This window comes from Clarias gariepinus, chromosome 12, assembly GCF_024256425.1.
Source record: "Clarias gariepinus isolate MV-2021 ecotype Netherlands chromosome 12, CGAR_prim_01v2, whole genome shotgun sequence".
NCBI lineage: Eukaryota > Metazoa > Chordata > Actinopteri > Siluriformes > Clariidae > Clarias > Clarias gariepinus.
Window position 1 is genome coordinate 2270554 of NC_071111.1, and position 144179 is coordinate 2414732.

A 144179-nucleotide genomic window follows, 5' to 3' on the forward strand; every position below is an offset into this window, starting at 1 on the left:
TATATAATAAATATAGTAACCGGCTGCTTGGACACTGCAGTTAACTGAAGCAGTCAATGCTCCATCTGGCGGAATTATACAGCATTGCAACCATCTTTTTAGAAAGCGCATGGGGGCGTTTATGGGGCGGGGCATCGTTAACTACGTTATTGCGGGGGATCACATTCCGTGCACGGATCGATCATGGTCCTGTCACGGTCCTGTCACGGACCTATCATGCTCCAAGCAGCTGTTTGACGTGGCTCCCACTGTAAAGCAAACAATCACCTCACCGTCAGCAAACCTGAGTGATCAATGAGAGTGAGGAAGACAGCATCCAAACATACCAGTTCACCATAATACTCTACGTCCATGAGTCCCCCAGATCTGCTCCTTTACCTATGGCAAATCTATTTATAAAAATGCTTGGCTAAATAAATAGGTTTTTAGCCTGGACTTAAACACTGAGACTGTGTCTGAGTCCCGAACACTATTTGGAAGACTATTCCATAACTTTGGGGCTTTGTAAGAAAAAGCTCTGCCCCCAGCTGTATTTTTCATAATACGCGGTACTGACAAGCAGCCTGCATCCTTTGATCGAAGTGGGCGTGGCGGATCGTAAGACACTAGCAGTTCGCTCAGGTACTGCGGCGCGAGACCATATAATGCTTTATATGTCAAGAGTAGTATTTTAAAATCAATGCGAAATTTCACAGGGAGCCAATGGAGTGAAGATAAGATAGGGGTGATGTGCTCATATCTTCTGGTTCTGGTGAGGACTCTCGCTGCTGCATTCTGGACTAGCTGAAGCTTATTTATGCATCTAGCTGAACAACCAGACAGTAAGGCATTACAATAGTCCAACCTAGAGGTGATAAAAGCATAAACTAGTTTTTCTGCGTCGTTTAGCGACAATAAATTTCTTATTCTGGCAATATTTCTGAGGTGAAAGAATGCTATCCTGGTAATATTATCTACATGTGCTTCAAATGAAAGGCTGGAATCAATAATCACACCAAGGTCTTTCACTGTTGCATTTGATGGAACAGAAAGGCCATCTAAAGTTACGGTGTGATCTAAAATTTTACTTCTAGCTGTATGCGGTCCTATGACTAGAACATCTGTCTTATCCGGATTTAGCAGAAGGAAGTTAATTAGCATCCAATTTCTTATGTCCTGCACACATTGCTCAATTTTAGTAAGCTGTTTTTTCTCATCAGGTTTTGCTGAGACATATAACTGTGTATCGTCAGCATAACAATGAAAACTAATACCATGCTTACGGATTATGTTGCCCAGAGGAAGCATGTAAAGGAAAAAAAGCAGTGGACCTAAAACTGAACCCTGCGGAACGCCAAACTCCACTAGAGAACATGCAGAATAATCACCATTTAAGTCTACATACTGATAATGATGGGTCAGATAGGATCTGAGCCAGGAGAGGGCTGTACCCTTAATTCCCACTACATTTTCTAATCTGTGAAGAAGAATAGCGTGATCAACGGTGTCAAAAGCTGCACTGAGGTCAAGTAGTACAAGCATAGTTACACAACCCTGATCAGAGGCCAATAGAATGTCATTTACTACTTTAACGAGCGCTGTCTCTGTACTGTGATGAGGCCTAAATCCTGACTGATACAGTTCATGTATGCCATTTCTATGTATATATGAGCATAGCTGCTCCGCTACTATCTTTTCCAGAATCTTAGAGATAAAGGGGAGGTTTGATATTGGTCTGTAACTGGACAGCTGACAGGGGTCGAGGTCAGGTTTCTTAATTATTGGTTTGATAACTGCTAATTTAAAAGATTTTGGAACATATCCAATGCTGAGTGAAGAAATAATTATTCTCAACAGGGGTTCTACTATTGCTGGTACTATCTGTTTAAGAAAATGTGTCGGTACAGGATCTAATATACAGGTTGATGAATTTGAAGAAGAGATGAGTGAAATTAGTTCATTCTCTTCAAGGGGAGTAAAGTATTCTAGGTTCAAATTCAAATTCAAATTCAAATTTTATTTGTCACATACACAAACATACACAGTACGAAATGTAGTGAAATGCATTTTACGGCTGCCATTGACCCTAGAAGAGAATTAAAGTTTACAAATAAGAAATACATATGAATAAAAGAAATACGATAGAAATTAAATAAAAATTAAATTAAACTAGGAAAAATAGAACTAAAAATAAAAATAGAAATAGAAATATGATGTGCAAAAATAGAAATCTACTGTACAAATTGAAATATACTGTGCTGTGTGTGCAAATATGCATGGAATAAAGTGACTTTGTGCAGAGGTTATTAAAGTGTCTTTGTGCACTGGTCCAGGATGTAAACGTAAAACTGTAAAATGTAGTGTAGTTGTGAAGGTAGGTGTGCAAAGTTATTAAAGTGACTTTGTGCAATGGTCCAGGATGTAAGCAAACGACATGTAGTGTATATATGAAGGAAGGTGAGCATGTAATTGTCCATAGTGTTCATGGATGTAAGAAGATTGATGGATTTGATCAATTATGAAAAAGATGAAAAGTTTGTTAGTTCTGCATAGTGGTGTGGTTGTGGTTGAGAGACCTTATCGCCTGCGGGAAGAAGCTCCTCCTCAGTCTCTCTGTGTTGGCCTTCAAGGAGCGGAATCGCTTCCCAGACCGCAACAGAGTAAACAGTCCGTTATTGGGGTGACTGAGGTCCTTCACGATCTTCCTGGCCTTGGTCAAGCACCGCTTGCTGTAGATTGAGTGCAGGTCAGGGAGCTCGATGCGGATGATGCGCTCAGCTGATCGCACCACCCTCTGTAGAGCTCGTCTGTCCTGCATGGTGCTGTTCCCGAACCAGGTCGTGATATTTCCCGTCAGGATGCTCTCTATGGTGCAGGAGTAGAAATTCCTGAGCACCTTGGAGGGCAGTCTAAAGTCTCTCAAGCGTCTGAGGTGGTAGAGACGCTGCCGGGCCTTTTTTACCACGGTGTTGATGTGACAGGACCATGCCAGGTCCTGCGTGATGTGAACACCGAGGTATCTGAAGCTGTCCACTCTCTCCACTGGGCTCCTGTTGATGACGGGGGTCTGGTAGTTCCTCACCTGCTTTGTACTAAAGTCCACTATCAGCTCCTTTGTCTTGCTGACGTTCAGGAGGAGATTGTTTCTCTGGCACCAGTTCTCCAGATTTCCAACCTCCTCCAGGTAGGCCGTCTCATCGTTGTTTGTGATCAGGCCCACCACAACAGTGTCGTCAGTGAACTTGATGATGGTGGTGGAGCTGGTAGTGGCCACGCAGTCGTGGGTGTACAGAGAGTACAGCAGGGGGCTCAGAACACAACCCTGGGGGGCTCCAGTGCTGAGAGTGAGGGAGGCTGAGACATGTCCGCCCATCCTTACTGCCTGTGGTCTGCCAGTCAGAAAATTGGAGATCCACTGACACATTGATGAGCTGAGTCCCAGGTGCTCCAGCTTGGTGGTAAATGTGGAGGGAATTATGGTATTAAATGCAGAACTGTAGTCGATGAAGAGCATTTTCACATAATTCCCCCTCCGAGTGTCCAGGTGAGTGAGAGATGTATGGAGGAGATGAGAGATTGCATCGTCCGTGGAACGGTTTGTACGATAAGCGAACTGTAGTGGGTCTAGTGTGTCTGGTAGTGAAGAGATGATGATGTCTCTGACCAGGCGTTCAAAGCACTTCATCACTACTGAAGTGAGGGCTACAGGGCGATAATCATTGAGGGAAGCAGAATGAGGTTTCTTTGGGACAGGAACAATGATGGACTCTTTAAAGCATGTGGGGATCACCGACTGAGATAAAGAGATGTTGAATATCTCAGTGAACACAGGTGCTAGCTGGTCTGCGCAGGCTCTGAGAATACGGCCTGAGATGCCGTCTGGTCCTGCTGCTTTCCTGGTGTTCACTCTCTTGAAGGCTCTCCTCACGTCATGCTCGGTGATGATGAACGCGCTTCCGGTGCTGGCAGTGACTTCCTGTCTGCAGCCGTTAGCGCCGCTAGCATTAGCATCGCTAGCGTCCTTAGCTGCAGCCTCGAAGCGAGCATAGAAAGTGTTGAGCTCATCTGCCAGAGACACGTCTGCGTTTATCATACCGGATGTTGGTGCTTTATAATCCGTTATTGTTCTTAATCCCTGCCACAGGCTCCTAGAGTCACTCTGTTGGAGTTGTGACTCTAGTTTCCTCCCGTAGCGCTGCTTCGCCTCTTTCACCGCCTTCCGGACGCTGTATGACGCAGCCTTGTACGGTTCCATGTCCCCCGACGCGAGTCCCGTGTTGTAGGCAGCGGTGCGAGATCTCAGACCGTCGCGGATGGTTTTATCCACCCACGGCTTCTGGTTGGGAAACGTTTTAATAGTCTTTTTTTCTACGGTATCGTCCGCTAGTTTCCCGATGAATCCCACAACCGCTTCCGTAAACACGCTGACATCACCATCGGAGCTGTTTCTGAACATGTCCCAGTCTGCGTCCTCGAGTGCGTCCTGTAACGCGGCCACCGATTGGTCCGTCCAGCACGCGACCTCCCTCTGAACCGGAACTTCCTGTTTCAGCCTTTGTTTGTATTTTGGCATGAGGAAGATGGCGGCGTGGTCGGATTTACCAAACGGTGGACAAGATTGTGCCTTGTAGCCATCCTTGACAGTTGTATAGCAGTGATCCAGTGTCCTTTCGCCCCTGGTGGGGCAGGTGATGTGCTGATAAAAGTTCGGCGCTGCGCGTTTGAGGTTGGCACTGTTAAAGTCCCCCGCCACAATAAGCGCAGCGTCCCGGTGTTGTGTTTGTTGCTGTGTGAGTGCCTCATGCAGCTCGCATAAGGCAGTGCCGTGTCCGCTTGTGGTGGAATATAAACGGCGCTGATTATGACCGATGTGAACTCCCGAGGAAGGTAAAAAGGACGACACATGATGGACAGTAGTTCCAGGTTGGGTGTGCAGGAGCGTGTGAGAGGAACAACGCTCGCGCTGTTGCACCAGCTGCTGTTCACCATTAAACACACGCCGCCTCCCCTTGACTTCCCCGAGTCCCGCGTCCTGTCCATGCGGTGAACCGAGAAGAACTCGGCCGGCTGAATGGCGTGGTCCGGCACCGCTGGGTTCAGCCATGTCTCGGTGAAGCAGAGGAGATTGCAGTCCCGAATGTCTCTCTGGAACTTTATCCTGGCCCTGAGGTCATCGAGCTTGTTTTCCAGTGACTGGACGTTGGCGAGCAGGATGCTAGGCAGAGGTGTGCGGTGTGCACGGGCTCTCAGCCTGTTCCTGACGCCGGCTCGTTTCCCTCGAGGCCGCCGCTTCGCGTCGCGTCCTTTGTTGTCCCTCAGGATCTCACTCGGCCAGCTCGGATCCGGAGTTAAAAACGTCGAATTGTGAGTACATTGTATACCAATAGAAACAAGAGTGTCTCTATCATAACTAATGTACCCCATGGTGGTAATTTTGCCGGTTTTAAAACGCTGTAAACTAACTTAAAGAACAAAAACAAAGAAAAGGTGGTCGGAGCAGTCGTGACGGCAGCCGACCTCACCGGCGCCATCTTGGTTCTGATCTGACATGGCTAGATTAACATCTGCATCAATTACATTGTTCGGTTTCAAAACCTCAATTTTATGCCTAATATTTACAATTTTATTATTAAAAAAGTTCATGAAGTCCTCACTATTGCATGATGTTGTTGTGGAGATTTCGGCAGTGGTCTTATTTCTGGTTAATTTGGCTACAGCATTAAATAAGAATCTAGGATTATTTTTGTTATTTTCTATAAGAGTGGAGAGATATGTTGATCTAGCTACACTAAGAGCTTTTCTATAGTTCAGGATGCTCTCCTTCCATGCTATTTGAAATACTAGTAATTTGATTTGACGCCATTTACGTTCTAATTTCCGAGCGGTCTGTTTTAAAGTGCGCGTGTGATCGTTATACCAGGGAGCAAGTTTCTTATCTCTAATAATTTTTCTTTTGACTGGAGCTACATTATCTAAGGTATAGCGAAATGTCGACTCTAAATATTCAGTCGCCTGATCGAGTTCTGTGGGGTCAGACGGTGATCTAATCGAAGTTGGGAACTCTGGGAGATTACTGATAAAACTCTGTTTGGTAGTTGATGTGAATGTACGTTTCATACGGTAGCGCTGCGCTGTGCGTACATTATTATTGTGACACACTTGAATTGAGACAAGATAGTGATCTGAGATAACTTCAGATAGTGGTATTGTGAATAAATTTCTTATACTTAATCCAAATAATATTATTAAATCTAAAGTGTGACCTGCTTTATAAGTGGGTCCTACTACACACTGATTTACTCCTACCGAGTCCAGTATAGACATAAATGCAGTTCTCAGAGGGTCTTCTGGGTTTTCAAAATGAATATTAAAATCTCCAGCAATTAACACTTTGTCTACAGAAACGACTAGATTTGAAAGGAAATCTGCAAATTCACTAAGAAATTCCGAGTACGGCCCTGGAGGTCTGTAAATGACAATTAGCGGGATCGACTGAGCTGACTTAATATAGTTAAATACACTTATGTTACTATAAAGAATTTCAAATGAATTAAATTTGTGTCCGTGTTTTTGTACAATAGTCAAATTATCATTGTGAATAACTGCGACGCCTCCTCCTCTACCAGTTAACTGAGGCTGGTGTATGTAGCTGTATCCAGGAGGACTAGCTTCATTTAGAGCTACATACTCGCCCTGTTTAATCCAGGTTTCTGTACTACTTCCAGCAGGTTCCCTACTGCTTCCATAAACGAAAATGTATATACTAACAAAAATAACTATTTACAATATTTACAAACAATTAACATAAACACAAAGAGACCAAAACACACACCACACAAGCTCACAAACACAGGCGCGACCCAACAGTTCTATTTCGTAACACACAAACAAGCACAAGCAACATCTCCAAGATAACATCACACAGCGCGCGCTTCCGGCTCTCGTCGATGATCTGAAAAAGACGCGCAGGTCCAAAGACGGCCAATCCTGGCGCACGTCACGCACGTCCAATCGGGGCGGGGCCACCTGCAGGAAAGGGAGAGCAAGAGAGAGAGAGAGAGAAAAAGAGCGCGCGTGCACGCCGCCACCAGCATCCGCGCCTCTACACCTACATGCCACACACACGGGCATGTAACACCCCCACCCATAAAAGTCAAAATTCCATTTTGACTAACATTGAAATACAGCTAAGGATACCCAACAACATAATAAAGATATGCTTCACAATTTTTCACACCAGATAACACCTTTTGTATTAACCTTTGAAAGGTAGCTAGAGCGTTTCGCATACCAAAGGCCATAACGGTATACCGCAAGAAGTTATCTGGCGTTACGAACGCGGAGATATCCAAAGCACGCTGTGTAAGTGGCACCTGCCAATAACCTTTTAACAAATCCAATTTTGTTACGAAGAATGAGGGACCAACAAAGATCAGCACAGTTGCACAGATTAAAATAGTCGCAAAACATGTAGCCAATAATGGACCAGCTTTCTGCGCCGCCGCTAATTGCGAGCGTCCCATCTGTAATGGTAAAACGTCATGGTTAGGTCAAATTGGTTCAACACACAGTTCTCCGGTCATAGCTGCAGACTGCAGAAAAGAGTTAGACACCTCACCCACGTCAAATTCCCGCGCTTGTGCTCGTGTAACCTCACATGATGAAAACACTGCTGGAAATTGAGAAGAGAGGTCACTTTTCACATCTGTTATGGGGGTATCTACAACAATTGGTTGTGGAAAAACAACACCATCAGCTGGGTCATTTCCTAAAATAATCTCTACTCCGTCAACAGGGAGTTCAGCACAAATTCCAACACACACTTCACCCTTTACGATGTCAGTTTGAAGGTAGACAGTATGGAGCGGAACTTTAACACAGCCTGCTCCTATGCCCCGCAAAATTACATCAGCCCCTGTATAGGTTTTCTGTGACAAAGGGAGTGTACCAGCTAACATCAGGCTTTGGGCTGCACCTGTATCTCGCAGAACAGACACTGACCTGGGAATGCCTTCCGCGCTGTCTGCCACCCATCCCTGCAACATGAAGGGTTTATATGCTGCTATTGTTGGATCAGGTAAAACATGTTCTCTTTGTCTTTTAATAAAACCTACACTCTTAGATTTCGCTGATGCATTTTTTTTCTTTTTCCAGGCCTCGCAGTCTGAAATAAGATGATCTTCACTGAGGCAATAAAAACAGACTCTACCTCCCCCCGTGCGATACTGAGAACGTCTAAAAACTCCTCCCCCTGCCGGTCTCACACCACCAGACGAAGGATTCACCTGCCCTTCAACCCCACGGACAGCAAATTTATCAGTTCTCAACGTAGGAGTAAAAACTGTTCGGTGTGTTAAAACGAACTCGTCAGCCAGCACAGCGGCTGCTGACAGAGACGTGACTTTCTGTTCGTTTAAGTGAATGACTATATTTTCAAATATACAGTTCTTAAAGTCTTCTAGTAAGATTAACTCTTTTAAGGCTTCAAAGGTAGTAGTTTTAGTTGCCGCACACCACTTTTCAAAAAGAGCTTGCTTTTCTCTGGCAAATTCAACAAAAGTTTGTTTGTCTGTCTTCTTATGGGCTCTAAATTTTTGTCTATATGCCTCCGGTACTAATTCATAAGCACGAAGAACAGTTTGTTTAACCACGTCGTAATCTAGACTTTGTTCTATTGGCAACGCTGAACAAACGTCTTGCGCTTTGCCGGTTAGCTTACACTGCAAAAGTAGAGCCCACATCGCTCTTGGCCACTGCAGAGTAGCTGCCACACGTTCAAAGGCTATAAAATAGCTATCCACTTCGGTTTCTCTAAACGGAGGGACTAAATTAATATGTTTGCTCACGTCAAAATCCGGCAAAGAAATAGTTACTGGGGCAGAAACGACACTAGAAGAGACTGGCGCAGGCCCCGTAGGTAACTGAGCAAACGATGGAGAAGCAGGGGAACTCTCCAACGCGCTCTCAGACCGGTGAAGCTGGCTGTGATCCCGCTGAAAACGCTCCCTCTCCATCTCAAGCTCTAGCTCCCTTAAACAAAGCCTTTTTGCCTCAGTTTCTTCTCGTTTAATCTCCAATTCTATTTCTTTTAATTTTAAATTTAATATCCGAATTTGTTAATAATGACGTGGGAGGTGGTGCAGTTAATTGGTACCTGGAAGTTGTGGGTGAGTGTGGCGTAGATGGTGGCTTCACGTCGACTTCCGTCGGCGTTGAAGAGCTTCTATCATCAGCATCCCTTCCAGACTCCTCAGGCAGAATCTGCTGTTTAACCAATTGTTTATATAATATTTTTTTCACCTCCGTTTTTGACACATTACGTGGCACGTCCACACCAAAAAATTCTGCTATTTTAAACAAATCGTCTTTACGACAGCGATTAAACTGTTCCGTGCTAGGAGATAGCGTAAAGGCAATTAGATCAAAATCCATTTTAATGTACCAACTGTACAAGTAAGCTAAAGAAGGCAGGCAAACAAACTATTGTATTATCCGCAATCGCCGAGCCCTCACTTTGTTAATGAGCCACCCACTTTGTTAAGCTAAGGACGAGCCCCCACTTTGTTACGTTCCCAGGTCTAGGGTCCCAGGGCGTAACAAATAATAAAATCTTAAACAACCAACTTGGTCTTTTTCTCTTTTATTTTTACACACACACACACACACCGGAAGCTTTTGGCTTGGGCCTAGGCCAAAACAATAAACAAAAACCCTGCCCTATCTCCTCCCAAAAACTAACTACACTACAAAGAAAACTAAACCAAAAACACAGGGCTAAAATGACTCCCTAACTAAACATTCAAAACAGGAGAAAACGGGTCTAACTAAAATGGCACCCAACCCCTACTGCTTCCATCAACGAAAATGTATATACTAACAAAAATAACGATTTACAATATTTACAAACAATTAACATAAACACAAAGAGACCAAAACACACACCACACAAGCTCACAAACACAGGCGCGACCCAACAGTTCTATTTCGTAACACACAAACAAGCACAAGCAACATCTCCAAGACAACATCACACAGCGCGCGCTTCCGGCTCTCGTCGATGATCTGAAAAAGACGCGCAGGTCCAAAGACGGCCAATCCTGGCGCACGTCACGCACGTCCAATCAGGGCGGGGCCACCTGCAGGAAAGGGAGAGCAAGAGAGAGAGAGAGAGAGAGAGAGAAAAAGAGCACGCGTGCACACCGCCACCAGCATCCGCGCCTCTACACCTACATGCCACACACACGGGCATGTAACACAGTGGCGTAAAAATTGTTTATGATTTATTGAGCACCAGGGATCAAATATTATCTTACGATGATTTTATCAGAGAATATGGGGTTAGTACATCAAGAAAGGGATATGAAAAAGTTTGTAACGCAGTCCCTATACCTCTTCTTCAAATGTTAGAAGGTTGTATGCAGTTTCCTTGGTGAAAACCTTCTTTGTATTCTCTAAAAATCTGTGATGTTAATTTATTGGACAAAAACTGCAATAACAGATTAATCAGTCTGGTCTTTACACAAAAACATTTTGAAAACTTTAAATCTTGCATTGTAAGAAAAAAATCTCTTAAAAAGTCTCTTTAAGGGAAAAATACTTTTCTTTTTATTTATCAAGTCCCATTGACCCAAAAATAAAAGAAACCCATTTAAAAATAGTATTGCCTATACTATACTATTGCCTATATTTTTTTATTACCTTTTGTTAAGTCTTTTTTGTCAGATGTACACAGCTGGTTGTCATTAAATTAAGGTATAATATACCTTCTTTTAGTTATATAGATATTGTATATTTAATGGATAATCTTGGCTCTAGTATGTCAGACACTGTTTATCTTGTATTAGTTTGGGGTAAATACCACATTCATAGCTGTAAGTGGTAAAACTCCCTCCTTTATCTTGCTTATGTGTAATTTTGTTAAATACATCCAATCTTTGGAATATATTAATAAGATGAGGCTAGAAGTGTATATACTCACATTCCTGAATCACTGCTTTTTTAATGTCCGTTTTTCTAAGATGCTCTGAATGTTATTTCTGATGTGTATTTCTTTAGTATTATAGGTATTTTGCTGTGTTTTTTGTGTGTCCCCTGTCTTGTGTAAATATCTGTTAAAAAAATAAAACATAAAAAATAAAAAAATAAAAAACCCTCCCCTTCCCGGTAAAGGATCAAGTTTGGCACTACAGCCACCTGCTGGACCAGTTTTTTTTTCCTTAAGTTTTTTTTTTCTTCCTCAGATTTTTTTTCCAACACGTCCCATGTGCCCTCAGTGGGTCAGTATTAATTTGATTTGATTTTGTACCCCTGCTGAAAATCCAGCATGATTTAGATGCTGGTCTGTGCTGGTTAATACTGGGTAGTGACGGTCTGCTTTAGCTGGTGAACCAGCATAACTGTGCTGATAAGTTCACCAACGAGGTATAGCTACTGTTTCGGGGCCACCATCAATGTTTCGCTGGGTAAAACTGGTTACCATTTATTATCTCGTATTTTTCTAAATAATTAGTACTGAAAATAAAGTGTGTTGTAAATACATGGACTGTGTAGTGTTATCTTTAAATGTTTATATTTACATACAAGAGATAGAAATAATCAAATTTTTAAAAACATGTAAATGCATTATTTTAAAATTATTAAATATCTGCTAGGTTGTCACAAAACACAGCACAAACCTTTTATATAAATAAACTGGCAATAAGTGCAAATTTTTAAAAAGTAATCAATTAAAATCCCTTCACACATAAACACTGTCCCCAGACAAATAGTTACAACCAAACTGCAGGGCAGGGGTCCGTTCTTCGTACGTCGCTAACCCAGTAAGCTGGATTTGATTGTTGTGGATTTGTCCTGATCTTGGATTGTTTCGTTCTTCTATGCGCTTCTCGCATTTGCTGTCATAGCAACATATCCGTAAGCTTAAACCTGCTCAGTAGCAGCTTTATTTCATGTAAACAGGATATAGGCTGCGCTCCTGGCGGGTTATGATTGGTTGAAATGGCGAGGTCACATCTGATTGGTTAAAAAGCACGACTGACGCGGACTGACTCATGTGGGAAAAGAGAAGTATCTTGCATATATTTATATATATATATATATATTAATATATATATTAATATATATATATTAATATATATATATATTAATATATATATATATTATGCATATATATATATATATATATATATATATATATATATATATTATGCATATATATATATATATATATATATACATATATGCATAACACGTGTTACAAAAAGATGCATAGTGCATAACACGTGTTACAAAAAAAAAGAGCCGCTCTTTTGCCATTTCCTCAACCAATCGAAGGGCTTGTGATCAGTGTTTCTACTGTCGATGCATATCGCCTTTTAAACCAACGCACAAACGCGCAATAATCCTAGACAACTAAATCCATCTATACTAATCTTCAAAAACAGGTGTGCTTGAAGAACTAACTTAGCCAGAACGTAATTAGCACGATGATCTCATCTTAGATGTGTCAATTCATCTCGGATGGGTCAAGCGACGTACAAAGAACGGACCCCAGGTGTCATTTGATTGCAGTTCAGATAATCTGAGTCAGATAAAGGCATATAAAGGCAATAAAATGACATTTAAAACAGAATAAGTAACGCGATTGCCGACAAGTGAAAACAATCGAAATACTTTAAAAACACATACTGTACAACTTAACTCAACGTTCCAATGAGTGAGACAGACAAACCTTATTCGGGAAAGCTGAGGCTCATTCAGTCTATCTGGGAGGCAGTTTTACCGGAGGGACAAAACGCGTCCGTAACGCCGAGTAAACACCCGTATCCGTCGTACTGAACCAGTCTTGTCTGATGCTTAGACTGTCGCGGCGGTAATGGACATTCTCATTGACTCCCTACTGTAACATTACTGTCCGAGCGCTTTTAAATCACATCTACAACTCGGTCAGCTGAGAGATAAAGACACAGGACATTTATTCTAATCACTGGAACATGTCTAGTCATGACACAACGTGATCACTGTGTGACACAATGCTAAGAAATGCTAACTGAAACGAGTTATAACTTCAGCTTGAACAAAAGATGTGTAACTAACTCCACAAAACCACTCAGATGATGAAACATATTGACCTTAAGCAGCTTTTAAAGACTTTCAGTGGTAAAGCGGCTGCGTTACTCAACAATGAACCTCAGCTTGTGCTTCGTTAAGACTCCAACAGCGTCTGTCTCTCCGTGACGGACTTCACTGTCAACACATATTAGGGTCCCGCCCCCTTTTACACCATTAGATGGATTGATGTCACTCATCTTCATTTCATCCAATCGGAGCGTTTAAGAAACAAAACAAAGCGTCTACAAGAGATGTGAGTTAGGTTGCATCGAGCACATGTTAACTCTGTACATCTCAAACTAACTCTGTGTCCAAACAGTCTGGGTCATCTACATACAAGGCCACGCCCCCTACACACACACACACACACACACACACACTAGTGAAGGGAAGTATGAATCATCTTAGTGACTCGGTTCTTTGAATCCTGTTGATTAAAATGAACAAATCTTTTTTTGAGTCATTTAGTTCATTTCGTTCTTTTGATCAGAAATAAACTAAAATGTTGCATTTTTAATAAACAGACTCCCAATACGTCTACATTTAATTATAATATAATTAATTAATTTGCTCATGCGCGCCCAGTAGAAAGTGAACGAATCACTCTCCGAGTCTATTCATTCATCTGAGTCACGTTAAAGATTCATTGAAAAAAAAACGAATCGTTCATGAACGACCATCACACACACACACACACACACACAGATTCAGTAAGTGTCCTGCGCGTGTGTAAGATGTCACGTGCTGTACGGGGTTCTGGAGCTCTACAGAATGTTCTAGACAGTGGGAGGTACGACGGAGTGTTAGAGCCAAGATGGGATAAAAATAATAGTAATAATAATAATAATAATAATAATAATAAGAGACTTGGAAGGGGAGGAGCAGGGAATGTCCGAGTTTAAAACTTTGAAAGTTTTAAGAAAAATAACAAAAGAATTTTGTGAGAAAAAACAAACAAACACTAAACTGAAGCCTTTTCTATCTGAAGGATACCCCTCACACACACACACACACACACACCAGAGTGCAGGGGAACCATGGCTGCATCAGGTAAGTTTACACAGTAAAATAAATGAAATTGGTAGGTAACCTCGGAAGTGCAGCACTAGTTAGATATATAACCTCATGGTAAAGTATATTGATCACCTGCAAGGTAAAGTTAGTGAAACGCCTGAATGTTAACAACCCTGTAAACTTGTTCGGTTGTCAGTAGCTTTCAGTCTCAGTCAGTATGACTGATACAGTGGTATATTGGTTCTGTAACCCAGGCTAAAGAACAGGTGACTTTTGGGTTCACTTCTTTCATAGCTAAAGTGTGTATTTGTGCATGTGTTGTGCATGTATTCTGCCTGGTAGTGGCCATGCTTGTGTGTTTGTAACCCTTGTTTAAGTTTTATGTGGCCTGTTTGTGTTCTCTATTGATTTGGAGTGATGAATCGATTATTTTGATTGGTCTGATTATCTTTGTTTCTTACATTGTTTAAACATTGTCCATCGTGCTGCAGGTACTGTTTGATCCCTAATTTTTTCCTCTCAGGCTGACCCACTTGATCAGCACCCATTCTGTGCTCTGGGATCTTCTTCCTTGGACTTAATGTGACATGCCAAAAGTGCACCTCAAGTTATTTTCCAAATCAGGAATCTCACTGTATAATCATGTATATTCATATGTACTAGTGAGGATGTCGTTGCAAACTGTACATGGTATTAAATATCAAGGAGATTTATAGATTTGTGTTATTTTAATGCAAGCAGAACTGGTTTATCAAACTAATTTAAACCTATGATATGATGAAGGCTTTGTAAAGATTTTTTCATAGGAGAGGATGAAAGCAGATCTGTTTTATACAATTTACTCCAAGCTTTTTGTTTTTTTTTAAAGGACATTCATCATCACTGTAACGCAGTGCAAAGCTTCTCAATAATAAAAGCCATGGCCTCTAGTAGCTCTCCATATCCTGCCAGATAATGTTTACATAGGACCGGTAATAGTGAATGATTTTATAAGAACAAACCAAGCCATATTTAATCATTAGCATATATTATATTGTGCTTACTTTACAAGCAACTCTTTCAGATGTTGTATATTGATTACTCTATTTGTTCTTCACAGCACTGCCAATGTATTTTTTTGTATTTGATTTTTTACGTCAACACAATGTCACTGAAGATGTAATCAGCTGTCTGGAGGAGGAAAAGGTACTAATATGTGAAATAAATGTTTGGTTAATCAGGATGGACTCATCATATAGCACTTTGCAGTACAAATAACATTACAAAGATTAACTCTGAGCTTAGTGTAGCTCAAAGACGTTAGTGCATGTCAGGAATGTACTGTCAGTTTTAAGACTCTATGACTTGATTAAAAGAAAAATCACATTGCAATTATTTGACACACATTAAAATTGCAATTTAAACTGCAATATATAACTATTAAATTTTATAATCAAATGTATTTATCTAGGCTAACAGAAAATCATTTGACAAACTATCTCATTAAGAGGATGTTTGCTAATATTTATTTATCACCTCAAATGTATAAAAAAATGAAACAAAAGTTATTGACAAACTCAACTAGGGCTGCAACTAACGATTATTTAGATAATCGGTTAGTTGGGCGATTATGTTTCCGATTAATCGATTAATCGGATAAAACCTAACAGCTTCTTTAATTTGATATTTCGCTTATAACTATAAAAAAAAAATCAGGGTATTATTTATGTATAAAAATAAACTTTTTAAAAAAAGTCAGTCTAAATGTGTGATAGTAAGCACTTCTGCTTTGCTGAGATAATCCATCCCACCTCACAGGTGTGCCACATCAAGATGCTGATCTGACATCATGAGTAGTGCACAGGTGTACCTTATACTGCCCACAATAAAAGGCCACTCTGGAATGTTTGAGAGAAATGGTAATATTGTGTAACTGGAATGAATTTTAGATCTTTAAGTCCATCTCATGAAAAATTGGAGCAGAAACAAAGGTGTTGCGTTTATATTTTTGTTGAGTGTATATAGTTTAAAAAATACACTGATATATTCATTTGATAAGATATAAACAGCTAAAATAATGTAATTTTGTATAATAAAATGATGTATGCATAAGTAAAACCACAGTAAATTACAAGTTAACTTTGTAGTGGACTATAAAAAAACTGTAGAAATGCAAAAATCTAATAGTCATAAATATACTGTTATTTGCATTCGCTAAAAACCACAACAATCACTAAATGTAATATTCTACTGTTATTCGCACCGTTTAAATTAAGCTAATCTAAAGTAGAGCCATTTAACTAATCACTATTGCTCATGAGGTGATTGCGCAATGTGATGCTAGCGAGTAGCACGTGAACAGATCTAGCGCGACTGTCCCGAAGTTAGCAAACAGTTTAAACAAAAGCACTTCAACTTTTACACGATAAAGAGATACAGTTTTTACCGACCCTGCTGACGTTTCGCCATCCGTAACAACAACATGTTTTCTTTTTAAGTGTTCGTGCATGACATGCCATGAAAGCTCGGTCTTGCATAGCGTGCAGGTTACTGTCTTCTTAGAGGCGTTTAATGTAAATCAGTCCCAAACCTTGGAGGACTCGGGGCGCGCGCTTTTTCCTGCAGACGCTTCTGTAACCTCCATTGCGCGAGCGGCTGTGTATCTGTGTGTATTCGTGCATCTTGTGGTCGCACGCCTCAGTGACGTGAGCAGCCCAACTAATCGATAACGGCATTCGTTGACAACGAATTTCATTATCGATAATTATCAATTTTATCGATTAGTTGTTGCAGCCCTAAACTCAACATAAATTCCTGACCATGTGGATGTAACCTGTAATGAATTGCAGTTGTTTGCAATTACATAATTACGCAGGTCCATATTTTAATTTAATTCAATTAATTAATTAATTATTTTTTGTGATTAATTGTGCAGCACTAGTTATTCAATTCAATTCAATTTTATTTGTATAGCGCTTTTAGCAATTTTCATTGCCGCAAAGCAGCTTTACACAATTTAAATAATTATTTAATTTAATTAATATGAAATGTGAATTTGTATAAATCAAAATGGTCAGTTTGTCCCTGGTGAGCAAGCCGAGGGCGACAGTGGCAAGGAAAAACTCCCTGAGATGGTAATAGGAAGAAACCTTGAGAGGAACCAGACTCAACAGGGAACCCATCCTCATTTGGGTGAAACAGAAAGCAGTAAATTATTTGCATTTATACAGTGTGTTAGGTGGCAGGCAGTTTAGCTATAATAGCTGATGTTCCATTTCTTTCTTCACAGGCTACTCAGGTGCTTGTTCAGTCCCTTTTTATTTCAAGACTGGACTACTGCAACTCACTCCTGGCAGGCCTGCCTCTGTCCACGATTCGTCCTCTGCTACTGATCCAGAATGCAGCAGCACGTCTCGTTTTTAACCTCCCCAAGTTCTCCCACACCACCCCACTCCTCCGCTCCCTGCACTGGCTTCCTGTAGCTGCCCGCATCAAATTCAAAACACTGATGCTTGCCTACAAAGCTAAAAATGGCCCAGCACCCACTTACCTCTCTGCTCGCCTCATCCCACCATCTCTCAGGGATCGAGGGCGGCATTCATCCAGGCTTTTTTCTGTTCTGGCACCTAGGTGGTGGAATGAACTTCCTCTAGATGTCTGTACATCAGAGACCCCCCCCACCCCCCCCCCCGGAAAAAAAAATTATTTAAAAAAACCCTCTTCTTAGTTGTGTTGGACTAATGGCACTAAAATATTAACCTAGTTAACCCAGTGTAAGTATGTATCCAATTATGTGAACATTAAAGCACTTTTTGTAAGTCGCTCTGGATAATGCATAAATGTAATTGATGTTAATATGGAGTCCAGGTAGTTATTGAAGACCCAGGTAGACTTGTAGGAAGTTCTAGTCCTGAACTATCGAACTGTCAAGTCCCCAGAGAAACAGTTGCCAACACCAGTCAAGGCCAGAACCAGTCAAGTAGGGAGAATCATCCCCAGACACCAGACGCATCCCAGAGAGACACACGGGGCATCCATGTGACGAGATCTTCAGCCTGAGGCGGGGCACCAGGATGGGTCAGACAGGTTTGGAGGCCAGAGGGAGTCTGGATCACTGGCAGCTCAGGAACGACATGTGTAGCTCGACAGAGAGAGAGAAAGAGTGAAAGGGGGAGACAGGAGGAGAGAGGAAAGAGAAAAAGGGGGAAAAAGAAGAAGAGGAGAGATGGCAGTTAGGTATGGTCATAGTCACACAATGTATAATGTGAATGTATATTAACTGTAGAGTGCAAGCAGAGACTCCGGCAGGACTAACTATAACATCATAACTAAAAGGGAGAGCCAGAAGGAAACACAAACATGAGGGCTTCCTGAGATGTAAAGCAAACAATCACCTCACCGTCAGCAAACCTGAGTGATCAATGAGAGTGAGGAAGACAGCATCCAAAAATACCAGTTCACCATAATATTTTACGTCCATGAGTCCCCCAGATCTGCTCCTTTACCTATGGCAAATCTATTTATAAAAGTAGCTTTATTTATTTATAATAGCTTAATTATTTATAATAAATAATATTTTAGCCTGGACTTAAACACTGAGACTGTGTTTGAGTCCCGAACACTATTTGGAAGACTATTCCATAATTTTGGGGCTTTGTGAGAAAAAGCTCTGCCCCCAGTTGTATTTTTCATAATACGTGGTACTGACAAGCAGCTTGCATCCTTTGATCGAAGTAGGCGTAGCGGTTCGTAAGACATTAGCAGTTCGCTCAGGTATGCTTTAATGCTTTATATGTCAAGAGTAGTATTTTAAAATCGATGCGAAATTTCACAGGGAGCCAATGCAGTGAAGATAAGATAGGGATGATGTGCTCATATCTTCTGGTTCTAGTGGGGACTCTTGCTGCTGCATTCTGGACTAGCTGAAGCTTATTTATGCATCTAGCTAAACAACCAGACAGTAAGGCATTACAATAGTCCAACCTAGAGGTGATAAAAGCATGAACTAGTTTTTCTGCATTGTGTAGCGACAATAAATTTCTTATCCTGGCAATATTTCTGAGGTGAAAGAATGCTATCCTGGTAATATTATCTACATGAGCTTTAAATGAAAGGCTGGAATCAATAATCACACCAAGGTCTTTCACTGTTGCATTTGATGGAACAGAAAGGCCATCTAAAGTTACGGTGTGATCTAAAATTTTACTCCTAGCTGTATGCGGTCCTATGACTAGAACTTCTGTCTTATCCGGATTAAGCAGAAGGAAGTTAATTAGCATCCAATTTCTTATGTCCTGCACACATTGCTCAATTTTAGTAAGCTGTTTTTCCTCATCAGGTTTTGCTGAGACATATAACTGTGTATTGTCAGCATAACAATGAAAACTAATACCATGCTTACGGATTTCGTTGCCCAGAGGAAGCATGTAAAGGGAAAAAAGCAGTGGACCTAAAACTGAACCCTGCGGAACGCCAAACTCCACTAGAAAACATGCAAAATAATCACCATTTAAGTCTACATACAGTACTGATAACGATGGGACAGATAGGATCTGAGCCAGGAGAGGGCTGTACCCTTAATTCCTACTACATTTTCTAATCTGTAAAGAAGAATAGCCTGATCAATGGTGTCAAAAGCTGCACTGAGGTCGAGTAATACAAGCATGGTTACACAACCCTGATCAGAGGCCAATAGGATGTCATTTACTACTTTAACGAGTGCTATCTCTGTACTGTGATAAGGCCTAAATCCTGACTGATACAGTTCATGTAAGCCATTTCTATGTAGATATGAGTTCTTTTTCTGAATCTTAGAGATAAAGGGGAGGTTTGATATTGGCCTGTAACTGGACAGCTGACAGGGGTCGAGGTCAGGTTTCTTAATTATTGGTTTGATAACCGCTAATTTAAAAGATTTTGAAACATAACCAATGCTGAGTGAAGAATTAATTATTCTCAACTGAGGTTCTGTTATTGCTGGTACAATCTGTTTAAGAAAATGTGTCGTTACAGGATCTAATATACAGGTTGATGAATTTGCAGAAGAGATGAGTGAAATTAGTTCATTCTCTTCAAGGGGAGTAAAGTATTCTAGGTTCTGATCTGACATGGCTAGATTAACATCTGCATTAATTACATTGTTTGGTTTCAAAACCTCAATTTTATGCCTAATATTTACAATTTTCTTATTAAAAAAGTTCATGAAGTCCTCACTATTGCATGATGATGTTGTGGAGAATTCTGCAGTGGTCTTATTTCTGGTTAATTTGGCTACAGCATTAAATAAAAATCTAGGATTATATTTGTTATTATCTATAAGAGTGGAGAGATATGTTGATCTAGCTACACTAAGAGCTTTTCTTTTTTTAGTTATTCTGAGTATATCGTGCATATGTTAATCATACACAAGGTAAAATATCAACACCAAATTTTTCTCTTTACTTCAACACACAAAAACTAAACTAGTAAGATAAGAGATAAGATATCCCTGTGTTCGTCTCACAGCGGGGACATTTCTTACAGGTAAAGGAAATTGAGGGTTTAGATAAAGTATTGATCTATGCCACACACAATGTTTTTACCCCTTAATTTAGTGAGTTATTCTCTTTGGGAAGAATCTCTTCTTCCCAAATGGAATGTCAACCAAAGGGCATGAAACAGATTTCAACTTTGAAGTGTGGGATTATAAACAAAATCGAGTCACTTAGGATGTAACCATTGGATTAATTTATGATACTCTCTGCATGGCCAGGCTACGTTTCTATATTGCTACTTTTCCCAAGGAGCAGTTACAAAGTGATAGTGACACAGATGAAACAGAAGACAATGATGAGGTAGAAAAGTTAAACGATGATGACGATCAAGATAATCTGCAGCTGGATGCTGATGATATGGAGAAAGAGGATGATGTTGGTCAACAGAGTGGTGATGATTTTCAGGAACAGCATAACCTCCTGCTATATGAGCAGAATGATGAATCCTCAAATATTGTCATGGAAGGTGGGAAACTGGACAGCCCCTTATTATTAGTCACTGACTCTCATGGTATCACAGGTCCTCAATACATCACTGATCACTTCTACAGTGTAACAGATAAAATGCAGCTCATTATTCCAAACATTGACCTCACATCTGATCTGTCTGACCAGGAAGTTACATTCGGTCCAGGTGATACTGGAAATACAAGTGACAACAATGACACAGAGCCATATGATTTTGATCATATGATGCTGCGACAACAGCCACCCTCTATGTCACATGTTTCCAGTGAAGCACTTCCACAACAGCTACTCTCCACATCTAGACTGCTGAAGATAGTAACCATACTGTACATCATGGCAACTGCCTAAATGAAATGATAAAGGAATTATTTGATCCAGCAGTGCTTAAACAACCCTTGATTATAAAAAGATTACTTTGTCATAATACAGAGGAAAATGGTGTTGGTTCAGATGCTGTTAGAGATGTGTATTGTTTTTTTTGGCAGGAATTTTATGATCGCTGTACAGTAGGAACAACAGTGAAAGTCTCTTTCATTAGGCATGACTTCAGTTATGAAACCTGGAAGGCCATTGGCAGAATTCTGGTGAAAGGTTACCAAACATGTCAATACTTACCAATCAAGCTAGCTCTCCCCCTTATGGAAGCAATCTTGTATGGATCAGTGTGCAGTAACTTACTTAAAACCTTCATGCATTTTGTAAGTTGTCAAGATCATGACATCCTTCAGAGGGCTCTCAAAGATTTTTCACTGTTGATACTGATGAGATACTAGAGGTCTTGGACAACTATGAATGCCGAAAAAGAGTTGCAGCTGAGACGCTCAAAGACATCCTGATGGCACAAAGAGCTTGTGCAAAAGCCAGTGTATGTAATAAACTGCTGGAAGGAGGTGATGCAGCCAAATATCACCTTTAACCACAATGAGCTTTTGAAGATGTACGACAACCTTAAACCATCTCCTAAGAAAGTACTGGGACTCCTTCAGTTCCCTGTGATGGCGCCAAAGCAAAGAGAGGTTCAGAACCACCTTAAAAGGTACATCAGGGAGTTAGATGAGGAGAAACTTGGCAAGTTTCTAAGGTTCACCACAGGAAGTGATGAGGTCACTTCTGACAGAATTGAGCTCATGTTTACAAACATGTCCGAATTCACAAGAAGGCCTGTTGGACACACATGTGGAAGGGTTCTAGAGATGGCTGACTGCTATGACAGCTTCCCAGCCTTCCGGTCTGAATTCAATTCAGTGTTGGAAAGCAACATATGGATTATGGACATTGTGTAGCTCATGTTCAGCTCTTGTGCGCTCTCATTTGCCCTTGTTTGTTTTAGAGATAATTTTACAGGCAATTACATTTAGTTTGACCTTTTTATCTGTGTTATTATTTCGGTGGTGTTTATATACAGCACATATTTTTCTTTTAAACAAACTAAAAGTTGAAACTGACACAAAAAAGTTTTGTTATACTGTGGAAATAATTGACCGACTTATTTCTAAGTTTTACTTCTTGAAATATTTAGTTTTTGTAGTTTCTTAATGTACTTATGTACTGCACTGTTTTCTCTTGCAAAACTGTTAGGTATTCATGTAAATAGGTTTATGTATTGTTTACAGTACATGTGCAATTCAGCCTGAACAATTCTCACTTACCCAGACTGCTGTATAGATGCTTTTATTAGCATAAAAAAGGCACAATTACAATCAATAAATGTTTATTGGAAAGAAGCTGCAGTAAAATATTGTAGCGTTTTTCACCGCCACGCAGGAACTTGGAGAGACGAGTGAGCTCCTTTACTGCCCAATGCAAATGGCTGGGAGTAATTTATTTCTCTGTACTGCAGAATGTAAACACCAAAACAATCATGTTCAACCTCCATAAAACACACCTCAACCACACACACACCTATGGCCGAAGCCACTAACTTAAACACCTTTTCCCAACAGGGTGAACACAAAACAATCCCTCCCGCAAAGCATGATGGTAGCCCATCAAAACCCCGCCCACGCCACACTGCCCCCACCCGAGCTGTGACCGTCCCCGGTCATCATGGCGAACTCAGTCTAGGAGGCGTGCCGGTGGTCGGCGCTGGCGTTGTGAACGCCAGAGTCTCTTTGCAGAGGAAGGAGGGTTGCAACCGTCCTCCTGAGGCGGCCCGGCCTCCACAGAGTTCGATATCTCGCTGGCGTTGGGCTGATAAGGAGCGAGACGGTCCCGGTGGAGCACGACCACTCGCGACCGCCCCGTCAACCGCACCCGGTAGACTACGTCAGAGAGCTGGGCCAGTACCGTGCAGGGCCCCACCCAGTGAGACATAAGCTTAGGGGAAAGCCCCCTTTTCCTTCCAGGGGAATACACCCAAACCTGCTCCCCAATAGCCCATAACCCCAAGTCTCGTCCCCGGCTGTGGGTGTCATACACGCGGCGCTGTTTAACACCAGCGTCCGCCAAGTGTCTACGCGCTAACTCGTGGACACGGAACAGTTTGTCTCTTAGCGAACAAAAATAATCCAACCCCGGCTTCGTAGGTAAATCCACTTGTGGGGGGGGCCGAACACCAGGTCCACGGGCGTGCGCAATTCGCGACCGAACATTAACGCCGCTGGCGTCAGCTGTGAAGACTCCTGCACTGCGGTGCGATAGGCCCACAGCACGAGGGGCAGATGTTCGTCCCAATCCTTCTGCCGGGCGCTGGTAAGCACGGCGAGCTGGGTAGTGAGTGTCCGGTTGAAACGCTCCACGAGGCCGTCACTCTGCGGATGAAGGGGTGTGGTGCGCGTCTTTTTCACCCCGAGGCGCTCACACACCGCCGCAAACACCTCCGCCTCGAAGTTACGCCCCTGATCGCTGTGCAACTGCTCCGGGGCGCCGAACCGGCTGAACACCTCATCCACCAGCACTCGAGCCGTGGTGGAAGCGCTCTGGTCAGGAACGGCAAACGCCTCCGGCCACTTGGTGAAGTAGTCCATGGCCACCAGCACATACCGGTTCCCGCGATCGGAAATGGGAAACGGCCCGAGAATGTCCACGCCCATACGCTCCATAGGTGCCCCCACCCGAAAGTCTTGCAGGGGTGCTCGCGAACGCTGGGTAGGGCCCTTCTTTGCCGTGCAGACGTCGCATCTGTGCACAAAGAGTTCGTTATCAGTGTGGCAGCCCGGCCAATAGAAACGAGCGCGCAGCCGCCGCAAAGTTTTTGTTACGCCGAAGTGTCCCGCGCCCGCGTGCCCATGAACCATCCCTAACACCCGTGTCCGCAAAGTCCGCGGCACCAGCAGCTGAAAATACTCGCCAGCGCCGCACGGCCGCTCCCAGTGGCGATAGAGTAGGCCCCCCCGCAACGATAGTCTGTCGAACTGCGAATGGAGCACTTTTACCTCTAGGCCCAGGTGGGCGACCGCGTTATACTCCGGTCTCCGGCCCGCTTTAACCCAACCTAATACCTGCTGCAGCGCCGTGTCCTTCTCCTGCTCGGCGATTAACTGTTCACAGTCCAGCTGCGGCACCGGCGCAACGGCTATAGGCGATGGTTTAGGCACCGCAGTAACTCGGCTGCACGCCGGCTCGGACGGCTGGTTACCGACGGGGGCTCCGGAGGACTGTGCAGGAAGACTGTTCTGACTCACGAGGTTCGAAAAGTGCTCGACGTCGCAATCACCCGCGCGCGCTTCTAACCTCTCGCAGTGCCGACAGCGCTCGTTGCTACACGGCCGGCGGGACAAAGCATCGGCGTTAGCATGCAGTTTCCCCGCTCGGTGCTGAACGATAAAATCGTAATCTTGCAACCGCTCAAGCCAGCGCGCTAACTGTCCTTCAGGCTCTTTGAAGCTAAGCAGCCACACTAACGAAGCGTGATCGGTCCGCAGCAAGAAAGACTGCCCATATAAATACGGCCTAAAATGCTTAAGAGCCGCGACGACCGCTAACAGCTCGCGCCGCGTGACGCAGTAGTTCCTCTCCGGTCCAGACAACGCGCGGCTGAAGTAGGCGATAGCACGCTCTTGGCCCTCGGACACCTGAGACAGGACGGCCCCCAGGCCTACATCGCTTGCGTCCGTGTCGAGGATAAACATACGGGACGCGTCCGGATATTCTAGAACAGGCGACGTAACCAGAGCTTCCCGTAACTGAGTGAACGCTCGCGCGTGCACCCAGTCCCAGCGAAACGGCTGGTTCTTTCTCGTGAGCTCGTGTAGCGGGCTGGCGATCGTGGCAAAATTCTTTACGAACCGGCGATAGTACGAGGCTAACCCGAGAAAGGTGCGTAGCTGCGACACATTTACCGGTTCAGGCCAATTCTGTACCGCAGCAATTTTGGCCGGATCCGTGGCAATCCCCTGGGCGCTAATCACGTGTCCCAAAAATACGGTCTCTCGCCGCAACAGCTGACACTTTTTGGGATTAAGCCGCAAGTTCGCCCGCCGGATGGCTAAAAATACCTCCCGTAGGTTAGCTAACGCGACCCCAAATTCCTTGCCGTGCACCAGTAAGTCGTCTAAATACACGACACACCGGTTGCGAGTAATATCTGCCAATACTTTCTCCATCAAGCGTTCGAACGTAGCTGGAGCGTTACATAGGCCAAATGGCATGCGTCGAAATTGCCACAGCCCCTGTCCGATCGAGAACGCCGTTTTAGGACGTGCTTCCGGGGCGAGTTCTACCTGCCAATACCCGCTACGCAAATCCAGCGAGCTAAACCACGCCGAGCCCGCAACGTGTTCAAGCGCATCATCTATTCGCGGTAACGGATGAGAATCTTTGCGCGTTACCTCGTTTAACCGCCGGTAATCCACACAAAACCGCCACGAGTCGTCTTTCTTCCGCACAAGCACAACCGGCGAAGACCACGGCCCGGACGCTGGCTCTATGACGCCCGAGTCGGCCATCTCCCGCAGCGTCTGCTCGGTGATAGCCCGTTTAGCTAATGGGAGCCGTCTCGGATGTAGCCGCACAGGAGCTGCGTTACCCGTATCTATGGTGTGCTGCACTAAGTTGGTATGAGTGCACTCGCGCTCGTCTACCGCGAAAATGTCCGCGAACTCGTGCAAAAGAGACTTCACGGTGTCGGTCTGTGTCGGACTTAGCCCCACACTGCTACGCTCTATCAGCTCGGCCATTATCCTCACTCGGTCGGCTACCGGATGTTTACCTGGCGCGTCCACCGGAAGTTCCGCCCCCCTGGTTCGTGCTACTAACACGTCCGGCTGCGCTTTGGGCACCAGCAGCCTAGCTAACCCGAAGTTACCGCACAGAGTGCCGTCCGCGAGATTCAGTACCGCGCCCCACCTTTGCAAAATGTCTAACCCCAAAATACAATCATCCTCTATGTCTGCCTCAAAGAATGGATGAGAAAGAATGACTGCACCTACTTGTATTCGCACTGTGCGACAGGCCCGTATCTTCAGGTAACTCCCCGACACAGTGCGAATGTTCAACGCTGGTTCCGGCAGCATACCACCGCGCTCGCCGCGCCCCAATAGGCCCCAGCGCAGCAGCGAAACTGTAGAGCCGGTGTCCACGAGCGCCCGAGGACAGCGTACCCCAGCAGCCGTTAAACTAGCTCCGGGGGGCGCTGAGGGGAAGCCGCCTCCCACAGCCGTTTTTGTTTCCCCAACTGCTGGATGTAACTTCCGGTCGGGACGTTTAGGGAATCGCGCGGGTGTGTACGTGGACTGTGGCCTGTACGACGTTTCGACATCCGGAAGTTACATCCAGCAGTTGGGGAAACAAAAACGGCTGTGGGAGGCGGCTTCCCCTCCGCGCCCCCCGGAGCTAGTTTAACGGCTGCTGGGGTACGCTGTCCTCGGGCCGAAGAACGTTGCAGCTGTAGTCCGACGGTCCCTGGCCTCTGCGTCGTCACGGAAACTCGGAGGCTGAGTCGAGGCCTAGCCGCGACGGGTAGCCCTGTCCCCGGCTAGGATCACCTACCGCGCGGCCCCGAGCCACGGGAGATCGCTCCGCTCTTCCGCCGCGGTGTTCAGCCATGATGGGCTCGGCCTCGCACAGCACCTCAGAGAGGGAAGCCGGTGCCGCTAACCGGATGTGCTCGCGCAGCCGTAACGGCCGGATTCCCCGAAGGAACGCGCGACAAGCTAGCTCCTCCTGCTGGGCGTGCTCAAATTCTGGGTAGCCCTGGCGCGCGAGAGATCTTATGTCCATAGCAAACGCCCCCAGTTGCTCGGAGGCGCGCCGCTCGCGAGTCGCTAGCTCTTCGCACGCAGCCTCCTCACGGTGACTTGTGCCGAACCGGAAGTGGAGCGACTCCCGCAGCTTCGCCCAGTCCTTCCGCTTATCAGCCCGGAGGTCCTCCAACGCCCGGAGCGCGTCGCCTTCCAGCGAGAGGGCCACCCGGACGGCGGTTTCCGCCGGGGACCAACCCGCGTAGTCGGCGGCTAGCTCCACTTGGGCGAGGAACGCGTGCGGCTCGACGGCGCCGTTGTAGGCAGGCAGGCGCAGCTGCATGTCGCCTCGCCGGCTGGCGGCGCTCGAAGCTGTAGCTCGCTCCTGCGCTGCGTCGCTGGAGGAATCCCCTCCGAAATTCAGCGCCGGAACCCGAAGCGCGCTGGTCCGCTCCGGTCGCCGCTCCTTGCTCGCGCTGGCCCCGTCAGGGAGAGTTTTCTTCCTTCTCAGCCGCTCTGCTACTCGGCGACCCTCCTGAATTCTCCGGATTTCCTCCGGGGTGCGCTTCAACCCGCTTCTCTCCATCCCACTTCTGACACCAATGTAGCGTTTTTCACCGCCACGCAGGAACTTGGAGAGACGAGTGAGCTCCTTTGCTGCCCAATGCAAATGGCTGGGAGTAATTTATTTCTCTGTACTGCAGAATGTAAACACCAAAACAATCACGTTCAACCTCCATAAAACACACCTCAACCACACACACACCTATGGCCGAAGCCACTAACTTAAACACCTTTTCCCAACAGGGTGAACACAAAACAATCCCTCCCGCAAAGCATGATGGTAGCCCATCAAAACCCCGCCCACGCCACAATATGTTTTGTTAAATGAAAACTATTTTGTATAATGCAGGTCACTTAAAACAACAATATACATAAACTCATAGTTATACCTGATCTGACGAAGAGTGAAGGGTAGGTGTGTTAAATTTTGTGACAAGGCTGGGCAATACCTCACTAATACATAAGGACATGTTTTAATAACAGTTTTTAAGGTGGAATTAGACTACACTACATGAGATTTGAATAATGTCTCTGCTATATAATCAGAATTTTGCAATAATTTTATAACCATTGTTAGGTCTACTTTATTATTTATAAATGTATCAGGAGAAAGAAAACTGATATTCCAGTTTGAATTATTATTATACATTAAGACACCAGTAACACCATGTAATAATGAGTACACAGCAGAGCAACTGATAAATGGGGACAACTACAGCCTATCTTTAGATATTTTCAAGTATCAGTGTTCTTAGTGAGGTGTATAGCTCTGCAGCTTCAAAAGCATCTGTCGGATCATCGCATCCATTCTCCTGCATTAGTAAGACACAGACATCGAAAACTGTCTCATCACAAGGGAGCTGACTCTTGGGTGTGCACTCTCCCTTACACACATCCACCTCCTCAAGGTCCACTGTTCTGACACACGATAAGTCTCTGTCTGCACCTGTGACTGGGGACAACCAGCACATGGACTGACCTCGGGGGACAGGAATGTAGTCACTGCTGGTCACAGGGTGTGTGTGTGTGTGTGTGTGTATGTGTGTGTTGTAAATCAGTGTATGGTAAGCAGCAAAACCCCCCTGGAAATGTCAGGTATGTGATGTTCACTTCATATTTATTCCTCAAATGTACATTCTGTGTATAAGATCATCTGTGTCTCTCTCCACTCAGTCCTGGATGTATTCTCTGCACTATGTGAGTGAGTAGGTTATGTAACACACACACACACACACACACCTACTGATGTTTTTATTTTTACTTTGCAAATACATTTAGTCTGGATTTTATCATAATAATCATCAATATTTAGTTTACAAATTAATAATCATTTCTTAAAATAATGATGTGGATTTTAATAGCATATTTCATCCACTAGATGGCAGTAAAGTATTTCAGTTTAGGGAAACTTTTTGTTGCAGTTGACCTGCTGAGGGCGCTGTAATTAGGCAGCTGATTAATAATAAGAAGCAGAATTATTATTATTGTTGTTATTATTATTATTATTATTATTATTATTATTATTAATAATAATAATAATAAAATAGCAAATACTATAATGTTAGAGTTATCACTAATTATAAAAGAAAAAATGCCATGATATATGAACCCATGAATAATAGTGTTTATATCTGGAGTTATGATGTGTGTAATGTTGGTGTTAATGTAAGTCCTCATCATTTGTTTAATTCTGATTTATTTTAAAATAATGTAAATGTTTTGATTATATGAGTTTGTGTATTTATCTGTGTGTTTCTGAGAATAGAATAGAATCTTTATTGGTATTGTACAAGAACAGTGACATTTGATTTGTAATTCAAAAAAAGTCCTAAAATAAACACAATAAAACATAAACATGGTGCAGTAGAGCAGTATACACTTGTGTGATATTAATTTTTCCCTGCATGTGATTTACTCAACTCAAACACAGATCATCACAATATACAAAAATAATAAACATTAAAACACTTTCATTTCATTAATTGTATAAAAATAGATGATTGTTACACAATAGAAAAAAAAGCTAATAAAACTCTGCATAATGCAGAATATTAAATTGTTCTCATTCTGCGAGGCTAAAAAGTCACCTTTACTTGTATATTGTTTATTAAGATTGCCATTAAAATTAACGAGCCGTCACTCATTAAAAAGTGAGAATATTGAATAAAACCTGAGACCACAAAAAAAAACATCTGAGAATATTAAAGAAATATTAGATTATTAAACAAAATCCTGAGAATAAAGAAAGAAATTGGAGAGTTTGAAGGAAACCTGAGAATTTCACATGAAAATCTGAGAATCCGTAATGAAACTTCCAACATACACAGCTCCCTAATAGAGACTGCAACAAAACATTCATTTCAATGATATGTTTTATAGTTAAACACACAGCATGAAACCTAGACGTATATATTGCTTGCATATTGTTTACAAAGACAAGATATTCAGATGAATTGTCAGAAATGTGTTGTAAAAGGAAAGCTGGAAACATTTGGTTCAGTAATAATGGAGCTGATTTAACTCTCCCTAATCTATTTGCTAATAACAAGGTGAGAAAATGAACATGGTTCAGAATGCATGAAATTATTGGAAGTAGAATCAAATCATTGTTTGTGTTTATAAAAGTTGAAATGTAATTTCCTGAGAAAAGGCCTTTGGGGGCGTGTCTCAGTCACATGGTCCCTGTCTTTCTGAGATTTCTCCTCCACCTCATCATATTCTGTAAAATAAACACATTTACCTCTTTAATATCTCCTTTGTATTGGATTAATAGTCATTGTTTTGTAAAACCTTCAAATACAGTAAATGATGCACTATGTAGGATTTCTTTGATCTTTAAACAATAAATAAAGAGAATAGAGGACATTTATCAGATGAGTTTTCTTAATATTAACACAGGCCATGTGTATAAGATGTGATAGAGATTTTCACATCATTTTACAAACTGATTCAACTGTAGAAATGCTACAAAACAATAATACATTTTATATAGTATTACATTTCTATTTTCCTGGTAAATGTTTGGAATAAATAGATTCCAGTCCTTACAAGATTGTGTTTATAAAAATGTGGAAGTAAAAGAGCCATAAATATACAGGTCTTATCTAAAGTGTGTAATAAATCTGGCTGCACTTGTTAAATGACAGAACAGAGATTTGTTCTAAAAACAGTCAGCTGATGTTTATATTATATATCACAGGTAATATTTACAGTAGGTCTTATCTAAACTCTTTAATAAATGCACTTGTTAAATGACAGAACAGAGAGAACATTTGTTCTAAAAACTCTTCTGAAAGTTGATATTTATTATATACCATATATAATCTAATCATATATAATCTAATCTTTGACTTTGCTGCCTGTGCACTTATGTACATTACAGAATAAACAAGAAGTCACTCACCTTCTGTCTCTCCTCCATCCTGTTCCTCAGTAATGACATCATCATAATCTTCTGGATTGTCTAATCAACAAATAAATGAAGAAGTAATAAACCACTGTACTGAGTTACTGAATAGAACACGACGTTTATATGAAAAATAAAGATAACAGAAATAATTTAAATATATTAACTATTACATATTAACTTGATTATACTGATTTTATATTAACACTAAATTATTATAGGATTCTATGCAAGTGAGGAGCGAAAAGTAACTATTTAAATATATACACTATTAAATTATAAGAGTTTAATGATGTTTTATTGTCTACCAGCTGCTGTAGTGAGAAAAAGGATTAACCAATAGGAACGGTGCATTTTCCCATTAGTGTGTGAAAGCTACTAGCCAGAGACTCCACTATAACCACTGAGATATGGAGGTGAGAGCTGATGAAGTCGCCTGCTGAAGCTTTACTGCAGTAAGAGGAGAAGAAATTATATCACTCTTTATAAGATGAAATTTTAGCCCTTATCTACATGCTTATTTATTAATTGATTAATTCATGTATGTATTTTTTTAATAAAAATATTATAAATATTATGAATGTATTTTAAGGCAACATTCTTAATTTGTTTAGAAAAACAAATTAAAAACAGCCGAGATAAATGTTTTAATTATTTAATAAAGTACATTTTACATAAAATTGTTTTATTATATTTCACATTTTTAAATAACATTGAATATTTTTTTTCATATTTAAATACTTTTCACTTAATTATGAAAATATTTACTATTAATATTTTTATTACTATTAATACTTAATATTACATCAGTGTAAGTGCTATATGTACATATATGGAGCTTATGTGTATTTCCCTTCCTCTGGTGCAGTACCACTCTGGGCCAGTAGGTGGTACTGCCAGGCTTTTCATGTCAATCTCATTTAAGGGCTTAAAATTATAACTTGTTGCTTCTTTTCATCGGCATTTTTAAATTTAGTTTGGATTTGCTCAAGTGATACTTTTGTAGAAATTAATAATTATATGTTACAGAGAATAGATTAAATAAAAAAGCCATTAAATATTATTTAATTAATTATTGTTCAGTGATATTAATGTAGATTTTTAAGTTTAAAATATTGTTAAATTGCTTAATTCATTATGTAAAATACATTTTGCTGAATTGTTTTAGATGTGGGTGTGGCTTATATTAAATGCAGCTGTAACCCAGTGTTCATAATTAGCCATAAGAAAATTATAGACTGGTTACTAAAATGATGGAAAATAATAATTATATTAAAGTAATATCAAAGAATCCAAACTAATAAAGGTTTTGATTATGACAGTGAAAGATGGAAGTAGACAAATAGACAGACTCTGAAATCCCCCCGTGCAAGCATGTGGTTTGTCCTGAAATCAGTTGTTTCTAAAGATCCCCCCTGTGGTTATTTACTAAATGGTTTGTCCCAGCTGGTTGTCTGTCCCTATTGGGTGAAAGGTCAAAAGAACGCGCGCGCAGCGCTGGAACTTTCTAGACTTGAAGAAGCGAATGGATTTGTGTTTTTTCCCTCACGATTAGGAGCAAATCATAGCAAATTGTTCCTGGAGTTAAATGTGATGACATTTATCTGATGAGTGCAACAGTGAGGGTCTAACATGTTAACAGTCTACTGGTTTGTATTGCTCTAGCGTGGACAGCAGCCTGGAGACTTGCTAGTTGCTAAGCTAATTGTCCGATGCTAAGCCACGTGTTTAATGTCACCGGTGTTAATGATAACATGTGGCATCTATTTTTCTGAGTGATGTACATCTACGTCACATTGTATTACTGTTGTGAATGATTTATATTATTATTATTTAACCTAAGCTTTATGATATTTTATGTTTTTTATTGCATTTTACTTTGTTGTCAGTAGTTCAACCAGTGCCATAAGCCATTGTAATATTTAATTGGTGAATTGATTTTGGGGATTCTGACCATATCTATAGGTCAGGTTTTTAGTCAAGACTGGACCCAGAACCTTTTCGAATTGATTCCTTGGATTACTTTTCCCTGTCATGGATGACGAGCCCATAAGATACTATCAAGTTGATTGATCTTCAAGTGCGGTAGGAAGGATTGTGTCCACACACAATAACGAACCGAATGGAAATTCGTGTGATGATCCAAAGTGGAGCACTAAGACTGTAGTTGACCCGGGCCGGTTTTATTTTCTTTATGTGTGCACTCTTTTATTTATTTATTTATTTATTTATTTATTTAATTAATTTAGTTACATATTGAATGCATCACTAGAGTTCTCTTTAAAAACATTGTGGTGTAAATTGCGTTCCCTTTGTGATGTTTGTTAACCATACACACCCTTAATTAGTAAATATAAATAGTTAAATTTTACTACTGTGTCCTGGGTTTCTGACTCAGTGCATCACTTAACTCTTGGCTCTTGTCAAATCTAGAACCTTCTGAAGCTGGTCTACTCTATAGAACGTGATGGTGCCACTTGTGGGCCACACAGCGGATGGGGCACTAATTCTAATAATTAATTAATGGAAAATGGTATTAAACTATTGGTATTTCAACAAATAAATTTAAGGACTGTAACATAAAATTACAGACGTAATTTTATTAATGACAATTACATTATTTACTTCTGATTGTTTTAGATGTGGGTGTGACTTGTATTGCAGCAGCATTATAAAAATAAATAAATATATATCATAAGAAGGTAAAAAAATAAAACTTAATTAAACTTTACGTTAAAAAGTATGTGTGATTATTTAAAATGAAATGCATGAATTAATTCCCCACATTCAGAATTGTTGAGTTCTTTTAGATGTGAGTGTGACTTCTGTCAAATGCAGCAGACGAGATGTTGATGTTAATCAGCATTTAGCGTCTCAGCACTGTGAGCTCTTGGAGCTACACTTTACTACACTTATAGCAAGACTTTTTTGTTGTGTGTTTGTTTTTCATCAGTTAATGTGGAGCGTCTGCTGTACACGTCCCTGTGGATGAGCTGTTACTATAGAAACCATAATGTAGTGGAACGAGTGCATTAATATAAACCTGTGATTTACAGCTGCAGTATGTCAGAGCTGCTGTTATAGAAAATTAATCAACATCAATCAGAATGCAGAATTCAGCAGCACATTGTTTAAAGTTTATTATAGAAATGTTTAAGGGGATTTTTTTAATAACAGAGAAACTCCCTGACCTGTGGTGATGTTTGTGTTTGTTTCAGCCGTAACTGCATCATCATAGTTCTCGGACACGTCCTCTGTCAGAATGTAGAGATAAAAGCTATTAAATCCAGATGAATGTCATTAATGATCATTTGGATGCTTGTGGATGCAACACTGTCACATTATTATCATACCTGTCAGTATAACTGACTTCTGATCAGCTGTAATGGCCTCATCATAATTCTCAGCTTCATCCTCTACACCAAAACACAGAGATTTAAAGAGATTTAAAGTTTACTGAAGGGGCAGTTTGTACACTGTGTCAAAAATGTCACTACACACAAACCAATAAACACACTGTTCCCTTTCAAATGCTATACTTGATGCTGCGTGAAAAAACTCTATGGGGAACATCTTTTCGTGTTGCCGGTTGTGAAGCATGTGTGTATCAAACACGCCAAATTTTGGCTTATATAATCTCGGTCAGGTGCCGTCATCTGATGAGCCGAACCTGCAGGTTATAAATAGTAAACCGGAACATTCCTCAGATCTTTGGTCTTCATGACAGCCTAGTTGTGTATTGTGTGTCTGTGTGTAAACCAGCAAGATAAGAAAGTGCTTAACTCACCGATATGGCAGTTTTAAACGAGATGTCCCTCCATGTGTGATAAATCCATATCGGAGCGCGATCTCTGCACTTTCTGTTTCGATTAAAGTGCTTTGCGCGGCTCGCATTTCTTAAGAGAAGCTTCGAGCTGCAGCGCATTCCTGGGGCTTATGCGTGAATCTGGAATCGTGAAATTCCTTCGTCCACTCTCAAGCGCGCCCTGACGCTTCTTGTAAATGGGCAGGTATAGACATTGTAATGGAAAAGTCACATTTTAATTATGTATTAATGATTGTGCCACGTACACTATAGAAGTTTTAAACTTGTTTGTCGAAGTCTAGAAACACAAGGCAGAGGACAGAACAAAAACAACCTGATTGTAGTTCTTCCTGAATAAATGATAAGGTATGGACATCTGGTCTGGATCATGAGTTTGAAGGTAGGAACTTCATGTACGGGCGTTGATTATGTTAACAGAGATGTTTGTGTATAAATAGGTCAGCTGGTAGAAAGAGATCACCTTTCTCCATGCTGCAACTGTTTGCTGTATGAGACTGGTCCTTCTGCAGAAGTTTAAAAGCGCGCTGCTTTTTTGAGAGAGCGTTTGTTGGATGGTTCAAAAGGAGTATTTATCCCTGGTTGGATTATTCCTCGTAGACACTAACAATTCACCTCTCGTTTCGTTACTCGAGCTCCCGGATTTGTCATCTATACCGGTGAGGCCGAGCCAATCTCTCCCGTGCATCATTTCACACACTGCAATAACATTGACTCTGGACAATCATACACGCACTCACACACCTGCATACATCACACACATTGTTTATATTTGTATATATTTTGTATATATTGGTTTTGGTGCACCTTGTTTGTTTGTTGGTTGGTTTGTTTTGTTTAATACACTTTGGTTTGGTTTATACCTAGTTATTGTGTCGTGTCTTTACTTGTCCTGCCTCGATTGCGCAATACTGGAAGTGTTGTTTAAAAACCCGTATTTTGATTCTCGACCCCGTAGCAAAGTAACTAGTGGTTTAATTAAACCCAAGCGTTACATAGTGGTGGCCCGTACTAACGGGGAATCTATATTTTCGGGTATTTTCCGGTTTTGTGTGTCTTGGCAGAACAAAATGGACGCTAACATTGCTAATGCTAGTGGTGCCGTGAAGGCCGACCTTGCTGTAGCTAATAATGTGCTGGGGGATGTAGATGATGCATTTGTTACACGCCTTAACCCTACAGCTAAAACAACATCATTGATTAGTTTACTATTTAGTACTATTTACTGACAGACATGAGGATGATAATGATGATGATGATGTGTCTGATATTAATGTTATGCATGCAATGCAAACTGAACTAAATCAATGCAAGGAGGATATGGTGGCGCTTACAAACAAAGTAAACACATTGGAGCAGGATTTTAGACAATCCATAAACAGCAGTCTGAACAGAGAAACCAGTTTTTGGGACGCAGTGGACGCTAGCTTAGAAGGGCTTGAGTGCTACTGCCAAGAGGCCCTAGAGAAACTGGAAAGAGCTGTCACTGACTGTTTTCTGCGACGTGACGTAATCTGGGAAAACCAGATGAAAAAACTGCGGCTCACGAGTACGCCCACCATCCAAAGGTTACAGGCCTACACCCCTGCATCTCCCCAATCTCCTGTTCTACATTCTCCCAGCACGGCGATCACAGCATCTACGGCAAAGGTAAAGCACATAAGCAGTCATGAAACATACGACATTCCTCCTTGTGTTCAACCACACTCTTCTGCTCATCTTACCTCCTCAGTTTCACCCTCTTCTTTTTCCTTTTATGGTCAACCACCCATCCGCCTGGAGTTTCCAGCCTTTGGCGACGCTTCAGAGACGGCGGATGTACTTAACTTCATCGAACAGTGTGAAAACTATCTGGAGATCAGACCACTGCCCAGCCCAGAACTGCTAGTAACCCTAAGCACGATGCTACGAGGACCTGCTCGGAGCTGGTGGAAGGCAGAGAAAGGCAAGGTGAAGGACTGGAAGTCTTTTAAACAGGCATTTATGGCTGCTTTCTTACCTGATGACTACCTCACGGAAGTTGAAGAAAACTTAAGGTCTCTGGTACAGCAGCCTAGTCAACGCCTTAGAGACTTCGCCTTTGACTACCGTGCCCTCTGTATGAAGTGGAAGCCTGATATCTCCAAGGAAGAACTAGTGGGCCGAATCCTGAATAACATCAACCCAAGAGTGGCAGGATGTCGGTGAGGAACAGTGAACACCGTGGAACAGCTTGTGAAGATAGGTTCTAGGGTGGAAAAAGACTGCAAGAGCTCCAAAGACTACTGGCAGAAGGTGGACTCTCAGCACAACAAGGAAAAGAGTCATAAGAAGGCAGGTGAGCGAGTTCCTTTAAAGCACGCAGCGGGACTCTCCATTGCTCAACCTCTGGCAACTCCTTCACTTCTCCTGGTTCCCGTAACAGTGCAAGGAAGGAAGGTGAATGCTGTGGTCGATACAAAAAGCTCCTACACGCTGATGAGGGAACATCTATGGAGGCAGCTCTGCGAACAGGAGGTCAGGTGTGATGTTCCTTCTCCTCAGAAGTTTGTTATGGCTGATGGAAAAACACACCAGGCGCAAACCCAGAGAAGGCTCCATTACATCTGGCACTCTATTGAATGTGGGCTGGACACTTACATCATGAGCAACTCTCACCTGGCCTTCCCTTTGATCGTGGGGCTGGACTTCTTAAAAGCCACGAGAGAGCCACCTTGGACGTCGCACGTGGGGAGTACGGGCTGAAAACAGAGGAGGGAGTCTCTTATTATCCCTTTATAACGTCCCAACCCCACTCTGCGCCATCTACGTCCGCTCAAAGAAGACACACTCATCTCCTGGCGACGGCCAATCTGTATCTCGCCTTACCTGTGACTCCTGATGATCTACTATGCGCGGGGGAAAACACAGAAAGTGTGACATTCTGGGACACCGACAATGAAGAGGAGCTGCTGAAACTAATGGCCGCTTGGCCCCGCACCACCTCCAACATCTTAGGAAAAACAGCATTAGAGAAACACAAAATCACTTTATCTGACGACACCCCATTTAGATCCAGAGCATACAGAGTATCACCCTTAAAGAAGAAAATAATAGAAGATCATATCGACCAGATGCTAAAGGACAACATCATCGAACCTTCATGTTCGTCATGGTCATCACCTGTTGTGTTAGTACCTAAACCCGATGGGACTTACCGTTTCTGTGTAGATTTCAGAAAGTTGAACAGCAAGACCAAACCTGATGCATATCTGATGCCATTAAAAAACGCCATCATTGAATCACTGGATGGCGCCTCCTGGTTCTCAACATTGGATCTGCAATCGGGTTACTGGCAGGTGGAGATGGAGCGAAACAGCTGTGAGTAGACCGCCTTCATCACTACGAAAGGTCTGTTTCAATTCCGGTCCATGCCCCACAGACTCAGAAATGCAGCTGCAATGTTCCAACGCCTGATGGAGAAAGTCTTGGCGGATCTAAGGGGGAAATATTGCTTTGTCTATATAGATGACATCATTATTTATTCACAATCACTAAAACAACATAGGATGCATCTCAACGCAGTATTTTCCAGACTAACCCAAGCCAATCTATCCCTCAACATGAAGAAGTATCATTTCTTCAAAAGGCGGCTAAAGTTCCTTGGTCATGTCATCTCTGAAGAAGGTGTGCAGTTAGACCCCGAGAATACAAAGACGGTGGCAGAATATCCTCCTCCTCAAGACTTAAAATCTCTTCAACGTTTTCAGGGTCTCACAAGTTCATTCCCTACTTTGCAAACATAACAGCTCCATTAAATAATTTAAAAAGGAAGGGAGTAAAATGGGAGTGGACCGAAGAATGCCAGAACAGCATGGATGTCATTAAACACGTACTTCAAAACCCACCAGTACTATTACAACCAAACCTAAATCTGCCGTTCCAATTACACACGGACACCAGCGAAGTGGGCCTGGAAGCCATCCTCACCCAAACTTCAGCAGAAGGAGAATAAGCAGTAGCTTACGCCTCACGAATATTGAGAGGAGCTGAGCAGAATTACTCCACATCAGAAAAGGAGTGTTTGGCCGTGGTCTGGGCTGTAGAAAAATGGAGGCACTATCGCGCTTTCGAGGTCTTTACCGACCATGCCGCACTGTCATGGGCCTTCAACTGCCTGAAAACCAGCTCTCGTCTATCCCGATGGACGTTACGCCTACAACAGTTCGTTTTTACAGTGCATCATAGAAAAGGCTGCTTAAATCTGGAACCGGATGCGTTATCCCAGGCGCCCCTGCCGTTAAAAGTGGGCACCCCTCCATGTCTTGCCATCACGACCACTTAATGTTCATCCGACTTACCAAACGACCTGTGAGAGATAACTCAAGCCCAGCATAAGGACCCTACCATCACGAAACTGCTCTCGAAAGACCAGCCACAAAGCACACGAGAGCAGAGGGTCTCTTTCGAACGTCACCAAGGGGCGTTATGTCGCCGGGTACCAGTGAGACACGGAGAGAAATTTCAGCTAGTTGTCCCCCAGTCATTAATAAAAAACTTTTTTACACTACTATCATGACAATCCCTTTGGGAGGACACCTGGGGCAACTAAAAACCCTGCTGAGGTTACTAGATGTGGCATGGTGTCCCACGGTGCGGAAAGACGTCTGGCACTATGTGAGAACATGCAGCGTATGTCAACAATATAAAACGGAAAACACTAGACCCAGTGGGCTACTACAGAGCACGGAGGTTCCAGAGCCAGGACACGCCGTGGGATTGGACATCATGGGTCCTTTTCCCCGAAGTAAAAGGCAAAATGAATATCTTCTGGTGGTGGTAGATTATTTCACCAAATGGGTGGAAATGTTTCCCCTCAGGGATGTAAAGACGCCAAAACTGGTGAAAGTGCTAAAAGAGGAAATCTTTAAGAGGAAAGAGTAAACAGAACTTTAAAAATGATGATAGCTTCATACGTCGGGGACCATCACTGGGACCAATGGTTACCAGAACTAAGATTCGCTATCAATACAGCCCAACAGGAAACTACTGGAAAGACGCCTGCAGAGCTCACAATGGGTCAGCAACTAAAAGGGCCACCCGAAGGGCTCATTAATCATCCTCCAACACCCAACCACACAGCCTATTCACTACTGGAAAGACAACAACGTATCACGGAGGAAGTGAAATGCAGAGTAAAACAATAACAATCCAAACAAGCTACAGTAGTTGATCAATTGGAATGGTTATTACCGTCGCGCTCACCGCCGTGTAAAAACGTCAGCGGCCAAAATAAATCAGTTGCATTTTAAAGTATTCCTAAAATGGCCGCCAGGTGGCGCAAAGTGACATTTTCGCTCGTTGCAGTAAATACAATTGTGACTGTTATACAGCGTATCTCTGTATCTGTTTATTGTTATTTAAGTTCTGGATTATTTTAGGTACTTTAAACACATTGTTGGGTTGCTCATGTTGGCTCATATGAGATGTAGTTTCAAATGAACACCTGGTTGGGTTATTTTGACCCAACAACTGGTTTATTCATTATTCTTTCGTTTCTCCAAATATCAGCCTGCAGACTGTTCGAAATATTACTGTTATTGTGTCACAGGTGTAGTTTTAAGAGTTGTTTAGGCAGGAATGCGTGTGTATACAGCTCAAAACCTCCATCAGTTATTAAAGATAGCATCTATTTAGAAAAAAATGCCCCGCGATTTCGAAACTTCAGGAAATCTCCCGGCGCTCTGCGCATAACACCGGGCCAACTCATGTCGGAAAGAATTTATAAACGGTTTCTAAACATGGGCTGTTGTTTTTTTACTTATAATATTTGTTAATTTAATTTAATTTAAATGAGGTTTGGGCTCAGGACTTCGATTCGGCATCGTGATTCTCCTCTTTAATTTACTCCATAGTCTAAATCAGCACTCATGAAGTTTTCCATGAAGTTTGATTATGGATGCGTCGGAAAAACAGCAAGCAGACTGACTTTGACCATTTAAAAAAACGTTTGCGTTTATTTTCTGACGCGCTTAAGTTCACCAAAAACAATACACAACAGCGCACCTTATTTGCTTTCAAACATTTACAAAATCATTAAGTTTTAAAATCACAACCGGTCATCCGCGGAGAGCAGAGTCAGCGTGAGCAGACGAATGGCCATTGCACTTACACCGCGTAGTAAAATCCACTGTAACCCAACAAACCCTAAGTATTTTATAGCGCGGGGTGCAAGCCCAGGATCATAATAAGCCGTGCCTTTATTCCGTCATGTCATGTGGGCATTATTAGATTTGTATTAAAAACTTCTAACTAAAAAGTGGCAGCTGGCACGCCTAAAAAAAGACGCAGGTTATTTTTTTTATAGTCTAAATAAAAACCCTCCGCTTTAATTTCCTAAAGTCTAATTGGCTCATCCGCACGCATAGTTTTCCCGAGCGCGAGGAATTTTTTTGTGCTAAATTATAATTATGCAGTATAATAATTCCTATTAATCCTGGGTTGTTCTTTTAGTGTCACTATAGTGCTTTACAATGCCAGACAACATTTCAAATACAAATTATTCACCCTCCCCAGGTGTGAATCGGCTGTTCTCACCTATACATTCAGAGGAACTGAAATGCACTTCTCCCCACTATAAAAAACCTCTTGAATCTGAGGCTGACTTTCAGTGATTTAAATTTGTGTAATTTTAATCTTCTGGATTCTAGATTCTAAAGTTAACATTGTTGCCTTTTTAATTCTTGGAATGGAAGAATTTGAGATTTTCCTTATAATAGCGTAAATTGCATTGTTTTTAATCATTCTATACACAATAATCTTCTTTGGTATTTTTATATAAAAAAAACGGGTATGGGGGCTATCTTGTTTTATTAATCCTTGTGCCTGGTTTAGGTTTGGTATTTAGTGCGCATCTGTTATATTACAACTAAATACCTTTTATTGGGGGTTAAGTGACTGATGTGCCTAACATTTTTCAGCTGAGCCTTTGTTTCACTGAATAATCAACCACCGCGACACCCCTCTCTCTCTCTCTCTCACACACACACACACACACACACAGAGCTGACCAAATCATTAGCACCTCCCTCCCCCAAACAGCACAGCCATTTACTTTCTATCCATTTACTTACATCTGAACTGAGTCGTTTGGGTAACATGGGTCGAACCCCTTACAAATCATTACAGTCTACTGCATTTCATTCTTATAATAACGCAAAAACACAAGCGGGGCTGAAAGACCGACATCTAATTTTATGGTCATTTATTTCAGTTAATAAATCTACTATAAATATAAAGAACACAAAAAATAAGATGACACAAAACCCTACACGCTTCTTTTCTAATTACGAGTGATAAAATCTAAAGGCTCACTGTGTTAACATTTATTGTGCTAGAATTTGATCCTAATAAGATTTGATTTAATTTGAATTCTAGAACAGTGGCAGCTGGAACACCTAAAATAGATGCAGGATTATTTTTTATAATCTAAATAAAAATGCTTTTTTAAACGTGGGCAATTTTTATTGCAATATTTGTTAATTTAATTTAAATGGGGTTTGGTCTCCGGAATGTTGAGCATCATGATCCTCTTCTTTACTTTCCTACGTAGAATCAGCGCTTAATCGCACGCATAAAGTTTTGCATAAAGGTTAGGTTTTAAGATGGCGCCGGTGAGGTCGGCTGCAGTCACGACTGCTCCGACCAGATTTTCTTTGTTTTCGTTCTTTAAGTTAGTTTTTACCGTTTTAAAACCAGTCAAATTACCACCATGGGGTACATTAGTTATGATAGAGACACTCTTGTTTCTATTGGTATACAATGTACTCACAATTCGACGTTTTTAACTCCGGATCCGAGCTGGCCGAGTGAGATCCTGAGGGAAAACAAAGGACGCGATGCGAAGCGGCGGCCCCGAGGGAAACGAGCCGGCGTCAGGAACAGGCTGAGAGCCCGTGCACACCGCACACCTCTGCCTAGCATCCTGCTCGCCAACGTCCAGTCACTGGAAAACAAGCTTGATGACCTCAGGGCCAGGATAAAGTTCCAGAGAGACATTCGGGACTGCAATCTCCTCTGCTTCACCGAGACATGGCTGAACCCAGCGGTGCCGGACCACGCCATCCAGCCAGCCGAGTTCTTCTCGGTTCACCGCATGGACAGGACGCGGGACTCGGGGAAGTCAAGGGGAGGCGGCGTGTGTTTAATGGTGAACAGCAGCTGGTGCAACAGCGCGAGCGTTGTTCCTCTCACACGCTCCTGCTCACCCAACCTGGAACTACTGTCCATCATGTGTCGTCCTTTTTACCTTCCTCGGGGGTTTACATCGGTCATAATCAGCGCCGTTTATATTCCACCACAAGCGGACACGGACACTGCCTTATGCGAGCTGCATGAGGCACTCACACAGCAACAAACACAACACCGGGACGCTGCGCTTATTGTGGCGGGGGACTTTAATAGTGCCAACCTCAAACGCGCAGCGCCGAACTTTTATCAGCATATCACCTGCCCCACCAGGGGCGAAAGGACACTGGATCATTGCTACACCACAGTCAAGGACGGTTACAAGGCACAATCTCGCCCTCCGTTTGGTAAATCCGACCACGCCGCCATCTTCCTCATGCCAAAATACAAACAAAGGCTGAAACAGGAAGTTCCGGTTCAGAGGGAGGTCGCGCGCTGGACGGACCAATCGGTGGCCGCGTTACAGGACGCACTCGATGACGCAGACTGGGACATGTTCAGAAACAGCTCCGATGGTGACGTCAGCGTGTTTACGGAAGCGGTTGTGGGATTCATCGGGAAACTAGCGGATGATACCGTAGAGAAAAAGACTATTAAAACGTTTCCCAACCAGAAGCCGTGGGTGGATAAAACCATCCGCGACGCTCTGAAATCTCGCACCGCTGCCTACAACACGGGACTTGCGTCGGGGGACATGGAACCATACAAGGCTGCGTCATACAGCGTCCGGAAGGCGGTGAAAGAGGCGAAGCAGCGCTACGGGAGGAAACTAGAGTCACAACTCCAACAGAGTGACTCTAGGAGCCTGTGGCAGGGATTAAGGACAATAACGGATTATAAAGCACCAACATCCGGTATGATAAACGCAGACGTGACTCTGGCAGACGAGCTGAACACTTTCTATGCTTGCTTCGAGGCTGCAGCTAAAGACGCTAGCGATGCTAATGCTAGCGGCGCTAATGGCTGCAGACAGGAAGTCACTGCCAGCACCGGAAGCGCTTTCATCATCACCGAGCACGACGTGAGGAGAGCCTTCAAGAGACTGAACACCAGGAAAGCAGCAGGACCAGACGGCATCTCAGGCCATATTCTCAAAGCCTGCGCAGACCAGCTAGCACCTGTGTTCACTGAGATATTCAACATCTCTTTATCTCAGTCGGTGATCCCCACATGCTTTAAAGAGTCCATTATTGTTCCTGTCCCAAAGAAACCTCATCCTGCTTCCCTCAATGATTATCGCCCTGTAGCCCTCACTTCAGTAGTGATGAAGTGCTTTGAACGCCTGGTCAGAGACTTCATCATTTCTTCGCTACCAGACACACTGGACCCACTACAGATTGCATACCGTCCAAACCGTTCCACGGACGATGCAATCTCACATCTCCTCCATACATCTCTCACTCACCTGGACACTCGGAGGGGGAATTATGTGAAAATGCTCTTCATCGACTACAGCTCTGCATTTAATACCATAATTCCTTCCACACTTACCACCAAGCTGGAGCACCTGGGACTCAGCTCATCCATGTGTCAGTGGATCTCCAATTTTCTGACTGGCAGACCACAGGCAGTAAGGATGGGCGGCCATGTCTCAGCCTCCATCACTCTCAGTACTGGAGCCCCCCAGGGTTGTGTTCTGAGCCCCCTGCTGTACTCTCTGTACACCTCTGACTGCGTGGCCACTACCAACTCCACCACCGTCAAGTTTGCTGACGACACTGTCGTGGTGGGCCTGATCACCAACAACGATGAGACGGCCTACCTGGAGGAGGTTGGAAATCTGGAGAACTGGTGCCAGAAAAATAATCTCCTCCTGAACGTCAGCAAGACAAAGGAGCTGATAGTGGACTTCAGTACAAAGCAGGAGAGGAACTACCAGACCCCCATCATTAACAGGAGCCCAGTGGAGAGAGTGGACAGCTTCAGATACCTCGGTGTTCACATCACGCAGGACCTGACATGGTCCTGTCACATCAACACCGTGGTAAAAAAGGCCCGGCAGCGTCTGTACCAACTCAGACGCTTGAGAGACTTTAGACTGCCCTCCAAGGTGCTCAGGAATTTCTACTCCTGCACCATAGAGAGCATCCTGATGGGAAACATCACGACCTGGTTTGGGAACAGCACCATGCAGGACAGACGAGCTCTACAGAGGGTGGTGCGATCAGCTGAGCGCATCATCCGCATCGAGCTCCCTGACCTGCACTCAATCTACACCAAGCGGTGCTGGACCAAGGCCAGGAAGGTCGTGAAGGACCTCAGCCATCCCAACAATGGACTGTTTACTCTGTTGCGGTCTGGGAAGCGATTCCGCTCCCTGAGGGCCAACACAGAGAGACTGAGGAGGAGCTTCTTCCCGCAGGCGATAAGGTCTCTCAACCACACCACTAGGCAAAACTAACACAATATTTTCACAATTCTCACAATCAATCAATCAATCTTTATACATCAATGGACACTATGGACAACTCCATGCACATCACATCTACACTACATGTTCACATTTACATTCTGGACCATTACACAAAGTCACTTTCAGAACCTGCACAAAGTCACTTTTCTATGCATATTTGCACACCATTATAGTTCTATGTGTACAATATATTTCTATTTTCAGGTTCTATTTTTTCTAGTTAAATTTTTATTTAAATTTTCTATCATATTTCTTCTATTGATATTTATTACTTATAAGTTTTAATTCTCTTTTTAAGGTCACTGCGGTCGTGTAAGCATTTCACTACATTTCGTACTGTGTATGACTGTGTGTGACAAATAAAATTTGAATTTGAATTTGTTTATAATAATGTTTAATAGTAAATGATGACTCCCGTTGCGCTGTACCACCGCTTGGAAAACCTTATGAAATACAAGTTAAAGACAATTATGAGCCCTATTCGTGCCGGCTGGCGATAATTAACGATAATATGATCTCGGGCTTGCTCCGCATTATAAAAGCAAGGTGCGGAGTTTTGTCCGAGGTCTGGGAAGTACGTGATGTGATGGAGAATATGAAAGAAGCATGTCAGTGGGGCGATGTGACGCGCCCCAGGGACTTTAAACAAGGACACTAGAATTTTCCCTTTGATCTCCTCGCTGAGGACAGCGCGAGAAAGAGCTGCACGAGCTCCCGCGGCATCTTCACTCCCGCACCGTGCCCGCCTTCGCAGCCCCGCTGCTGAAGAGGAAAAGGCTGCGAGGACATTTGTGTTAGGTTTTTGCGTCAGCGAGGACTCGCGCCGTCCATCGACAGCGGGAGAAGCGCGGCCGCTCAGTTCTGCCACTCCGCGCACCAACACTTAGCGCCAGCTGTGTGCCCGCATGCCAGTGTGGCACAGCCCCCGGAACTGCACATGCACAACCTTATCCCATTCTTTCCATTCTTCCTCCAACACTTTCCTTCCCCATTTTACCTAAATAAATTAACCTTTTCCCGTAAGACCTCGCCTCGTGTTCGTGCTTTATGGTGCCGCTTGTGCAACATGGGTCGAATCCGTTACAGATCATAACAGCCTACTGCATTTCATTCTTATAATAACGCAAAAACACAAGCGGGGCTAAATGACCAACATCAGCTGACGCAGTAGAACGTTCTGACAATGTTATAATTTTATGATCATTTATTTCAGTTAATAAATCTACTACAAATTTAAAGAACACAAGATATAAGACGACACAAAACCCTACACACGTCTTTTCTAATTACACGTGATAAAATCCAAAGGCTCACTGTATTAACATTTATTTTGTTTAAATTTGATCCTAATAAGATTGAATTTAATTTGAATTTTACATTTGTACTGTCATTTTAGTTCTGTGATTATAAATTTGTTTAACTACAATGTTTTACTTGATTTTATCCGCTACTACGTGCAGTTCTAAAACTCCGTGTCTAATTAATCCAGCAGAGAATAAACTAAGGCATGAGGCGTCAGTCTGTAGTTATATAGCGCCACTCAGCGGTAAAAGCCAGCAAACGCACAAAGCCAAACGGTACCGCCGAGCGCCGCGTCGGTAGAACCTACATTCCGATTGAGTAACCACTGTAGATACTACAATGCCCGGTGAAAAGATGCGCACTTTCAACCGGGAGATCTAGTTTTGATAAAAACTCACCCACTGGGACCAACAGTGGGAGGGACCAGCAGAAATAAAAAACAAAAAAGGACCAATTAACTACACAGTGTCTTGGAGCAATTCACAAAAAACTGATACAGTGAACGTGGTTAATCTGAAGCACTTTTATGGACGTTCTCCCCAGACGCCGGAGGCTTGGGGGGGGGGGGGGGGTCTATGTAGCGCGGCCACATAAAGGGGCATTTTAAACAACAGGGAAATGATTAATGAGCTAATGCCGCTCACCTGTGCACAGAAATATGCCCTATCTGGTTTTACTTGTCCCCATAGACAGTGTTGGTCACAGGGTTAAGCTCTCGCGGGCATGCGCGATCGCAGCACGAGAGAACCCGGAATCGGCATCGGGTCACGTGTGCCGGTATAAAGCCGGGACCGGCAAGCGGAGGGATTTATCACATCACTTTTATTACTTGTCCTGCCTCGACTGCACAATGTGTTCTTATTAAAAAGTGTTCTTTAAAAACCCGTATTTTGATTCTCGACTCCGTAGCAAAGTAACTAGTGGTTTAATTAAACCCAAGCGTTACACACTGTATGAATTACTTGTCTTTATAATATTTTTAGAATTTCAACCACAACTTGGCGCCCAACGTGGGGCTCCGTGTTTGGGGAAGGCATTGCTTTTTTCCCTTTACATGCTTCCTCTGGGCAACATAATCCGTAAGCATGGTATTAGTTTTCATTGTTATGCTGACGATACACAGTTATATGTCTCAGCAAAACCTGATGAGAAAAAACAGCTTACTAAAGTTGAGCAATGTGTGCAGGACATAAGAAATTGGATGCTAATTAACTTCCTTTTACTAAATCCGGATAAGACAGAAGTTCTAGTCATAGGACCGCATACAGCTAGGAGTAAAATTTTAGATCACACCGTAACTTTAGATGGCCTTTCTGTTCCATCAAATGCAACAGTAAAAGACCTTGGTGTGATCATTGATTCCAGCCTTTCATTTGAAGCACATGTAGATAATATTACCAGGATAGCATTCTTTCTATTGCCAGGAATTTATTGTCGCTAAACGATGCAGAAAAACTAGTTCATGCTTTTATCACCTCTAGGTTGGACTATTGTAATGCCTTACTGTCTGGTTGTTCAGCTAGATGCATAAATAAGCTTCAGCTAGTCCAGAATGCAACAGCGAGAGTCCTCACTAGAACCAGAAGATATGAGCACATCACCCCTATCTTATCTTCACTCCATTGGCTCCCTGTGAAATTTCGCATTGATTTTAAAATACTACTCTTGACATATAAAGCATTAAATGGTCTCGCGCCGCAGTACCTGAGCGAACTGCTAGTGTCTTACGATCCGCCACGCCTACTTCGATCAAAGGATGCAGGCTGCTTGTCAGTACCGCGTATTATGAAAAATACAGCTGGAGGCAGAGCTTTTTCTTACAAAGCCCCAAAATTATGGAATAGTCTTCCAAATAGTGTTCGGGACTCAGACACAGTCTCAGTGTTTAAGTCCAGGCTAAAAACCTATTTATTTAGCCAAGCATTTTTATAAATAGATTTGCCATAGGTAAAGGAGCAGATCTGGGGGACTCATGGACGTAGAGTATTATGGTGAACTGGTATGTTTGGATGCTGTCTTCCTCACTCTCATTGATCACTCAGGTTTGCTGACGGTGAGGTGATTGTTTGCTTTACATGTCAGGAAGCCCTCATGTTTGTGTTTCCTTCTGGCTCTCCCTTTTAGTTATGCTGTCATAGTTAGTCCTGCCGGAGTCTCTGCTTGCACTGTACAGTTAATATACATTCACATTATACATTGTGTGACTGTAACCATACCTAACTGCCATCTCTCCTCTTCTTCTCTTTCTTCCCCTCTTTCTCTTTCCTCTCTCCTCCTGTCCCCCCCTCTCTCTCTCTGTCGAGCTACACATGTCGTTCCTGAGCTGCCAGTGATCCAGACTTCCTCTGCCCTCCGGACCTGTCTGACCCATCCTGGTGCCCCGCTTCTTGCTGAAGATCTCGTCACATGGATGCCCCATGTGTCTCTCTGGGATGCGTCTGGTGTCTGGGAATGATTCTCTCTACCTAGAAAATGGTTCTGGCCTTGACTGGTGTTGGCAACTGTTTCTCTGGGGACTTGACAGTTCGATAGTTCATGACTGGAACTTCTTACAAGTCTACCTGGGTCTTCAATAACTACCTGGACTCCATATTAACATCAATTAACATCAGCTATTATAGCTGAACTGCCTCCCACCCTACACACTGTATAAATGCAGATCATTTACTGCTTTCTGTTTCACCCAAATGAGGATGGGTTCCCTGTTGAGTCTGGTTCCTCTTAAGGTTTCCTCCTATTACCATCTCAGGGAGTTTTTCCTTGCCACTGTCGCCCTCGGCTTGCTCACCAGGGACAAACTGACCATTTTGATTCATACAAATTCACATTTCATACTAACTTAATCCTTTTGACTGTGTAAAGCTGCTTTGCGGCAATGAAAATTGCTAAAAGCGCTATACAAATAAAATTGAATTGAATTGAATTGGAGAATCCCGGAGAGGCGCACGCGCGCTGGAGCCTTGGGGGCCTTTCACTTCATCTCGAATGCCTAATTGACATCCTAGCATGAGAGGACCGGGGATTCACCTTGCCGCCTTAACACCGGAGATAAAAGAAGTGTGCTTTCTCACAGTGACTGGGATAGATTTAGACTTGGATCTATCACACAAGTCAGGGACTCGTAAAGTACCCAAAAGTGCAAGGTGTAGAAAAGAGAGAGTAAGTACTGGTTTCGCCTTGTTTACAAAAACCTGGCCCCGCAGCGGACGCGCTTGGTGTAAGGACCTCCGGAGGTATCAATCAAGTCAGAGTGCAAGGTGCACCGGTAGCAGTCAAGGGGACTGTGAGAGTTCACTGTGAGTTAGTGGCATGGATAAATTGACATTAAAAATCATGGGTAACAGTAAAACTAAAGAAAAGATTACATGGATCTTTTGTGATAAACCCAACATTCAATTTATGTTTAGAAATTGTGGCCCTGAGGCTGTGGCCCAAGTGGAAATGTGGATTAAGGAGTGTGGCTTTCCTGAAGCAGGGAGTTTTAGCCGTCGCCAGATAGAATTATTGAAGGCAAGATTGCAACAAAAAGAGAGAGAGAATCGTGATAAAAAGAAAAACAAAGTAAACATTAATTGGGTAGGATTTAATATGTGGAAAACAGAAGCAGAACTTAGAGAAAAACGCACACTACCTAAAATCCAAGCACAAGACATTGATTTCTTTCAGTATGTTAAGTCTGTTTTAGATCCCGACCTGGAAGGCTGCCCCCCGCGACCCCCAGCTCTTAGACAGATAGCCCTTTTGGCAGATCCAGTAAGACAGGATGGACGAGAGAAAAGGGAAAAGGCTGATCGACCACCACTGCCTGATGACAGCGAGGACGAGAGAGAGGAACACTTAGGAGCTATGGAAGGTATTCATCAAGTGATCACTGCTCCAATGGTGGAAGTAGCAGGGGCGGATGGCACAGCAATGCTCGTTCACCAACCATGGACAATAAAGGATATCGAAAGTGCACAAGGACAGTTCCTAGACCCGATAGAAGTGGGAGGACAGAAATTCGGTGATGAAATGAGCAGATTTTGTTTCGCCTGTTATCTCATGAAATGCGACGACTTTTGGGGAGAAAACTGGGTGCGGACTTTGCGAAGATTAAGTATTCCTGGCCAACGGACAATGTTTTCGCACGGCGAGCTCAGGCTGATCACGAAGTAACCAAGCATTTAATGGTTGTGGTGTGCCTTACAGAGGCGTGCAAAGAAGCATTTCCAGTAAAAATGGATATGACTCAAATATCAATGTGCAAACAACAACCAGAAGAGAGTGTGTCACAATATCTCACCCGCCTCACTAAAGTACATGATGCAAACAGCGGGTTGGAGAGGCCTGCAAACAGGTCTGTGGCAGCAATTTCTCCATACGAAGCACATTTGAGGAAGAGTTTTATGAATGGATTACAGGAGGACATCGTTTAGAAGGTGAAAAACACATGCATTGGCTGGGACACTGGAAAACTTAGTCTCATTGAACAACATGCATTACACGCGGAAAAGCTGGTATCACAAGAAAAAGATAAGCGCAAAAAGATAAGCGCTGGCCGTGTTGCAGATGGTAAAACAAACTGCGGGAATACAGTACAGGAGATGCGGAAGAGGACGTGGTAGCCGTGGACGCGGGCGTGGGAGAACCAATGGCTGTTATGCATGCGGAAGTGAAGACCATTGGACTATAGACTGTACGAGAAGGAGCAGAGAAGAGGAATTAGGTAGGGAGGATTAGAGTGGAAATTGACAGAAAAAGGTGGGGGGCGCGGTGAGCAGACCCGAAGGAGAGGGTGAGTCAAAATCCTTAATGCTTTGCAATGAAGATTCGATAGAGCTAACCTCTTCAACTAACCTTTCTGAACTTATTTCACAAACTATATTAAGATTAGAAAATGTGCAAGAACCTCCTTGTACTTATGCAAAGTATGGTAAAGAGTCATATAAGCAAATGCCTGTGTACATGCTAAATGTTGAAAGAGAAAAGCTTATGTTTCTGGTAGACTCTGGAGCAGGAAACTCTGTGTTAAGATCCAGTCAGTTAAGTAAAAATTAGTGGACGGTACCTGAATTCTTTAGGGGCAACTGGTGTCACCGTAAAAGAAAAAAATTCTACACCCCTCAAGTGTAAAACTAATCAAGGAGAAAAATTCAGATTTGCATTTTTGCTTTCTAGTTGTTGTCCTATTAATTTCCTGGGGCATGATTTAATAAACAAATTGGGATTGAGATAAATTATCACCCCAGGAGGGCTAAAGGTAGTGGAGAAAGATGAAGTAGAAATTCAGGGGGTGAAATATGACACCAGCCCATTGATGTACGTGTATGAGTGGACATGGGCTCAATCTATTGCATGTTCAGTGAATCTTACGCTCATGAAAGCAACACATGACCGCATTAACACTACTAACACAAGCTTCATTTCTGAACATGATTTGCATTGCACTGCACACATTCATTTTGAAGGGCCTGATAATGAGTATGAGAGTGAATGGTTTAGAGAACTGCAAAACCCAGACACGCTGTTGTTCCAAGATCTATATTGGGACCAATAAAGATGCGCTGTATCTATAGACCTCTCTAGAGTAAGTGTAAGAACTGGCATGCCACACCCATTTACCATAGAAGGGTCACAGCCTCATGTGTCATTATCCAAAAATAGTACAGACGAATGGCAAGAATTGGGATTGTGGGTGTTAAATAACCTCAGAGTTAATGATTGTGTGTGTGTGTAGGAGACACAGAAACTTGGTATAGCAAAACAATAAACACATACAAGGTCTGTCTGAACTGCTTGGTAAAAGCCAAGAGAGCTGTAGAGATAATTCCGGTGTCAACATTGAATCACAAGAGAGTAAATTGGAGCTTCCCACAGATAGAGATAAGTGACCCAAGGCTAAAAACAGTGCCAAAGAGCCTTTGGGCAAAGGAAAAACATGTGGTACTCGTATGTGATGTTGAACCAGTAAGAATCACACCAAAGTTAGATTATAGGCCTTGTCAGACACAGTACCCACTAAAAACTGAGGCGATGGAAGGCATCACTTCCATGTTTAATTCCTTATTAAAGGCTGGAGTGATAATTCCATGTGAACACTCACCTGTTAGATCTTTCCAGTGAAAAAAGCAAAAATTCCAGGTGAACCTGAAGATTGGAGATTTGTGCAGGATCTTCAAGCAGTAAATGATGCAATAATACCAAGAGCTTCAAATGTCCCAAATCCATACACTATCCTAGCACAAATCCCACCAGGAAGCCGGTGGTTTTCAGTTGTAGATTTGGCCAATGCATTTTTTAGCATTCCTGTTCACCCTGACAGCCAGTACTGGTTTTCTTTTTCATTTAAGGGGAAGGCATATACTTTCACAAGATTATGTCAGGGTAGGGCTGGGCAATATTGCTGAAAACTGTATCACGATATCAGTGTTTCATATCGGTCAATATTGATAATTATTGATATTTTTACGACCCATTTAAAATAAGGACCAGGAGAAAAATATATTACATTTAAACATTTTTTTTAACTTAACCTTCCTCTGATCATAGTCTCCTCAGTTATTAAGACAGAAATGTCAATAACCATGATAATTAAAATGTAAACATAAGTCTAAAGTCACAATGAACACTTTTAACATTTCATTTCAAGAGAACAATTATCTCTTAACATTTAAGGTGCAAAATGAAAGAAAATGTAAGAAATGCTTAATATAGTGTAATAAAATAAGTGCATTTTCTGCTTTTGAAGAGGAATTCAGCAGACCAGCATGAGACAACGACATGGCGCAACCAAACGTGATACTGTTACATGATTGACGTGAGTGTATCTCTCCTTACGTTCCTAGGTTACGCAACTGTCACGGGCAACCGGAAGCTTACCAGAAGACTAGCAGTTAGCACTTGTAGTGTGGACGGTAAATCCAAACGTGGAAATGGCGCGAACAGGCAGAATAACCACCCGAGTCATTGTCAAGAACTCTCTCACGCCGAGAGCAAGAGTTTACACAATTATACCCGCTGTTGCGGGAGAGAAGTTGATTTTACGGCAGCTGTTTACGGGAGTGTAGTTCAGTGCAGGCAATGCTTTGTGGGTAATGCAGTCCAATGTGCGTGAACGCGGAAATGTGAGATGAGCTGGAATATAGAGCCTGAACCTGTTTTCGGTTTGATTTAAGTACAGAATCCACCCGGAAGTTTGTAATATCGCCTGACAACGCAGAAAATAAAAGAATGGACATGCATCAACTCGTTTGTCTTTCCCATCACCGCATGGGCATGAATTAATGGGCTGTTGCGCTGCCATGAGAAACGACAAAATAAATCGGAGAAGCTAAGACCACGTTCTAGCAACACACACTCAATCAGGAATTGTACCCAAAATCATAAGATCCGGCGAAGCGTCGGAAACGGCATGGGCAGACCCTAATGACTGAGCATTGTGAAGCACTATCTTGTCTCCTTTTATACTTCCTGAATCGCGACCGTACTACTTCAGGGTCCTAGTGCCGGTCGCGGAGCGAGTGCGCATGACAGCAACCAAACTAGCTTCGCGACCTCTGTTTTCTTCCGACAAAGAATAAAAATTATCTAACGTTTCATCGAACACATTTTTTATTGATATCGATCATGTGACTATCGCGGTACATATCGTTATCGTTTTATCGCCCAGCCCTATGTCAGGGATATTTAGAATCACCAACAATTTACAATGAAGCATTAAGAAAAAGCCTGGAGTCACTGACCCTGTCTCCAGGGTCAAGCCTTTTACAATACATTGATAATTGTTTGATAGCAGCGCCTTCTAAAGAGCAATGTGAAAAGGACACCATAGGCTTACTTTGTCATCTAGCAAAAAAAGGCCACAAGGCAAGCCTATCTAAATTATAGTTTGTACAACAGCAGGTAAAATTCTTGGGGCATCTGATATCAAAACAAGGTCAAACTTTAGGTCCAAACAGAGTGAAAGTAATTCAAGAAATTCCAAAAACAAAAAGCAACTTATGTAATTTTTGGGCATGTGTTTATATTGCAGAACTTTCATTCCTAACTATGCAATCCTCTAGGCTCACTTGAGTGAGAGAGCTCATGGGAAGGGCCTACAGGCCCACAGTGCACTTTGTTGGACTCAAGAGGCAGACAAGGCATTTACTAATTTGAAATTGGCACTACAAACCACACCTACTTTGGGGATCCTCAATCTATATAAACCTTTTATACAGACAGTGGATAAAAAGCGAGGTTGCATGACATCTGTGCTATTGCAAGAACATGGGAGTAAACCTAGGCCGGTGGCCTATTTTTCTGCAAAACTAGATCCTGTAGTAGCAGGGTTGTCAATGTGTTTAAGAGCCATTGCAGCCGCTAAAAAAAGCTGTAACAGCCTCTAAGGATATATTAGGGTACAGTGAATTAACTTTATTGGTTCCACATGCAGTTTCACTACTTCTCCTCGAACAAAAAACGGCACACGTCAGCACGATGGTTGAGGTATAATACAATTTTATTGGAAATGCCAAATGTTACAGTAAAGAGATGCACTGTGCTAAATCCTGCTACTCTTCTTCCTACAGAAGGTGATGGTGAACCACATGACTGTTTAGCTGTAACTAATGAAATTTGCAGCCCAAGACCTGATTTACAAGATATTCCTTTGCAAAATGCAGAAATGAAAGTGTTTGTAGATTGATCAGCATTTAGGAACAAACAAACATGCCAAAATTGTGTAGGGTATGCTGTGGTAACTGCACATGGTATATTGAAATCAGAGCCACTTCCTAAACATCTATCTGCACAAGCAGCAGAGCTCATTGCTTTAACAGAGGCATATAAACTTGCTGAGGATAAAACAGTCAATATATATATATACTGACAGTCAGTTCGCTTTTGGGGTAACCCAAGATTTTGCAACACTGTGGAAGCACAGGGGGTTTCTTACATCATCAGGAAAGCCCATAGCACATCACAGCCTGATTTCTGACCTCCTAAAGGCAATCATTTTACCTAAATAGATTGCTGTTTGTAAATACGCAGCTCACCCAAAGAAAAATGACCCAATTTCACAAGGAAACACAAAAGCAGATGGAGCAGCAAAGGCAGCGGCATCAAGACCAGCTAACCACAATGTTAAGATGTGCATGACTAAATTTTCTATTCCAACAGCTGATTTACAGGATTTGCAGACACAAAGGCTGATGGAAAAGTGAGGAATGAGGTATGGTGTGGCCCCAATAACAAACCTTGTTTACCAAAACCAAAATTCAAAAGGGGGACTGGCTAATAGTATATCTCTGTGTTGGTATACTAGAGGCTTTACAAATTACTGCCAAAAATACCGTGAAAAATGTGTAATTTGTGCTACTTAACATAGGGAGATGAATTAAGGTCAGTCAAACTACAAAGGCCTTTTGAACATTTTTCATAGAGATAACACCAAGTGAGGGGAAAAAATATTGTTTGGTATTAGTCGATATGTTTTCTAAATGGGTGGAAGCTTTCCCTACATACAAACAAGATGCTAGTGCAGTAGCAAAAGCATTGCTATCTGAGATTATCCTGCGCTGGAGATGCCTGAAAAAATAAGTAGCAACAATGGCACACCCTTTGTAAACCAAGCCCTCCACTAAGTAGGAGAACGTCTGGGAATAGAAGACAACATTGTGCATGCCACCCAGCTAGTGGGGGTGCAGTAGAAAGAGAAAATGTCACATTATAGAACAAACTTGCAAAATGTTGTGATGAAATGGGAATATCGTGGACCAAACTTAAGCCCTTTTGAGATTTTGTTTGGAAGACCAACCAATACTGGAATTGGACCAAAACCTATCGCTAGAAATCTAACCATTGTGAAGGTCATTGTGAAGATGAAGGTCATTGTGAAGATGAAATGTGTTATTGTGCAAAACTCTCTGCTGATTTATCTCAAGTACAGGCGTAAGTGAAGGAGGCCTTGCCACAACCAGCAGAGGGAATCCTGCATAACCTGAAGCCAGGGGACTGGGTAGTGGTAAAGGAGTTCAGGAGAAAGAGCTGAAGAGCTAGAAGGTTGCTGGGACCATTCCAGATGCTCCTTGTGACGCAGACAGCAGTTAAGGTAGCGGAAAGAGCGACACGGATACACGCCAGCCACTGTAAGCGCGTCCCAGAACCAGAGAATTTAAAGAGAGAGCACGTAGAGGTCAACAAGGGTAAGCAGTGAAGTACTAGTAACCTCTCCTGTAAACCCCAAGAGACCTTCACCTGCACACCAAATTGCATGGGAAGAACCAACTAGAGTGACAGGAACAACGCAGAACCACAACTTTCCACTCAAATTCATCACAACAACAAGTACACTACATTTAAGGATAACACGTGAGAAAATTGTAAGGTGTCAAAGTATCAGTAGCAGAGTAACAGAGTAACATATGATGACATGTAAAAGTAGCAGCAACTAGAGTTAAAAGTAAGTGTTGTAACTACTGACAGAATAGAAGACTGTTTTAGAGGACAGAAAATACTAGTGACTGAGATTATTCACACTACAGACATTGAATTAGCTGGACTGGACCCTTGGTTAAAAATGAGAAATCGGCACCAACAACACCCCAAAGTAATCTGGGTAATATTAGAAATAATACTAGCAATTGTTACCCTGATGTGCCTGCTCATTGAGAAACGGCCATGGTAAAGTCTATTTAACAAACTCAAGCCACATGCATTTAACTTGAATAAAGAGAGGAGACAGCATGATAAAAAGGCATAACGCTAATCTTAAGAGATGTGCTGGAATTTGGGGATGTGCTCTATCATTAGACATTGCTGATAATATGACAGATATACACAATGGCTCGTGTTGGATATTTCATGCCATGTCTTTGAGCTGGGTAGCACTGCCCCTTAAAAATGTCACAGCAGCAGAAGCAAATGCAGACAACACGTCTTGTATCATACCCATAACCACCATGGCCATCTGACAGATATCTGCATACTTCTGTTGGGAACTTTTTCAGAGACCAGGAGACGTTGGGATATCATTCAAGCAGAAGTTACTCTTTATTGAGAACTCGCCAAGCGTCGCTGTAGTCATCCAAGTCTGACCGAAAAAACTTAGCTCTGGAGAGTTTATACTTTACAAGAGGGAGGGATACAAAGAGGTGGAGACAATCTAAACAAAGCATAGTCTAGTACAGGAGTCAGCCTGGTAACGGAAGTTCCCCAGCCCTGATCTCATCAGCATAACAGTGGCTTTCAAATGCATAGGTGCTAATCTAATCAGCCCGACAGTAACACCCAAACCTTTACATTCTCAAAGAGACAAAAGGCATAGCCTGGTCTTAAAATTAGCATTCACATTGACTTTGGGACCCTACCCAGTGGCCAGGAAGTACATAAAGACAAAAGGTTAATGTCTCTGACACCTGGGGTACAAGACTTGATCTTAGAATGTAACCAACTTTACCTTAAAATGTAAAACCCAATGTACATAACTTGTTCAGTTTATATACTATTACGTTGGAAGCTAGATTTTACATTTTATAAATTTGTAATCCTACACTACAAACAAACAGGGAAGCCAAATTCAGCAGTCCCTGGGTGTAATTATCCCACTTATCTATGGTTTGATGCCCTAGGGAGTTATTGCACCCCAATGGCTGTTAAGAAATATAACAATATTTACGCAATTATGGGGAGGCTGGGGTTATTGGCTGGTTTATAGTGTTCTACTAATTGGGATTATAATCTTGTTAGGCCTCTGTATAACACCCTGTATTTGCAGATGTATACAGGAACTAGTTCTGAACAAAGTAAAAGATTAATTAAGATTAATGTTAAGACAGACTGACAACATAAATCAGAAAACGGACGCAACGGACTGGGACAACTTGACTTCTGACAGAGTGTAAAATTCCGGTGACTATTGTTTTGAATGTAATTTGGATCCTGATGTAGAAGAAGACATAATGACATTTTTTAGAGGAATATAAATCATGTATATTTAAGTAGGTTGCAAAATAAAAAAAAAAATGCTTTTGTGTCAGGGGTCTTTCCCCATAAAAACAGCTGTAGGTCCCCTGTGTGCATTAGAGTGCTAATGATGTTGTTAAAAACCCAGGTTGGAGAGACAATATCTGATGAAAATTACCTAATGAATGGCTTTATTAGTATTGTTTTAAACTGTAGAATTAAAATGTTTAGGTTGTCATAGAATGACAAAAGGGGGAAATTGTAATAGAAAAGTCACATTTAAATTATGTATTAATGATTGTGCCACGCACACTATAGAAGTTTTAAACTTGTTTGCCTAGAAACACAAGGCCGAGGACAGAACAGAAACAACTTGATTGTAGTTCTTCCTGAATAAATGATAAGGTATGGACATCTGGTCTGGGTCAGATAAAGAGTCATGACTTTGAAGGTAGGAACTTTATGTACGGGGCATTAATTATGTTAACAGAGATGTTTGTGTATAAAATAGGTCAGCTGGGAGAAAAAGATCACCTTTCTCCATGCTGCAACTGTTTGCTGTATGAGACTGGTCCTTCTGCATAAGATTAAAATAAAACTTTGTTACTTTGCTCTTACCCACTGTATGGATTACTTGTCCTTATAATATTTTTAGAATTTCCACCACAACATCTTCTCTCGCTTCCGCGGAGATGGAAATAAGCCTCCAAGCACTTGACATTAGACGGCAGGTTCCGTCGGGTGGCCGGGGGCCGGAGCATCAACGACGCTCTCTCCCTTTTCTTAGCAATCTCTTGCAACAAAGCAGACGGCTTGTGCTATTGGCCATTTTATGGCTGCTATGGTTTCCGCGGCGAGGCACTTGTGGCTGAATCTCAGGGGCATCAAGGATGAGGATCGTGCATTCCTCCTTGATGCCCCCATCTCGCCTTCCAGGCCTGTTTGGCAATGTCGTTAAGTCGGTCGCCACTAGGTTCATGAGGCAAAGTTTTATAAACAAGCCTTCGGGAAAATTCCTATCCCGCCGTGCTTAAGAGTTGGGACTGTCGGCCACCCAGTCTCGACCGGGTCTGACTCTTGCGAGGCGTGAAGCACACAAGGAGAGTGTTTTTGAGCCAGACACTTCCTCGTAAAGATTGGGGTGCGGCGCGCTTCGCAATCCGCCTCAAGAGGTCGGACTGGCATACTGTCTTCTTTACAAAAAAGTCCTGAGGCTCATGTGCCCAGACAGAGAGTCAGGCTACTACAGCCAGTATTTCTTGGTTCCCAAGAGGAACGGGGGGCTGCGTCCAATTTTTAGATTTTCGCGGGCTGAACCGCTATCTAAAAATAAATAAATACAGCTTCAAAATGTTGACTGTCAAAGTGATTGTTCTCAAATCCTACCAAGCGATTGATTTGTGACAATCGATGTGAAGGACGCTTACTTTCATATAGAAATATTGCTACAACATAATATTGCCGCCTTCGCTTTCGGGGGCGAAGCTTACCAGTATCAGGTCGTTCCATTTGGTCTAGCTCTCTCACCCGCACGACTGAGAGGAAAACATCAGAGGACAACATATATGGGTGTCACATGGGATTTGGTCTTAAGGCGGGCACAGCTGTCTCCCGCTCGTGTTGAATCCATTCTCAACACCCTCAAGGAAATCAAGCTAGACCAGAAAGTAACTGTTCATCACTTTCAGAGATCTTAGCTCTTATGGCAGCTGCATCCACGGTGATACCTTTGGGCCTTCTGCACATGAGAGCATCTCAGTTGTGGCTAAGAACCAGGCTCTGTTTCTGGCCCCAAATCACTTTCTCCAGCAGCTGAGGCTACCATGTCCTAGTGCGGGTGAACAACACTACGGTAGTCTCATATATTAATCGCCAGGACGGACTGCGCTCGCGCCGCTTGAATAAGCTAGAGCACCAGGTTCTGCTGTGGGCACAAGACAAGTTCCTGTCTCTCAGGGCGATTTACATTCCAGGGCATATGAATGTGGGAGCAGATGTGCTCTCCAGTCAAGCTCACACACGGGGAATGGAAACCCCACCTCGTAGTAGTCAGTCAATCTGGGAGAGATTTCAGGTAGTAGAGGTGGACCTCTTTGCCTTGCAAGAAACAGCAAATGTCTACGGAAGCAGTTGTGGAATTCATTGGGAAACTGGCAGGTGATACTGTAAAGAAAAAGACTCTTAGAACATTTCCCAACCAGAAGCTGTGGGTGGATAAAACCATCTGCGACGCTCTGAGATCTTGCATTGCTGCCTACAACACAGGACTTGCGTCGGGGGACATGAAACCATACAAGGCTGCGTCATACAACGTCCGGAAGGCGGTGAAAGAGGCGAAGCATTTATTATTCTCAGAGCCTGCGCAGACCAGCTAGTACCTGTGTTCACTGAGATATTCAACACCTCTTTATCTCAGTCAGTGATCCCCACATGCTTCAAAGAGTCCATCATTGTTCCGGTTCCAAAGAAACCTCAACCTGCTTCACTTAATGACTATCGCCCTGTAGCCCTCACCTCAGTAGTGATGAAGTGCTTTGAGCGCCTGGTCAAGGACCTTATTATTTCTTCACTACCAGACACACCGGTCCCACTACAGTTCGCTTACCGTCCAAATCGTTCCACAGACAATGCCATCTCTCATCTATTTCACAAATCACTTACTCACTTGGAGACTAGAAGGGGGAATTATGGTAAAATGCTCTTCATCGACTACAGCTCTGCATTTAATACCATAATTCCCTCCACACTCACCACCAAGATGGAGCACCTGGGACTTAGCTCATCTGTGTGTCAGTGGATCTCCAACTTCCTAACTGGCAGACCACAGGCAGTAAGGATGGGCGGACATGTCTCAGCCCCCATCACTCTCAGCACTGGAGCCCCCAGGGGTGTGTTCTGAGCCCCCTGCTGTACTCTTTGCACACATATGACTGGGTGGCCACTACCAGCTCCACCACCATCAAGTTTGCTGACGACACTGTCGTGGTGGGCCTGATCTCTGATAACAACGAGACGGCCTACCTGAAGGAGATTAGGAATCTGGAGAACTAGTGCCAGGGGAACAACCTACTTCTAAACGTCAGTAAGACAAATGAGTTGATAGTGGACTTCAGCACTAAGCAGGAGAGGAACTAGCAGACCCCCGTCATCAACGAGAGCCCAGTAGGGAGAGTGGACAGCTTCAAATACCTCGGTGTTCACATCACGCAGGACCTGTCATGGTCCTGTCACATCAACACCGTGGTGAAAAAGCCCCAACAGCGTCTCTACCACCTCAGATGCTTGAGAGACTTCCGACTGCCCTCCGAGGTGCTCAGGAACTTTTACTCCTGCACCATAGAGAGCATCCTAATGAGAAACATCTCAACCTGGTTTGGGAACAGCACCATGCAGGACAGACGAGCTCTACAGAGGGTTGTGCGATCAGCTGAGCGCACCATCTGCACAGAGCTCCCTGACCTGCACTCAATCTACAGCAGGCGGTGCTGGACCAAGGCCAGGAAGATTGTGAAGGACCTCAGCCATCCCAACAATGGACTGTTCTCTCTGTTGAGGTCAGGAAAGCGATTCCACTCCCTGAAGGCCAACACAAAGAGACTGAGGAGAAGCTTCTTCCCGCAGGCAATACGGTCTCCCAATCACACCACCACACAGTACTGACCCACACATATGGTTTTTACACACACACTGGACATTCTGGACAATCGTTTACACTAGTTCCACTGCACAACTACACTTTGTGGTCATCAAATCACTCTGTCACAAGTCACTTTAAATAATTTTTTTAACACTTTTAAGCATACTTTAAATATGTGGATTGCACAACCCTGGACATTACCATTCTTTTATTACCATTTATTCTAACTCCATTCCACATAAAATTACATAAATTTACACTCCTACTCGTACAGCTGCTCTTATTGTTCTATATTTCTTCATATATTCTTTATATATTTTCTATATTGTGTATTTTTGTTGTACAGTTATTTTATTTTTTAACTTTAATTTTTATATTTTATTTTATTCGTTCCTAGTTAAATTTACCCTTTATTTTAATTTTCATATTTATTTCCTATTCATATTCATAGTCTTCTATTTTTACGTCACGAGCAGTTGTCTAAGCATTTCACTGCATATCGTACTGTGTATGACTGTGTATGACTGTGTATGTGACAAATAAAATTTGAATTTTGAATTGTTTCAGTGCTAGAGTTTCTGCAGAAAAAGTTGTCCTCGGGCTTGTGCCCTAGTACTCTCAAAACGTACATAGCTGCTATTTTAGCCTGACACATTCTGATTGATGGGGTTTCCTTGGGAAAGCACTCTTTAGTTGCCCGTTTCATTCGTGGAGCTAAACGGTTGAGGCCACCCACTAGAGCCACTGTCCCTTCGTGGGATTTATCCATCGTGCTCGAAGGTCTAATTGACACCCCTTTCGAACCACTAGAGTCAGCGCCTCAGGTTTCTGACCCTTAAGATGGTTTTTCTATGGCCATTACCTCTTTGAAGAGAATTCGAGATCTGCACGCCTTGTCAGTCTCACCATCCTGCCCAGACTTTGCCCCTGGGCTAGTCAAGGCCATTTTGCATCCTCACCTGAACTATCTTCTGAAAGTTCCATTCTCAACCATGCACCCTGTTGTTTCTGAATCTTTCTGTCCTCCTCCTTTTACAGCCCCAGAGCAGGAGAGACTTCGCGTACTGTGTCCAGTTTGTTCTCTCCAAATTTACGTCCACCGCACCAGCCAGTGCCGTAAGTCAGACCTTGTCACACTGGGTGAGAGATGCTATTGCCCTCTCCTATGAGACATGTGGGCTCACTTCGCCTCTAGAAATTAGGGCTCATTCAACCAGGGAGATCGCCTCATCTATTGCGCTGGCAGGAGGTATTCGCCTGCAGCAAGTGTGTGACGCGGCAGGTCGGTCCTCTCCGCACATACTTGTTGGATTTTATAGTCTGGATTAGACTATAAAATGCTACTCCGGGCTCACGGGTCCTTGAGTCAGCCTCCCAGAGATAGCTTTGAGAAGCTCCTCGGCCTTTGTGCACACACGCTACACAACCTTGGGGTCCAGACACTTGCTTCCTCGAAGGCGTTGGTATTCTCGTTCCCATAGCGTTTTCACGCAAGCATCGAGTGTAGCCTTTGAAAGGAAACGTCTCGGGTTACTTTGCTGTAACCCTGTTCCCTGAAAAGGCGGGAACAAGATGCTGCGCTCCAATGCCGCACTGCCTGCGTGACCAAACATCCCTTCAGACAAAATCGATCTGAGGAATCTTTCCGGTTTACTCATATTTATAACCTGCAGGTGCGTCTCATCAGATGACGTCACCTGACCGAGGTTATATATATATATATATATATATATATATATATATATATATATATATATTTTTTTTTTTTGTCTGTTTGTTGGCTGTTTCTTACTCATTGTAAAGTGTCCTTGAGCTCTGGAAAGGCGCTATTTGGTGTGTTTTGATTTGGCAGTGATCCAGACCTCCTCTGTCCTCTGGACCTGTCTAACTCGTCCTGGAGTCCTGCTTCTGGTTGGAGATCTCATCACATGGATGCACCGTGTGGTCTGCCTGGGATGTGTGTGGTGACTGGGGTTGGCTCCACTTTTCCATGAAGGTGGTCCTGTCCTCGACTGATGCAGACAGTTGTTCTCTGAGGACCTGTGACTTCAGTCGCTCAACAGTTCAGGACTGGAATTGCTTACAGTCTACCTGAGCCTCAAAGAACAAACTGGACTTTAATCTTACACATCTCCTCTTATACTGAACTTCCAGTCCCGCATAATATTATGCACATCAATTCCTGCTATCTGTTTTCACCCAGATAAAGATGGGTTTCCTGTTGAATCTGGTTCCTCTCAAGGTTTCTTCCTATTACCATCTCAGGGAGTTATTCCTTGCCACTGTCGCCCTCGTCCTCGGCTTGCTCATCAGGGACAATCATATAATTTTGATTCATACACATTCACAATTTATACAAACTTAACTCCTTTGATTGTGTAAAGCTGCTTTGTGACAATGTAAATTATTACAAGCGCTTTACAAATAAAATTGAATTAATACACACATGCTTCACAACCGGCAACACGAAAAGATGTTTCCATAGCGTTTTCATGCAGCATCTCGTTCCCACCTTTTCAGGTAACGGGGTTACAGCAAAATAACCCGAGACGATCTGTAGTGTGTGTGTGTGTGTGTGTGTGTGTGCTCTCAAAACAAATCCCAAAACAGAAGCACACCCTCCACGTTATCAGCGATGGGTCCAGCAGTGACGGCATCATCATAGTCCTCTGGTGGCTTAACTCTTCCTGTATCACCTAAATGAAATAAAAGCAGAGGCTCTGTACAAACAGCTCCATCACATTCTGACCTCATGGTTTAATGTCAAGTCACTCAATTTATCTGATCAGTTAACAACTGCACCCACTTATGAAGTCACTGGTGTCGATGACATCATCATAATACTGAGCCTTTTCTCCAATCCCAGACTTTACTGGAAAAAGAAGAGTTTGTGTGTTTGGGCTTTTAAACACATTTATACATATTATATATTTATCAATAAAATCCTCATCCAAAGAAGCTTTGATAAATGTGATAAGAGGGATTTCAGAAGCTTAAAGTAAAATAAGGTTGATTGTGAGATCTCATATGTCAGCATTAAAACACTGGAGTTACTGTAATTCTTCTATACAATACATCATAATCACGTCTCAGAAAGGACACATTTAGTCATTTCTCATCTTCAATTGCAATTTGAATATCTTTCAGTTAATGGAAGTCAGACAAACTCACACTCTGGCCTTTTTACCTGAGAGAAGCTCATCATCCACATGCTCATACCCAGAATGCTGTTCTTCAGAGAGGAGACTTCCTGTTAGAGGAGAGCAGGACAGGCATCAGACACACACACACACCGGGTGTAAGTCAGGGAAGGGGGGAGGGGATGCACCTGTACAGGAAAGCCTGCACTCTTGCATGCACGCTCCCACACAGAGAGAGAGAGAGAGAAGCCTTTTTCAAACGTATGATATTTAACATTTGGAGTTTTTTCAGTTTATAACAGACAGTCTTTCTGTCCAGTGGCCACATTGGGAGATATTTATCTCTCTATTTGTCTTTTTCTATTTTTTTTTCTGGCGGTGTTGAAGGTGAGTTCCCCCAGGACACCATACACACTAGAATCTCCACTGTTTTTGTAATTCAGACACACCTCACTTTTATTCTCGTGAGATTCTATTGTACAAGTGAGGTCTAACAAAATTCATCAAAAACTATCCATACAACCAGCCGGGGTCGGAAATATTCTAAAGCAAAAATCCAACAATCAAAACGGCACTATGGGGGAACTAAAGTGTGTTTCTCTGGGATTTTACATTTAAACTGTAACTGTATAAACATAGAGAGAGAGAGAGAGAGAGAGTGTGTGTGTTTGTGTTTAAGAGAGAGAGCAAGACTAATTCCGTACATATATAAGAGATTAAACACACCATGATTTTCCCATCACCTCCAATAAACATTTCTTGACCCTAAGATGATAAATAAGTAGCCCAGCGGATAAACCAGACCAATCTGGCAACACAACTCACTGCTTTTTAAGTCCTACAGTGTCTGCAGATCGTAATCATGTGTCCGTCTGTCTGTAAATGTTCTACACTGTTCTGACTGATTTAATAATCACTCTGGTTTATGAGAAAATAGATAAACACATGGTTATGTACAGACACACACACAAGAACAGCTGAACAGGAAAGCATGCATACATACAGGCACATACACACACACACACACCCCCGGAATGAGGCAGAGAGAGGGGAAAATGCACCTGCACAGGAAAGCCTGCATGCATACATACAAGCGCACACACACACACACACACACTCATATCAGAAGCATTAATAGATGTTTATTAGCAGAATTACCTCTTTACACCACATGTACTCTAACTGCACATTTTCTCTCACACACATTTAAATTATTTTTAATAATATTTTTTGTAAATAAATAAATCAGACTGGATAAGAGCGTCTGCCAAATGCCTAAATGTAAATGTAAATGTAAATTTTGAATCTTGCTTTAATCACTGAGTTTGCATTGAGGGATGTATATAGTATTAAGTGATTTGATTATTTGCATACAGTGAATTTCAGCTCCAAGTTTAAATGGAATACAATAAGTGTGATGTAGAACAGTCCACATATCACTCACCTCTTTGAGTGGAGCTTGTGATTCTTCTAGTGATGGATCTGTGGTTGATCTCCTCATAGACTGCCTCAGGCTGAGTCTTACGCCTCGTCTTAGAGACAACTGGGAGTGCAGAATAATAATAATAATAATAATAATAATAATAATAACTGGTGTTGTAGAGAAAATAAACTGTGTGAATGTGTGGTACCTCTCCTGAGCACTCTGTTCTGGTAAAACAGTACCACCAGAAGCACTAAGGCCAGGAAGAGCAGCGTTCCCAACACAAAGAGAACCAGTGGAGGGGTGGGTGGAGCTACAGCTGATGGAGGATTTGGAGCGGCTCTTCCTGAAGTCAAAAACACAGAAGAGGATCTTGATAAGAAAAAAATAATGAACAGTAACAAATATTGTATTGTAACAAATATACATACCTGATGTGGTGGTGGTGGTTGTAGTGGTGGTGGTGGTGGTGGTGGGTGTAGTAGTGGACACTGTGGATATGTCTGTATTTGCAGAAAAAAATAATGCATTGAAAAAATAAACTCTTACTGTTTCGGTTTCTGACATGCTGAGCTTTCAAGCTAACATCAAGATAACATCTAAGATTATAAACAAAAGTTATCAAGTCTTAAAAAAAATCTGAAAAGTGTAGTGAGTGTAGAGAGAAAGCTCAAAGTCAGCGCACCCCTCTGACCTGCACAGGTGACTCCAGCGTGAGAGCAGTCAGTGTGTTTCTTCAGGGAATGATGACAGTCCCACAGGTGAATCTCATCCCCTCGACACTTCACTCTGTTCAGCCAGATAGTCCCTTCACCAGGACCAAAGCTAACATTCCTATCAGCACTCAGCGCCGAGCCACAGCCCAGCTGTCTGCACACCACCTGAGCGTTCCTGATGTTCCACTGATCATCACAAACGGAGCCCCACGTAGCGTTATGATACACCTCCAACCTCCCAGAGCAGCTTCCCTTTCCTCCACTCAGCCTGAGAGACCAGTGCTCTACATCACACACATCACACATGAAGAAAAACACCAATGCTGAAGAACAGCTCCACTCACACACTGAACTACAACACTATGACACATCATTAAGAACTAAACATCATCTATTAAAACCATCTTATTCAAGTATATTATCTTTTACTCAATCATGGCTGTGATAACTTTACATTTTTGCTTCCTTTAGATTTCTTTTCCAAAAATCATTTAATGAGATGTCTCCTGAGTGGTTAAACAAAAAAAAAAGCTTTGATCTTATTGCCCAAATTTGAGTATTTGCATTCTCATATCTATAACACTAATGCGAGCCATTCCTGGGCAGGCATATAAAAATTATTACGTGCTTCTATATGTTTCCCAAAAAAAATTTACATGGATCTAGAAAAAAACAACAAAACTAAAAATAAACTAATGGCATGCCATGTTTCAAAAGGTGTTTTGGTTTCACAATCCTGAACTTATAATTGGCCAATTATATTAACATTACATCAAATAGTGGTGGGCCAATACCTGAACCTACCATTTAAGTTACATTATTATAGCTCATTGTTTACTCTGGCAGACATCTGATGAAATATGACCAGGAGATATTTAAATATAGACATTCAGTAGCAGTCCTAATTGTTTTTATAATAGGTTTAAATATACTTACTTAAACAATGTTTCTGAAAAGGAAACTGATTGCATGTTCCATCTTCTGTAGTAAGGAAAAATGAAATATTTGTAATTAGGAAAAGTTTGTTTCTCAGATATCTTTCATAATTTATAGCAATATTATTAATGTTTATTCTACAGCAATCTACAGTGTAAAGAGTAAATTCTTCTACCTGTGCAGGTAATGTGAATGACCTCATCATTACGATTATTACATCTGTTCTGTCCCCAGGGTGAAGATGGACACTTCAGCAGATTAGAGTCATGTTTCCTACATTTCACATGATCCAGCCAGTTAGGAGAAGATTCCGCTCTTGTGCTCTTTGAGCCCAAATGCTCACGTCTTCCACAGTTCAGCTCTTGACACACCATATTTGCTGTTTCTAACTCCATCTCCATCTGATTGTGACACACATTACCCCAGGTTCCATTGTAGAACACTTCCAGATTCCCTTTACAGCCCTCAGAAAGTCGAATCTCTTTAAAATCTGAAGAGAGAAGAAGGAAGACTTTTCCTTAATCAAAAAAAATTCTTGTTATTAACTGTGTAATATTATTTTACTGTATGTAAAAAGCATGAAATTTTTTCCAGCCCACATATCAGATCTCACATATCACAGCTGTGCAACATTAGGGTTTAGCAAACAAATGCAGGGGACCTTACTAAGTGGTATGATCCAACTTTACTTGTTTCACTTGTATAATCTTAGACATCACACTGTACCTGAGCACACGACTCCTACGTCCTCCTGGTGTCCACATTCCCCCTCTTCACACAGCTGAGATCTGCAGTTCCACAGGGACGTCTCGTTCCCTTCACACTCCACCTCATTCAGCCATATGGACCCAGTTCCAGGACCAAACCAGGCTGGTATGTGGGTACTGAGGGCCACTCCACACTGCAGCTGTCTGCACACCACCTGCGCATCCTCAATATCCCACGAGTCATCACACACTGTCCCCCACGAGCCACTGTGGAAAACCTCCAGCCTTCCTGCACAGTCTCCCCCAGAACCAACCAGCCTGATGGACCTGGGGTCTGGGTTAAATAATTTTTTAGCTTAATAGATTTTCAAAATAATAAATTTAATGTTTTTATATTTAATAAGTATAATTTAAAATCATTTATTTTTCTTGTTAATAGTTGCTTATTTGTAGGTGTTGTGCTGCATACCTGAGCAGGTAATGTAGAGCTGTTCCCCGGAGCTGCAGTTGACAGGTTGTGCACTGCTGCAGTTCCCCAGATGAGCTTCACTCCCAGAGCAGCTGAAACCCGTTACACACATGTGTTTGTGTTCAGTGGTGAATGAAGAGGAGCGGTAGTTCAGCACAGAGCCACAGCCCAGCTGTCTGCAAAGCACAGACGCCTCAGACAGACTCCACGAGTCCAGGAGAACTCTCCTCCAGTCCTGCCCGAAATAAATCTTCACCTCCCCCTGACACTCGCTCCCTTCAGACAACCGCACTCGCCCCTCATGAAATGCCATGGATGATCCTGAAACAGAAGATCATCATTTAAATATTCTAATGAATACTGAGTTTATTCACTAACGTGGTGTAGGTGAGGTTAATATCTCACCATTACAGATGACTCCAGCATCGTGTTTATGAGAGCATGCAGCTCGACTCCATGATGAGACGCCACATTGTGATAGGTGTGTCTCATTTCCCTGACAATCAAACACATCAGCCCAGATGTGGCCACTCCCCTCCCCAAACCAGTCCACCCCCACCACAGCCACAGCGCTCCCACAATCCAGCTGTGCACAGAGAACATCTGCAGTGTTCATACCCCAGTTTACAGCACAAACTGTGCCCCAGTCACTGAGGTACTGGAGCTCCACTCGACCAGAACAGGAGTCCGGTCCATTCACCAGCCGCGCCTTTGTGTGACCTGAACAAACAGCCGAGAGCTCAGTGAAAGAGGAACATTAACAAAGACACCTTACAGTTTGATTGACAGGTATGTGGTCTCTATATAAACATATGTTAAATCATAATACTTAACCAGAACATATTAATCCTACATCGTTGTCATGGGAGCAGTGTGAGTGTTTGAGTGAAGATGATGTTGGACAGAAGGTAATCTCAGATTCATTTCCTCTACACTGAAGCTCCTCTGTCCACACCTGACCCTCTCCTCGGCCAAAAGCAGCTGATCCCAGCACCTTCACAGGAATCCCACAGCCCAGCTCTTGACACACAACCTCTGCATCCTGCTGGTCAAAGTCAGCATCACACACTGTGGACCAGGAACCTCCATGATACACCTCCACTCTCCCAGAGCACTGGTGAGGGCCAGCACTGAGTCTCACATTTTTACCTGGAATTTATTTAATCGTGTAAATATTGAGAGAGGCGTTCTAAGAGTTATTTTAGAGATTTTATTTAGTTATTAGTGAAGTTTAGGAGGCAAATAAATTATTTATATCATGATTTAATTAAATGTTACACTAACAATTTAAAATAATATAAAAAGGAAAATTAGCTATTTGTTACATTTCATTAGATGTGTTTAAAATATCTTCTACACAATATGTTTGCAGATTGATTCAGTTCATTTTATAACTGTTTTTACTGTAATTCTAGTCAAGTTTTTCCCTGGTTTTTGTTCTCCTCTTCGATTTAAATATGGTTTCCCAGCATCCTTCAAAGCTTTTCTTACTCTGCCCTTCCATTTGTGGGGGGAAGGGGAGTGACACATTCCAATCGGCCACCCATTTACAAATGAATGGGAGTCAATTGTCAGTGATTAAGCTGTTAGTTTAAAACCAAGAGGCCATTTGGCCTACCTCTGGTAGGGCTGGAGGGGTCAGAAAAACCTGGTAGTTCTAGTGCTAGTAGCCAGAGACCCAAGAGACGAACAGACTAGGTACACAGCAGACTAGGTATAAAACAGACCAAGAACTATAAAGGTTAGTGGCTGAACAGACTGAGATCTAATCAGACTAGGAGACTAAACAGACTATGAGCTAAGCAAGTTAGTAATTCCATGGTTAGTAGTTATACAGACTAAGAAGTAAACATACAAGAAATGGAACTTACACACAAGAGTAAATATACAAGAGGCTAATTCTCCTAGAGGCTAATCCTGCTAGGAGACACAGAAACCAAAAAGACATAAACTAAATCCAGAAAGGGGTCCGTTCTTCGTACGTCACTGACTCAGTTAGCTGGATTTGATTGTTGTGGATTTGTCCTGATCTTGGATTGTTTTGTTCTTTGATGCGCTTATCGCATTTGCTGTCATAGCAACATATCCGTAAGGTTGAACCTGCTCGGGAGCAGGTTTATTTCATGTAAACAGGATTTAGCCTGCGCTCCTGGCGGGTTATGATTGGTTGAAATCACATCTGATTGGTTAAAGAGCACGACTGACTCACATGGAAAAGTATATGCCCCCTGGCATGGACTCCCTCCCCACCCCCCTACACACATAATCGCTATCAAATATTATATATTGTGGCGTGGGCGGGGTTTTGATTAGTTACCATCATGCTTTGCGGGAGGGGTTGTTATGTGTTCACCCTGTTGGGAAAAGGTGTTTGGGTTAGTGGCTTCGGCCAGGGGTGTGTGTGTGTGTTTTATGGAGGTTGGATGTGGTGTTTTTGTGTTTACGTGCTGGTACGAAATAAATTACTCCCAGCCATTTGCATTGGGCAGCAAAGAAGCTCACTCGTCTCTGCAAGTGCCTGCTTAGCGGTGGAAACCGCTACATTTGGTGTCAGAAGTGGGATGAAGAGAAGCGGGTTAGAGCGCACCCCGGAGGAAATCCGGAGGATTCAAGTAGGCCGCCGAGTAGCAGAATGGTTGAGGAGGAAGAAAACCCTCCCGGACGGAGCCAGCGCGAGCAAAGAGCAGCGACGGGAGCGGCGCGTTTCAAGTTCCGGCACTGGATTTCGGAGGGGATTCCTCCAGTGACGCAGCGCAGGCACCGGAGCAAGCTACAGCTCCATGCGCCGCCAGCCGGCAAGGCGACATGCGGCTGCGCCTGCCTGCCTACAACGGCGCCGTCGAGCCCCACGCTTTCCTCGCCCAAGTGGAGCTAGCCACCGACTTCTCGGGCTGGTCTCCGGCGGAAACCACCATCCGGGTGGCCCTCTCGCTGGAAGGCGACGCGCTCCGGGCATTGGAGGACCTCTGGGCTGATGAGCGGAAGGACTGGGCGAAGCTGCGGGAGTCGACCCAGCCTCCGAGACGCCGAGGCCAGGGACTGCTGGACTACCACTGCAACGTTCTCAGGCCTGAGGACAGCGTACCCCAGCAGCCGTTAAACTAGCTTCGGGGGGCGCCGAGGGGAAGCCACCTCCCACAGCTGTCTTTGTTTCCCCAACAGCTGGATTTAACTTCCGGTCGGGACGTTTAGGAAATCGCGCGGGTGTCGACGTGAACTGTGGCCTGGACAACGCTTCGCTATGGGCGCTCGTAGACACCGGCTCTTTCTCTGCTGCGCTGGGGATTATTGGAGCGCGGCGAGCGCGGTTGTATGCTGCCGGACCCGGCCTTGAACATTCGCACTGTGTTGGGGAGTTATCTGAAGATACAGGCCTGTCGCACAGTGCGAATACAAGTAGGTGCAATCATTCTTTCTCATCCATTCTTTGTGGCAAACATCGAGGATGATTGTATCTTGGGGTTAGACATTTTGGAAAGGTGGGGTGCGGTACTGAATCTCGCGGACGGAACTCTGTACTAGGTTGGGTTAAAGCGGGCTGGAGACCGGATTATACCGCGGTTGCTCACCTGGGCCTAGAGGTAAAAGCTCTCCACTCGCAGTTTAACCGACTAGCGTTGTGGGAGGGCTGCACCCCTCCTTCCCCCGCAAAAAGACTCCGGCGTTCACAACGTCAGCGCCGACCACCGGCACGCCTTCTAGACTGAGTTCGCCATGGTGACCGGGGACGGTCACAGCTCGGGTGGGGGCAGTGTGGCTAGTTAGTGGCTTCGGCCAGGGGCGTGTGTGTGTGTGTTAGATGTGTGTTTTATGGAGGTTGTATGTGATGTTTGCATTTGGCAGCAAAGAAGCTCACTCGTCTCTTCAAGTGCCTGCTTAGCAGTGAAAAACGCTACAATATGAACATAAATTCATAGGTTTAGTGTTATCAAATATGATATTACTATTATAATAAACCCTAGGCACGAGACAGCCGTCAAGACCATGAATACAAATTCTTGTATAATGTTTATTTTGTAACACATTTATTTTTCAGGGGTTTGTCATAAAAATATGCAAATAAATATTTATATATATATTAAAAATCAATATTTTGTAATGATAAATTGGACGGAACTAATATTATAATAAAATAAACAATATAAAAGTATACATAATATTTCTATTTTTTCATATACAACATTTATTTTCATATTGCTTATTTTATTTTATTGTCTTATGTAATTTGTAAACCATTACCCTATGAATTTATGTTCCAATATAATATTTGATAGCGATTATGTGGGGGGGCAATCCATGGCAGGGGGGCATTTCAGTGCATAACACGTGTTACAAAAAAAAGTTGAGCTGCTCTTTTTCCATTTCATCAACCAATCGGAGGGCTTGTGATTAGTGTTTCTACTGTCGATGCATATCACCTTTTAAACCAACGCACTAACGCGCAATAATCCTAGACAACTCAATACAGCTATACTAACCACTCGAAGAACCGACTTAGCCAGATCGTAATTAGCATGATGATCTCATCTTAGATGTGTCAATTCATCTCGGATGTGTCAAGTGACGTATGAAGAACGGACCCCAGGTGCAAACTTAACTTAAACAGCTCCATAAACCAAATGCCAACTATAACAGAACAAACTAAAACAGAACATGAACAAACTAAAACAGAACATAACCCACCAAACAAGACAAAACAAAGGACCATTTAACAGAACTATCACATTAATGCTTGACACAGTTTCCCAGAACAAACAGCTATTTGTAGCGAAACTAATGAGCTACCTCGGTTCAGGTAAGCTCCCACATCACCTAACCGAGGTGCCTTTTGGGAAACTTGGTCTACAAACAAAAACTACAAACCAAAAACAGTGCCCTCTAGTGGTGAACCCTCACAATTTGTTTATCACTAATACTATATCATTATAAGGTTCTGGTAAATATAAAATGTTTATTATAAGCGAGTCCTTACTGTATATTTGTAATCATATTTAACATTCACAGTTACCTGCATATGCAAATGATAATTTAGACCCAAATTAGCGAGTATTTGTCCTCCTCCACTTTACCATACAGATAAAAACCTGAACCTAGGCCTCAGTCTCTGTGCCACCCCAAAGTGAGTGCTGGGCCCAGCCTGGCCACCCCTATAAAAAAAAATCTGGCTCTGCCACTGCCTGTCATAATGAACCTCCTGCAAATGGACCCTTACTCAAGCTCAGTCAGCTCTTTGGTAGAGTCGCACCAGGCATTTAAATAAAGACAAAATGGAATTCAAATAATGTCTGGATAGAATTACAGTTAAATCTTGCTGATAATCTAACTCATTGTTTTTATTCCCTAAATTCAGTAGTTTACCTGAGCAGGTGACTCCAGCGTCAAAACCATGAACACAGCCATAATCTTCTCCTCTACTAACTGACCTACAGTTCTTCAGTGTCGACTCTGATCCTCTACAGTCCACATCAACCATCCAGATTGGTCCTGATCCTGGTCCAAAGTGACCGAACTGAGGTGCATCTACAGCCTCCCCACACTGCAGCTCACTACACACCACTGCAGCATCAGTCATATCCCAGGCAGAACCACACACTGTTCCCCACTGTTCCTCCTGAAGAACCTCCACTCTCCCAGCACAGCGACTTCCACCATTCACCAACCTCACACTGTCTGAGAGAGAGAGAGAGAGAGAGTTTATCTCACACACACACACACACACACACACACACACACACACACACACACAATCTTTTATATCTTCTTATTCTTCTATGACTTTTATTGTAATAATCTGTTTATAATTTAATTCTCCTGTCTGGTGGAGTTTATTTCATCGTTGTGGAATCTTTCTATTTAGGTCATGAACAGTCGTATAATCACCTTATTGAGTTTACAAATCATTTTTAGGAGGAGTGATCCTTTTTAACTGATTAGACACTCTCTCTCACACACACACACACAGACACATTATTTATATTTTTATTATTAGTTGTATCTTTTACTCTGATGTTAAAGCTGCACTGAGGAAATACAGCTGGATAAAACTACAACTGTGTCAGTTGTCATTTTAGGCTGTAAAACAACAAAATGAAAACCAAACCTAACCCTTGGCTTAATGATACTACGCGTGCCCTTAGGCAGCACTGCAGACAAGCCGAGCGCAGATGGAAGAGGGTCAGATTACAAGTGTCACTGGGTATACTGCGTCACAGTCTTTCTAATTATCAAAATGCAGTTAAAGAAGCTAAATGTATGTACTTGTTAAACGTAATCTCCACCAACTGTAATCGTCCTAGGGTGTTATTTAATACTATTCAGTCAGTTACAAATCCATTGTGTAATGTTCCGAAATGGGTATTAAGGTCATTCTGTGATGAATTTCTAAATCATTTAATCGATAAGATAGCCTCTGTTAGGCAAAATATTAACGTCACTTCAAATGGTCTCGATATATGTTCTTCTTCTTTTACGCCCTCATCTTTGTTTAACAAATTTGAGCCAGTGTCCCTATCTCTTCTCTCTGAAGTGGTCCAGCGGTTATCCCTAACTAACTGTCCTCTGGACATTATTTCATCTAGGGTGCTGAAGCAGGTTTTTAATACAGTGGGTCCATGTCCCCTCTCTCTTATAAACAGTTGCCTAAGTTTAGGGTTTGTCCCAGATGTCTTTAAGCACACTGTGGTCAGGCCTTTTCTTAAGAAATCCAATCTTAATCCTACAGTATTCTCTAATCACACATTTTTCTAGTTTTATCACTGCTGGTCTCAATTCTCCAGTTCCTCATTTGAGCCATGCAGTCAAAAATTTGGGGGTGACTTTAGACAGCAGTTTAAACTTTCAGACTCACATTGGATTTTTTCATCTTCGCCTCCTTGCAAAGGTCAAACCCTTTCTGAATCGAAGCGATCTGGAGAAAGCCATTCATGCTTTCATTAGTTCGCGACTAGACTACTGCAACGCACTTTATGTGGAAATCGCTCAAGCTTGTTTACATCGTCTGCAACTTGAGCAGAATGCTGCGGCTCGTATGCTGACCAATAATTGTAAAAATGATCACATCACACCAATCTTGTAATCCCATTACTGGCTTTCGGTACAGTTCCGGATTCAGTTTAACCTTTTGGTGTTTGTTTTTAATGCGATTAATGGTCTGTCACCGTCCAATTTGTGTGAGACAAAAAGCTTTTATCACCAAAGTAGAGCCTTACGTTCTACAAAACAAAACCTGCTAGTGGTCCCTCGGTCAAGAGGCAAACAATGGGGTGATCGCTCCTTTGCAGTCGCTGGTCCTAAACTCTGGAACTGGAACTACACAAGATTACGGACCTCCCTTTGTTTAAAGCACAACTAAAGACCCACTTATTTAGAATGGCTTTTAATATTTTATAATTTTATGTTTTTTTATAATTTTATAATTTTGTTTTATTTATTTTTATTATTATTTTTATTATTATTATTGCTGTTACTATAATTTTCATTTATTTTGTTAATTTATTTATTTATAACTATATGTTTTTTTTGTTCCTGTATTTTTCTTTCAATTTTTATTGCTATTTTATTTTCATTTTTAGTGGTGTGAAAGGTTCAACTTAGGTTGCTGTAAATTGCTATATAAATAAATGTTGATTGATTGATTGATTGATTGATTGAAAATGTCATTAGCTTATAAGAGGAAGTGTGTGTGTGTGTGTGTGTGTGTGTGTGTGTAGCCACTGAAAAGCATTTGCCTTTTTTATTATTATTATTATTATTATTATTATTATATAAAATAACCTAGTAAATACAAAATGTAGTTTTTAAACAAAGATTTTATTTATTAAGGAAAGAAGCCATCCTGACCTTCCTGGCCCTGTGTGAAAAAGTAATTGCCCCTAATCCTAATACCTGATTGCTCCACTCTTGCCAACAACAACTGCAACCGAATGTTTGTGATGACCAGCAATGAGTCTTTCACATCACTGTGGAGGAATTTTGAGCCGCTCTTTTATGCAGAATTGTTTTATTTCTTATTTCTTTTTTAAACAGAGGGTTTACGAGCATGAACGTCCTGTTTAAGGTCATGTCACAGGATTTAAGTCCGGACTGTGACTAGGCCTCTCCAAAAACATTCATGTAATTTTTAGATCCATTCAGAGGTGGACTTGCTGGTGTGTTTCAGTTTATTGTCCTGCTGCAGAACACAAGTACACTTGAGCTTGAGGTCACGACCTGATGATCAGACGTTCTCCTTCAGGATTTTCTGGTAGAGCCCAGAATTCATGGTTCCATCAATTCTGGCGAGTCGTCCAGGTCCTGAAGCTGCAAAGCCCCAGACCATCACACTACCACCACCATGTGTGACTGTTGGTATGATGTTCTTTTTATAAAACACTGGGTTAGTTTTACACCAGATGTAACGGGACACACACTTTCCAAAAAGTAAAAATTTTGTTTCCTCAGTCCACATAATATTTACCCAAAAGTCTTAATTAATCATGATGTTTTTTTCTTTGTGTTCTTTTGGTCAGCAGTGTCTTTCTTCTTGGAACTCACCCATGGACACCATTTTTTGTCCCCAGTCTTTTTCTTATTGTTGAATCATGAACTTTGACCTTAAGGGAGGTGAGTGAGGCCTGCAGGTCTTTAGATGTTCTTCTGGGTTCTTTTATGAGCTTAATAATTTAAGTGTGATAAATATGCAAAATGTGATCAAAAAAGAACATATATACATTATCATCCCTGTTGATAAAAGTACTTGGCAATTAAAACTATTTCTGATTCTTTCTGGTCCTGAAGTGTGTGAAGTGTTAGTGTGAATAATGAGTGTGTACTTACCAGCTGCTGTGAGTGTGAGTGTGGATGAGAGAAGAATAAAAGTCAGACAGATTTCCATCTCCCTCCTCACTGTACACGATGTGTTCACCTCCACTCACCCAGAGAGACAGAGAGAAGTGTGTCCCCTCACTCAGCCCCCTACAGAGAGAGAGAGAGAGAGAGAGAGAGAGAGAGAGACCAATCACACTCAACATTACCTTATTAGAAAAAACATCATACAGACTAAATAACAAATCAGAGGCGGCATCTTTCACTTTCTCCATATATATTAATATAACATCAGCGCTGATGAACAGAGCTCCGCCTCCTGTCTCTGAGGGGTGTGACTGATGAACAGAGCTCCGCCTCCTGTCTCTGAGGGGTGTGACTGATGAACAGAGCTCCGCCTCCTGTCTCTAAGGTGTGTGAGTGATGAGAGTCGACCACATCACACACTGATTTCAGAGAGAGGAAGCACTCGGCTGTCATACAGCATTAATGCCTGACACCTGCACAGAGCAGATACACACACTGATAAACCACTGCAGCACACACACACATACACACACACTGCAACTACATCAGCTTCTATATACGTTCTACACACACACTGTAACTCAGAGGTGGGACAAAGTCATTGTTTGGCAAGTTACAAGTAAGTCTCAATTCATTGCCGTCAAGTCTCAAGTCAAGTCCAAAGTCCTACGGTTTGGCTTTCGAGTCTTTTCAAGTCTTTTTAGCAGAAAAATAAAATGTATACAGATTATGTATGGTTGTAAGATCTGTATTTATTAAACAAACCTTTTTTTATGAAAGAACATTGCTCAGATACATAAAAATACAAAAGTAATTTTCTGAAAAAGTGCTGAACAGTGCTGCGTCTCGTCTCCACAGCATATTGCACAAGAACGATTTGACCTTGTATTGCAAAACAGGTCTGAAAAACTGAACCAACTTTCTGAAATTGTCTTCACCTGAAATGATTGTTTCAAAACTAAAATATATCCTTAAACTAAAAACCATGCCTTTACCCTCAAAACATGTACTTGGATGAAGAGAGGATAAAAAATATAGTCCTCCAAACAGTTTTACTTTACTTAAATGTATCACCACAAAAAATATATATTTCAGTAGGTTTAACTACTTTTAAAAGTGTAACCAGAACGTTTTCAAACATGTCTCCACTTTATAAAAGAAAATCACACCCCAAAAATCAGTGTCCTGACTCTCCAAAACTCTTTGTCACAAAAATGACTTAGCTGATAAGGTAGTCTTGACATTCATTCAAAACTTACCTCAAGTGGCGAACAAAGTTGGAAGTTGTGGCATCTCCGTCTGTAATCTTCGACCCGCATGTTTTACATACTGCAATTAGTTTTTTGTTGACCACCTCGTAATTTTTACAGCCAAACGAAAACTACCTTCGGTATCATTTCGCGAACTGGCGCATTCACGTTGTTGTCACGTTGGACGCTGTCGAATCAAAAGAATCTATGGTACTTTGATTGGATGTCGTGCCGAATGCGCGCATGCTCTCTGTCACACACACGCGCACAGACACATAAACAGAGATAAAGCGGACCGTGTTAACATACTTTTTATCTTTGTAAGTAGCAAGTCTTTACAAGTCAATAGGCGCAAGTCCAAGTGAAAGTCACGAGTTATTTATGTTAAAGTCCAAGTCGAGTTGCAAGTCTTTTTATATTTTGTCAAGTCGAGTCTAAAGTCATCAAATTCATGACTCGAGTCTGACTCGAGTCCAAGTCACATGACTCGAGTCCACACCTCTGCTGTAACTACATCAGCTAAATATACCCTTTACACACACACACACACACACACACATACACAAAGGGTCACCTCGACAGGGCACTTCAAGTCAAGTCAAGTCATCTTTTATTGTCATTTCATCCATATACAGTTCAGTAGACGATTAAAAGAAACAACGTTCCTCCAGGCCGAAGGTGCTACATACAACATAAACTAACAAAAACTAACTAATTGACTAACTAACTAACTAACTAACTAACTAATTAAGAAACCTAATTAGCTGACTAGCTGAGGCAAAACAGATTAACATTATAAATTAACAGAAACTATCTACACTGTAAAAAAAACCTCCTAATTTTACGAAAAAATATTTTATAGTATTTTTCCTTTTTTAAAAAACGACATACAAATCTAGGCTATAGTATCTGTTTCATGCCTTCAAAGAATGTGAAGAGAATTTAGGAGACTGATACTTATCAAAAAAAATATTTTTTTGTTTTGATGACATTTGTTCTGAAATTTCACCATGGCAATCTAGCCATCAGCGCTCTTAATGCAGGCCTAAGTATTCTGACACAAGAATAATGTATTTGCTATGTAGCTGTTTTAAGGTAGCGCTTTAAAACTAGAAGCTGCCGTCATTCGACCGCAAGGGGGTAAAAAAATAATACTTCCAGGACCCTCCTTTCATGACTTTTCCTAGTTCTGTAAGCTTAATCACCTTTACAGTTCTGTAATCAAAATCACCCCAGTAAAAGCTATTTTGCTCTTATTCACGTGAAATCGCTGACAGCTGCGCGCCGGTCATGCCGTTTCCTGCCTTTTCCAACCTGCTATTCTCATTTCTCTCAGCAGATGGCGCAAGGGATCGCGCATACTATCTATGCATCATTCAGTGCGTTTATGTAACCATCTCAGGTTTAATTCCATATATGCAGTTTATTATATATGCTTCCGTGACATATCGACAATTCGCCATTCATTCTGGCGTTGATAATCAGCTATATTTTATAAGGACATTTAGGGGATTTCGCTTTACTTAATTTTATAACGTTTTGAGAAAATTCATTAGTTTGTTGTTAAAAGCTTCCATGAAATTATCTCTAAAACAATATTGTTTTACATATTACATATGTAATGACCCCTCCTGAGGATATAAAGAAGTGATGTGTGGCCACTGAATGAGAACTAAACCAAAGATTTTATAAATTTGGAATCTGCATCTACATTTTCTGTTGCATGTATAGAATTGTTTCAGCTGAAACTCATGATCAATGGTGTTGGGGTACTTATGTAGTAATAATTAGTTTCTGCCAAATCATTAAAACTAACAATAGACTATAAGAGGTGGTTGGAAGGTGTTACTCTGAATATAGACAAACAAAATACAGCTTTTTTTTCTCAGAGGTAAACAGAAAAGTGAAGTTGTTCAGCTGTTTAGTGTCACTATGTCATAACCAGTGAAACAACGTGGACTCATCGCTGTGCTTGTTGTAACTGAAAAAAATGCTGCAACTCTTTAAAGTCTTTCCTCTCCGTGACCGCTGAAATCCGACACGACACCACGTTAGGCTACGTCTTGACTCATTTGCATACCGACGGTCATTAGATGTTGACCGAGGGCTCAGGGGAGGTGTGTGTGTGTGTGTGCGCGCGCGCGCGCGCGCGCCTACTTCGTGTACTTTTATAAACATTTTAAATATAAACAAACAAAATACAGCTTTTTTTCTCAGAGGAAAACGGAAAAGTGAAGTTGTTCAGCTAATTAGTGTCACTATGCAGATGTTACACTCAGTGTAGTTACCGAAATCTTTGATTTAGTTCTCATTCAGTGGCCACACATCACCTCCACATTTCCCTCGCTTTTATTACATGAACATAAGCAGTGAAACATCCCGCAGGTTTATAATACACCGCGGCCAAGTGAACCGATTAGGCGCGTGGTCCGTTGCCTAGCAACACTGAACGAAACGAGACATATTCGTGGTGTTTGCTTCGGTTATGACATTGCATAGTTTATTATCTGCTGTAGTAGATCTGATTTATACAAATTTAATATAATTTTAGCGATAATTTCACGGAAGCGAGTTCAGAACTAAATCGCTGCTCCTGCTCCATCCAGAGCGTTCAGAAGCCTTAAATAGAATGAACAAACTAATAATTTTTTTCCATACGATATAAATTAAGTAGAGCTTTCCTTTTTGTTGAGGTACGAAGCCCCTAGATGGACAAAGGAGGAGAAAAAACGGCAGAAAAACGTCATGCCAAAAACTTTGAGTTATAATGCAAAACATGACTTGTTTTTTTTTCTGCCGTTTTCCCCTCTTCCTTTGTCCCCTCAGAGACTCTGTAGTAGGTTTTCTCAGTTGAATATAAAAAAAAGATACCGCTGATTATCAATGCGGGAATGAATGGCGCATTGTCCAAGTGCAAGTTGATCTTGGAGCTAAACTATTTGCTTTGGGTAAAAGCGCCATCTAGCGATCATTGTGTGTCAGCAGCAGCTTCCCATTCAAAACAATACCGTGGAGGCATGGAAGTGTTTAGGAGAGTTGGCAGTGGAGCTGCTTACTACTGTAGATTATTTAACCTTCCTCTTATGTTAGCTTTCTGTTACTATTTCCTATGTTAACGGGTCTTTTTGACCCGTGTCTTTAATCAGCCCTATTTCCCTCAAAACAATTATTTATCATCCCTTTTTTTGCTTACCTCTTGTTACATGCATGTGCATTTACAGTAGATCCATGTGTGGCAAAAAGTGACACTTTTAGTGTGTTCTCTGCAAATATGTTTTTTTGCAGTAGAAGCAGAGTACGTTTGTCTTTCTGTCTTTATTGCTAAGGCAGACCTGACACCTCTTTCTTTTAAAATCAGGTGGCCTCAGTGGGGTTGTGGCTGTGTAGGTTGAGGTTAAGGCAGTATTGGCCGGAGAGGATGCTGGCACTGATGCTCTTTGTGTTGCTGATGGTGTGGAAGGAGTGCTACGTGAGCTCTGCAGCTGTCTGACCAAGGCTGCAGCGGCTGGGTCTCAGGGCACCCGTTCCCTTCGCTCAATGTGTGCCGTGACAAGGGAACTTTCTAACTCCTCAAGAAACATTCTCCGCTTGTTTTTTCTGGTTGAGGTCCACCCTAGGTGAATGTGGGTACACAACACAAATGCATTGTATGCAGACACATCTAGAGTGTTATAAAACACAACCATTGGCCATCTCCTGGTCATTCTCTGACAAGTGTAGGTGGCAGTCAGCTTGTCCAGGTTGTCCACTCCACCTTTGTTTTTATTATAGTCCAAGATAATTATGAGCTTTTTGTCACTTGCTGATGAAACAGCTGCATCTTTGTGAAAAGTGGACATAAGTATCTCACTTTTTTTTTTTTTTTTGGACAATATGAAACAACCATGGTGGTGTCTGTAAAAGCAAATTTTGTAGGAAAGTGGAGCCCTGTCCTTCCCCTGCAAAATTTCAGCAGGCAGCTCAGGTTAATTTTTTTTTACTGTGCTAACCATGGTAAGTTTCCACCTAAGAAGTTATTGTCCAAGGTCATAGCTGGTAAAGAAATTGTCACATATGATATTGTAACCCCGCAGTCCAGTAATCATATCGAGGACTACACGTTTTCCTTGATTTTTCTCAGGAATGCCACTTGCATGTTTGCCAGTGTAAATCTGCAGATTCCATGCATAGCTAGTTTTTGCATCACAGGTTGCCCAAATTTTTATGTCATATTTCCCTGGCTTACTACACTCTAAAAAATAAAACTGTGCTGTACTCAATTTTTTTTGGGTGAAACATTTTTACACTTAAAGATACTGAGTAAATATAAAAGTTGCAAAATCATGTTCATTCATAATTCTTCATAAATTGACTACAAGTCAGTAAAAAAATTAAGTAGACCTGAATAACTATATTTAGTACAATGATGTACAAAATTGAGTAAATGTAATGAAAATCAGAAGTAAATGCAATGGTTACCCCAAGTGAAAATGAGTAAAATAATTGAGTAGATATAATTGAAATGTTAAGAAAGAGGAAACTGAAAATTAGACTATTATTATGTTACACTTACTTTTTTAAAACTAGATTTACCATTTAAGGAGTATGTTATTTCAGGTAAATGACACCAAATTATAAACAAAGTAACAATACACACATTGCCATTTTAATTAAACATTTATTTGACAAATTTTACAAGGCATGAAGTCTAAACTCAACCTGGTTTACTTTACAAATGATAATTAACAAGATCATAAAAACAGTGAGCTCCAGTTAATATGTAAAAAGTAGTTTTTTTGTATTAGAATCTAATAAATCACATATTTAACATCTGAAAGCTTGTACACCTTCACACTCTTCAGTTTCATGCAAACTGTGAGATCCATACAAATGTGTGTGCAGACCTTCTCAGGTCTTAATGAAGCAATGGCAGTTTAAATGAACACAGGACACTGAATATCATTGATCAACATGACCATGCTTCACTCGATAATGATCGAAATTTGATGATGCGACAAATGCACAGAGCTTACACTGCCGTCCCATAAGCTGGCACCCAAAAAAGGAACAATAGTGTACGAGTAAGTACAAGTGTGACTGTTACTGTAAAGCCTACCAGTCTTGTAAAATAGTACTTCCATTCAAATACATACTTCTTGGACTAATGTACATCATCACACTGATCTACGAGTGGTGTTCAAGTCAAAGTGGGACTTGTGATAAATTCTCTAAAACGAAGACATAAAACAGATTTGATTTTACAGAGCCCATAGCAGTAATTCCGGTGAACATTCCAGTGGAATGCTTTTACGAAAAACTGCTTTAATCACCAAAGGCATTTTGCTATTGCAGAACTGTGCATAACCTCATATATAAAGAATCAAAGGTCCCGTTTTGACTTGAACATGTGCTATGTATGTTGTGATATGTAAGTAAAAGAAACTAAAACTGATTTTCAATTGTTTTTTTTGTTTTTTTTGGGGTAACATATTGAAATATATAACATCTCTTTTACAACACCAACACCACTTGTATAAAAATAATACCCACCTTTATTCAGGCATTAATATCAACTATATAATTTTTTTACTTTAGTTAATGGAAAATCCAGTTTATTCTAGATTTATTACAGGTAAAGTGAAATATTTTAAGCCTTGTTTTAATTTCTATCTTTGATTCAATGGTTACACATTTAATACTGTAGCGTTTTTCACTGCTAAGAAGGAACTTGGAGAGACGAGTGAGCTACCTTGCTGCCCAATGCAAATGGCTGGGAGTAAATTATTTAGCAACGGCACGAAATAGCATAAACAGCACATTCACAGTTAATAAAACGCACATCTAACACACACACACACAACCTGGTCGAAGCCACTGACCCAAACACCTTTCCCCAACAGGGTGAACACATAACAACCCCTCCCGCAAAGCATGATGGTTACTAGTCCAAAACCCCGCCCACGCCACACTGCCCCCACCCGAGCTGTGACCGTCCCCGGTCACCATGGCGAACTCAGTCTAGGAGGCGTGACGGTGGTCGGCGCTGGCGTTGTGAACGGCGGAGTCCTCCAGAGTTCGATGTTTCGCTGGTGTTGGGCTGATAGGGAGCGAGACGGTCCCGGTGGAGCACGACCACTCGCGACCGCCCCGTCAACCGCACCCGGTAGACTACATCGGAGAGCTGGGCAATGACCATGCAGGGGCCCACCCAGTGAGACATAAGCTTAGGCGAGAGCCCCCTTTTCCTTCCGGGGGAATACACCCAAAGTCTCGCCCCCGGCTGTGAGTATCATACACGCGGTGTTGCTTAACACCGGCATCCGCCAAGTGTCTACGCGCCAACTTGTGGACATGGAACAGTTTGTCTTTTAAATAACAAAAATAATCCAAACCAGGCTTCGTTGGTAAATCTAATCGTGGAGGTGGTCCGAACACAAGGTCCACGGGCGTGCGCAACATGCAACCGAACATTAACGCAGCTGGCGTCAGCTGTGAGGACTCCTGCACTGCTGTGCGATAAGCCCAAAGGACGAGAGGCAAATGTTCGTCCCAGTCCTTCTGCCGGTTGCTGGTAAGCAAGAGTTGGGTGGTGAGCGTTCGATTAAAAAGTTCCACAAGGCCGTCACTTTGCGGATGGAGGAGCGTGGTGCGGGTCTTTTTCACCCCGAGGTGCTTGCACACCGCCGCAAACACCTTCGCCTCGAAGTTACGCCCTTGATCGCTGTGCAACTGCTCCGGGGCGCCGAATCAGCTAAACAACTTATCCATCAGCACTCGAGCCGTGGTGGAAGCGCTCTGGTCAGGAAAAGCAAACGCCTCCGACCACTTGGTCGAAAGTCTTGCAGGGGTGCTAGCGAGCGCTGGGTAGGGCCCTTCTTTGCCATGCAGAGGTCACATCTGTGCACAAAGAGTTCGCTATCAGTATGACAGCCCGGCCAGTAGAAGCAAGCGCGCAACCGCCACAGAGTTTTCGTTACCCCGAAGTGCCTGCGTGCCCATGTACCATCCCTAACACTCGTGCTCGCAGAGTCCGCGGCACCAGCAGCTGAAAATACTCGCCAGCGCCGCACGGCCGTTTCCAGTGGCGGTAGAGTAAACCTTCCCGCAACGCTATTTGGTTAAACTGCGAGTGGAGAGCTTTTACCTCTAGGCCCAGGTGAGCGACCGCGGTAAAAGTCCGGTCTATGGCCCCCTTTCACCCAACCTAGTACCTGCTGCAGCGCCGGATCCTTCTCCTGCTTGGCAATTAGCTGATCACAGTCCAGCTGTGGCACAGGGGCAACGACTACAGGCGATGGTTTAGGCGACGCAGTAACTCGGCTGCATGCCGGCTCGGACAGCTGATTACCGACGGGGGCTCCGGAGGACTGCGCAGGAAGACTGTTCTGATTCACAGGGTTCGGAGAGTATTTGACGTCGCAACCACCCACGCACTCTTCCACCCGCTCGCAGTACTGACAACGCTTATTGCTGCACGGCCGGCGGGATAAAGCATCAGCGTTAGCATACAGTTTTCCCGCTCTGTGCTGAACGGTAAAATCGTAGTCCTGCAACTGCTCGAGCCAGCGCGCTAACTGTCCCTCAGGCTCCTTAAAACTAAGCAGCCACACTAGCGAAGCGTGATCGGTCCGCAGCAAGAAGGATTGCCCATATAAATACGGCCTAAAATGTTTAAGAGCCGCGACGACTGCTAGCAGATCGCGCTGCGTGACGCAGTAGTTCCTCTCCGGTCCAGACAACGCGTGGCTGAAGTAGGCGATAGCATGCTTTTTGCCCTCGTTAACCTGAGACAGTACAGCCCCCAGCCCCACATCGCTTGCATCCGTGTTGAGGATGAACATACGATATGCGTCAGGATATTCGAGAACGGGCGACGTGACCAGAGCTTCCCGTAACTGAGTAAACGCACGCGCGTGCACCCTGTCCCAGCGAAATGGCTGGTTCTTTTTCGTGAGCCCGATCGTGGCAAAATCCTTTAAGAAACGGCGATAGTACGAGGCTAACCCGAGAAAGGTGCGTAGCTGCGACACATTTAACGGTTCAGGCCAATTCTGTTCTGCAGCAATTTTGGCTGGATTGGTGGCAATCCCTTGAGCGCTAATCACGTGTCCCAGAAATACGGTCTCTTGCCGCAATAGCTGGCACTTTTTGGGATTGAGCCGCAAATTCGCCCGCCGGATAGCTAGAAATACCTCCCGTAGGTTAGCTAGCGCAACCTCAAATTCCTTGCCGTGCACCAGTAAATCGTCTAAGTAGACAACACAACGATTGCGTGGAATATCTGCCAACACTTTCTCCATCAACTGTTCAAACGTAGCTGGAGAGTTACATAGGCCGAACGGCATGCGCCGAAATTGCCATAGCCCTTGCCCGATCGAGAACACGGTTTTAGGTCGTGCTTCCGGGGCGAGCTCTACTTGCCAGTACCCGCTACGCAAATCCAATGAGCTAAACCACGCCGACCCCACAACGTGTTTCAGCGCATCATCTATTCGCGGTAACGTATAAGAATCTTTGCGCGTCACCTCGTTCGACCGCAGGTAGTCCACACAAAACCGGCCACGATTCATCCTTTTTACGCACAAGCACAACCGGTGAAGACCATGGTCCGGACGTTGGCTCTATGACGTCCGAGTCGGCCATCTCACGCAGCTTCTGCTCGGCGATAGCTCGTTTAGCTAATGGGAGGCGTCTCGGATGTAGCCGAACAGGAGCTGCATTACCCGTATAGATCGTGTGCTGCACCAAGTTGGTATGAGTGCACTCGCGCTCATCTACCGTGAAAATATCCGCGAACTTGTGCAAAACGAACTTCACGGTGTCAGTCTGTGTCTGACTTAGCCCCACACTGCTACGCTGCATCAGCTCGGCCATTATCCTTGCTCGGTCGGCTACCGGATGTTTACATGGCGCGTCCACCGGAAGTTCCGCCCCCCTGGTGCATGCTACTAACACGTCCGGCTGCGCTTTGGGCACTAGCAACCTGGCTAACCCGAAGTTACCACGCAGAGTTCCGTCCGCGAGATTCAGTACCGCACCCCACCTTTCCAAAATGTCTTACCCCAAGATACAATCATCCTCGATGTCTGCCACAAAGAATGGATGAGAAAGAATGATTGCACCTACTTGTATTCGCACTGTGCGACAGGCCCGTATCTTCAGATAACTCCCCAACGCGGTGCGAATGTTCAAGGCCAGGTCCGGCAGCATATAACCGCGCTTGCCTCGCTCAAATAATCCCCAGCGAAGCAGCGAAACTGTAGAGCCGGTGTCTACGAGCGCTCGTAGCGAAACGTTGTCCAGGCCACAGTTCACGTAGACCCCCGCGCGATTTCCTACACGTCCCGACCGAAAGTTAAATCCAGCAGTTGGGGGAAACAAAGACGGCTGTGGGAGGCGGTTTCCCCTCGGCGCCCCCAAAGCTAGTTTAACGGCTGCTGGGGTACGCTGTCCTCAGGCCTGAGAACGTTGCAGCGGTAGTCCGGCGACTCCCGCAACTTCGCCCAGTCCTTCCGCTCATCAGCCCGGAGGTCTTCCAAAGCTCGGAGCGCGTCGCCCACCAGCGAGAGGGCCACCTGGACGGCTGTTTCCGCCGGGGACCAGCCCGCGAATTCGGCGGCTAGCTCCACTTGGGCGAGGAACGCATGGGGCTCGACGGCGCCGTCGTCGGAAGGCAGGCGCAGCTGCAGGTCGCCTCGCCGGCTGACGGCGCACAGAGGTGACACACAGGCAAAGAGAGAAGCTCCTTAAAGTGTGTTTAGGATTTTTGTTTTGACCATAACTTTTGTTTTATAACCTTAAATTATAACTGGGTCAAAAATGACCCTACCAACACAAAGGTATTAATTTTCACCAGAGCATTTTATAATTTAGTAAAAAAAAATTTATTAAATACAGATTCCCGACAAAGTCAAAAAGCCTTGATGCAATAAACAAAATTAGATAGTAATTTAATGCATTTAAAAAGTAAAATGGGTCGTGCTGACCTTAACACAAGAGGATGTTAACAAGATTAGAAAGTGAGAGGATGCATGATGAGTGGGGAAGTATTAAAGAACAAGGGAGATGCAAAGCTGCAGCAACTACAGAGGCATAAAGCTGATGAGCCCCACCATGAAGTTATGAGAGAGAGCAGTGGAAGCGACAGTAGGTTAACCCTTAGGAGACTGACTTGTCGCCGGCGGGTACGCGTGCGTTTTTTTATGGTAACCGTGAAAAGAGTTTAAAATACTCTGTCATGTTTGATCATACACATTAGTGTAGTACATCATTTAAATCTGTAAAGAGTCTACTTTTATTTATGTATACTCACAATATCCAGAAAACATTGTGCTTTTGTAAAATAAAGAAAATCTTTTTGAAACACGTCAATAAACTGAACTGAAACTCCGCGAATACACACACACTGACATGATAAATATATCTATAGAACGATTAAAGTGTCTACTTTTAAATAAAGCAGTTTAAATAATAATAAATATTCTCAGTTTATGTAATCCATGTAAACCAAGGAGAGACACAGACTTTCTGTCGCACTTCATTATCTGCTAATGACCCGAGGCAGGACACGCCCACACGTCAATCACATGGAACACTGTCCGGGTACTTTACATACAAGGCCACGCCCCCCGGGCAATGGCATGAAAACACACACACACCCACACACAGACCGGCTTGAAAACTAGTGATGGAAAGTTCAAATCATTTTAGTGACTGGGTTCTTTGAAATTTGTTCATCAAAATGAACAAATCTTTTTGAGTCATTTCGTTCATTTCATTCTTTTGATCAGAAAAAATATATAAAATGTTACATTTTCAATAAACAGACCCCGAACACGACTTCATACACACAATTTTGCTATAGTCTCAGTGATTAAAATATTACAATGCAGCTAAAGACATATGATAAACAGAATAAGCAGCTCACCTGTCATATCTTCCGACCCAAACCGTTAGTTTTTTTGTCACGTAACTCCCATAGACGCTATGCAGTGCAGTACACAGGAAACAGTATTGAACGAACGGTTCTACTAATGAGTCCCCGAGTCGTTCGTTCTTTTGTCACATGACTCCCATAGACGCTATGCAGTGAAATAGATCAGGTTTAGTCTGAATATTGATATTATTGTTTATCGTGATCTAATAAAAAAGCATGCAAAAAAAATTACAGTAAATGTATCGAGTGTATGTTCTTGTCAATGATGTATACTTTTGCATTTAATAAAAAATATTATACAAATATAATGTACTCAGAAATTATTTTTGTATTTATTATTTATTTATTTTGGAAAATGTGTAATATAAGGTGCAAATTAGTTGCAAATAATAATTCTATTAATAACTAAACATTTGCTTCATAACGTTTGCTTAATATTTTGTGAAAAAAATAGTAAGGGACACAGTCATATAAAATTAAATAACAGATTTGAATACTTATTTACAAATGATTGGGTCAAACAAATGTCACCTAAATACTAATATAAAGTGTTGGGGTCAAACAAAGTTCAGGGTGTATCCAGTAAGTTTAACTGTCACTCAAAGCTACCTCCAAGGGAACCGCCACCCCTCCCCATCCATCCCCACACTTTTACACTAAATGAGGCGCAGAGAAGGGAATCCTCAAAACCTGATTTGACAAGCTCAAGAGAATGGCCACAAGAAAAAGAAGTGACATTTGGACACATTTTCGGGCAACTTCAGCCACAGAGGGAAAGTGTAATTATTGCAAGAAGACTTTTTCCACCAAAGGAGGAAGTACTTCTAATTTGAGGAGACACCTGAAATCCATTCACCCAACTGTGCTGTTAGCACAAGTAAGAACAGAGAGTGGCCCTTTTGCAGCTGGAAAGGTTTCCAGCAGCATTGCTTCAGCCAGACCCTCAACTGACTCATCGACCACATCCACACCTGCCAATTTACCAGCAGCACCCACCACCATCTAAGAATCGTTTCGGGCACGAAGACCACATCTTCAAACCTCAATGGGCAGTTTCATAACAAGGCCGATGGACCCATTAAGACAGAGCAAACTTGATGAGGCCTTGGTCAAAATAATTGCTAGTGACTTTCAACCATTTTCAGTTGTTGAGGATAAGGGCTTTGAAGAATTTTCAAATCTCCTGGACCCATCATACATTCTACCAAGTAGAAAAACATTTTCAAAAACCATACTGCCTAGGTTGTATGACAAGCTAAGGGCAGAAATAAAGGATAAAATCAAGGGTGCCTCTGCTGTATGTCTCACAACAGACTGCTGGACTTCTGTGAATGCCACAAGTTATATGGCTGTGACTTGTCATTTTATAGAGGATTTTCAGATGACATTCTATCTTTTAGACTGCTTTGTTTTGACAGAAAGACACACTGCCTCTCACCTGGCAAGAGAGGAGACAGAGAGAGATAGAGAAAGACATGAACAGAGAATGCAAAGGTGAGCGTGGGAGCGTTTGCACCTTTAAGAACAGATGAAAGAGGAGACAGGAAGATGGCAGCAGGGAAGATTTACTACGTTATATTAGATCTATGAGCAGGAGAGTAGAAATAACTCCTTTTTATTTAAAATAATTATTACAAGTTATAAGAAATTATATTAAATATAATTGTTTTTCTTTATAGGTTTGTGACTGCCTCCAAAGTCATTTGGATGACAAGAGGTCTTCAGAAGATTGTTGTCAGGTTTCAGAGAAATCCATCCTGTCTAGAACCTGTTAACAAATTAGTGGACACCCTCATGGCTGAAATGAACAGAAGGTTTGGCAAAGTTGAATTTATTGAGAAACTTGCTGATGCTACTTGCTTGGACCCAAGGTTCAAAAAGCAAGCCTTTGTCAACCAACAGGCTGCAGATGAGACAGTAAAGAGGATCACTACAGCTGCAGCACATGTTAACCCAACTCAGGGTGAGGAGGAGACTGCTCCAGATTGTGCTGCAATTGTCACTGCAACAGCCATGTTTTGGGAGGACTTTGACGAAAGGGTAGCAAGCATGAGGCCAATTTCTGCCACCACGTCCCATACTGCAGATACAATGATGGAGATGCGGGCCTATCTTGCAGAGCCACTTTTACCAAGTGGTGCTCGCTGCAGAGCCAAATGGGAGGAGCTGGAGCTCCAGCTCCCCCTCGCTGGAGCTCCAGCTCCCCCTCGCTGGAGCTCCAGCTCCGCCTCACTAGATCTAGTGGGCGGGGCTTGAGACGGTAAGAACACTGTACTTCAAAGATAAACTTTACATTGAAACATCTTACATTTATCGCTGTCTCGACATGACTATGGTTGCTATGTTTTCACACCCTTGAACAGAAACGTTAATCTTTTTTTTTTTTCGCGTAACTAATGCTAGCATTCTCCCCATCTCCCATGCTACATTTTAGCATGTGTAGTGTTTATATATAATCATAGTTTTTTTTATTATTATTATTTTAGATTAACCTGTACAGATGCATCAGACAATACTTTTGCGGACAGGATCCCCTGCTGTCTATCCAGAGATGCACAGTGTGCTGCCAAAAATACCACTGTACCTACTGTAAACCTGTTTACAACCATTTGCATGAGCTCCGGAATCATGTAGCTAATCACATGCGAAATGCATTTCAAGAAGAAGGTATGTGTGTTGTGAATAATTTTAATCGTAGTACTGTGCGTGTGAGAAACACATCATGCTTGTTGAACCTTTAAGTTTTTGCATTGTCATTTCTTCTTAGCATTTAAATCTTAAATATATTGTTCATTTAATATGTTCTCCTGTTGTGAAACTTTTGGGAATTTCGAATTTCACATACTTATGTTTTTTAGTTTTTTTTAACTGAAATGTGTAGCGCATTATGATATGTATGGTGGATCTGTTTGAGCTCATATTTTTATGTTTCAGCCAGTTATGGTTTTCAGTATTATCTAATTATAATTTAATCATGGTAAAACACAAACCCCTGGCTCTAACATAAAGCTCCAACATTTTTATTGCAATATGGTAAAATACATCTTTGTTTACATGTGACTGCCTGTAATTCCTTTAGAAAACTGGCAAGTCACATTTACCTGGCCACTGGAACATGTCTGTACTGGCAGATTTTAAGGTACAGCTTTTTAACTTCTTTGCTTGTGAACTTTTCATATCTGTAGTTGAGTGTTAAGAAAGAATGCAGTGCACAGATGTCACAAATAACCCGCTATGGGTGAACTGAGTTCAAAGTGCACTTTCTTAACAAAACTATAAACAGAGACAAAACAAAAACATTTACCAGACATGACAGCTATATAATGTATTTATTGAATATGGTCTAACTGTAAATTGTCTAAAATTTACAGGGTGCCCCTCTTCAGCTTGGAGGAATTGATTGTGGGGTATTCATGTTGATGGTCAGTGGTTTTATAATTGCTATGCAGCTGTGTTTGTGTGCTAAACACCACATTGGTTAATAAAGTTTTGTTTTTTAGTATGCACTCCATGTTTTCTTTTATTAGTCTGACATGCCTATAATCAGGAAGTGGTGGTGCTATCAGCTAATTTGGACATTTCCTCTGACAAGGTATGGTACTGATAATCATACTTTTGATTTAAACATCCATACTGTGGATTTCCAGTGTGCAGACAATATCTAAACAATGCATGCCTAAAACCATGCCTAATGTTTGTCACTTGGCACAGTCAAGTCTAACAACTAGTCACCCAGGAACAACTACCAAATCCAGATGACATGATGGAAGTCACTCCAGCTGAGTCAGATAGCTTGGAGATCACCCCATCCACAGGAATCTATGTATGTAGACACAATGTTTATGTATTGCTTGAATCGTTTATGCATTTACCTTTTCTGTTTTATATAGGTGTTTATAAGCAGAACTTCACTAATTACATTATTATTGGAATCCTTATATTGTACACAGGACTCAGCGGCGATGAAAAACATTTTGCTGGCCTGTAAGTGGGTGGAGGAGAACCAACACCAATTTGCTGGGAAGATTGAACTGCCAAAGATCCTGAAGATGAAGGAGGAAGATGCATTGTTGGCTGTCACAGTGCGAGACTTGTTCCTAAACACCATGTTTTATGAAGGTGAAAGGGATGAAGAAGAAATTTAGGCTCCCTTTCTTTTTACTTTTCAGAGAGTAGAGGACATGGACATTTTCTTGCAGGAAATACACAACCCTCACTTGTGAATATACTAGTGGGGTACTATAATGTAAATATTGATTTTTGTTTTGTAAAATTTCTTTAATATTTTGTGTGAAAAATTTGTGTTGTATTTTTTAAATATATTAGTTTATTTTAATATATTGTTATACCATTAAAATCTTGTGTGAAAAGAAGTGTTGTGTTCTTGAAATATATTCATAATTTTATGACTTCTTAATTATGACATTTTATCTAAATTTAAGATTTATTTTGTGTTTAGATGCACATTTTCCTGTTTAAGGTTAACAGAAACAAATAAATCCAGCAAAAAAACTTGTAGGACAGTGGAGTATGTGACCATTAAATGAAGTTGCATGGCTGGTTTTAGGCTACTGGACTGGTCACTTATTTCCATTTAAAATAATAATAATGAAACATAAAAAATAGCATAATGTGTAGCCTATCACATGAAGGTGGAGTCTGTCGAAAATTATAGTCAAAATTCAATCTAAATAAACTTCATTATTTTTTATTATTATTATTTATTACATTATTAATCAGATGCTTTAGAATAGTTGATGAATTAAAGAGGGGTGCACAGAGAGTTAGCAAACAGTTTTATCCATAGCGCCTTATGTGAGGAAACTATTCATCCTTATAAATAGTAAATAAGACAAGCTTACATAAATACAACGTTTAAAAAGGTATTAGAAACACACACACACACATATATATATATATATATATATATATATATATATATATATATATAGCGTGAGTAATGTTCTTATCAAGTATTTGCGTAAAACTACACTATTTGTGGGCAATAAAGCATTATTAAAATAAAGTATTTACGTAATGCCGGTAGTCACAAAAATGGTACTGGCCATGCTGAAATTAATAAATTATAATCATGAAAAATATTAGAGAAAGATAAGCATTTACTTCCATTATGTTTGAACTTGCACTGACATTAACATCCACTTGGTAGCGCATGATACCGTCTCAAGCCCCGCCCACTAGATCTAGCGAGGGGGAGCTAGAGCTCCAGCGAGGGAGAGCTGGAGCTCCAGCTCCTCCCATTTGGCTCTGCAGCGAGCACCCTCTCACTTTTACCCCGCACATCAGACCCTCTGGCATGGTGAAGGAAGAGTTCCCCTGTTTACAAAAGCCTCTTTGAAGTAATGAAGGCTGGACTTCTGTGCCATCTGAGAGAGTTTTTTCTAAGACAGAGCAGATTATCTCTGACAGAAGAAACAGACTGAGCCCATCCAAAGTCCAGGAGCTTGTTTTTCTCAATGCAAACTTGCTCTGAACCAGGTCACAGTGTGTCTGTGTGTTTTGTGTGTTATTTTTTTTTAAACAATATTGATGTTAGGCTTTATATTGTAATATATTGATAACTATATGTTACTGTTGCGGCTCATACTGTAGTGTATAGGGTGAAAACTTTCACTTGTTTATTTAAATTTTCCAATTTATTTTTATTTTTTATTTAAATTATTTAATTTTACAAAAAAACTAAAAGCAACAGTATAATACTTTTTTTTAATGTTTATTTTATTTACTTAAATATAACTGCATAGCGTCTATGGGAGTCACAAAAGAACGAACGACTCGGGGACTCATTAGCAGAACCGTTCGTTCAATACTGTTTCCTGTATACTGCACTGCATAGCGTCTATGGGAGTCACGTGACAAAAGAACGAACGACTCAGGACCGGAAAGACTTAAAGGTAATTACTCTATTCTGTTTCCTGTATATATTATATTATATTATACTATATAACATATGGAGGCTTTGCGATGCTTTGCGCATGGCCGCCAAATAGAAAATGAACGAATCACTCTCCGGGACGACTCGTTCATCTGAGTCATGTTAAAGATTTGTTCAAAAAGAACGAATCGTTCATGAACGACCCATCACTATTGAAAACACAGAGTTTACACACAGTTTCAGTGAGTTTTTCTGCACGTTTGGAAGATGGCGCGCGCTACAGAATGTTCTGGACAGTGGGCGGAGTTTACCTTTACCTCAGAAGAAGACTGTGTGACTCTGACGCATTTTGAAGAGAGAACAGATCCAGCAGAGGACATTCAAACAAACTGTTATGACAATGTGTAAGTTATTAAGTCTTATATAACTCTTATTCTGATTATATTAAACTAATATTAGTAAATATTTTCCTCACTTCAGCTAGCTCTTGTCAGCTTATGTGACACATTGGCTTTCAATTCAATTTACATAGTTTAGGTAAATCATGCTAACATGCTGCCTTATGTAGCTTAGCACAAACATGATATTTCCCGGTGGCTTAGCGAGTCGAGTCTAGTCTAATGCTTTATAGAGTTTAAAGATGTTTGTAAATGTTTTAATGTATTTCACTTTGTTTTGGATAGCTTTAGATTATGGTTGCTAATATACAGTATACTCAGCAAAAAAAAGAAATGTCCTTTGACTTTCAACTGTTTTTACTTTCAGTAAGCTTAATGTGTAAATATTTGTATGAACACTAAAAGAGTCAACACCATAAGACATAAACTAAAAATGTTTCCCAATGTGTCCCTGAATGAAGGGAGGCTCAAAATCAAAAGTACCACTCAGTATCTGGTGTGGCCACCAGCTGCTTGAAGTACTGCAGTGCATCTCCTTCTCATGGACTGCCTATTGCGGACAGTCTGAGCACTGATGGAGGGATTGTGTGTTCCTGGTGTGACTCGGGCAGTTGTTGTGGCCATCCTGTACCTGTCACGCAGGTGTGATATTCGGATGTACCGATCCTGTGCAGGTGTTGTTACACGTGGTCTTCCACTGCGAGGATGATGAGCCGTCCTTCCTGTCTCCCTGTAGCGCCGTCTTAGGCGTCTCACGGTGCGGACATGGCGATTTATCGCCCTAGCCACATCAGCGGTCCTCATGCCTCCCTGCAGCATGCCTAATGCACGTTCACGCAGATGAGCAGGGATCCTGGGCATCTTTCTTTGGGTGTTTTTCACAGTCGGTAGACAAGTCTCTTTAGTGTCCTGCGTTTTTAGAACCGTGACCACCTTAAATGCCTACTTTCTGTAAGCTGTTAAGGTCTTAACGACCATTCCACAGGTTCATGTTAATTAATTGATTATGGTTAATTGAACATGCATGGAAAACATTGTTTAAACCCTTTACAATGAAGATCTGTAAAGTTATTTGGATTTTTACAACATTATTGTTGAAATACACAGTCCTGAAAAAGGGACGTTTATCAATTTGAATTATGGCTGCAGTGTGTAGTATTATCTTTCCCCTAAGAATGTCAGTTGTATCACCATCATTGATGCTGTCATGTGACCTACAAAAGAGAGGTGTATATTTTAAATGCTGAAGTTTAGATGAATTTTTTGGCCTCTCTGTATATATTGTGCATCCATACCTATTAATTGCACATCCATTTACTCTGAACTGTATAGGCTAACATTTTTTTTATTTATTTGTTTTTAGGAATGTAGCTGCCGTTCAGGTTTGAGCGCAATTGTGATTGATACTGTCATCAATTATCTTTAATTAATTAATGTCATTAATTTTATTGCACATTATCACACCTGTGCTATCCCGGCCCCAAGGCAACAGATCTGGTTCCCGGATTACTGAGCCGACTCTTTGTCTCCCTCTAGTGTGTCTGTGTGTGTATATGTTTCACGATGTCACTAAATTAATATCACCTGTGTCTACCCCGTGTTTCCTCCTATTTAAGCCGAGGTGGAAAGAGTAATACAATTTTATACTCAAGTACGAGTACTGTTACTTCAGTGAAATTTTACTGAAGTACAAGTAAAGTTACCATTATGAAAATCTACTCAAGTAAAAGTAAAAAGTAGCTCATTAAAAATGTACTCAGAGTAAAAGTTACTGAGTTACTTTTTTTAACAGCGAGGTGGGGTGGGGGATTCTAGTGTAGTTAAAAAAGGACAAGAGAATATAAATCTCAAACTAGTTGTTTATATTTGAAGGAACACCTTTACATAAAAAAGCCGTTGCCTTTCTTGTGCTTGAAATCAAAGTGGTCGCTTAAATATGGTGTGACGTTCTGCGCCGGATAGCCGAGAGAAAATTATAGAGGATCATAATAGTTTGATGGTATTTCACTTTCAGCTGGTTCTGCATTACTGGCATCTGTTTTGTCCGTCTCCATCGTTTTTGTGAGTTTGTTCTCCATCAATCAATCAGTGCAGTCGTCTCCGGAGCGCATTTTTTTTCCTTCCCCGTTGCTTTATAAAAAAATTTTTTCATTCATTTATTTTTTTACTCAGTAACGAATATACAGTGGTGTGAAAAACTATTTGCCCCCTTCCTGATTTCTTATTCTTTTGCATGTTTGTCACACTTAAATGTTTCTGCTCATCAAAAACCGTTAACTATTAGTCAAAGATAACATAATTGAACACAAAATGCAGTTTTTAAATGAAGGTTTACGTTATTAAGGGAGAAAAAAAACTTTAAATCTACATGGCCCTGTGTGAAAAAGTGATTGCCCCCCTTGTTAAAAAATAACTTAACTGTGGTTTATCACACTTGAGTTCAATTTCTGTAGTCACCCCCAGGCCTGATTACTGCCACACCTGTTTCAATCAAGAAATCACTTAAATAGGAGCTACCTGACACAGAGAAGTAGACCAAAAGCACCTCAAAAGCTAGACATCATGCCAAGATCCAAAGAAATTCAGAAACAAATGAGAACAAAAGTAATTGAGATCTATCAGTCTGGTAAAGGTTATAAAGCCATTTCTAAAGCTTTGGGACTCCAGCAAACCACAGTGAGAACCATTATCCACAAATGGCAAAAACATGGAACAGTGGTGAACCTTCCCAGGAGTGGCCGGCTAACCAAAATTACCCCAAGAGCCCAGAGACAACTCATCCGAGAGGCCACAAAAGACCCCAGGACAACATCTAAAGAACTGCAGGCCTCACTTGCCTCAATTAAGGTCAGTGTTCACGACTCCACCATAAGAAAGAGACTGGGCAAAAACGGCCTGCATGGCAGATTTCCAAGGCGCAAACCACTTTTAGGTGGGAAGAACATTAAGGCTTGTCGCAATTTTGCTAAAAAACATCTCAATGATTGCCAAGACTTTTGGGAAAATACCTTGTGGACCGACGAGACAAAAGTTGAACTTTTTGGAAGGTGCGTGTCCCGTTACATCTGGCGTAAAAGTAACACAGCATTTCAGGAAAAGAACATCATACCAACAGTAAAATATGGTGGTGGTAGTGTGATGATCTGGGGTTGTTTTGCTGCTTCAGGACCTGGAAGGCTTGCTGTGATAGATGGAACCATAAATTCTACTGTCTACCAAAAAATTCTGAAGAAGAATGTCTGGCCATCTGTTCATCAACTCAAGCTGAAGCGATCATGGGTGCTGCAGCAGGACAATGACCCAAAACACACCAGCAAATCCACCTCTGAATGGCTGAAGAAAAACAAAATGAAGACTTTGGAGTGGCCTAGTCAAAGTCCTGACCTGAATCCTCTTGAGATGTTGTGGCATGACCTTAAAAAGGCGGTTCATGCTAGAAAACCCTCAAATAAAGCTGAATTACAACAATTCTGCAAAAATTAGTGGGCAAAAATTCCTTCAGAGCGCTGTAAAAGACTCGTTGCAAGTTATCGCAAATGCTTGATTGCATTTATTGCTGCTAAGGGTGGCCCAACCAGTTATTAGGTTCAGGGGGCAATTACTTTTTCACACAGGGCCATGTAGGTTTGGATTTTTTTTCTCCCTAAATAATAAAAACCATCATTTAAAAACTGCATTTTTGTGTTTACTTGTGTTATCTTTGACTAATAGGTAAATGTGTTTGATGATCAGAAACATTTTGTGTGACAAACATGCAAAAGAATAAGAAATTAGGAAGGGGGCAAATAGTTTTTCACACCACTGTAATTTCAAATGTAGCGAAGTACAATACTTTATACAAAACGTACTCAAGTAAAATGAAAATGACAGATTTTTAAAAACTATTTTAAAAAGAAGTACACAAAAAACTATTCAATTACAGTAACACGAGTAAATGTAATTCGTTACTTTCCACCTCTGTATTTAAGTCAGCTGAACCCGTAGCCCCCTGTCTGTCCACCGTCGTCTTACATAGTGTTGTTTGTTTGTGGCATGTTCGACTTCCTGTTCGATATTTCTCCAGGACTGAGCTGTATCTACAGAGCCGAGATGTTCTCGGTTATCAGGACCATAGTTAAGGTCAACTGTTTATTTGTTTTCTTTTTGGCTCCAGACACACACACCAGCTAAAGGCTCACTGTGTTAACATTTACTGTATATGGTTGAAATGACAATAAAAGCCTACTTAATTTGACTTGACCGACAGAACAGCTTTCTCCAGAGTCCTCACAAAGTACGGTGGATCAGCATTAGCTTAACATTAGTGTGACACCCATGAATGTGTGGTAACATTATGTGATGTAATGGTAAAAAATCATGTAAATGTGTGTATTGCTGTAGGAGAGCCTTATTCACTTAATGTATTGTGTGTTTGCTCTGGGGATTGTATCCTTATTTCACCACAAGGGGGCATCGCCTTCAGAATGATGGAATGATGGAAGCGAGGGAAGGAGACGTGACACGTTTCCCCTCTTATCATTTCTCTGTTCTTTACAGGTTAGTATCTGGTAAAAAGTTCACCCAGTGAGGTGAAAAGCTTGTGGCTATGATGGAGATGTAAGTGGGATGTTGTTTTGATGCCGGTCGACAGGTTTAATTTGTTATTCAATTTAATTTAATTCAATTCAATTTTATTTGTATAGCACTTTTAACAATTGTCATTGCCGCAAAGCAGCTTTACACAATCAAAAGAATTATTTAAGTTTGTATGAAATGTGAATATGTATGAATCAAAATGATCAGATAGTCCCTGGTGAACAAGCTGAGGGCGACAGTGGCAAGGAAAAACTTCCTAAGATGGTAATAGGACGAAACCTTGAGAGGAACCAGACTCAAAAGGGAACCCATCCTCATCCTATCAAACAGATAGCAGAAATACTTTGTGTTAGGTGGCAGGCAGTTCAGCTATAATAGTTGATAGTAGGAACTTGTAGGAAGTTCCAGTCCTGAACTATCAAACTGTCAAGTCCCCAGAGAAACAGTTGCCAACACCAGTCGAGGCCAGAACCATCTTCTAGGTAGAGAGAATCATCCCCAGACACAAGACGCATCCCAAAGAGACACACGGGGCATCCATGTGACGAGATCTCCAACCAGAAGCGGGGCACCAGGATGGGTCAGACAGGTCTGGAGGGCAGAGGGAGTCTGGATCGCTGGCAGCTCAGGAACAACATGTGTAGCTCGACAGAGAGAGAAAGAGTGAAAGGGGAAGAGAGGGAAGAGAAAGAGGGGGAGAGAGCGAGCACAAGAGGAGAAATGGCAGTTAGGTATGGTCACAGTCACACAATGTATAATGTGAATGTATATTAACGGTAGAGTGCAAGCAGAGACTCTGGCAGGACTAACTATAACAGCATAAATAAAAGAAAGAGCCAGAAAGAAACACAGACGTAAGGGCTTCCTGGGATGTAAAGCAAACAATCACCTCACCGTCAGCAAACCTGAGTGATCAATAAGAGTGAGGAAGACAGCATCTAAACATACCAGTTCACTGTAATACTCTACGTCAATGAGTCCCCCAGATCTGCTCCTTTACCTAAGGAAAATATATTTATAAAAATGCTTGGCTAAATAAATAGGTTTTCAGCCTTGACTTAAACACTGAGACTATGTTCGAGTCCTGAACACTATTTGGAAGACTATTCCATAATTTTATGGCTTTGTAAGAAAAAGCTCGCTCCTAGCTGTGGTTTTCATAATAAGCGGTACTGACAAGCAGCCTGCATCCTTTGATCAAAGTAGGCATGGCGGATCATAAGACACTAGCATTTCACTCAGATACTGCGGTGCGAGACCATTTAATGCTTCATATGTCAAGAGTATTATTTTAAAATCAATGCAAAATTTCACAGGGAGCCAATGCAATGAAGATAAGATAGGGGTGATGTGCTTATATATTCTGGTTCTAGTGAGGACTGTCGCTGCTGCATTCTGGACTAGCTGAGGCTTGTTTATGCACCCAGCTGAACAACCAGACAGTGAGGCATTACAATAGTCCAACCTAGAGGTGATAAAAGCATGAACTATTTTTTCTGCATCGTTTAGCGACAGTATAACTCTTATCTTGGCAATATTTCTGAGATGAAAGAATGCTATCCTGGTAATATTATATACATGAGCTTCAAATGAAGGGCTGGAATCTATAATCACACCGAGGTCTTTTACTGTTAGACTTGATGGAACAGAAAGGCCATCTAAAGTTACGGTGAAATTTAAAATTTTACTCCTAGCTGTATGCTGTTCTATGACTAGAACTTCTGCCTTATCCGGATTAAGCAGAAGGAAGTTAATGAGCATCCAATTTCTTATGACCTGCACACATTGCTCATCTTTAGAAAGCTGTTTTTTTCTTATCAGGTTTTGCTGAGACATATAACTGTGTGTCGTCAGCATAACAATAAAAACTAATACCATGCTTACGGATTATGTTGCCCAGAGGAAGCATGTAAAGGGAAAAAAGCAGTAGGCCTAAAACTGAACCCTGTGGAACGCCAAACTCCACTAGAGAACATGCAGAATAATCACCATTTAAGTCTACAGTGGAACCTCGGATTACGAGTATAATTCGTTCCGGAAGTGGGCTCGTATTCCACAACGCTCGTAAACCAAATTTAATTTTCCCATAAGAAATAATGGAAACTTAAATTATTCGTTTTACAGCTCAAAAAAATAAATACATAAAAATAATTAATACAAAATATTAAGTAAAAATAAAACAAATTAACCTGCACGTTACCTTTCAAAAAAATAAAAAATAAATCCCGGCAGATAAGCGTTTCCCTTTGTGCATGCAGGCGCTGTGTATGTGTGTAAGGCTAGAGTAAGTGGAGACTCTTGCTTTCAGCCCCTCCTGTCTCTCTTTCCTCATCTTACACATTAAAACTTTCTTCTCTCGTTTAAACACACTCACACACAGATTAACGGAAAGACTGTTGTTTTGGTCTAAATTATTAAAGCTTCTCCGCTTTATTTTTATGTTGCTCGCGACAGCGTAACAGCTCGTTAATCCATGCTGGTGTAATGACGAGATGGACAAACTCGTCGATGCCTCTGTTCTTTTATTTTCTGCATTGTCAGGTTATATTACAAACTTTCGGGTGGATCCTGCACTTAAATCCAACAAAAAAAACTACTGAAGAACAAAACTCAGGCTCTATATCCTACAGTAACTTAAATCTCACATTCGTGTTTACACACACCGGACTGCATTACCCACAATGCATCTCCCGCACTGGACTACACTTCCGTAAACAGGGGTCATAAATCAACGTCTCCCTCCCGCTACAGTTTTATCTAAAAAGCAATAAACATTGCTAATGACACTCGTGTGAGCGCAAACTAACAGAATCACTGCTGTATAGTTAAACAAACAAACAAATGAGCCAGCACCTTACCTCTGAAAAGATTTGCGGCAGAGTTTCTTCAGAGAGCAGAGTGTGTGTCTCTTGCCTTCATTTCTGTGCGCGTGTGTGTTTGTGAATGGGGGTTTCACACACACACACACACAGCCGGCACAGTGTCTAATTACGCTCGCGCGCACGCACACACACACACACACACACACACACTGCGATGAGGAAGAAAATAGATTTTTAACCTCTGTATTAAGAATTTCTTTTGCATTACTCGCGCGCACACGTGTGTGAAGCAGTATAAATCAGTACACGCGCTGTACATACGCGCTTCCTAACACATAATAAAATATGTTTCACACACACGTAGTGACAGTGTTATAGTAAACAGTACACGCGTGCACAGATGTTGATTATACCAGTAAGAGACAAGCACTAAGTCCCAGCAGGGGAGATGAATACCCGCAGCGCAAGAGAGAGAAAAACCGTTGGCTCAGTTGTGATGACGCGACGCTCGGTGTCAAAACAAGAAGCGCATGCGTTATTCATGATACTCGGAGCTTGTAAACCACGACAACGCTCGTTTTTTAAGTCAAAATTTATTAAAAATCTTTGCTCGTCTCCTGGAACACTCGTAAACCGCGTTACTCGTAATCCGAGGTTCCACTGTACATACTGATAACAATCGGTCAGATATGATCTGAGCAAGGAGAGGGCTGTACCCTTAAATTCCTACTACCTTTTCTAATCTGTGAAGAAGAATACTATGATCAATGGTGTCAAAAGCTGCACTGAGGTCGTGTAATACAAGCATAGTTACACAACCCTGATCAGAGGCCAATAGGAGGTCATTTACTGCTTAAATGAGTGCTGTCTCTGTACTGTGATGAGGCCTAAATCCTGACTGATACAGTTCATGTATGCCATTTCTATGTAGATATGAGCATAGCTGCTCCGCTACTATCTTTTCCAGATTCTTAGAGATAAAGGGGAGGTTTGATATTAGCCTGTAACTGGACAGCTGACAGGGTTAAGAAAATGTGTTGGTATAGGATCTAGTATACAGGTTAATGAATTTGCAGAAGAGATTCATTCTCTTCTAGGGGAGTAAAGTATTCTAAGTTCTGATCTGACATGGCTAGATTAACATCTGCATCAATTACATTGTTCGGTTTCAAAGCCTCAATTTTATGCCTAATATTTACAATTTTATTATTAAAAAAGTTCATGAAGTCCTCACTATTGCATGATGTTGTTGTGGAGATTTCTGCAGTGGTCTTATTCCTGGTTAATTTGGCTACGGTATTAAATAAAAATCTAGGATTTTTTTTGTTATTTTCTATAAGAGTGGAGAGATACGTTGATCTAGCTACACTAAGAGCTTTTCTATAGTTCAGGATGCTCTCCTTCTATGCTATTTGAAATACTAACAATTAATTTGACGCCATTTACGTTCTAATTTCTGAGTGGTCTGTTTAAAAGTGTGTGTGTGGTCGTTATACCAGGGAGCGAGTTTCTTATCTCTAACCCAAAGCCAAATGAAGCTACATTATCTAACGTATAACGAAATGTCGACTCTAAATATTCAGTCACCTGATCTAGTTCTATGGGGTCAGACGGTGACCCAATCAAAGTTTGTAACTCTGGGAGATTACTGATAAAGCTCTGTGTTAGTTGATGTGAATGTACGTTTAGTACGGTAGCGTGGCGCTGTGCGTACATTATCACTATGACACACTTTAATTGAGACAAGATAGTGATCTGATATAACTTCAGACAGTGGAATTGTAAATACATTTTTTATACTTAATCCGAAGAATATTATTAAATCTAAAGTGGACCTGCTTTATGAGTGGGTCCTACTACACACTGATTTACTTTTACTGAGTCCAGTATGGACATAAATGCTGTTCTCAGAGGGTCTTCTGCATTCTTAATATTAATATCTCCAGCAATTAACACTATGTCTACAGAAACAACTAGGTTTGAGAGGAAATCTGCAAATTCACTAAGAAATTCAGAATACGGCCCTGGAGGTCTGTAAATGACAATTAGTGCAATTATAGTTAAATACACTTATGTTACTACAAAGATTTTTAAATAAATTTAATTTGTGTCCGTGTTTTTGTATAATAGTCAAATTATAATTGTGAATCACTGCGACGCCTCCTCCTCTACCAGTTAGCTGAGGCTTGTGTATGTACAGTAGCTGTATCCAGGAGAACTAGATTTATTTAGAGCTACATACTTGTCCTGTTTTATTCAGGTTTTAGTTAATTACACAATCCTGAAAGAGTATATCAAATACCTGATCTGTGATCATTTCATGATGATAGAGACGACTCTATGCAGCTAGCAGACAGTTTGTTTAGCCTGTCTGTCTGCTCCCTGGCCTGGACTCTGGATTGTCACCGATTAACTAGGCCTCTTCTGAGACTATGAGCTTTATTACAAGAAATGAGAGCAGCACCTTCCCGAATGGGATGGACACCGTCCCGCCCTAACAGGCCAGTTTTGCCCTCAAAGGTCTTCCAATTATCTATAAAGCCCACATTATTTTCGGAGCACCACCTGGACATCCAGCGCTTCAGCAACCGTAACCTGCTGTAAGTTATGTCACCACGTCTCATTGGGATGGGACCAGAACATATTACTTCATCGGACATCGCCTTCACTAATTTAAACACCTCTGAGAAGTTACCCTTACTAACCTCTGACTGACGAAGGTGTATATCATTAGTTCCAGCATGTACCACTATCTTAGAGAACCTGTCCTAGAGCCCTAAGATTACTTGCTATGTCCGGTGCTCTGGCTCCCGGGATACACCTAACCACTGCCACTGCCCCTAAAGGTCTAGCTAATTTCATGTACCTTAATATAGTCTCCTATAACCAGAGCTTCACTTAGCTAGTGCATCACTGAGGAGAGCAAAGCTGTTGGACACGTGAAGCACAGAAGAGGTGTGCTCCGGTGGGCTAGCCTTAGCGTTAGCTTTGGCTGAACGAGTTTGCCGCCGAGTCGTCACCCACTCGCCCCGCTGTGAGGGCTCTAATGCCGGGGTCGGGGGCTGGTTATCTCCGTCTGCGGCACCCAGACTGTCCACACTCTAACCCTCTCTAAAGTCTGGATGCGCTCCTCTAACGCTGATATCTTCTCCGTCAGAGTGCTCGCTAACACACACCCACAGTATCACAAGTAAATTTATCGCTAATGATGGAGGAAGAATGTCTAAACATCCTGCACTCCACACACTGAACAAGCTGAATGGTGGACATGAAAACTCACGCGTTCTCCAAAAAGCACTGAACAAGGCGAAGCCAAATATTATAAAGATGTTAAAACAAGTTGCTATTAATATTGTTATTGTATAAATGAAAAAGCTATGTAATTTAAACGGTATTGAAGGCTTGTAAAGTATCGTAGTGTGCTGCCATTACGGGAGTTTTAGTTAGTTCAGCTCATTGTGCACGTGACATGTTTACTGAACCTGATTCGCTCATGTAGCCTCATATTTACAGCCTCTTCTATTGTGTTTACTTGGTGAGTCTCCTTGACTATCCAGTCAGTGTTTTGTTAGAAATATGTTGAGTAAAGTGCTTTAGTGTTTATAGAATGTTTAATGGAGTCTGTTATGTAATGCTAACTCTCGCTAGCTTCCGCATGTGTCTATGGGACTCTCCGTTATTGGCTGGAGCTCTGTGTTAGCACAGGATTGCTAATCTGTAAAGCAGCAGATCTGCACCTAGATTTGCTGCTACCAGTGGAGTTAAATGAGCTTTAAATAGCAGAACAAAGACAGCTTGGATAATACTGTAGGTTCTTTCATCTGTATGTTGGAATAGGAGAAGCACATGGACTGTGTAAAACTGCTCTTATTGTGAAACTGTCAATATGTGAACTGTAGAAGGTTATGGAGAGACACAATGTTGAGAATGTAGTCAGAGTTCATACTGTACACAATTATGGGTGCACACACAAAACACATACACACAACTACATATAATCAACAGTTATGTTTTTAGGTACACAAGCACATTTATAACAACAATAATAATCAAGAATTTGTTTACAAATTAATAGTCATTTCTTAAAATAAGTATGTGGATTTTAATAGCATATTTCATCCACTAGATGGCAGTAAAGCATCTCAGTTTACAGGAAACTTTTCTTTATTTGACCTGCTGAAGGCGCTGTAATTAGGCAGCTGCTTAAAAATAGTAATAATAATAATAATAATGTTTAAAATATGACTATTTATGAAAAAAGAAAATGCCATAATATATAAACCTATAAATAATAATACAGACAACTCCTGATTAGTGTTTATATCTGGAGTTATGATGTGTGTAATGTTGTTGTAAGTCCTTATCATGTGTTTAACATTATTTTAAAATAATGTCTCATATTCAGAGTTAATGTTTTTATTATGTAAGTTTGTGTATTTATCTGTGTGTTTCTGAGAATCGAATAGAATCTTTATTGTTATTGTACAAGAACAGTGACATTTGATTTGTAATTCAAAAAAGTCCTAAAATAAACACAATAAAAACATAAACATGGCGCAGTAGAGCAGTATACACTTGTGTGATATTAATTTTTCCCTGCATGTGATTTACTCAACTCAAACACAGATCATCACAATATACAAAAGTAATAAACATTAAAACACTTTCATTTCATTAATTGTATAAAAATAGATGATTGTTACACAATAGGAGAAAAAGTAAATAAAACTCTGCATAATGCAAAATTTTGAATTGTTCTCATTCTGTGAGGCTAAAAAGTCACCTTTACTTGTATATTGTTAATAAAGATGTAACATTAAAATTAACGAGCCGTCACTCATTAAAAAGTGAGAATATTGAATAAAACCTGAGATCACAAAAAAACATCTGAGAATATTAAAGAAATATTCGATTATTAAACAAAATCCTGAGAATAAGAAAAGAAATTGGAGAATTTGAAGGAAACCTGAGAATTTCACCTGAAAATCTGAAAATCCGTAATGAAACTTCCAACATACACAGCTCCCTAATAGAGACTGCAACAAAACCTTCATTTCAATGATATGTTTTATAGTTAAACACACAGCATGAAACCTAGACATATATATTGCTTGCATATTGTTTACAAAGACAAGATATTCAGATGAATTGTCAGAAATGTGTTGTAAAAGGAAAGCTGGAAACATTTGGTTCAGTAATAATGGAGCTGATTTAACTCTCCCTAATCTATTTGCTAATAACAAGGTGAGAAAATGAACATGGTTCAGAATGCATAAAATTATTGGAAGTAGAATCAAATCATTGTTTGTGTTTATAAAAGTTGAAATGTAATTTCCTGAGAAAAGGCCTTTGGGGGCGTGTCTCAGTCACATGGTCCCTGTCTTTCTGAGATTTCTCCTCCACCTCATCATATTCTGTAAAATAAACACATTTACCTCTTTAATATCTCCTTTGTATTGGATTAATAGTCATTGTTTTGTAAAACCCTCAAATACAGTAAATGATGCACTATGTAGGATTTCTTTGATCTTTAAACAATAAATGAAGAGAATAGAGGACATTTATCAGATGAGTTTTCTTAATATTAACACAGGCCATGTGTATAAGATGTGATAGAGATGTCCATCAAATTTCACATCATTTTACAAACTGATTCAACTGTAGAAATGCTACAAAACAATAATACATTTTATATAGTATTACATTTCTATTTTCCTGTTAAATGTTTGGAATAAATAGATTTCAGTCCTTACAAGATTGTGTTTATAAAAATGTGGAAGTAAAAGAGCCATAAATATACAGGTCTTATCTAAAGTGTGTAATAAATCTGGCTGCACTTGTTAAATGACAGAACAGAGATTTGTTCTAAAAACAGTCAGCTGATGTTTATATTATATATCACAGGTAATATTTACAGTAGGTCTTATCTAAACTCTTTAATAAATGCACTTGTTAAATGACAGAACAGAGAGAACATTTGTTCTAAAAACTCTTCTGAAAGTTGATATTTATTATATACCATATATAATCTAATCATATATAATCTAATCTTTGACTTTGCTGCCTGTGCACTTACGTACATTACAGAATAAACAAGAAGTCACTCACCTTCTGTCTCTCCTCCATCCTGTTCCTCAGTGATGACATCATCATAATCTTCTGGATTGTCTAATCAACAAATAAATGAAGAAGTAATAAACCAGTGTGTGTGTTGATCTTATAGTAAAATACTGAGTTACTGAGTAGAACACGATGTTTATATGAAAAATAAAAATTACAGAAATAACTTGAATATATAAACTATTACATATTAACTTGATTATACTGATTTTATATTAACACTAAATTATTATAGGATTCCATGCATGTGAGGAGCAAAAAGTAACTATTTAAATATATACACTATTAAATTATAAGAGTTTAATGATGTTTTATTGTCTACCAGCTGCTGTAGTGAGAAAAAGGATTAACCAATAGGAACGGTGCATTTTCCCATTAGTGTGTGAAAGCTACTAGCCAGAGACTCCACTATAACCACTGAGATATGGAGGTGAGAGCTGATGAAGTCGCCTGCTGGAGCTTTACTGCAGTAAGAGGAGAAGAAATTATATCACTCTTTATAAGATGGAATTTTAGCCCTTATCTACATGCTTATTTATTAATTGATAAATTCATGTTTGTATTTATTTTTTTAGTACAAATATTATAAATATTATAAATGTATTTTAAGGCAACATTCTTAATTTGTTTGGTTGAATTTGAAGATTGAATTTTTATTTCCTCGTCACATTCAGATTAATTTGGAAAACTAATGCATTAATGATTTCAATTAATTTAAAATGTATATATAAATTAAAACTTTCTCTTTCGTGTGACCACTAGGTGCTATTCACATTAAATTAATAAATGCATAAATGTATTAATTATTTAATGAAGTACATTTTATATAAAATTGTTTTACTATATTACACCTTTTTAAATTACATTATTTTTATATTTAAATAGTTTACAATTAATAATTAAAATATTTACTATCAACATTTTTATTACTATTAATACTTAATATTACATGAGTGTAAGTGCTATATGTACATATATGGAGCTCATGTGTATTTCCCTTCCTCTGTTGCAGTACCACTCTGGGCCAGTAGGTGGTACTGTCACGCTTTTCATGTCAATCTCATTTAAGGACTTAAAATTATAACTTGTTGCTTCTTTTCATCAGCATTTTTAAATTTAGTTTGGATTTGCTCAAGTGATATTTTTGTAGAAATTAATAATTATATGTTACAGAGAATAGATTAAATAAAAAGCCATTAAATATTATTTAATTAATTATTGTTTAGTGATATTAATGTAGATTTTTAAGTTAAAAATATTGTTAAATTGCTTAATTCATTATGTAAAATACATTTTGCTGAATTGTTTTAGATGTGGGTGTGGCTTATATTAAATGCAGCTGTAACCCAGTGTTCATAATTAGCCATAAGAAAATTATAGACTGGTTACTAAAATGATGGAAAATAATAATTATATTAAAGTAATATTAAAGAATCCAAACTAATAAAGGTTCTGATTATTTCAGTGAAAGATGGAAGTAGACAAATAGACAGACTCTGAAATCCCCCCGTGCAAGCATGTGGTTTGTCCTGAAATCAGTTGTTTCTAAAGATCCCCCCTGTGGTTATTTACTAAATGGTTTGTCCCAGCTGGTTGTCTGTCCCTATTGGGTGAAAGGTCAAAAGAACGCGCGCGCAGCGCTGGAACTTTCTAGACTTGAAGAAGCGAATGGATTTGTGTTTTTTCCCTCACGATTAGGAGCAAATCATAGCAAATTGTTCCTGGAGTTAAATGTGATGACATTTATCTGATGAGTGCAACAGTGAGGGTCTAACATGTTAACAGTCTACTGGTTTGTATTGCTCTAGCGTGGACAGCAGCCTGGAGACTTGCTAGTTGCTAAGCTAATTGTCCGATGCTAAGCCACGTGTTTAATGTCACCGGTGTTAATGATAACATGTGGCATCTATTTTTCTGAGTGATGTACATCTACGTCACATTGTATTACTGTTGTGAATGATTTATATTATTATTATTTAACCTAAGCTTTATGATATTTAATGTTTTTTATTGCATTTTACTTTGTTGTCAGTAGTTCAACCAGTGCCATAAGCCATTGTAATATTTAATTGGTGAATTGATTTTGGGGATTCTGACCATATCTATAGGTCAGGTTTTTAGTCGAGACTGGACCCAGAACCTTTTCGAATTGATTCCTTGGATTACTTTTCCCTGTCATGGATGACGAGCCCATAAGATACTATCAAGTTGATTGATCTTCAAGTGCGGTAGGAAGGATTGTGTCCACACACAATAACGAACCGAATGGAAATTCGTGTGATGATCCAAAGTGGAGCACTAAGACTCGAGTAGACCCGGGCCGGTTTTATTTTCTTTATCTGCGCAATCTTTTATTGATTTGTATTTATTTTAGTTACATATTGAATGCATCACTAGAGTTCTCTTTAAAAACATTGTGGTGTAAATTGCATTCCCTTTGTGATGTTTGTTAACCATACACACCCTTAATTAGTAAATATAAATAGTTAAATTTTACTACTGTGTCCTGGGTTTCTGACTCTTGGCTCTTGCCAAATCTAGAACCTTCTGAAGCTGGTCTACTCTATAGAACGTGATGGTGCCACTTGTGGGCTACACAGCAGATGGGGCACTAATTCTAATAATTAATGGAAAATGGTATTAAACTATTAGTATTTAAACAAATACATTTAAGGACTGTAAGATAAAATGATAGAAGTAATTTTATTAATGACATTAATTACATTATTTACTTCTGAATTGTTTTAGATGTGGGTGTGACTTGTATCGCAGCAGCATTATGAAAATAAATATATATCATAAGAAGGTAAAAAAATAAAGCTTAATTAAACTTTACGTTAAAAAGAAAGTCGTGTGTGATTATTTAAAATGAAATGCATGAATTAATTCCCCACATTATGAATTGTTGAGTTCTTTTAGATGTGAGTGTGACTTCTGTCAAATGCAGCAGACGAGATGTTGATGTTAATCAGCATTTAGCGTCTCAGCACTGTGAGCTCTTGGAGCTACACTTTACTACACTTATAGCAAGACTTTTTTGTTGTGTTTGTTTTTCATCAGTTAATGTGGAGCGTCTGCTGTACACGTCCCTGTGGATGAGCTGTTACTATAGAAACCATAATGTAGTGGAACGAGTGCATTAATATAAACCTGTGATTTACAGCTGCAGTATGTCAGAGCTGCTGTTATAGAAAATTAATCAACATCAATCAGAATGCAGAATTCAGCAGCACATTGTTTAAAGTTTATTATAGAAATGTTTAAGGGGATTTTTTTTTTGATAACAGAGAAACTCCCTGACCTGTGGTGATGTTTGTGTTTGTTTCAGCCGTAACTGCATCATCATAGTTCTCGGACACGTCCTCTGTCAGAATGTAGAGATAAAAGCTATTAAATCCACATGAATGTCATTAATGATCATTTGGATGCTTGTGGATGCAACACTGTCACATTATTATCATACCTGTCAGTATAACTGACTTCTGATCAGCTGTAATGGCCTCATCATAATTCTCAGCTTCATCCTCTACACCAAAACACAGAGATTTAAAGAGATTTAAAGTTTACTGAAGTGGCAGTTTGTACACTGTGGATTTGTGTGCATGTGTGTGCTCTTTTAAACAAATCCCAAAACAGAAGCACACCCTCCACTTTATCAGCGATGGGTCCAGAAGTGACGGCATCATCGTAGTCCTCTGGTGGCTCAACTCTTCCTGTATCACCTAAATGAAATAAAAGCAAAGGCTCTGTACAAACCGCTTCATCACATTCTGACCTCATGGTTTAATGTCAAGTCACTCAATTTATCTGATCAGTTAACGACTGCACCCACTTATGAAGTCACTGGTGTCGATGACATCATCATAATACTCAGCCTTTTCTCCAATCCCAGACTTTACTGGGAAAAGAAGAGTTTGTGTGTTTGGGCTTTTAAACACATTTATACTCAATAAAATCCTCATCCAAAGAAGCTTTGATAAATGTGATAAGAGGGATTTCAGAAGCTTAAAGTAAGATAAGGTTGATTGTGAGATCTCATGTGTCAGCATTAAAACACGAGTTACTGTAATTCTTCTATACAATACATCATAATCACGTCTCAGAAAGGACACATTTAGTCATTTCTCATCTTTAATTGCAATTCGAATATCTTTCAGTTAATGGAGTCAGACAAACTCACACTCTGGCCTTTTTTACCTGAGAGAAGCTCATCATCCACATGCTCATACCCAGAATGCTGTTCTTCAGAGAGGAGACTTCCTGTTAGAGGAGAGCAGGACAGACATCAGACACACACACACACACACACACACACATGAACTCTGATTCAGGAAAACACACATTATAAAGTGTTTGAACATATGTCAAATAAGGTACATGTCACATAAACACACACACCGGGTGTAAGTCAGGGAGGGGGGGGGGGGGGGATGCACCTGCACAGGAAAGCCTGCACGACTGCATGCACGCTCAAACACACACACACACACACACACAGAGGCCTTTTTCAGACGTATGATATTTAACATTTGGAGTTTTATCAGTTCATAACAGACAGTCTTTCTGTCCAGTGGCCACATTGGCAGATATTTATCTCTCTATTTATCTCTCTTTCTTTCTGGCGGTGCTGAAAGTGAGTTCCCCCAGGACACCATACACACTAGAACCTCCACTGTTTCTGTAATTCACACACCTCACCTTTATGTAAATGTTCCTCACGGTTTCATTCAGACATGCCTCGAGACCGCGCGGTAAAACACACAGTACCAGCGTGATCTTTGCCATTCTCGTGAGATTCTATTGTACAAGTGAGGTCTAACAAAATTCATCAAAATCTATCCATACAACCAGTCGGGGTCGGAAATGTTCTAAAGCAAAAATCCAACAATCAAAACGGCACTATGGGGGAACTAGAGTGTGTTTCTCTGGGATTTTACATTTATACTGTAACTGGAGAGAGAGAGAGAGAGAGTGTGTGTGTGTGAGAGAGAGAGAGAGAGAGAGAGAGAGAGATTGTGTGTGTGTGTACAGTATATATGGTGTGTATAACTCTAGTCTCAATAGGTGATTTTTTTCCTCTTGGGATGTGAATGAGCTCATATGAAGATGTGACTTTTCCTGCTATATATAGATATAGATCCTCATGAATAACTGAATGAACATGGTAGAACGTGTGAGCAGATACACATACACACACACACCGGGAATGAGGCAGAGAGAGGGGGAAATGCACCTGCACAGGAAAGCCTGCACTCATACATACTTGTGCGCACACACACACACACACACACACACACACACACACACTAATCAGAAGCATTAATAGATGTTTATCAGCAGAATTCTGTCTCTACACACACTTATTTTTATTAATATTTTTGTAAATAAATGAATCAGACTGGATTTGGGGTAAAATCCTGCTTTAATCACTGAGTTTGCATTGAGGGGTGTATTTAGTATTGAGTGATTTGATCATTTGCATGCAGTGAATTTCAGCTCCAAGTTTAAATGGAATACAATAAGTGTGATGTAGAACAGTCCACATATCACTCACCTCTTTGAGTGGAGCTCGTGATTCTTCTAGTGATGTATCTGTGGTTGATCTCCTCATAGACTGCCTCAGGCTGAGTCTTACGCCTCGTCTTAGAGACAACTGGGAGTGCAGAATAATAATAATAATAATAATAGTAATAATAATAATTGGTGTTGTAGAGAAAATAAACTGTGTGAATGTGTGGTACCTCTCCTGAGCACTCTGTTCTGGTAAAACAGTACCACCAGAAGCACTAAGGCCAGGAAGAGCAGCGTTCCCAACACAAAGAGAACCAGTGGAGGGGTGGGTGGGGTATTTGAAGCGCCTCTTCCTGAAGTCAAAAACACAGAAGAGGATCTTGATAAGAAAAAAATAGTGAACAGTAACAAATATTGTATTGTAACAAATATACATACCTGATGTGGTGGTGGTGGTTGTAGTGGTGGTGGTGGTGGTGGTGGGTGTAGTAGTGGACACTGTGGATATGTCTGTATTTGCAGAAAAAAAAAACTAACACATTAAAAAACTCTCACTAGATCTGATTTCTGACTTGCTGAGCTTTCAAGCTAACATCAAGCTAACATCTAAGATTATGAATAAAAGTTATCAAGTCCTAACCCTGTGAGAAAAGTGTAGTGAGTGGAGAGAGAAAGCTGAAAAGTAAGCGCACCCCTCTGACCTGCACAGGTGACTTCAGCATGAGAGCAGTCAGTGTGTTTCTTCAGGGAATGATGACAGTCCCACAGGTGAATCTCATCCCCTCGACACTTCACTCTGTTCAGCCAGATAGTCCCTTCACCAGGACCAAAGCTAACATTCCTATCAGCACTCAGCGCCGAGCCACAGCCCAGCTGTCTGCACACCACCTGAGCGTTCCTGATGTTCCACTGATCATCACAAACGGAGCCCCACGTAGCGTTATGATACACCTCCAACCTCCCAGAGCAGCTTCCCTTTCCTCCACTCAGCCTGAGAGACCAGTGCTCTACATCACACACATCACACACATCACACATGGGGCAAGTTTAACAAAAACTGTTTGTATAAAGATTTTTATACCACCAAATTACAAACATCTGGTAAATATAAACTGTTAAAAATTCATTAAATTGGTCACTGAATAAAATTATTTAAAACAGGAAGATGAGCTTTGGGTTCTGTTTACTGCTTTTATCTCTGTTGCTTCGATTTTCATGAAATATGATGAAGAGTAATGACCTCAGGATGAGTTCTCTGACATAATTTTATTAATACAGGAAGAAAATATCTCCTGTCAATAATGAAATGCAGATGAAGAACATCACTAAAAGCTTTTCCTTATGTTTCCTTACTTGCGCAGTGTTTCTGAGAGGGAAGTGAAGAGCACTTTTCTTGTGTATGTAGAGACTTTTTATCATCTGCAGTAATAAAATACACACATTAATGAAATGTTACACATGCAGGTTTATCTCTCAGAGCAGACTTTTATCAGACTTTTAACTTCACATCTCAGTAACATTAGTTAAACACTATTCACAATGAAACACTGCAGTTAATATCAATGTACAGAACCAGAGACGTCTGACTCCACCCACCTGTGCAGGTAATATGAGCCACTTCATCACTATCATTATCACATCTGTTCTGTCCCCAGGGTGAGGATGGACACTGCCACAGATTAGAGTCGTGTTTCCTACACTTCAGATAATCCAGCCAGTTAGGAGCAGATTTGACTCTTGCTTTAGTGTTCGACACACTGCCACGCCTTCCACAGTTCAGCTCTCGACACACCATGTTTACTGTCTCATCGTCCATCTGGTTGTAACACACATTACCCCAGGTTCCATTGTAGAACACTTCCAGATTCCCCTTACAGCCCTCTGTGAGTCGCATCTCTTTAAACTCTGGAGAAAGAAGAACAACTTATTAACTTGTCCATATTTAACATGTAACAGGTTGAATCTCAGTCATCACACTGTACCTGAGCAGACGACTCCTACGTCCTCCTGGTGTCCACATTCCCCCTCTTCACACAGCTGAGATCTGCAGTTCCACAGGGACGTCTCGTTCCCCTCACACTCCACCTCATTCAGCCATATGGACCCAGTTCCAGGACCAAACCAGGCTGGTATGTGGGTACTGAGAGCCACTCCACACTGCAGCTGTCCACCCACCACCTGCGCATCCTCAATATCCCACGAGTCATCACACACTGTCCCCCATGAGCCGCTGTGGAAAACCTCCAGCCTTCCTGCACAGTCTCCCCCAGAACCAACCAGCCTGATGGAGCTGTTGACACGGTTCAAGATATCTGTGGTATGATCAAAAATATTAGTATTAGTAAATATAAGTCCAAATCATTTATCTTTTCCTTTTAATGTGTTTCAGACTTATACAGCTTATATAATTGCTCAGAAAATTTCACTGGACATAGAAAAATGGTTACCTGAGCAGGTGATGTACAGCTGTTCCCTGGAGCTGCAGTTGACAGGTTGTGCACTGCTGCAGTTCCCCAGATAAACTTCACTCCCAGAGCAGCTGAAACCCGTTACACACATGTGTTTGTGTTCAGTGGTGGATGGAGAGGAGCGGTAGTTCAGCACAGAGCCACAGCCCAGCTGTCTGCAGAGCACAGACGCCTCAGACAGACTCCACGAGTCCAGGAGAACTCTCCTCCAGTCCTGCCTGAAATAAATCTCCACCTCCCCCTGACACTCGCTCCCTCCAGACAACCGCACTCGTCCCTCATGAAACGCCATGGATGATCCTGAAGCAGAAAAACATCATTTAAATATTCTAATGAACACTGAGTTCATTCACTAACGTGGTGTAGGTGAGGTTAATATCTCACTATTACAGATGACTCCAGCATCGTGTTTATGAGAGCATGCAGCTCAACTCCATGATGCGACGCCACATTGTGATAGGTGTGTCTCATTCCCCTGACAATCAAACACATCAGCCCAGATGTGGCCACTCCCCTCCCCAAACCAGTCCACCCCCACCACAACCACAGCACTCCCACAATCCAGCTGTGCACAGAGAACATCTGCAGCTCTCATATCCCAGCTTACAGCACAAACTGTGCCCCAGTCACTGAGGTACTGGAGCTCCACTCGACCAGAACAGGAGTCCGGTCCGTTCACCAGCCGCGCCTCTGTGTGACCTAAACAAACAGCCGAGAGCTCAGTGAAAGAGGAACATTAACAAAGACACCTTAAAGTTTGATTGACAGGTACACTATGTGGTCTCTATTTAAACAGAAGTTAAATCATGATACTTAACCAGAACATATTAATCCCACATCGTTGTCATGGGAGCAGTTTGAGTGTTTGAGTGAAGATGATGTTGAACAGAAGTAAATCTGAGATTAATTTCCTATACACTGAAGCTCCTCTGTCCACACCTGACCCTCCCCTTGGCCAAAAGCAGCTGATCCCAGCACCTTCACAGGAATCCCACAGCCCAGCTCTCGACACACAACCTTTGCATCCTTCTGGTCAAAGTCAGCATCACACACTGTGGACCAGGAACCTCCATGATACACCTTCACTCTCCCAAAGCACTGGTGAGGACCAGCACTGAGTCTCACATTTTTCTCTATGGATTATTTAAAAATTATTATTTTTTTTAATATTCACAATACAAGAAACATATTGAAATATATTTGAAAAAATGCTTAAATTAAAATTTTTCTAGTTTGCTAAAACACTAAATCCTATTCTCTGAACCAAATTCTTAGTTGCCTGAACCCACTTATTGAATCAGTCTTTTGGCTAAACCATAAGCACTTTTCACCTGTTTAGACACATCGTGTCAACACATTGTCATTGTGATGCACCAGTGTTGTATAATGGTGAGCACAGGTGGCAAAAGTCAAACACAATTAAAGCTCAGGTGTCACTGGTTGAACACAACAACTAAAACTTTATCACACTTGTGGCTAATGATGTGAGGGTACATATAAGCCAGAGCACTGGTTTGTTAGGCACTACAATGGATAGAAATCTAAGAAAAGGAGTTCATGTGAGAGGAGTTCGAGCGGGTCAAGCTGGTCGAGGTGGTCAGCGAGGACAAAGAACAGTAATATCAGATGAAATCAGCTACTGTGATTGAAAATTTTTTTGTCCATGTTGTGACAATGAAGGAGGAAAGACTAAGGGTACAACCAAACATCAGTAGATTCACTGTGTCCACCATAATCCAAAGAGAAGAGAACAACCTTTTTTAAGTGTTGACAACAATTACATATGTACAATGACTGTACTATATACTGTACCACAGTAAACATGTTTCAGTACATCAATGTGCCAGTGTACCCTAGTATTGTAGTGAAGGGTTAGTCTGACTGTTTGTAGGCCTATTCCATGTATGCATTTTTGTAAGTGCATGTTTTTTTTTTTTGTAGAATTGAAAGACTGCCACATTGGGGTGGTAGGACATCTATGTTCTCCCCACACCAAGAGACCCTAATTGTCGACATGGTCCGTGAGAACAACACCATTAAACTGTTTTGTAAAACACATGTAAACAGTTTAGGGAAAAGGAGAGCAGCTTTCCAGGAATGTTCTTAGCAATCGAGAAAAACAATAAATAAAATCAAAATTTTAAATACTTGCATACTTTATTATTTATCTATACAATTTTTATACACTGTAGTTTACCTGAGCAGATGACTCCAGCGTCAAAAAAATGCAAACAGTGATTGCCTACATGTGAGCTACAATTGCTTAGTGTTGACTCAGATCCTTTACAGTACAAATCATGGATCCAGATTGGTCCTGATCCTTGTCCAAACTCAGCCCAGTATCGCAGATCTACAGGCTCCCCACAGTGCAGCTGTCCACACACCACTGCAGCATCTTTCATATCCCAGCCAGAACTACACACTGTTCCCCACTGTCCATCATGAAGAACCTCCACTCTTCCAGCACAGCGACTTCCACCATTCACCAACCTCACGCCATCTAAGAGAGAGAGAGAGAGAGAGAGAGAGAGCGAAAGGAAAACTTACTTCATCCACCATAAATTTACTTTTACCCAGACTAAAAAACAGAAATTATAATTCTGTCAGGGTAATCATACCTGTCAGTATAACTGTTTTGTGATCAGCCTTAACGGTAATGCTGTAATTCTCTACATTAAAACACATGTTTAATTAGATAAAATCACAATGCACATTTAACTATTATAGAAACAGTCTTTAGGACTCCCAACAATTATAGTAGGACGAATTTAGAGTCAGTGACAGAAATCCACACATTATTTCACAATTTACATGCAGCATGTCCCTGGTGTTTAAAGTCAGATGAGAGAGCTGTGAAGTAGATTTTTTAAGCTACACATTCTGATTCTGAAGTCACTTGCATGATTATCATTTATGAGTTTACCAGATTCAAATAAAACAGGTTATTTAGTAATGAGGATAATATCAGTTTTAAACAGAAAAAGAAATGTGGACTGGCATGGATGGATTCCACCTGTTTTTTTAGACAAAGAAAATACCACAAAAAGGCAAAAGAAGCAATAAAATGAAATTGTAAAAACTGTTGATTTCTTAATATCAATAGTTAAACAAATCAGTTTCGTTTAGATGTTGATACAAATGAGGATCTTTTGCGGTAAACAATTCCACACTGAGTATTCGCTGAAGCACAATGTGGTGTCCAGATCTGTGGAGTCCAATAGGAATGTTTCATAATTATTGACTTCCAACAATTGCCAAAAACAACTTAATCAATATTAAATGATTATTTTGCTGCATTCTGTTTCACAATAACATTTTCATTTTGTCTTATAAGTCCAGCGCATTCATTTGCTTTAGAGATGTGCTCCCATTTCTCCCTAAAAGCCCAAACTAACTAATGTGTTTAGTTCAGCCAAAGATTGAACACTGCAAGATAGTTCACCTGTGAGCAAAATCTATCCTGTTAAATAATCAGGCAGTTTGATTATCCCAGAAGAAGAGCCAAAATTAAAGGAAATATGGGGTGATTTTTTTTAGCTTAGCAGTGTGACAGATTTTGCTATCAAATTAATCGTTTTATTTTATGGGATCTTGCTTTTTGCTTGAGCACATCATTCTTAAATCAAAAACACTTTGGTTTCAAGAAGGTTGAAAAAGAACGCTGCACAGTCATCGATTGATGACTAGCAATAGCCATGTGCCCAACTAACACTGGTAGCGATCAGGGATTCAATGCAATAAATATAGTTGCAAGCAACGATGATGGCCCAAACACCCTATGCCATCACCACCCTGGCACACCGCACAACCTGTGTGTTATTTAAGCGTGTTAAGACCTACAAAAAGCCATTGCCGGGTGCCCCACACAACTTGCACGTCACACACTACATAGGGCTGATGTCAGTTATGGCCCTAAATATTTGTTGAGTGCATTAGTGTGTATAAGAATGTGTGTGTGAGAGACATGTGAGGGTTAGTGTGTGTGAGAGAGACTCGGAGGTGTGTGTGTGGTGTGTTAACATTTGTGATGTGTGTGTTAGTATGTGTGTGATGCATGTGTGAACGTTACTTGTTAGTGTGTGTGTGTGTGTGTGTGTGTGTGTGTGAGTGATGTATGTGTGTGTTTCTGCATGCGTGCATGTGAGAGAGAGATGTGAGTGTGTGAGTGTTAACATTTGTGATGTGTGTGTACATATGTGTATATGAGTGTGTACGTGCATGTGTGTGTGTCTGTGTGAGTGTAAGAGTGTTAACATTTGTAAAGTGTGCAGGCGTGCGTGTGTGAGTGAGAGATGTCAGTTTTAACATTTGTAATGTGTACATGTGTACTATAGGCTGCAGATACTGGAACTAAACATGTCAATGAATATAATGTCACTCAATATAAGGCCGCACGTAAAGTTATTAATCATTTTTCAGTGTAAGTTTAAGGCATCGTCACGGCTGACCTGTTTAAGTTATTAAAAATCTCTCTACAATTTTGCATCCTCAATGTTTTTAGATCACATCAGCTTAAGTTGGTGGTGATCATATAAATTCCATAGAAGGAGTAGATCAAAATCCATCTGGTGCGTTTTTGCGAAAGTGTGTGTTCAGAAAAATCTCGTGTGGGGGCCCCAAAGGGCCCCGTGCCACGCCCATGGCCCAGACTTTCAGAATCTAAAAAGGAAAAATCCAGAAATCACATTGTATGATTTTTTATTTTTTATTTGTAAATTACTGTGTCAAATAAGTATTTGATCACTTGCTTATCAGCCAGATTTCTGACCCCTTAAAGACCTGTTATTTTGCTTTTAAATTGTCCAGCTACACTCTGCTCATGATTCTAAATTAGTAGCACCTGTTGGAGGTTGTTAGCTGTCATAAAGACACCTGTGCACCCCATAATCAGCCAAAGTCTAAGTAGCAACATGGGCAAAACCAAAGAGCTGTCAAAAGACACAAGAGACAAAATTGTAGACCTTCACAAAGCTGGCTACGGGGCAATTGTCAAGCAGCTTGGTGAAAAGAACTACTGTTCGAGCAATTGTCAGAAAATGGAAGAGGCTAATGATGACTGTCCCTCGGACTGGGGCCCCAAGGAAGATCTCTCCTCGTGGGGTATCAATGATGCTAAGAATGGTAAAGAATCAGCCCAGAACTACATGGGAGGAGCTGGTCAATGCCGTGAAGAGAGCTGGGACCATCGTTTCCAAGGCTACTATCAGTAATACACTAAGATGTCATGGTTTAAAATCTTGCATTGCACGGAAGGTTCCCCTGCTTAAGTCAGCCCATGTCCAGGCCCATCTAAAGTTTGCCAGGGACCATCTGGATGATACAGAGGAGTCATGGGAAAAAGCCCTGTGGTCAGATGAGACAAAAGTAGAATTTATTTGAAAAAAACTTATTTTTTTTTATTCATACACATTCAAATTCCATACAAACTTAAATCATTCTTTTGATTGTGTAAAGCTGCTTTGGGACAATGCCAATTGTTAAAAGCGCTATACAAATAAAATTGAATTGAATTGAATTGAATTGTTGGTCTTAACTCCATTCGCCGTGTTTGGAAGAAGAAGAATGATGAGTATCATCCCAATAATACCATACCTACAGTGAAGCATGGGGCTGGAAGCATCATGCTATGGGGGTGTTTTTCTGCACAGAGGACGGGACGACCGCACTGTATTAAGAGGAGGATGAACGGGGCCATGTATTGTGACATATTGGGCAAAAACCTCCTTCCCTCAGTCAGAGCATTAAAGATGGGTCGTGGCTGGGTCTTCCAACATGACAGGAAAACCAAGGAGTGGCTCCGTAAGAAGCATATTAAGGTTCTGGAGTGGCCTAGCCAGTCTCCAGACCTAAATTCAATAGAAAGATTTAGAGAAGATCTGTATGGAGGAGTGGGCCAAAATCCCTCCTGTAGTGTGTGCAAACCTGGTGAAGAACTGCAGGAACCGTTTGACCTCTGTAATTGTTAACAAAGGCTTCTGTACCAAATATTTTAAATTTTTGACTCAAGTGATCAAATACTTATTCGACACAGTAATTCACAAATAAATAGTCTAAAAAAATCATACAATGTGATTTCTGGATGTTTCTTTTTAGATTTTGTCTCTCATAGTGGAAATGCACCTATGCTGAAAATTGTAGACCCCTCCATGATTTCTATACTATAATCCTCTAGTGCTATAACCCTATAATCCTATAGTACTTGGGCCTAATGAACACTTTAGATAAGTCTTAGATGATAAAAGAATTTTCTGCTAACATCTTGATGCTGGATACCACAGCACAGATTCTTGTGGAGTCCTCAATGTTTCAGCTGTTTTAGCAGCATAAAGTGGACCTACTTCTATGTTCTAGTGGCCAAATTTTACCGTGTAACTTCACCAAGGGTTTAAGTGATCTCCATTCATGATGTTTTTCTGATCGCATTTCTTCTGGGTAGTTCAGCACTATCCTTCCCTATTGTAATAATTTGTTAGACAGTTCTTAATAGAATTCCAGATATTTCAGCAACCTCCTTAGTGTTTTTTAGTAATTTGACGCTTCTGAAATGGCAGGGTTTTTGCAGTTTGTGTTGCTGCATAAATAGTACTGGCTGTAATTAACACACTATCCAGTGGTTAATTTAATAAAATAGCCCTAATTCTCAGTACTCTTTAGCTTAGTCCAACAAATTCTAGTTTTAACCTATTATATAAAGCATGTTAATTATTTTTTATGTTGTGTTACCAACATGTGTGTTACCCCAATTTACTCTCCTGAACAAAAAACATTATCATAGTGTGAAGAATAATTTACCTGCACCCTTTTTGGATACTCTTACATCTTTCACTTTATCCAATATTTTATCCATGTTAATATAAGGTACATAAAAATATGTAATGTCTCTGATAGAAATGTGTACAGATGTGAATACAATGTTTTTGTATTGTTCTCACTGTACACTTCACTTTAAACATGACCCTATAGGCTTAAAAATGATTCCCCCTCCCCCCTTTAGTATTTATTTTTTCTTTCTGACTAAACTACAGTGTTGGTCTTAACAGTTTTTTTTTCCTTTTCACTCAAAATCAAATAAAAGCAAAGTGTGGTATTAGGATGGGGTCATATGAGTTTTTGGTTTTACCAACACTGCATTTATGTAGCCCATCAATTTGTAAAACTATTTCATAATATATAAAAGTTAAGATTTTCCTTTATTCAGTTATCATCATTTGATTAGGTTTACCTGAGCAGGTGACTCCAGCGTCAAGAGCATGCTGACAGTCCTTATGCCCCCCCCACCCTGCCGAAGTACAGTTCTTCAGTGTTGACTCTAATCCACTACACTGCACATTAAACATCCAGATTGGTCCTGATCCTTCTCCAAAGACAGCTAAATACCGCACATTTACAGCCTCCCCACAGTACAGCTCTCTACACACCACTGCAGTATCGTTCATATCCCAGCCAGGACTACACACTGTTCCCCACTGTCCATCATGAAGAACCTCCACTCTCCCAGAACAGCGACTTCCACCATTTACCAACCTCACACTGTCTGAGAGAGAGAGAGAGAGAGAGAGAGAGAGAGAGAGAAGGGGGGGGGGATTTTTTTTAATGGTTTATAAAGAATCTCACACGCACACAAACTTTCATTAGTTAAGGTTTAATCGATTATTTTCTTTATTATTATTATTATTAGTAGTAGTATAATTATACTTTCAATAAATCCTGTGCAAACTGTAAACATTAATTAGAAAAATTATTTTATGAATGAAATCAACAAATAAAAGTTAATTTGTATGTTTTCACTTATGCATGTTTAAATTATTTTGAATAGAAACTTTAAATATTTTTAAACCTTATAGTCATTTCTGAAGTTACAGGGAAAAAAAAAACATGACAAAAACAAAGTAACAAATAATGAGTGTGTACTTACCAGCTGCTGTGAGTGTGAGTGTGGATGAGAGAAGAATAAAAGTCAGACAGATTTCCATCTCCCTCCTCACTGTACACGATGTGTTCACCTCCACTCACCCAGAGAGACAGAGAGAAGTGTGTCCCCTCACTCAGCCCCCTACAGAGAGAGAGAGAGAGAGAGAGAGACCAATCACACTCAACATTACCTTATTAGAAAAAACATCATACAGACTAAATAACAAATCAGAGGCGGCATCTTTCACTTTCTCCATATATATCAATATAACATCAGCGCTGATGAACAGAGCTCCGCCTCCTGTCTCTGAGGGGTGTGACTGATGAACAGAGCTCCGCCTCCTGTCTCTGAGGGGTGTGAGTGATGAGAGTCGACCACATCACACACTGATTTCAGAGAGAGGAAACACTCGGCTGTCATACAGCATTAATGCCTGACACCTGCACAGAGCAGATACACACACTGATACACCACTGAAGCACACTGTGACTAATATACATTGAGATCAACAATTTTCACAGTGCATTTCATGGGCTCAACTTAACACAATGTCAGATATTTTGGGTCATTCACAAAACGCACATTTATGACATCAGCACTACCAAATAGACAAATACAGACACACACACCCAATTCAATTAAATTAAATTCAATTTTATTTGTATAGCGCTTTTAACAATTGTCATTGTCCCAAAGCAGCTTTACACAATCAAAAGAATTATTTAAGTTTGTATGGAATTTAAATGTGTATGAATCAAAATGGTCAGATAGTCCTTGGTGAGCAAGCCGAGGGCGACAGCGGCAAGGAAAAACTCCCTGAGATGGTAATAGGAAGAAACCTTGAGAGGAACCAGACTCAACAGGAAACCCATCCTCATCTGGGTGATAACAGATAGCAGGAATTGATCTGCACTCATACTGTGTGTTAGTTGGCAGGCAGTTCAGCATAACAGTTGATGTTAACTGATGTTAATATGGAGTCCAGTTAGTTATTGAAAACTCAGGTAGACTTGTATAAAGTTCCAGAGTCTGGATCACTGGCAGCTCAGGAACGACATGTGTAGCTCGACAGAGAGAGAGGGAAGGAGAGAGGGGGAGAGAGGGAAGAGAAAGAGCAGGAGAGAGAGCAGAAGAGAAGAGATAACAGTTAAGTCTGGTCACAGTCACACAATGTATAATGTGAATGTATATTAACTGTAGAGTGCAAGCAGAGACTCCAGCAGGACTAACTATGACAGCATAACTAAAAGGGAGAGCCAGAAGGAAACACAGACATGAGGGGGAACTGAGAGGTAAAGCAAACAATCACCTCACCGTCAACAAACCTGAGTGATCAATGAGAGTGAGAAAGACAGCATCCAAGCATACCAGTTCACCATAATACTCTACGTCCATGAGTCCCCCAGATCTGCTCCTTTACCTAAGGTTAATCTATTTATAAAAATGCTTGCCTAAATAAACAGGTTTTTAGCCTGGACTTAAACACTGAGCCTGTGTCTGAGTCCCGAACACTATTTGGAAGACTATTCCATAATTTTGGGGCTTTGTAAGAAAAAGCTCCGCCCCCAGCTGTAGTATTCATAATACGCGGTAGTGATAAGCAGCCTGCATCCTTTGGTCGAAGTAGGCGTGGCGGATCGTAAGACACTAGCAGTTCACTCAGATACTGCGGCGCGAGACCATTTAATGCTTTATATCTCAAGAGTAGTATTTTAAAATTAATGCGAAATTTCACAGGGAGCCAATGGAGTGAAGATAAGATAGGGGTGATGTGCTCATATCTTCTGGTTCTAGTGAGGACTCTCGCTGCTGCATTCTGGACTAGCTGAAGCTTATTTATGCATCTAGCTGAACAACCAGACAGTAAGGCATTACAATAGACCAACCTAGAGGTGATAAAAGCATGAACTAGTTCTATTATACTAGTGTATATAATGAAAATATTATGTATAAATAAAATATAATTTATATATTAATTTAATTAATATTAAATGCAGAAATAACACAATTTTTTCACAATCAATCAATCAATCAATCTTTATACATCCATGGACAATTCAACGCACATCTACCTTCACATCTACACTACATGTTTATGTTTACATTCTGGATCATTGCACAAAGACACTTTAATAACCATTGCACAAAGACAATTTTTCTATGCATACTGTATTTGCACACCATTATATTTTCTATTTGTACAGTATATTTCTATTTTCGTACATCATATTTCTATTTTCAGTTTCTATTTTTAGTTCTATTTTTCCTAGTTAAATTTTATTTTTATTTTATTTTTCTATCGTATTTCTTTTATTCATATTTATTACTTATATAAGCTTTAATTCTCTTTTTTAAGGTCACTGGCGGTCGTGTAAGCATTTTACTACATTTCGTACTGTGTATGACTGTGTATGTGACAAATAAAATTTGAATTTGTATAAACTGACAGCCTTAACGAAAGGCAGCGTTTTGATCAAAAGGATGATAAATGCGTGTGAAACATGCAGACATGAAGGACTATACTCGACGAGAATATAGAGAATAAGAATCATGTTTATAATAAGATAATTAATTAAATAATAAATTGTATCAAATAAGAACTTTATCTAAAAGCCAGACTGACCAAATTCCTCATTCACTGCTGAAGTAGTTAAATATGCTTATACTGTAGATACATAGGTTACATTTTAAAATATGAAAAAAACAGTATTAGACACAAATATATGATATGGTAGTATATATGCAATGAAAAAGCTTTTTACACGAGTGCTCAAATGTAAAGCAAACGCAATTATTAATTTATTGTGTATATTTAACTTCATTCAGCCGTTTAAGTTATATGAAAAATAATGTGCCTACCAGCCCACTATTATTTTCTGTTCAAATTTAAAGATGCCCACGTGTGTGAACAAAGAATACAAAAGTGTATAATCTTTAATAAAGTTAGTCTAATACAATATTGTTTCCAATTCTGAAGCAACCATGATTTTGTTTTAGTCTATTCATTGAATACAACACGACAGTGCGCTCCGAGGTGAAGCGCACCCACAGTTACTGTAATCCCCCATCTCACCTTTACAACAGGTGTGAAGTCACCAAACCGGTTTCGCTGCTGGGGGAATTCGCAGAATTGGGGGTTTTAAAACAAATTAACAAGACCGAGCAGACTAAGTCTGCAAATTAACAAGACCGAGTCTCTGCCTAAAATGTATTTCGCCAGCAAAACAAACATAAATAAAAAAATAAACATAAGTAGATATAAAATGTTTATTGGTAACAATTAAATCAGACTTCATAGTTGGATTTGATACTTTGAGTGTAATTCATAAATTTAGCGTAGTTAAAGTACCGTAGCATGAGTTAATATATACAGTACCTATATCAAATAAAATTTCATATTACACACACACACACGCCCGAGATCATATTAACGTTAATTATTGCCAGCCGGAACGAATTGGCGGCTCCATCCCTTTACCGTCTATTCAGTGAGCCTACGGAGTGAGCGAGTAGCGCTAGTAGATTTGGTCGGACACCCATCACAGGCGCACGCCGTGACAGATCATCATAATTTTCTTTAACCCTTAGGAGTCTGAGGGTGTTTTGGAGCTCTGAAGAGATTCTGATGTGTCCTGACATTTGTGTATTTTTCAGTTACTTATAAACATATAAATGTCTAATGTCTGATATCATTTTATTCAGCACAAACTGGGCAACAATAATATATGAGCAGCATGTATGTACAAGTTTGTATATTGGAGAAAAAAATGTTATGCATGATTTTTAAAAACAACAAAAAAAACAACTCACTGAAATAAGACCACAAAACACATTCATGACATTTGTGCACAAGACCTTTGTGACCTGGATCTTATAATGTAGAGGTTTTACTTCAAAATGATGTGACAATCACCTCCCTCACTCATTTACAGAAAACAATACATTCATTTAAATTTTCTAAGACACTTTTTGTTTAGAAAGAATTGCGAGGAGGCGTGAATGATCATGAATAATGCTGTAATTCACACCAGAGAAGACAAAGACCCGCATAATGAGCTGTATAATTACCCCTTTCAGTCAGGTATGTGCAAAGTGTTACACAGAGGAAAGTGTTACAAGAAAATAATTAGAAGACAGAAACATATTACTTTGTTTGTGGTTTATTTAGAATAACTTAAGATTCACTTGCAAAAATTCCAGAAACAGTTCAAAATAAATAAAAAGTGCAAAAAGTGTAAACAACATTACATTTACAATGGTAAAATGGTGCAAACCTGATGTGGTGTCCTGATGTGAGGTGCTGGTGAAGGCAAGGGTGATGCAGACACATTCCTAAAAACAAATAAATAAATAAATAAAAAAGTTAGCCTATACTGTTCATAGTAAATGGATGTGCAATTAATAGGTATGGACGCTAAATAGGTATGAAGTGTATACATTTTGTGCCCCTCTGTGTCTGTTGATGGACAATAGACTAGACAAGTCTAGTGCATCTCAAACATTTACACCTGAGGCATTAGCAAACACCATCCACCTGACATGCTTTACACACATATTTAACACATTCTAAACAGGTATTTGTAAATACAAGCTTAACAAAAGGCATTATGAACATTTACACCACAGAAATATTCATAAACATTCATAAATTCATTATGTCTCTTAGCTACATAAGGCAGTATTTTAGCCAACTGGAGCTAGCTTGTTTTTAAATAACATTACCAATAGCAGTGTTATATATTTGGATCCGTTTTTGGTTAGCTTATATTAGCAACCATAATCTAAAGCTATCCATGATGAGGTGAAATACATTAGAACATTTATAAACATCTGTAAACTCCATAAGATATTAGCTTAGCCACCGGGAAATAACATGTTTGCTCCATAAGGCAGCCTGTTAGCAGTGTTATCTACATGCTACTGTGGCGTGGGCGGGGTTTCGGGACTAGTAACCATCATGCTTTGCGGGAGGGGTTGTTAGGTGTTCACCCTGTCGAGGAAAGGTGTTTGGGGTAGTGGTTTCGGCCAGGGTGTGTGTGTGTGAGTTAGAAGTGTGTCTTGTGGATCTGTGTTGAATGTGTGGTTGTGTGACTTATTGTGAAATGCTAAACAAATTACTCCCAGCCATTTGCATTGGGCAGCAAGGAAGCTCACTCGTCTCTCCACCATCCTTCCCGGCGATAAAACGCTACAGTGGTGTCAGAAGTGGGATGCAGAGTAACGGGTTAGAGCGCACCCCGGAGCAAGCTACAGCTCCGTGCACCGTCAGCCGGCGAAGCGACCTGCAGCTGCACCTACCGTCCTACAATGGCGCTGTCACACCCCACGCGTTCATCGCCCAGGTGGAGCTAGCCGCCGACTTTGCGGGCTGGTCCCCGACGGAAACAGCCGTCCGGGTGGCCCTCTCGCTGGAGGGCGAGGCGCTCCGGTCGTTGGAAGACCTCCGGGCGGAGGAGAGGAAGGACTGGGCGAAGCTGCGGGAGTCGCTCCACTTCCGGTTCGGCGCGGGTGACCGCCAGGAGGCCGCGTGCGAAGAGCTAGCGACCCGCGAGCGGAGCGCCTCCGAGCCACTGGGGGCGTTCGCCATGGATTTAAGATCTCTCGCACACCAGGGCTACCCGGAATTCGGGCCCGTCCAGCAGGAAGAGCTAGCTCGCCGTGCGTTCCTGCGGGGAATTCAGCCGGCGCGGCTGCGCGAGCACATCTGGTTAGCGGCACCGGCTTCTCTGTCTGAGGCGCTGCGCGAAGCCGAGCGTGCCGAGCCCATCCTGTCAGAACACCGCGGCGAAAGAGCCGAGCGTTTTCCCGTGGCTCGGGGCCGCTCGGTAGGTGAACCTAGCCGGGGACAGGGCTACCCGTCGCGGCTAGGCCTCGACTCAGCATCCGGGATTCCGGGACGACAAGGACCGCCGGACCACCGCGGCAATGTTCCCCGGCCTGAGGACAGCGTACCCCAGCCGCCGTTACAACTAGCTGCGGGGAAGCCGCCTCCCACAGCCGTCTCTGTTTCCCTGCCGGGCCCAACTTCCGGTCAGGACGTGTAGGAAATCGCGCGGGCGTCTACGTGAACTGTGGCAAGGACAACGTTTCGCTACGGCACTCGTGGACACCGGCTCTACAGTTTCGCTGCTGCGCTGTGGAGTATTAAAACAGGGCGAGCGCGGTTGTATGCTGCCGGCCCCAGCCTTGACTATACGCACCGTGTCGGGGAGCTATTTGGAGATACGGGCCTGTCGCACTGTGCGAATACAAGTAGGTGCAATCAGTCTTTCTCATCCATTCTTTGTGGCAGACATTGAGGATGATTGTATCTTGGGGTTGGACATTTTAGAAAGGTGGGGTGCGGTACTGAATCTCGCTGATGGAACGTTACGTGGTAGCTTCGGGTTAGCCAGGTTGCTAGTTCCCAAAGCGCAGCCGGACGTGTTAATAGCGCGCACCAGGGGGGCGGAACTTCCGGTGGACGCGCCATGTAAACATCCGGTAGCAGACCGAGCGAGAATAATGGCCGAGCTTATGCAGCGTAGCAGCATGGGGCTGAGTCCGACACAGACCGACACAGTGAAGTCCCTTTTACATGAATTCGCGGACATTTTCTCGGTAGATGAGCGCGAGTGCACACACACTAATTTGGTGCAGCACACGATTGATACGGGTAACGCAGCTCCTGTTCGGTTACATCCGAGACGCCTTCCCTTAGCTAAACGAGCTATCGCCGAGCAGAAGCTGCGTGAGATGGCCGACTCGGGCGTCATAGAGCCAGCGTCCGGACCGTGGTCTTCACCGGTTGTGTTGGTGCGTAAAAAGGACGAATCGTGGCGGTTTTGTGTCAACTACCGGCGGTTGAACGAGGTAACGCGTAAAGATTCTTATCCGTTGCCGCGAATAGATAATGCGCTGGAACACGTTGCGGGCTCGGCGTGGTTTAGCTCGTTAGATCTGCGTAGCGGGTACTGGCAAGTAGAGCTCGCCCCGGAAACGCGACCTAAAACCGCGTTCTCGATCGGGCAAGGGCTATGGCAATTCCGGCGCATGCCGTTCGGCCTATGTAACGCTCCAGCTACGTTCGAACGGTTGATGGAGAAAGTGTTGGCCGAGATTCCGCGCAATCGTTGTGTCGTCTACCTGGACGATTTACTGGTGCACGGCAAGGAGTTTGAGGTCGCGCTAGCTAATCTACGGGAGGTATTTTTGGCTATACGGCGGGCGAATTTGCGGCTCAACCCGAAAAAGTGCCAGCTGTTGCGGCAGGAGACCGTGTTTTGATCAAAAGGATGATAAATGCGTGTGAAACATGCAGACATGAAGGACTATACTCGACGAGAATATAGAGAATAAGAATCATGTTTATAATAAGATAATTAATTAAATAATAAATTGTATCAAATAAGAACTTTATCTAAAAGCCAGACTGACCAAATTCCTCATTCACTGCTGAAGTAGTTAAATATGCTTATACTGTAGATACATAGGTTACATTTTAAAATATGAAAAAAACAGTATTAGACACAAATATATGATATGGTAGTATATATGCAATGAAAAAGCTTTTTACACGAGTGCTCAAATGTAAAGCAAACGCAATTATTAATTTATTGTGTATATTTAACTTCATTCAGCCGTTTAAGTTATATGAAAAATAATGTGCCTACCAGCCCACTATTATTTTCTGTTCAAATTTAAAGATGCCCACGTGTGTGAACAAAGAATACAAAAGTGTATAATCTTTAATAAAGTTAGTCTAATACAATATTGTTTCCAATTCTGAAGCAACCATGATTTTGTTTTAGTCTATTCATTGAATACAACACGACAGTGCGCTCCGAGGTGAAGCGCACCCACAGTTACTGTAATCCCCCATCTCACCTTTACAACAGGTGTGAAGTCACCAAACCGGTTTCGCTGCTGGGGGAATTCGCAGAATTGGGGGTTTTAAAACAAATTAACAAGACCGAGCAGACTAAGTCTGCAAATTAACAAGACCGAGTCTCTGCCTAAAATGTATTTCGCCAGCAAAACAAACATAAATAAAAAAATAAACATAAGTAGATATAAAATGTTTATTGGTAACAATTAAATCAGACTTCATAGTTGGATTTGATACTTTGAGTGTAATTCATAAATTTAGCGTAGTTAAAGTACCGTAGCATGAGTTAATATATACAGTACCTATATCAAATAAAATTTCATATTACACACACACACACGCCCGAGATCATATTAACGTTAATTATTGCCAGCCGGAACGAATTGGCGGCTCCATCCCTTTACCGTCTATTCAGTGAGCCTACGGAGTGAGCGAGTAGCGCTAGTAGATTTGGTCGGACACCCATCACAGGCGCACGCCGTGACAGATCATCATAATTTTCTTTAACCCTTAGGAGTCTGAGGGTGTTTTGGAGCTCTGAAGAGATTCTGATGTGTCCTGACATTTGTGTATTTTTCAGTTACTTATAAACATATAAATGTCTAATGTCTGATATCATTTTATTCAGCACAAACTGGGCAACAATAATATATGAGCAGCATGTATGTACAAGTTTGTATATTGGAGAAAAAAATGTTATGCATGATTTTTAAAAACAACAAAAAAAACAACTCACTGAAATAAGACCACAAAACACATTCATGACATTTGTGCACAAGACCTTTGTGACCTGGATCTTATAATGTAGAGGTTTTACTTCAAAATGATGTGACAATCACCTCCCTCACTCATTTACAGAAAACAATACATTCATTTAAATTTTCTAAGACACTTTTTGTTTAGAAAGAATTGCGAGGAGGCGTGAATGATCATGAATAATGCTGTAATTCACACCAGAGAAGACAAAGACCCGCATAATGAGCTGTATAATTACCCCTTTCAGTCAGGTATGTGCAAAGTGTTACACAGAGGAAAGTGTTACAAGAAAATAATTAGAAGACAGAAACATATTACTTTGTTTGTGGTTTATTTAGAATAACTTAAGATTCACTTGCAAAAATTCCAGAAACAGTTCAAAATAAATAAAAAGTGCAAAAAGTGTAAACAACATTACATTTACAATGGTAAAATGGTGCAAACCTGATGTGGTGTCCTGATGTGAGGTGCTGGTGAAGGCAAGGGTGATGCAGACACATTCCTAAAAACAAATAAATAAATAAATAAAAAAGTTAGCCTATACTGTTCATAGTAAATGGATGTGCAATTAATAGGTATGGACGCTAAATAGGTATGAAGTGTATACATTTTGTGCCCCTCTGTGTCTGTTGATGGACAATAGACTAGACAAGTCTAGTGCATCTCAAACATTTACACCTGAGGCATTAGCAAACACCATCCACCTGACATGCTTTACACACATATTTAACACATTCTAAACAGGTATTTGTAAATACAAGCTTAACAAAAGGCATTATGAACATTTACACCACAGAAATATTCATAAACATTCATAAATTCATTATGTCTCTTAGCTACATAAGGCAGTATTTTAGCCAACTGGAGCTAGCTTGTTTTTAAATAACATTACCAATAGCAGTGTTATATATTTGGATCCGTTTTTGGTTAGCTTATATTAGCAACCATAATCTAAAGCTATCCATGATGAGGTGAAATACATTAGAACATTTATAAACATCTGTAAACTCCATAAGATATTAGCTTAGCCACCGGGAAATAACATGTTTGCTCCATAAGGCAGCCTGTTAGCAGTGTTATCTACATGCTACTGTGGCGTGGGCGGGGTTTCGGGACTAGTAACCATCATGCTTTGCGGGAGGGGTTGTTAGGTGTTCACCCTGTCGAGGAAAGGTGTTTGGGGTAGTGGTTTCGGCCAGGGTGTGTGTGTGTGAGTTAGAAGTGTGTCTTGTGGATCTGTGTTGAATGTGTGGTTGTGTGACTTATTGTGAAATGCTAAACAAATTACTCCCAGCCATTTGCATTGGGCAGCAAGGAAGCTCACTCGTCTCTCCACCATCCTTCCCGGCGATAAAACGCTACAGTGGTGTCAGAAGTGGGATGCAGAGTAACGGGTTAGAGCGCACCCCGGAGCAAGCTACAGCTCCGTGCACCGTCAGCCGGCGAAGCGACCTGCAGCTGCACCTACCGTCCTACAATGGCGCTGTCACACCCCACGCGTTCATCGCCCAGGTGGAGCTAGCCGCCGACTTTGCGGGCTGGTCCCCGACGGAAACAGCCGTCCGGGTGGCCCTCTCGCTGGAGGGCGAGGCGCTCCGGTCGTTGGAAGACCTCCGGGCGGAGGAGAGGAAGGACTGGGCGAAGCTGCGGGAGTCGCTCCACTTCCGGTTCGGCGCGGGTGACCGCCAGGAGGCCGCGTGCGAAGAGCTAGCGACCCGCGAGCGGAGCGCCTCCGAGCCACTGGGGGCGTTCGCCATGGATTTAAGATCTCTCGCACACCAGGGCTACCCGGAATTCGGGCCCGTCCAGCAGGAAGAGCTAGCTCGCCGTGCGTTCCTGCGGGGAATTCAGCCGGCGCGGCTGCGCGAGCACATCTGGTTAGCGGCACCGGCTTCTCTGTCTGAGGCGCTGCGCGAAGCCGAGCGTGCCGAGCCCATCCTGTCAGAACACCGCGGCGAAAGAGCCGAGCGTTTTCCCGTGGCTCGGGGCCGCTCGGTAGGTGAACCTAGCCGGGGACAGGGCTACCCGTCGCGGCTAGGCCTCGACTCAGCATCCGGGATTCCGGGACGACAAGGACCGCCGGACCACCGCGGCAATGTTCCCCGGCCTGAGGACAGCGTACCCCAGCCGCCGTTACAACTAGCTGCGGGGAAGCCGCCTCCCACAGCCGTCTCTGTTTCCCTGCCGGGCCCAACTTCCGGTCAGGACGTGTAGGAAATCGCGCGGGCGTCTACGTGAACTGTGGCAAGGACAACGTTTCGCTACGGCACTCGTGGACACCGGCTCTACAGTTTCGCTGCTGCGCTGTGGAGTATTAAAACAGGGCGAGCGCGGTTGTATGCTGCCGGCCCCAGCCTTGACTATACGCACCGTGTCGGGGAGCTATTTGGAGATACGGGCCTGTCGCACTGTGCGAATACAAGTAGGTGCAATCAGTCTTTCTCATCCATTCTTTGTGGCAGACATTGAGGATGATTGTATCTTGGGGTTGGACATTTTAGAAAGGTGGGGTGCGGTACTGAATCTCGCTGATGGAACGTTACGTGGTAGCTTCGGGTTAGCCAGGTTGCTAGTTCCCAAAGCGCAGCCGGACGTGTTAATAGCGCGCACCAGGGGGGCGGAACTTCCGGTGGACGCGCCATGTAAACATCCGGTAGCAGACCGAGCGAGAATAATGGCCGAGCTTATGCAGCGTAGCAGCATGGGGCTGAGTCCGACACAGACCGACACAGTGAAGTCCCTTTTACATGAATTCGCGGACATTTTCTCGGTAGATGAGCGCGAGTGCACACACACTAATTTGGTGCAGCACACGATTGATACGGGTAACGCAGCTCCTGTTCGGTTACATCCGAGACGCCTTCCCTTAGCTAAACGAGCTATCGCCGAGCAGAAGCTGCGTGAGATGGCCGACTCGGGCGTCATAGAGCCAGCGTCCGGACCGTGGTCTTCACCGGTTGTGTTGGTGCGTAAAAAGGACGAATCGTGGCGGTTTTGTGTCAACTACCGGCGGTTGAACGAGGTAACGCGTAAAGATTCTTATCCGTTGCCGCGAATAGATAATGCGCTGGAACACGTTGCGGGCTCGGCGTGGTTTAGCTCGTTAGATCTGCGTAGCGGGTACTGGCAAGTAGAGCTCGCCCCGGAAACGCGACCTAAAACCGCGTTCTCGATCGGGCAAGGGCTATGGCAATTCCGGCGCATGCCGTTCGGCCTATGTAACGCTCCAGCTACGTTCGAACGGTTGATGGAGAAAGTGTTGGCCGAGATTCCGCGCAATCGTTGTGTCGTCTACCTGGACGATTTACTGGTGCACGGCAAGGAGTTTGAGGTCGCGCTAGCTAATCTACGGGAGGTATTTTTGGCTATACGGCGGGCGAATTTGCGGCTCAACCCGAAAAAGTGCCAGCTGTTGCGGCAGGAGACCGTGTTTCTGGGACACGTGATTAGCGCTCAAGGGATTGCCACCGATCCAGCCAAAATCGCCGCGGTACAGAATTGACCTGAAGCGTTAAACGTGTCGCAGCTACGCACCTTCCTCGGGTTAGCCTCGTACTATCGTCGGTTCGTGAAGGATTTCGCCACGATCGCTAGTCCGCTGCACGGGCTCACGAAGAAGAATCAGCCGTTTCGCTGGGACGGGGTGCACGCGCGCGCTTTCACTCGGTTACGGGAAGCTCTGGTCACGTCGCCCGTTCTCGGATATCCTGACGCGTCTCGTACGTTTATCCTCGACACGGACGCAAGCGATGTAGGGCTAGGGGCTGTACTGTCTCAGGTTTCCGAGGGTAAAGAGCGTGCTATCGCCTATTTCAGCCGCGCGTTGTCATAGAACACTCTCCGACCCCCGTGAATGAGAACATCCTCCCTGCGCAGTCCTCCGGAGCCCCCGTCGGTAATCAGCCGACCGAGCTGGCGTGCAGCCGAGTGACTGCGTCGCCTAAATCATCATCTGTAGTCGTTTCGCCTGTGCCGCAGATGGACTGTGATCAGCTCATTGCCGAGCAGGAGAAGGATCCGGCGCTGCAGCGGGTATTAGGTTGGGTTAACGCGGGCCAGAGACCGGATTATGCCGCAGTTGCTCACCTGGGACAAGAGGAAAAAGCACTCCATTCTCAGTTTAATCGACTTGCGTTGCGGGGGGGCTTACTCTACCGCCACTGGGAACGGCCGTGCGGCGTTGGCGAATCTTTTCAGCTGCTGGTGCCGCGGACTCTGCGGGCACGTGTGTTAGGGATGGTCCATGGGCACGCGGGCGCGGGACACTTTGGAGTCACTAAAACGCTGCGGCGGTTGCGCGCTCGTTTCTACTGGCCGGGCTGCCACACGGATAGTGAACTCTTTGTTCACAGGTGCGACGTCTGCACGGCTAAGAAGGGCCCTACCCAGCGCTCGCGAGCACCCCTGCAAGACTTTCGGGTGGGGGCACCTATGGAGCGTATGGGCGTGGACATTCTCGGGCCGTTTCCCATTTCCGATCGCGGGAACCGGTATGTGCTAGTGGCCATGGACTACTTCACCAAGTGGCCGGAGGCATTTGCTGTGCCGGACCAGAGCGCTTCCACCACCGCCCGAGTGCTGGTGGATGAGGTGTTTAGCCGATTTGGCGCCCCGGAGCAGTTACACAGCGATCAGGGGCGTAACTTCGAGGCGGAGGTGTTTGCGGCAGTGTGTGAGCGCCTCGGGGTGAAAAAGACCCGCACCACGCCTCTTCATCCACAAAGTGACGGCCTCGTGGAGCGGTTCAATCGGACGCTCACCACCCAACTCGCCATGCTAACCAGCGACCGGCAGAAGGATTGGGACGAACATTTGCCTCTCGTGCTGTCGGCATATCGCACAGCAGTGCAGGAGTCCTCTCAGCTGACGCCAGCTGCGCTGATGTTCGGGCGCGAGTTGCGCACGCCTGTGGACCTTGTGTTCGGGCCACCTCCCCAGTCTGATTTACCCATGAAGCCTGGGCTGGATTATTTTTGTTCATTAAGAGACAAACTGTTCCGTGTCCATGAGTTGGCGCGTAGACACTTGGCGGACGCCAGTGTTAAACAGCGCCGGGTGTATGACACTCACAGCCGAGGGCGAGACTTTGCCGCTGGGGAGCAGGTTTGGGTGTATTCTCCCGGAAGGAAAAGGGGGCTCTCGCCTAAGCTCATGTCTCACTGGGTGGGCCCCTGTACGGTAATCGCCCAGCTCTCTGAGGTAGTCTACCGGGTGAGGTTGACGGGGCAGTCGCGAGTGGTCGTGCTCCACCGGGATCGCCTCGCGCCCTACCAGCCCAACGCCAGCGGGACCTCGAACTCTGTGGAGGCCGGTCCGCCTCAGGGAGAGGGTAGCGGCCCTCCTTCCCCCGCAAAAAGACACAACGCCAGCGCCGACCACCGTCACGCTTTCAGGACGGAGTTCGCCATCGTGACCGGGGGCGGTCACAGCTCGGGTGGGGGCAGTGTGGCGTGGGCGGGGTTTCGGGACTAGTAACCATCATGCTTTGCGGGAGGGGTTGTTAGGTGTTCACCCTGTCGAGGAAAGGTGTTTGGGGTAGTGGTTTCGGCCAGGGTGTGTGTGTGTGAGTTAGAAGTGTGTCTTGTGGATCTGTGTTGAATGTGTGGTTGTGTGACTTATTGTGAAATGCTAAACAAATTACTCCCAGCCATTTGCATTGGGCAGCAAGGAAGCTCACTCGTCTCTCCACCATCCTTCCCGGCGATAAAACGCTACACTACATTAAACTATATAAATAGCATTGAAAGCCAATGTGTCACACAAGCTGACACGAGCTAGCTGAAGTGAGGGAAATATTTACTAATATTAGTTTAATATTATCAGAATAGGAGTTATATAAGACTTAATAACTTACCCAGTGTCATAGCAGCTTGCTTCACTGTCCTCTGCTGGATCTGTTCTCTCTTTAAAATGCTCCCGTTCGCCATCACACGGTCTTCTCCTGAGGTAAATGTAAACTCCTCCTCACTGCCCAAAATCATCTGAAGAGTTTCCTCGGCTGTACAGCGCGTGCCATCTTCCAAACGTGCAGAAAACTCACTGAATCTGTGTGTTTTCAAGCCGGTCTGTGTGTGTTTTCGTGCCGTTGCCCGGGGGGCGTGGCCTCGTATGTAGATTACCCCGGGACTGTTTTCCGTGTGAATGGCGTGTGGGCGTGTCCTGCCTCGGGTCATTAGCAGATAATAAAGTGCGACAGAAATTCTGTGCCTCTCCTTGGTTTCATACGGATTACATAAACTGAGAATATTTGTTTTTAATGTGAATTGCATCATTTAAAAGTAGACCCTTTAAGCTTTCTATAGATATATTTCTCATGTCCGTGTGTGCAGTATTCGCGGAGTTTCAGTTCAGTTTAGTGACGTGTTTCAAAAAGATTTTCGCGGAGACAGAGACGGCTGAAAGAGCACCCTGTTTATTTTCTTTATTTTAAAAAAGCACAATGTTTTGTGAATATTGTGAGTATACATGAATAAAAGTAGACCCTTTACAGATTTAAATGATGTACTACACTAATGTGTATGATTAATCATGACGGAGCATTTTAAACTCTTTTCACGGTTACCAGAAAAAAATGCACTTTTTCCGCCGGCGGCAAGTCAGACTCCTAAAGGTTAATCCAGGTTTCAGTTAAACATAATATATCAAACTCCTGATCTGTGATAATTTCATTAACTATAACTGCTTTAGATGCGAGAGATCTAATATTTAACAGTCCTAGCTTCAGATCAGAGGTGCCGGCTGCGCATTTAGTCTGATTCAAGTTTGTGGTCTTTATGTTAATTAAATTACTAAAACAGACTTTCTGAGTCTTTCTAAATTTGTTTTTAGCTCGGGGAACAAACACAGTCTCAATACAATGAACCCTGGGTGACGACTCTATGCAGCTAGCAGACGGTTGGTTTAGCCTGTCTGTCTGCTCTCTGGCCTGGGCTCTGGATTGTCACCGATTAACTAGGCCTTTTCTGAGACTATGAGCTATACTGCAAGAACTGAGAGCAGCACCTTCCCGAGTAGGATGGACACCATCCCGCCCTAACAAGCCAGCTTTGCCCTCAAAGGTCTTCCAATTATCTATGAAGCCCACGTTGTTTTCGAGCACCACCTGGACATCCAGCGGTTCAGCGACCATAACCTGCTGTAAGTTATGTCACCACGTCTCATTGGGATAGGACCAGAGCATACTACTCCATCGGACATCGCCTTCGCTAAGAATGTGTGTGTTATGTGTGCACGCGCGTAATTTGACACCGTGCCGGTTCACTCTCTGTCTCTCTCTCGTCTTTAATGTGCTTGTGTGTGTGTGTGTAAAACAGAAAGGGTGTGCTTTACTCACACACAACCGGCACGGTGTCAAATTACACGCGCGCGCACACAGCGCCTGTGCATAAATGGAAACACTTATCTGTCGAGATTTATTTTTACTTTTTTTAAGGTAACATGCAGGTGAATTAATTTTATTTTTACTTTATATTTTGTGTTAATTATTTTTATGTATTTATTTTTTTGGGCTGTGGAACGAACTATTTTAATTTCTATTATTTCTTATGGGAAAATGTGCTTTGATTTACGAGTGTTTTGGAATATGAGCCTGCTTCCGGAATGAATTGTGCTCATAATCCGAGGTTCCACTGTATTGACTTTATAACCTGAAAATCTTTCAAATGTTTTCATAATGTTTGTAAGTGTGGAAATGGAGTTCTTTAGATTAGTTAGAAATAGAACAATGTCATCCGCAAACAGAGATATGCGATGATCCCTCTCTCCTATCTTCATACCCTTTATGAATGGATTTTTTCTAATAGTCATGGCCAAGGGTTCAATTGCAAATAAAAACAATAAAGGTGATAATAGGCACCCCTGCCTTGTACCTCTAGCCAGATTAAATATTTTTGAAATATTATTATTTGTTATGACTTGAGCTATTGGTTCATTGTATAAAAGTTTAAGCCAATTTAAATATTTTGTTCCTAATCCAAAATGTTTAAGCGTCTCAAACAAGTAGTTCCACTCAATTCTATCAAATGCTTTTTCAGCATCTAAAGACAAAATAGCATGATCATTGACATTTTGCTTTTTATATAAAACGTTTAAAACTCTACAAGTATTATTAAAGGCTTGTCTGCTGAGAACAAATCCATTCTGATCGTCCATTATTACTTTTGGTATATGAATTTCAATCCTTTTAGCTAAAGCTTTACATAATATCTCAGTATCGCAGGACATGAGTGAGATAGGTCGATAGGATGCTCTATCTGTTGGAGATTTGCCCGGTTTTAACACAAGAGTAATTAGTGCTGATCTTAATGAGAAGGGCAAGATTCCTGTTTAATATGATTCTGTATATATTTCAAGAAGATGGGGCATTCATTTTTTAGAAAAGGTTTTATAAATCTCAATTGGCAAGCCGTCAGGCCCCGGCGCTTTTCCATTACTCATACTTTGCACTGCATCCATCAGTTCTTCGATATTTAAATTGTTTTCCAGGTCTAATTTAGCTTTTTCTGCCAATTGGGGAAATTCAAGCTCATCAAAAAATATATTCTGGTCTACTACTGTATCCAAACATTCAGAATTATACAACCTTTCATAATATAATTTAAAAGACCAATGGATCCCTCGATATTTGTCCATCTTCTAGCAAAATAGAATTTATAACTCTACTTGTTTGTATATCTTTTATTCTCCAAGCCAAAAGCTTTCCCGATTTCTCACCTTGATCATAGTAGGACTGTTTTAACCACATCAAGTTTGTAGCTATTTTATTACTAGTCAGCTCGTTGTACTGTGCTTTTAATGAAATATATATATTTTTGACCTCAGGGTCATCATTATCAAAAAGTTGGAATTCTAGTTCAACTACAGTATATGATTTTATAAATTGCAATCTTAACATCCTTCCTTTAGAGTGCAATTAAGAAACATAAAATATACCAATGACCAAATAAATCATGAACTACTGTAAACAATAGAACTTATAAGGTAAAACTACAGTGCT

General features: G+C 41.9%; 1 protein-coding gene and 1 pseudogene across 1 annotated transcript; both read right to left on the bottom strand.

Moving 5' to 3' along the window:
• Positions 1–30031: 30031 nt before the first annotated feature.
• Positions 30032–78796, bottom strand: LOC128533933 (scavenger receptor cysteine-rich type 1 protein M130-like). Its single transcript, XM_053508168.1, has 18 exons — positions 78680–78796; positions 75224–75535; positions 70700–71014; positions 70271–70585; positions 69866–70186; positions 69416–69751; positions 68841–69179; positions 67732–68100; positions 67469–67540; positions 67246–67383; positions 67059–67157; positions 65662–65724; positions 65281–65346; positions 65093–65170; positions 34526–34588; positions 34364–34426; positions 31170–31229; positions 30032–30485 (listed from the first exon to the last, which is right to left on the bottom strand). Exons 1-18 carry the CDS (start codon positions 78735–78737, stop codon positions 30370–30372), a joined length of 3183 nt encoding a protein of 1060 aa, XP_053364143.1. The 5' UTR covers positions 78738–78796; the 3' UTR covers positions 30032–30369.
• A 31037-nt stretch (positions 78797–109833) lies between these two features.
• LOC128533931 (scavenger receptor cysteine-rich type 1 protein M130-like) lies at positions 109834–126682 on the bottom strand (annotated as a pseudogene).
• Positions 126683–144179: the final 17497 nt, after the last annotated feature.

Bases quoted from the DNA above. Each gene is read 5' to 3' on its own strand.
- LOC128533933 (XM_053508168.1), bottom strand. From the start codon at position 78,737: ATGGAAATCTGTCTGACTTTTATTCTTCTCTCATCCACACTCACACTC. The intron at 69,752-69,865 runs GTATGCAGCACA...AAATCTATTAAG, and splicing joins GCTCTACATTACCTGCTCAG to CTAAAAAATTATTTAACCCA. The intron at 31,230-34,363 runs GTCAGGGAGTTT...TTTGTTGATTAG, and splicing joins AAACACAAACATCACCACAG to ACAATCCAGAAGATTATGAT.